Here is a 144179-nt window from a genome sequence, read left to right as displayed (position 1 = left end):
GGAGAGCTGGGCAGAGAAAAAACAGGAAAATCAACAAGGATAAGTGTAGAGTACTGCACCTAGGGAGGAATAACGAGCGTATCAGTACAGGTTCAGGACTGACCTGAACCTGAGATGCAGCTCTGTGGAAAAGGCCCCGCGAGTCTTGGTGGACAACAGGATGATAACGAGCCAGCAATGTGTCCTTGGCCTTGTGCCAAGGAGGACAATGGCATCCTGGGATGCATCAAGAATAGTGTGGCCAGCAGGTCTAGGGGGGTGATCCTTTCCCTAAGCTCTGCCCTGTTAAGGCTGCTTGGAGTACTGTTACCCACAAGTATTTTAATCTTATTTTCTCCTCCCACATCTTGTTGAGAAGACTGAATTAGAGAAGGTCTGGATAGGTGTTTGGTAGCCAGCCAAGGTCAACCCACCACAAGCTTAATTTTATTTGTTACTAAATGGACTATTACTGATGCTTGTTGACACACACAGAAACTGCCTACTGTTCCAGGTAGCCTAGAGCTACAGAATTTTTCAGATTTCTGAAACACTAAAAGTTGGTTGGGTTTTTTGATTAATGACAGTCGTCATTCCAAGACCATAAATCCTTTTAACATAACAAATATCAAATTTGTTAAGAGTGTTTCAGAACAGTTTTAACTAGATATGATACATCAAATCTGTCTTCTTTAAATTCACTGCATTAAAAGTATTGGTTTTATAATCTTACCTCTGTCCACATGATAGATCCTCTTCTGACCTTTGTTTGTGTCACTAGAAATCAGGGCAACTCTTGAGGGATCTGAAGGCCTTTAAAGGGATTTAAATAAATGCTTTTAGAAAAGATGTTACATTCTGATTCAGCAGTCGGATATTTTACCATAAATATATCCAACCACTGTGGAAAATTTACATCAGGATATAATAAATCACTTAAAGTTTCATAGGAAAACAGCTATTCAGAACTTTATCTTACCGCAAAGAAATACCTTTTCTAATTAATTATGAGGCTGTGATTTTTAATCCCGTCCTAAGTCTGGAAGTTCAAGTGGTGGATTTTGCTGTTTTGTTGTTTAGTTGGGGTTTTTTTATGGAGTTATCCCATTTTTTGGAGAATGAGAAGGAAATACTGGACAATGATTAGACTCTTCAGTAGCAGTGTCTCATGAAGAGACCCTTACTGGCCTATATAGGCCCTTTATTAATAGGAGAAAGTAATGATCAATATCCAGCACTTTGCAGAATGTGGTGTTGGTGCCTATCCTGATGTGAGACTTACCTGTGAATATACAAACGAGTAGTTCTTTTCTCTAGATACAGACCGTCTTTGAAAGAATTTTCACAGGCATTATATGACTGATTAGTGTAATATCACACTGAAAATTTATCCCTTGCTGTTTTCTACATTAATCATTTGAACGTGAAGTCCTAAAAGGTTTATAGTAGAAAAAAGAATGGTGATTTTTGTTTTTCTTAGACATCCTTATTTGTCAAGTAAGGCTATTCAACTGTTTGAGTTCTAACTCATTATGTTTAGTGGCAATAACATCCATCACTTTATGTTAATCAGATTAGATAGGTGTGGAGCTAAGTGGGGATCTGAGTATAATCAAAATGAATGAACTGCTCTACTAAAAAACAAATATTTGCAGAGACAATAGGAAAAACTCATATCACTGTGAAAAAAAAAATAATTCTGTAAGTGAAATATAAGCAAAAGGGGGAAATAACATTAGGACTGTTTATTCAAAGCAGCTATCTTGTACTTGTTTTTGAAAATTTTATTATACAAAATATACCATATAGTGACAATTTTCAAAGGAGGGTGGCTGGATTAGGATGCCACTACATTTTCTGGTGTTACAGTGTCTGTGTGGTTGCACCTCTTCCATGTATCTTGGTAAAAGTTGAAGTCGATCTTTTTTGTCATGTTTAAACCCATGAAATTCTCAGACATCCACACCTCCTTAGTTGACTATGCCTGTGACTGCCTCTCATAGCTGAAAGGCTTGGTCTCTGCACAGCTGGACCAGTCACAAATCCAATTATTTTTCCTAAAGTGGTCCAGTGCCACAGTGCCTAGCTGACACAGACCTTGGCTTACACAAGTGAGCTCAACACAAGTAACAGCTATGGAACATTTGCACCTTTTACCTCTTTGAGGGAAACACATGCATTCAGGGATCAGGGAAAATAAGACACAATTGACTCCCTTTCAAAGCAGGCACTGTAATACCTAAGGTAGAAATACTGAGTAATTCTGCTTTCCTCTCTGGCAGACACTCCTCTTCAATATACTTTGTTAGCTGATTTACCTGCTAGTATGGTGTTTTAAATTCTTTTCTTTGCATCATCTGTGAAAGATCCAAAATTACTTACTCCAGGCTATGGGTTTCACTGTCTTAATTATCAGTTTGTGTGGATACAACACTGTGCCTTCTGTTGTTCAGTGCTGATCTCCTCATACCTCACTTCAGCATTGCAGGACTCTGTACATTACTAGTTGGTTGTTTTCCAGATAAAATACTGTGATCTTCCATATATGTCCAGTTTACAATTTTTGTTGATTTAGAAGATGCAAGTGAATTTTGAGAATTTGTAAGCAATATCTAAATAATTGTAGCTTTGAGCTAAGGATGAAGAGTTGGAAGTAGAATGTTAACACACATGCCTTAGAAGCAGCTGAGGAAATGAGCTTGTAGAGCATAACCAAAGCTTTGTCTTGGGAATTGGAAATATTTTTCAGAATATACACATGCAGTTAATACAAAGTGTGTATATTCTTGACAATGGGTAGATTAAGGCTATTATTCTTTCTGTTGTCACTAGTACTAAGAGAGTGCTAATCTACATTGTTTTCTGCACGCTTTGTTGCCTATTGCAATGATCATGGCTACATCTTGTCAGAGAGAAGAAATAGTAACAAGTAATTCTCCTAACAGCATCAGCAGGGCTTGGAGGACATAACATGGAAATGGACCTCAGGATAGATAAACTCCTTGGCTTCTCATTTTCTTTCTCTTCAGAATATTTGAAGCTAACATTTTATGCTACATATTGTATCAGTAAACAGGGAAGGTGGCAGAGAGGAAATAAATAAGACTTATGGATAGAATAACAAAGTTTTGACAATCCTCAGAGAGAAGCAGTGACTCAAATGAAAAAAAATGCCAGCTAGAATTACAGAGCATTTGGCTGTTATAGAAGCTGTAGAAAAAGAGGCAAAATTAAATCCAACTCTACAAAAGAGGCAGAAGCAGAATGCTGCTCTTTTACATCCTTTGCAGCATTTAAACAGCATTTAAGTTTCTGGGCTTTGTGGAGCAAAGAGGAATGGAGACCACCTACTACTGCTGTGTGAGAATCAAGAAACATTGTCTGAAGTGTTGCAAGATCTCTCCAAATAGACACAGAAACTCCACTGTGCAGAGGATAGTTGCATGTAAATTATTTTTAAAAGATGAAATCTTTCCAACGTAAGCAGCACTTGGAACTTTTATAACATGTAACAGAAATAGATGCAAAAAGTTCTTATTCAGTGGTTTCCCATTCTGCCTTTTTATTTTTAAGGGAAAATAATAATTCCAAACTCACTGGTGACCATGTGTTCATCTAGGAAATACACATAGAGGTAGTTAAAAATTGGATACCAAAATAGTCTTGAATTGGATGGTTGCAGTTGCTCCCAGCCCAGCTGTCTACCTTGCTATCCTGGTGATCAGTTTCTCTCCTCAGATGACTGTGAGATTATTTCATGAACCAGCTCTTGACCTAGCATAGATTTTACCTTTGTTTATTTAGTGAGTGGAAAGAGGTATTGCAATTACCATTGCCTTTTAATTTGGAGATTTAAACTATGGGGGCTGAAAAGAGGGAAAAACTGCTTAAAAGTTCATTTCAAAATACATGAAAGTTGTGTGTGAGATTCCTCAGAAGAAACAAGTAGCTCTCTATTTTCATAGTTTCAGTATTTGTTTTTTGAGGATATAGGGGCTATATTTGCTCCCAGGTGAAGAATAATCAGAATTCAATACAGTTATTGGAGTGGTGATTCAGGAACAGAAAGGGAGGTTCCTTTCCGATAAGGTGAAAGGAGTTGCTATTCCACTTAAGACCATGATGAGAATGTGTGTAAAGATGCCTGTTTCACAGGTATGCTTTCTGGGGACTTGCTTTTTATTGTGTACAAGAGAGATTCACATGGTATTTCCCAGGGCTGCCTTTAGTATTCTGCACAGAGGGGAGGCAGGACAAGATAAATTAATTCTGTAAATGAAGAAAAGATGTGTGAATTGTTCTTTTTGTGCTGAGTCACTTCAATGGCAACCATTGTGTATCAGCTACATGAAGGTGCAATTAGCAAATATTTCTCCAGCTCAATGGAACAGTATCAGCTACTATTTAACAAAGATTCAGCAATTACACAAAAAGTAGCAAAATTTTGTATTACCAGTAACTTTCCCACTCCTCTTCCCCAAACTAAGTGTAGACAAGCCAGGAACAATAGTTGCCACTTATTCCTGGTAAATCTAAGGGTAAATGTGATTGAATCTACTTCTTTCTTTGTTTTCAAGATTGTTATTATGAATTGACTTCTAATTTTCTGTTTTGTTTATTCAGGAAATACCAGCCAGCTCAACAAAGGAAGCATTTTGTCTTCAACTTGATTTTCTTGGCTATTCAACTAACAAGAACAAAAGAGAAATTTGCTATCAACTTGGAAATAGATCAGCATTCACTTGTAAGTACTGTACATAAATCTGTATCAGTAAATATTTCTCATTGTTTAAGATTCTGCTAGAGTAAAAGCAGAGATTTTTATTCATGTGAGCTTTAATATCAGACTGAAGTGATTTGTTAAAGTCAAGTGAGCAAATGAAACACCTGGAAAAAGACAATAATGAGGTTTTTGTAGAAAGAGAGGTAGTTTTGGTACTTCATATAGTCCTGCATCTGTGTTTCTTTCTTTTATGGAATGTTTTGTGAATTTTCTGGATGAGTTATTGTACCTCTAATTGACAGACCAGTTAGTTGCCAATGACCTTGGAACTAACTAGTTGCATTAGGCTGCTGCTGTATTTGGCCAAAGAACATGCTGTTTGTTCCAGGAGGGTGCTCTGTAGGGCTCTAAGGGAAAATGGGAAACAGGTAGGCTTTTTTTTTTTTCCTCTCTTCCAAGGCATAAGGGTCTAATGCACATGGTTTGAGGAGAGAGAGAGAAAATTAAAATATTAGCTTCTTGTTTCTTACATTAAAAAACAATAACCCACAAACCTAGTACCATCAATAGAAGAGGAATAGATCAGAAATTACTTTATGCGTTACAATACATTTTCTTTTTATCCTGATTATTTTGTTGGCTTTTAAAAATTATTATTCATGTCTGTTTTTTTTTTTTACTAGGTATAGGCTTGTAAACTGTTTTAATCTTTCCTTCAGGAATAATTTAATCATGGGGAATATGTTCTCCAACATAATGATTTTTAATGTCCTTGGTCAGCTCGTGGAATAGCTTTGGCATTTAGAAGAGCTGTAAGTTGTTAATTGTTGTGTTTCCAGATTCCTCCATGAAAGTAATCTATATGATATATCATATGCCATAAAAACACAGAAAACTTATTGTAGAATTAGAACCTTAAATATACCATTAAATTCTGGTAACAATGTTGTAAAAAGCAAAGCTTTCATTTATGACTGTTTCTTCCACATGTGCCTTACTGAGCTGCTTATGGTAGAGCTTAAAAAGAATAATGAAAGTATATGATATACCAGTAGCCTAGAATACCCCTTAACAAAAGGTTCTTATAACTACTGTATCTTAACTGTTTATAATCACATTCAGGGCACAAAAAAAGGAACTGGCATTGAAAATATTAATGATGATATGCTGTGTTCACTGATGTTCAAACAGTATCAACGTGTGGAGAATGCTTTTTGATTTCTTCATTTTTTTATTTTTATTTTTTTCTAGGAAAGAAACATATTTCTGATTGTAGAATTGTTATTTTGTACAATTACAGCCTTAATTGTTGTATGAACTTGCAGAAAAAAGCACTCAAATGCTGTAATGTGTACACCTGTAGTCAGAAGATGTATTTAAAAATATGCATAGCTACAGATCCACTTTTGGTATAGTTATAAAGTGCTTCAGTCTTCAAATTATTATCAGTGTAATGTGTTTCTCTGAAAAAAAAAAAAAAGATATTATGATCTGGATCACAATAAGATTTTCATTTTATGGAACTCATGAAACTAGATGTTCACAAAATAGATGTCAGTTGAAAATAGGTCTCATATTAACAGTCCTTTAGGCTGTCTTTATAGTTGAGAAGTAGGAACTTCTGTAGCATGATTTGTCTTACCCTACAATACTCCAGGATCCTGTGAATCACTCTGTAGAAAGTGCCTCTTTCTCTTCTTTGACTTCAAAGCAATCGAGGACACTAGCTGAGCCATAGCTGTGCATATCTTAACAGTTGAATCTCAGCTGTAATGTTTTGGTAGTTTATAGAACTTTTCTATTTTACCTGCATGAGAAGGCTTCCTGTGTGATTAAAATCTCTTGGAAAGTAGAAGTAGATTATTCCTGCAGTTACCCTGGCTCTCTGAAAGCCTGACTCTCATCTAGGGTGCAATAAGAGCACAGGAAGAACAGAAGTGAGGAAAACAGAATTTCAGAACAGAAAACTAGCTTGTGGGTAATTGTACTGATTCTAGCTGCAGAATATCAGTTCACTGAGGAGGCTTTGCAGGTCTTGGAGGGCAAGAACGGGAGACCTGAAGAGGTATCTTCAAGTATAACAGGCATAGGTACTTCAGTAGAACAGCTGATGCTGGGCTTTCCCTGTGTAATATAGGCTTAAATAATTAAAGAGCTAAGTGGCTGCTGCTGAATTTACATCCTCAAAACACTCATTAAGGTGTTTCAGCCCCATGTAAAAATTATTGCAATGGCTCTGTTTCTCAACCTCAATTTATCTGAGTAGCACAAAGGCACTGTAATTGCAATTCTTTAAACTTTCAGCACCATGTTTTGTTTTAGTTAGGGCTCTCTTTTGACTACTTAAGCCTTCCATGTGCATTTTTAATTTCAATTGCTTCAGTGAGTTGTATTATATACCTCCTAAAGATGCAATATAACGAAGTATCACAGTTTTGTGCATCAGTTACAAATGCACAAAATATAATTACACGTTAACTTGCAGTTTCTTTTTACTATGAAATTATTGAACTTTAAGAAAATGGTGTTAGCAGCCACAGGATTTATTTTAACTTTTCTTCTGTGTGTGTTTGTTGTTCTTTCTATTGATTGTAAGTCAATTGTTGTTAAACACTGATATTCTAATACTGTATTTTAGCTTAGGGTAAACAGCATTTACTTTATCCTTAGGTGGAGTTCTGATATTTATATTCATGAAGTAATAATAAACAAAATGTAGATGTGTCCCAGGAGGAACAGTGAGTGGGAGAAAGATTATCCAGAACTGTGAAGTTTAAAACCTCTTCCAAAAATATTTTCTATAATAAAAATTGGTCTTCACCTCTAAAGTAAAACATTATTCATAGAGAACAAATTATACCATATCAGTTGATAAAGGATATGTAGCACTTTTCTTTGAAACACCTGTTTTCATTTCCTCTTTGGTATAATACTAGCACAAATACAAGATGGGCTTGATTCAATGTGTTTATTCTTTAAACAGTCAAAACTAACACATTTACTACAAATAGTGCCATGAAGAAAGTTATAAGGGTCTGACATAAATGGTTAATGATATAAAATCACTGAATATTTAATCTGTTTAAAGTGCTGAGACATACACTGGTGCTTTATGAGTGAAACAATCTAATCCTTGCTATTTCTGCTTTTAACACCTCTGAATCCTTTTTTATATATAAAAAAAGGTGATTTAGAAAAAAATATCTTGGCTGGACATAATGTTTACTGAGTATCAGTGGCAAAACAGGATAGGTGTAGCTGTTTTCTGAAAATAGCAAAACTATAAAAATAATGAGAGAAAAGGCACTTAGAGACAAAATAGCACAAAGTGAGCTTCTAACTGGCAGCTCACAAAATTTATAAATTTAACCTTAGGTTAAATAACTTCAGAATACTGAAAGAAATATTCCCTAGCACATTGATAAGAACTATTCTAGTGGGAAGAATCATAGGTCAGACTTGGTATAATGTGAATAATTGACTGAAATGCAACATCCATGTGACAGGTGAATAAAATTCTGAGTTTCAATTCTACAAACAGCCTTATCTGTATAAATAAAATCAGCAAGTATTTTGTATGTTTTTTGTATTACAGAAAAATCAGAATTTTCACATTTCTTGTCAAAAGAATGAAGAAATTAAAACTAAATGAGAAATTGTATATATAAATTATCCATTTATAGTTGCAGGTTGTTCATCACAGTACAAAAATAAGACTATTCAGGTTATGCATTTTTTTTATATATTCTTCCTGATGTTTCAGACATTACATTGTTCAGTCAAGAATTCTGACCTGCTCTTCAGAGTAGAATGATATGTTATTATAAATATTTTTATTTTAATATGTAAAGACCTAAAAACTATTTTAAATTTAGCTGTATGCAGCTTCAAATGATTTGTGGGGGTTTTTTTGTTGTTTTGTTGTGTTTTTTTTTCCCAGATCTGGTCAATAATAAATGAGTTTTAGAATTTAAATCAAGACCGAGTGGAGTTATTGTACATTATTGATAAAACACACTCATTGAAATAACACTTTCCAATAGAAAATACATTACTTGTTGGCTCTGTTAATGCAAACTCTAACGTAAGTCTGTATTAAGATTTTTAAAATAATTTTGAGTACATTGGAGCAAGTTTTGTAAGGACACTTTTAAATAATTAGACTTTAAAATGCAATTTATTACCTTAATGAATAAAATATTCTTAAGGTGGGTTTTCAAATTCGCTTTCCCATATGGCTCAAAAAATCCATTATTATAATGGCATATTTCAAAATATAAAAATCAGAAATATTTAATTGACATTTCAGAAAATGTTTTCTTCCTTTCCTAATGGCTTATTGAAAAATGCATACAGGAAATAAGATCCTTCAGCTAGTAAAACACATAGGATTTCCTTATGATTTGCCAAAGTTCCACAACAGTCAGTAATTCTGAAGATTTTAATCTACTGCTCAGGTAAATGTAATTGTCTTTGTATTTATATTACTATTGAAATTAAAAAGTTCTTTCAAAATTCCCACCCTAGGTATCTGAATATCAGCAGATGTATGTTCTCTTGGGATCTCATACTCTTTTAACCTGTACCACTTCTATTTTGAGACATTACAGTTCATCTGCTCATTTCCAGATAATTTCCACCTGTAATTTATCCAAGGGAAGATGATAATGTATAATTTATGAACAGGGCAATAATCATGATCTACCCATGCTATGGAGCTTTGACAAAGACAATATGACCTTGAGTTTAGAGGTATAACATCACCAAAATTCTGAAGTGGTACTGTCCCAGCAATAACTGCATCTAAGCATTAAGTGCTCTAATTTTCTCCTGAATGTTTTGACCTTTTAATTGCTAGCAGAAAGAACCAATATTTTTAGTATTAATCAACATGCTATGCTTTTTCAAATATAATGTTTTAAGTTATGATATTATCTTTAAAGTATCCATGTTCCTCTTAAGTCAATGCAACCATATCAAAGTCAATGGGTATGTTTCAAGCTACCTGGTACTGCAGCCAGGGTTGCATTTCCAATCTAAAGAGAAAAACCTTTGGGTGTTAATAACAAATAATATTATATTTGCTGGGATAATAAGACATGAATGAATGCCTAGTGAAGCATAAGAAGTGTGTTAGCTTTCAACATGCTTGGTGGTGGTTAAAATGTTAATGAAGAGCATTAGAAGGGGAACTTTGCACTACTTGGGAAATCTGCTTGACATGAAAAAAAAAAAAGTTAATTTCAGGCCTGGCTCATTAATCTGATCTGCCTACAGCTAAGAAAGTGTCACCTAAGTGTTTTGCTTTTTGCTGTGGGTTGCTGATGAAGATACTGACATACAAAACAAGTAATTACATTTGGGCTAGAAGGCAATGGCAAAAGTAGAAAGCAATGAATTGGAATGTGCTTTATGACTGACCTTTGCAAGGAATGCCTTAGGCACCTCCATGTGGTGGCTGTCATTATTAATGGTGACTATAGATTCAAGTTCGTTTAAACAGTCATACACAAGAATTGTTTTGCATGTGTCTTATCTGCCATAGATCATACATACAATCTTTGCATGATGGCAGGGAGCAATAATAGCCTTCAGGTTTAGAGAATTATCCAAGGGGACCTCTGGCTTCTCTGTATTCATTGTTACTATTGTATTTCCTGAAGGTGCAAAATAAAACAAATTTCTTAATGTGCTGTCCCAAGACTAGGCAATGAAATGAGGTTAAGACTTCCCACATGTGGGAATGGCCCCAGTGAGGCCATTTCTTAGGTTGCATTTGTAACAAAGACAAATGCCAAGTCTTGCACATGGGATAGAGTAACCTCCTGAAGCAGTGGCTGGTGGTTAGTTAGGTCAGTCTGTGGCATGAATTAGCTCAATGAACATGAGTCAGCAGGATGCCTCTGCTGGAGGCTAATTGCGTGTGGGGCTGCGTTTCAAAGTGATTCTACAAAAAGAAGTGATTCTTCCCTTCTACTTGGCATCTGGGAGGCTGCAGCTTAAATTTTGCATCCAGTATTAGGAAGGAAGAGATTGACAGACTGTTAGATGTCCTGTAGAAAGCCACTGAGATGGTCAAGGGGCTAGCACATTTGATGGGGGAGTGGAAGTGAAGAATGCATGACAGGATGAAAACGAGATGATGAGCACGTATATGAGAAGACATTAAAAAGTGGAGTTGTTTTTCTTGCAGTGTGGATGATAGGAGCCTAATAAGAGCTTTATAAGCTTTTGCTGCCTAACAGAGTGGTGAGTAGAGAAGGCAGAGCCAAACTTTCTTAGAAGTGCTCAGTAGAAACAAAGTTGGCAATTGCTTTAACGTTTCAATAAAGGATATTCCAGTTGGACGCAGAAAAAAAACTTGTCACCATGAGAGTTGCTTAGCTCTGGAGCAGGGCCCAGAGAGCTTGTGTAATCTCCATTTCTGGAGGTTTTAAACATTTGTGTGGACAAGGCCATGGACAACATGCTTTTGCTCTGAAGCTCTCTCTGCTTTGAGCAGGAGGCTGGACTGTATGATTTCTAGAGTTTTCTTCCAGCATAAATTTTCCTATGGTGTGAAGTGAGAAACATCAGCGACTCACAGGGCTTCATTTTCAGAATAGTCCTAACATTAAGTGACTGCTAAGGGAAGGTTTCATCCTTTTACTCTCAGCAGATAAGCAACTTAGTTTATGGTAAATTTCCTCATTTAAATTGAGTTGCACATACCTCAATACAGTACATGCCGTTAAATGTAATTAGTGTAATTTTACTAGGTAGTTTTAAGACAGTATGGCAAATGAGATTTTTTTTTTTCATATGCCCTCTAGAAATGTCCATTTATTTCTACCATGGTATAGGTTATAAAAAGCAGAAAGTACTGAAAGTGAAGTAAGCATTGCATTTATTTTGCAGTGCATCATCTGATTCAGACGAATGAACTATTAAGGCTTGTTTGTGATTTGCTGTAGTTTTATTCCTGTTGTTCACCTTTTTGAAATCCCCCCATGAGCTTGTATCCATGGCTGCTTTTTCTCTTCACTTTGACTCTTTAAAACTTTACCTCTATCTGTTCATGTTGTTTTGACAACTTTAGATATACTTAATATTTTTTCAGTTTTTCTTCAGAATTCTTTATCTTCTTTGGAGTACTGGGTATTACTGTCTTTCCTTAAATTTTTGTATTTTCCTTCCCCATAGATGGATTTTCTCTTGTAATTCAGCTTACAGTACTGTATATGTTCTGTTCAGTTTCCTGCAAGATTCACTTGCAAGATCAACAAATTCAGGCTTTCTAAATGAGGCCAAGGTTTTAATTTCAGCCAGCTTTCTGTTGATTTTCTGGTCTACTGGAATAAGTAAAGATGAAAGTTCATGACAGGATTTTAATCTGCATGCATACTCTAGAAATATTAATGTAATTGAAAGTATTATCTCTGTAACACTGACACCTGACATTTCCTGTCCTCTTTCCCCTTTCCTCAATAAAGCAGTAGCCCATATATAAAGAATGAATCCAGTGGAACCATTTTGGTTTATGTATTTTGTCGCTCTTTTCTTCCTAATGCTGTCATGTTTCCACCACTCTTATTAATCTATGTGTGCACACAATAATTTGCAGTATTATTTCATGCATCTCTTTAAATTCACAGAATGAAGCACAAGTGATAAATTGTGAGAATGAAAATTGCTATAGCTGTAGTCTATGGTTTAGGTTTTAGTTGTGGATTTTTGTAATCCTTTCTGTACTCATGACAAAGAAACTGTTTAAATGGACTTTTAAGGATCATTTGTGAAGCAAACAGCAGTTATCTAAATTTTTTGAATGATGCCAATACTAACACGGTTTTCATATGGCAACTATGGCTTCTCTAGGCAACCATAGAAGTGTTTCTTTTGTGCTCAACTCCTGGGGTTTTTTTGGATTTTGTTTCGTTTTGCATTGACAATTTTAAATTGTGGAACGATTAGTGTTCTTATGACTACATTAAATAGTGGCAATGCCCAATGAATACTGAAGTGAAGTAGTTCACAATAAAAAAGTAACCTTCCATCTTTTGTCACAGCTTATATTTTTTAGTAATATTCTACTACTATCTCTGTAAATTATTCTACCTTAGTGTCCAAATGCCAGTCATTATTTTAGTTTATTTTGAATAAGGTACTAGGTAAACTTCACATATATAACTTGTGGCAAGAAAACAGGAGAGTTCTATCTATATATCAGTTGTAGAGATAATGGCCCAGTAATAACTAGTGACCCAAAATTAGGGAAGATCTGATAAATTCTTACTTTTTTTTTTTTTTTTTTGTCATTGTGCAGCACTTACGTTACGGTCAGAAAAGTGACCATTTCTGCTGATATTGTACGAAAAAGCACTTGTTTTTTATTTAAAATGTGAAGGTGATTTTTGCAGTGTCTGATGTTCATGCAACGTAGAACAATACAGATGCAAGAGAAGCTCCTTTCTTACCACATTAAAAAAAAAAAAAAAAAAGCCAAACTAAGTTCAAGACTAGAATCAAACTTAACTTACATTGTTGTCATCTGTCAAAATAAATATTTAATAAGTAATGCTAAGTCAAGCATTTCTAAATGTATCTTTGGGCTTTTTATATCCTCCGAGAAAAGTGTTTGGCAGGAGTTCTCAAAAGGATAACTAAGTAGGTTCTTGTTTTAGTGCCAATGGCACCCTAAAGGTCTGGACCAGAATGACTGAAACAGATCTTGGGGGAGCAAAAGGACAGATAGTCTCTTCTTTACCCATGCTCCTAAGAGGGAATTTTCCTTCATGACTGAAGAAAATGAACTTCTTTGTTGTTCTTGTTTTGCTTTGTTGGGGTTTTTATTTTCACTCCTCTAAGCAAAAAAACAACAAAAAAAAGCAGCATTTCAGTGTAGGTTTTTATTGTCTAGAATTAGATATAAACAGAAACTTGAAGTAATATGGATGTAAGAATTTGACCTGGTCATACTGTGTGCTATGACAGGAGGGAGCTATTGTTCTGATACTCTTCTGTCTTCTTTGGATTGACTTATGCTTGGAGGAAGTATTCCTTAGTCCACAGAATAAATCAAGGATAGAATAGTATTGTAGCACCTTTTCTTTAACAGATGTCTTTTACACATCTAACTCAAAAGTTCATCTCAACTGATTTCTCAAAAACTTATCTATCTGCACATTGCTAATGTATAACTTCAAGGTTAAAGCAAGGAGGAAGTCTTTTATTTTAAATTTTAATCTTCATCTAAGTGAAGAACTAATGACACTGAAGACATATATAATGTAGAGAGAAATTGGAAAAGCTTCCTTGCACGTGCGCATTAATGTACTGTTTCATGACTGCGGAAGAAATTTGTCACAGAAACATTGCTATAGAGACAAAAATCTTCACCATTCTTTTATTTTTGTTTCAAAGACCATGGCTCCTTATCTCAATAAATAATAATGTCTGGCCATTTTGATACGGGGGATCAACATGTTTAACACATGAGTAATCTTAGAATTATTAAAAATATTGTGGAGTGAATACAGCATGATTTGATTTTAATGTCTATTAGACATAGATTATGGCTTTTCAGACATGTGCAAGGAATGTTTTTGGCTATTCTAAAAATTAATTTGTGTTGGATTTATGTCCATATAAGAACACAAGACAAAACTTTGCAGGAACAGCAATTTTAAGTAACAGCTGAGAATGTAAGTGGAATAAAAATTTTCAGTTGTAGCAAGCAGAGGGGAAAATTAGATATTGTCAGCAGAAACAAGATACTAATTGATATAGAGGTATAAAGATGACATGAAAAAAATGCTTAATCAAATTAGCTCACATTTGTAACTTCAGATATGAAATAATAAAAAGGACTATTCAAATTACACTGGCTTAAGGACTGCAGATTTTCTACAGAAGGAAGGAAGGTTAAGAGAAAATAAATTAGATAATAGTGATCTAATAATGTGTATTCCGCAAGTGCGGTGAAATTTGACACTTGAATTTTCTTTAAAATTAATTCACTTGTGCATGCTTCCAGTTAGCAGGAAACAGGAAAACTGTATGTAGGCCTGTTTGCATTCACTTAAGGTAATTTAAGATATTTTTAATAATACAGAAAACAACACAACTGATAGAATTATTAATTTAAGTTGTCTCCAGTCAAGAGTAAGAAGTTGATCTGTGTGGAGTTGTTCACTTTCAATTTGAACTTACAACCAAGTTTTACAGGTTTGAAGCTTGGGGGTGGTTACTGACTCAGAAAATAAGAGCAATCTGAGTATGAAAAGCATAAAAAATAAGATTTCGTTACTTAAATTACCTGAGCTCTCTCCAGTTAGCTATTTAATTTTTCCAATCAATTTAATAAAGACAGTAATTTTAGGATTTTTGAATAAGTATCGTATTTAGACAAACACAACAGAAACATTTCCATGATATCTGCCTTGCTATAAAATTGAATACCCGCCACTGAATCTAAGTGACAATGACTTTTTTTTCCATTTTGCTCTGCTGTTGATGTTGATAAGTAAGATAAGTAAGATAACTGTTTGCAAAAAAGAAACCCAAACAAAAAACAATTGTCTCCTAGACCCAGGTGAGCATAAGCAATCAGTTTATTACATTTCTGTATAACTGTCAGTGCTGTAATAATTAATATTCTATGAACTTCTTTATGAAATTTGCATAATTGTAAGATTTGCTGCAGAATTGACCATTATCTAAATAATATATGAATATGAAAGCACAGGAAAACTAATTTTGTTCAAACTCACAGGATCTAAATTCTTGCTGTTTGTAGCAGAGAACAGAGGAAAAGAAAAAATGAGTTTATTTTTAAGAATGCTTTTATCTTACACGTTAGAATTGAAAGCAGAGCATTTCTGTAACCCTACTTTTTGTGTATAAAATCTATAGTATCCGTTTACATGCACCTATAATATATGCATTTATAGCAGCAGTATATAAATATAACACGACAGATTCCCTTGGAGTACATTAAGTTTATAACATTTCACATTCTCATTACAATTACTGCCAAAAATAATAGGTTCCCATTTCTGTTATGCTCTCATTACAACCTTCAGTGAGATATTGGAATTTTAAAGCCTCATATATTCAAAGAATTAGGGGAATATACTATATTGCTGTGACCTTTTCAGTATTCTATAAACAGATTGCTGAAAATTTTACTTTTCTTTCTTGTTTACTTCTCCTCTCTTTTCCTCACTGTTAATTGTGTGGGGAAGAGTTGAAATGGATGACCTTTTCAGTGTTTTGCATTTTGATTGGCCAAAGGCCATGTCAAAGTTGCACAGTACTGTGTACTTAACAACCTAGTTATATGACACCCTTTTATTAAGGCATATAATACATATAACTTTTGCACTTATAGGAAATGGAAATAATATCTAAGGTATGCAAAGAATGACATTTAGCTTCAAAACTGTTTCTACTGGTGATTAAATTAAGAAGATCTGTAATACATCATTTTCAGAAAGTCCAGCTTCCTGAAATCATAGGTATTTTTAGATATTTCTGATTCTGAAGTTGGAAGTATTAGACACCAAACTTCTTTTATATCTGTGTATATGGCTGCCTGGATAACCTTTTTTTTTAGTAGTACTTGTGATGTCTCTTTATGTTTAAATGGGAATGGAGAACCATATTCAATACACATCTCTTATTCAGCAAGGCACTACTGTGAGAAGAAGGGTGATATTTTCTGTTCCAGTAATCCTTTGGCATTAGCAACTTGGAAGCATTCTGTAAATGCTAAAGGTCTGCTTGCCTTACATCTGTGAAAGAATTGCATTTAATTTGCTTTTTCTTTCTAGTGCTGTGTACATTAACTACTCCTTAGTATGTGAAACCTCAGTCCAGACTGGTGGAGGTCGTTGTTTTAATTTAATTAATTTATTTTAATTGTTCAGTGTTAAAAGAAGGAGTGAGAAGAATATGCAGGAATAATGTGCTTTCAGAAAAGGGAGCAAGGAATGTGTCAGTCTAAGCCTACATGAGTGATGGCAAATTAATCACGCTTCCCAGAACCACCAGTTCTGGTAACCTTATGTGGTGGCACAGTCTCTGTTACACATGTAAGGTAACTAGTGCAAAAAAATTATCTCTTAATGATCAAAGGCCTGGAGCACCTCTGCTATGAAGACAGGCTGAGAGAGCTGGGGCTGTTCAGCCTGGAGAAAAGAAGACTCCGTGGAGACCTTATGGCACCTTCCAGTACTTGAAAGTGGCCACAGGAAAGCTGGGGAGGGGCTTTTCATCAGAGAAGATAGTGATAGGACAAGGGGTAATGGTTTTAAACTGAGCGGGGAGATTTAGGTTAGCTATTAGGAGGAAATTCTTTGCTGTAAATGTGGTGAGGAACTGGAATGGGTTGCCCAGGGAGGTTGTTGATGCCCCATCCTTGGAAGTTTTTAAGGCCACGTTGGACAAGGTTTTGTGCAACCTGATCTAGTGGTGGGGTTCACTGCTCATGACAGGGGATTTGGAACTTTATGATCTTTAAGGTCCCTTTCAACTAAATGATTCTATGATTCTATAATATTATTGGTGAGTTTCACTGCCCCTACAAAGCCTAATTTTATTTCTAATTATTTCTAATTTTTGTCTGACTTGTAATGCTGGTATTCTGGTGCAAAAGTCACTGCAAGGTTCTGCAAGGGTCATGCCACACTGAGGTACATTTGGTCCAGCAGCCAGGGGGCTAATGATGAATTGGAAAACATAATCTAAGACTGACACAGCAATGAGTTATCTTTTTTCCTAATGTGTGACAATAGTCCCAGGTTTGTTGAAATTAGTGACATGCATGACTACTGTGTTTACTTAGTAGGAGGAAGGATACTGGTGTACACGCATGCCTTAAACTTAGCTTTTTATCAAGAGTTCTTTTGTCATGGTCTTTGACTAAAAGTATAACATTTTTATGTGATTTAAAATAGTTTCTAGATAATTCATAATTTATTATTTTTTTAAAGAGTAGAGCCAGATAATAATAATAATAAAAATGTTTGGAAGCGATATGGTATAGCTCGGAAAGGAAGTGAAGAACTCTAAATAATAGGCTTGCTTCTTACAACCTGTTCTTGCCTCAGTTTTAGTGAGATGCAGCCTGGCCTTCAGTGAATATGCCTGTAATGGTCCTGGAGCTGCCATCAAACTAAGTGCTATGTGAAATGCTTCATGGTCTTTCTGCCACATTCCTTATAGCCCAAGCTTCCAGGTTTTTTTAGCCACTCTTTATGCATACTCATGGCAGCACCTGCAGCCTTTGTGTACGTAAAGACCATAAATTGGGTATTTAAAATGGGCAGCAGTTCTGCGAATCTGAGAGATCCTGTGCTCTCTCTTCCATTGACAATGGTGAAAATTGTATTTGAACTTTTGAAAGTCATTCTTCAGTGTCAAAATCCAGTGGTTCTTTTTTGACATGTTTATATCCAGGCATCACCTGTGATACACATGCTATGAAAAATTAAACAGATGCAATATTTCAATACTGAGTTTAAAGGGCTATAATTTCATGTATCTTCTTTGTGATTTTTTTTGAGGGTTTAATTGCTATGTCACAGTAATGCTTATCAGAAAGCACTGAAAACCTTTAATTACTTTGTACTTTGGTTACTTATGAATGCATGCAAAATTTAACTATTTCCCCAGAAGCAAATAAAGTCCACTTTTATGATGTTACATAAAAGTTATGGAATTATTTAGAATAATTAAGTTAAAGGCTGTCTTGCTTGGGATTTAGCTCATCTAAATGATGCATAAAATTAATCTCAGAAAATCATTACATATTAAACGACTACATGAGAAAGAAGCATTAGGATCTTCTCAAAGTTTTGTTATAGGAGATGCATACTATGGCAGTAAATTACAGTTATGTCAAGCAACAGAATTATAGCGTGCTCTTAATTTCTCAAATAAAGCTAATGAAATTAAACCATCAGGGAAAAGAGACATTAAGATTGTAAAAGAAGATAGAATTTAAAAGCCATAAACTGGAAGGGGACAAGTAAGGGAAATATTACAAGAATTTGAATAGGAACTTAGGAAGATGGAGAGAGATGCAGGTAACAAGAAAGGGCAAGAGCAAAACTCGGCAAGAACTAACAAATTCTCACAGTTAGCCTTGATATCTTTACAATCAGATTTTACTACTGCAACTATATTTAGTATCTGTAGCATATTAAAAAAAGCTGAAGTTCATTCTGACCCATATTAGTGTTGTAACACTGACTGTCAGGGTATCAAACACTGCCTACATTTCTCAAGACAGTGGTTTTGTTATCAACAGTGAGAATTGCTTGCATGAGTGACGTGAGTTTAGAGAAGTTAGTCTACATGGCAATGCTACATTAGGAATTTCACAACTTAATAGTTAAAACAAAGCTGCATTGTAAATGCTATGATCAGTTTTCTGACAAGAGCATGAATTTGATGGACGAAGAATACAGGAGATAAAAATGATCAAAGTAGATATGTAGTCCAAGTTTTTCTAAAGCTAGGTTTAGGTGCAGAATGCTGGGAAAACTTTCTTAAGGAACTGTACTTTTCAGTCTAAAATACAACTCAAGATTATAAAGTAGATGTGGAAATTATTTTTTTTTTAAAAAAAAGGGAGTAATTAAGAAGCAGAGCAACTGCTATTCCGAGGACTGGTCATTCTGACACTATTTGGCAGTTAGAAAACAGTTAAGCTAAAATGGAGACTCTTTTCTCAGCTGCTAGAATGAGTAAGCTTTGCAATCTAGGAAACATCTTCATATAAGTCACCAATGTGTATAGATGCAAAACTTCCATCTAGCACATTCCTAGTCATTCCAATGCCAATGTAAATCAAGTCAAGTTATAACTAGCTCTAACTGAGTTGGCACTCCCACAAGCTGCTTAATTCTTCATCTGAATCTGAAATGCGAATTTCATTCTTGCCTTTGAAAATATCAAAGATTGTCTGACAGTGTAAAATATAGGAAACAGTTAACTATATCAGGAAAAAAAAAAAAAAAGCATATTTAAATGACCAGGATTATGCAGGACTTGCCAATGAATTGAGAGGGATGAAGCTCTATGATGTTGCAAAAACTAAGAAGTGAAGATTTGATAAACTGCATAAAGCAAAAGGACCCTTAATATATGCACAGGTTAGAGCATTTGCCATCTATTCTTGGCCAAGCATCCTCCTCTTTATCTGAGTTTTGTACCTGCCATGATACAAGACTGATCAATAGGGAGTGATCCTTCTGTGAAACCCTCCTTTTAGTTTGTCCATGCATGGAAAAGGGTGAGTTTGAGCACATCTAGTGTGGTGGGTTTTTTATTAAAGGGGGCAGGGGTGCCTGGGATCAGGAATGGAAGGAAAGCTGCCTGCGTTACACTGCATCACAACAGTATAGCATTAAGAACACAAAAAAAAATTCTTGATAAACCAAGACAATTCACTGACCATGCTAAAGCTTTAGTTGACATTATTTCCTGCTGCACTGTGCTAATTGAAAGAGACCACTTCATTATAATGTCTCATTAGCTTCCTTAGTTCTTTTTTCTTAATCTAGTGTGATTCCTTATGCATGTAAGAGGAGGCAGTACCACACTCGAGAAAGGCTAAGTTTCCAGTCATCATTTCTACATAAGAGACAATGATACCCTGAGTCACAATACCTACTAGTGCAGGAAGTAATTATTTTTAGTTTTCTCCTTTCTTAAAAGGAGCTGATATATCTTCATTTCAGTTGAAATACAACTACAAATTTTTAAGCCCAAACCCTATCAATATGTTTTCCCTTGATGGAAGTGTTGGATTCTGAGAAAATTTCAATTTCACTATTCTTCCTGAAATTTGTACAGTGTTTTCAGTAATGATTGAGGCGGTAACAGTTTAAAACCAAAAGTGGGTAAGTGTAGACATGTTATTAGGAATAAATTATTTCCTGTGATTGTAGTGAGACACTGGAAGAAATTGCCCAAAGAAGTTGTGGATGCTCCATTTCTGAAAGTGTTCAAGACCAGGTTGGATGGGGCTTTGAGCAACCTGGTCTAGTGAAAGGTGTCCTTGCCCGTGGCAGGGGGCTAGAACTAGATGATTGTTAAGGTTCCTTCCAATCCAAACCGTTCTATGACTTCTTATATCCCACTGTAACAGAAACCCTGAACTTTTTATTTGAAGCTACATGGCAATTGGTTGACTATGAAAATTTGCTCCCTCATGTGAAATAAAAATAAACTTCAAAAAGTTCTGAGAATTTTTTAGCGGAAACCTTTAGTAACACAGGATGTGCTCTTGCTTCATATAGATGACGGTACCATACAAAACCCAAGAAAATACTAGTATATTTAGCCATTCTGATTTTAACTAAGTTTTATTACTATTTACAATAAGGCAATACTAAATGGTAACTTGATTTAGTTAATGAAAACTCCACAAGGAAACGGTACAATTTTCTATTGTAACATCAGTATATTGGAAGTAAGGAAACCCCTGCTTTCTCATCTGGATGTTAGTAATTAATATCTTTCTGTTTAATTAGATTCCTTCCTTCTCATTTGAATGTTGATTTCCAAAGCAAATGTCCATGTTGCCAGCATGCACTGTGTTCTAGTAGAACAGAACATCTGTCTGTCCACCAATGAATGTAATATAAGAAGGCAGGCCTTCCTAGGGAGAAGCTCTGGTGAGTTTATGATAAATGACAGAAATTCTGTGAGATAAAAACATTTAATAGATGTTGGTATATCATTATCTTGAAATGCAAAGAAATAATGGTTTCTCTCTCTGAATTTTCTGTAAATCTCAATGAGACAATGGCTTATTTCAATGTTTTGTAACAACTGTAATAATATTAGACTTACACTTTCTGGAAAACTTTAAAGTAAAAATATTTTCATCTGAGAAACTGGGCTGTATCTACCAACTTGAAAACAAACAAACAAAAAATCTTAAGAGCAAGCAATAAAAATAAAAATAGTACTTTGCTGGAATCTAGTTGAGGAGACTTTTTTCTTATGTGCCAGATCTGCCCCAGATCACCTTCAAACAAGTTGGGATAAATTTGAGGAAAGGAGTTAATATAAGTCTAGCAATTCTTTAGAAATTACTGTAGTAGTTTAAGTAACTCTTGCAGTTTGCTTCAAGTCCTCAAGGTAGCTGTCTCTCCAAGGTGCCTCTTTTCCCCTAGTCTTCTCTCCTTGGTCCATGCAGGAGTGGAGAGATGGGCAAAGAATCTCCTAAACTGATCTTAGGTCAAGCTTGCCAGTGCTTCTGGGGATAATGTGTAGCACACACAAATGCTGTCTACTAAAAGTTATTAAAGTTACATTATTTTTTTTTTTTCCAGAGAAATTGCCTGGTTTTCAAAATGCTGTTGTAAATATCACTTTACATAAGCACATTAATGATCAAATATTAGATTACCCTTTTGTGATATTTTCTCAGCTTTAATTTTTATTTAATTGAAACTATTAGTAGTGCTGTAACATTTAGAAGAATGGCTGTTGTAAGGTCAGATGCTGTTTATCCAAAAGTACATATTTGTCCAGCAAGCTAATCTTGTTTAGACATCGCAATATTAGACATATACATTTTCTCAGAGATTTTGCTGGGGTGGGGCTTTAAGGTTTTGGAAAATATTGCAAAGAATGATTACAATTTTTTAAAAAAATAATTAAATTGACACTGACATAATGTTATCTAAATAAATTTGTCAGCTTCCCAGCTGCAATTCATTACTTGAATAATATTTTATGTGAATTTAGTGAGCTTTTCTGTAAATATTTTATGCACAGTTTTTCTTTCTCTTATCAAATATGCAGCTCTTACATAATTACTGACTTTATTTGCTTTTTCTTCTTCTGACTGCATATTTTAGAATTGAAATAAAAAAAGGGCTGAGTTAACTTTGGAATATTTCAAGTAGTCATTCTAAAGACTTAGTCTTAAATGATGTACAGCACTGTTAAAGCATTTTGAGCTAATCTTCCACATGTAAGCATGTGTGGAATGAGAACTTTTATGTGAAATGAAGTTTTGATTGGTTTACCTTAAAGTTTTCCAAGGAGAATAGACTTGATCAGACATGAAAGACTTCTTTCAAAGTACTTTTTTACCATTTTGTCTCTTCAATTATACAGGAAATCTTGCAGATGTGATTTTGCTAGAGGTCCAGTAGCTGTAAGTTGTCTGCTTTTTGGCCCCTCCTTCTGGGATAGAGTATTTTGGGGCTCCTCTGGAGAAGATATGATAAATGCAGCTTGCAGCTACTGTTTCACATATATTTTTCTTTAAATTATCTCTTTCAAAGGAATATTGGTCTCTTGAGTAAAAAGTAGATACTTCCAGTACTAGGTATTTCTGCCTTCTGCTTAAATGAGCTAATACCTTTGCTTTTAAACATGTGCCAATAATTCGAGTAGAATTAGCTCCTACAGAGATATACATATCATAATAAAGTTTCGTCTGCTTCTCAATTCATTTATGCAAAATGAGATGGAAGATTTTTTCTTTTACTTTTTTACTCAGTCTGCTAAATTACTTATTCCAAGATAAGTCTTTTAAAACTGGAAAACATGGAAGCAACCATCAATTTATCTTTGTAATGCTTCTCTAAAACAAGTAATTTCTCTTTTTAGTTGGAGTGCTTTGAATCTAAGCAGATACTGAGATTTACATGGAACATTGATATTGTAATCAAAATTCTTCACTGAAGGCTGATTTTCATGATTATACAATATCTGGATTATATTCTTGTTTTACCTTAAACTGTAAGATGTAACAAGTACTTGTTATGTTGTAAGTACTGAAGATACATGTGTTAATATGTTAAAAAAAGAAATTGGAAAAAAAAACAAACTTTTTTTCTGAGATGCAGTTTTAAATTTCTTTTCATCTGCAAGAGAAAGTCTTGATAGAGTTATGATACCTAGAAATAGTCTTCACAACTAATCATCTGAAATATCATGGATACAGCCAGGTTAATTATAGATCTAAATTAAAATATTAAACCAAGTAGGCATCATATTTTGGGGTTTGGGGAGTGAAGGGGATAGCTAGAGGAATTCAGGATGTTCCACTGACATACTAAACAAGAAATCACTCATTACTGGGTTCAAAATTCTTTTGTCTGGCTGTCTAGATCCTGGTTGATTGGTGGAGGTTCTTTTATTAACTTAAAAGTCTTTTCAGAGAGTCACAAACCCCACGGCTACTGAAAATTGTTTTATAATTATTTTTTAAAAAAACACTTGTTTTTTCTATTTTTTTAATTCATTTTTTTTTACCTCAAACACTTGACAGTGGAGCAAACAATAGTTTGGAGGGGAGGGGGATTGTCTCAATTTGCAGTAATCCTGATATGACTATAATCAAAATGGATGTAGATACGTTGTAAGAACTTCATAGCATAATTTTTTTTTGCTTGAATAAAACAATTCCATATATGCTTATATGTTCTCACATGTGATGTCCCAGCTCTTTGCAAAATGGGTTGTGCCTTTGTGTCTCCTGATCTATGGAAGTCGGAACTTTGTCTTCTGTCCTCAGCAAGCTCTATTGCTGAGTCAGCACTGTGGAGGCAAGTATATGCCTATTTCAGAGGCATTGTGATAAAATGGGTGTTCATGCACGTGCATGTTCAGTTGAGAGAATATAGTAATGGTTGATAGTGTCATGGACCTTGTTGCTTAAAATCTGCTAAATTACCTGAGAGATGAAGGGTGGCAGATGTGATGTTAATTTTTTAAAAGGGAAAATCTAGGGAACTTTGAACTTCTAATATATACTAGGCAAATACTAGGCAAAGTAACATAAGCCCTAATAAAGGACAGAAGTAGTGGACATATGGGTAAGTATGATGTACCTTGGATGAACCAGCAGAGATCTCTAGAGAAAGTTTCTGCCTCATAAGTTAATAAAAATGTTCAAGATATTTAAAATTAAGGCTAGCTATGAAGAATTACGGAAGACCTTGTAAAATTCGGCACAGATGAATGTGAAGTTTTGCATACGTGAAAAGTCCTAATTTTTTACATTTATTTCTGTTACATGTTAACTCTGTTAACCTTCATTTGTCATTTTCTCCTTCATTTAGTATGTATGTCTGCTTTAGTTAGAGGGAATGTGCTAGTCAGAAGGATATGTCTGTGCAGAGTAAGAATACATTTCACTCAAAATAAATAAACCCTGAATTAGTTTTTTTTTGGGGGGTTAGGTGAACTCTAGCAGCCACTTCCAAAGTTTTACAGAAGAAAAGGGACTATATTTTCTGGAGATAAAAGCAGTCAAAGGTTATACAGTATGCTGATACTTGAAGTTACTTTACTCATAAATACCAATTTTAAATGTTCTAAGGTTCATTACTAATCGGTATATGGGCAACATATAAATTGCCGGGTGTAAACAGTTGAATGTGGAAGGATTCCGGACAGCTTTGCTGCTTTTCATTTGTGATATCGGTAAATTTCAAGCACTAATTGTCATTAATGTAATAATCTGGAAATTTTGAAGACCATCCAGCAGTAGATTTTTCATAGAATTAACATACAGTTGTATAAGTTACTTTTTTCAGGGACATATTTTGAGCCAGTTAGTCCATAAAAGCCTGTTGTACTTGTAACATGTTCCTTAAACATTACTGACATGAAAGAAATTAGAATATGGATGTGTGTATTGTGCTTGTCAGCTGGTGAGAAATCAAGAACTAGTAGTACCCGAATAGAGATAACAAAATAACAGCAAGTGCCCTAATTTGAAGTTTGCTAGTTCAATTTTTTACCAATTTCTGTGCTCTGAGTTTTATGTTCAGCTAACTGGGTAAATGGATGCCATCTCCATTAAAGCTAAATAGCATTCATGCTCACTTTCAGTTCATAGCTTTTAGATTTCATGCAGTTCCATCATTTTTATTATTTTACTCCTTTGCATTATGTGCTTGCTGTTCTTACTCTTTTCTTCTGTGTGTGTGGTTGTGTATAAAGAGAAACACTTTGTTCTTTCAGGTGGGGGCTAACTTGTTTTACTGTGTTAAAGATAATAACACAGTGATAGTTTCCTGGGATGGCTTAAATGCATAGGCAGGGTGAGTTATACAAGCAAATCTAATATTCTGCTGCTGCACCTAGAAAACAACTGAGTACTTGTTCTTATTTTCTATTTAGGTGTGAAATACTCTGTTTTTAATTCAGAAGAATACTTTGTGTGCATTAAGTTCCAACTAACTACTTCAGAAGATGTAATAATACATTTCAACTCTCAGCATTTTTGGTGTGACTAAGTATTTGCCTATGTGATTATTTTTTTTCATCAGTCTTAATGTCTTTCTGTTAAAGTCAATGAAATTGCTCCTAATTTATAAGGTAAGAAGTTCAGATTGAGTTATGATGGATAGCATGTGTTGCTGTTTAATGGTTTGTTATGTAATGTAGTTTTCTTATGTAATGTTTTATGTATGTTTATTATGTAATGTATTATGAAAAGGAACAAGCTCTTTTTCTTTCTATGGCAAGGAAGAAGATGTTTTGCCATCAGAGGAAACCAATCCTTCATTTTTACCTTTAGTCCTGTTAAAAAAATCTTATTTTCTTATCAGATGTTGTAAGATTAAGGGAAATTAATTCATCTTCCATATGACTGTGCAAGATGCTGAGTTTGTTACGTGGCTTCTTGGAGAAAGGACGCAAATGAGTTACAGGAGGTGAGCTACTTTCTACATCCGATGCTTGGCAGCAACTACTGGTTTTTTGCTGCAGTCAGTGTTGAGTAATTTATGATAGTTTATCCCACTGGTGAAAGCAGGATGGCTCACCTCCTGTATTTACCACTCCTCTCAGGTGCCAGGAACATGTTTGCAGTTTTGTGACATGTTGAGTTAGCGATGAAGCTGGAGAGAGCCCTCTGACTGGTGCTGGTTCATCTCTTGACCCTTTAAATCAGTTCTGCTTTTGGGTATATTGATGTTTTTCCTATTGATCTTCCCCTCATCTTCCTCCTACATTACACAAAACTCCTTTTGGAGTTCTTCCAGGTAATTATTGATCACTTCTTTTCCTCCAGGGTGGTAAATTTAAGATGCTTTAGGCAAAACCAAAATACACTTTGAGCATTCATGACTTACGAAGTTCTAGGTTTTGTGCTACTGTGGATGCTTCATAATGCAGAGTGCAGAGCAAACTTGTCCCTTAACTGAACATTCCCAAATTAACTCTGTAGGATTGAAGTGAACAAAAAAGGCTTGCTGCTGTGTTTTTTTTTTAATTACCACAGTCGTTTATCTGTGGGAATGTACATATGGATCTATGCCTAAACTACATATATCAATGCATGTAAAGGTATGGATTTTGAAGCTATATTGTAAACTGAAGTGATTCTTTGTGGTATAAGTTTTTAAAGAGTCAATTTTATCTTGCTACATTGTAAAGTATTATAGTGGACTTCAGTATTGGTAATTTCAGTAGCAGTTTCTAAAAATACTTATTTCCAAAACTTAAAAGTTTCATATCTGCAGATTTGCTCAGTTGTTTGGTGGGAAACAGCAACATATCTTGGGTTATGCTCCTTTTCTGATACCTGTATTCTTATCAGTTCTTGAGAAAAAAAAAAATAAGCAGCACACATAGAAAATATAGGCGGAAAATGTTAAGATTTGTCAGTGGAATTATCTTGGGTAAGAATACATTTTTAATTGAATCAGTTGTAAAACATATGGTTCTGGTTGTTTTTTTAAAAAAACTTATCAATTCTTAGTGACATACTTGACATTTGAAAACGTTCAAAAAAATAGATGGACTGCACAACTGCATGCTGTCTTATTTAATTGATTTTTCTCCACTTTACAGTGAATAAGAATAAATTGTTGCTTTATAGGTTACTTTTATCATCTAGCATAGTCTTTTTTTTTGCCTACAAAGTACCTTTTCTCATAGGTCAGAGCTATCTAGAAAGTTATGCATATATTGCTAAGCCTTTACTCTTCAAATTTTTAAAATTAAAATAAATTATCCTGTTTTCTTCTGACAGACTGCAATGAAGTTTAAAAATTATATTATTATTTGATTTAATGCTACAGACAATTTTAATCTACTGTTTTCAGCCCATTTAGGATACAAAAGTATACTACAGAAAACACAAGTTTCAATAAACATTGTCATATTTCTTTGAAATACAATAAAGAAAAATCTTACAGAGACAAAATAAGACCAAAACATTTCTAAAGGATATTTTTGATATCTGGATATATGATGGACAGTCCTATAAGAAAACATGCAATTTTTTTTAAAAGCTGACATGTGTACGTGATACTGAGCAAAAGTAACCTGGAATTTATTAGCTTTGAACAATCAACATAATAAAATAAATAGTAATTTAAAATTGTGTTATATGCTTCAAGCAGCCTAATTATGAAAAAAACCCTTAAATTTTAATTAAGATTATGGCAAGTTTTTAATAACATCATAGTGCAAGGAGATGCTATGATATTGTTAATAAAAATATTTGTGTGAGTATTGAGACTCTATTGGAAGGACTTTGAGAGAAAATTTGTTTACCTGATTAAAAAGCCAAGAAATGCACACCTATTCATCTATTTCCTGCTCCTTGTGGATGTGCACCTTTAATTTCCTCTCTTCTTTCTCTGCCTATCATTTTTTAATAAGCACTGGTCATGGTGCCTTAGTAGAATTCAATACCATCCGTGCATAAACTTGAGCGTGCTTATTGAATTCAGCATGAGAGATGGGTTCCCAGGAGAAATCAGAAATCTACGTCAGGATTGCCATGGTCCCATCCTCTTACTTTGCTGGATTAATTTTGAAAGGGATCAGCTTCCTAGGTCAGCTCAGGAGCACTGAAACCCTCAGCCCTGCTAAGCTGGCATTAAGCTTGTGTGTGAACAGATGCAGAACTTGAGAAACTATAACCAGTTTAAGTGCATAACAGTGGTGTGAATGTTTCTCAGTTTGTTGAGTGACAGATGAACCCTAGATTGATTCAGTTTATCTAATCAAGTTTCTGAGTACGATATGCTCTGAAGGCAAATCAGTGTGAATGTCTACCATGAAAATAACGTATGGATTTCTCAAATATTTATTTGGTTTTCATCATCTATTGTATTTCTCTTTTCTCCTTTTTCCTCAAAAAGCATTTTTCTTCTCCATCTTTATTAAAATCCAGGATATTGAAGTACAGTTCAGAAATGTATTAGAGCTATATAATGATTTTCCAGTTTCTGCTATAATGCAGCATTAAATTTTCATTTTGCCTTTCCTTCATCCAAAACATGTTACAAAACATGCAGTATGCATGTGCTTCCCAGCCATTTGTTTAGTTTATTAAAAATCCTCTGGAATTCTTCCAGAAAAAAGTATTATAGACCATATAACTGTGTTATATTTGCACAATTTATACTGAGTTAACCAGATAGATCTATTACTGTAGTAAGTAATCACCTTAAGATTAATATTCCACAATATATATGTAATTAGTACATAAAGTATTAATCTTCCAAGTTGAATGTGTGTGTATATCTGTATTTTGTTTATATCTGTCTGTATGTGTTTCATTTATATACATGTAAAATGTATGTGTATATCAGTTTACAAGTTTACTTCAGCTTCAGACATGATCAGTCATTACATATATGACATACCCTGAAGCACTTAGATGGGGCAGTGACTCAGGAGGGGTTTCTACTGCAAGATACAGTAGTATGACAGGTTTCCTGGCTGTGTACTCTGAGATGGGGTGAGGTATGAGTGTGCAACTGGGCCAAAGCTGTTGAGTTATACTATCCTCAGCAATTCCAAGTTTTTCTCTCACAAATGAGAATTCAAATTACTTGACTGTCTCTGTACCAACCCAGTGCTGCTGCGATGTATTACAAGCACTGGAAGCTACACACCTTGTGAACCTCACTGATTTAGGTGCCTGCCTGTGGGAGACAATATTCACAGCAGGAGTGGGTCAATATACACAGCTTACAGGCTGATGAAATAGACTATGCCCCTTCAAAGATTGGCTGCTTTACTTTAGGCTATATATGCCTAAGCTGTCCTTATATTTTGTATGTGGAAATTGGAACAAATTTTATATTGAACAAATCAAACCTACCCTTTTCCATTTTTTTGCCCTCCTGTACCTTTTGTTTTCCCAAATTTTTTCTAGGCATTTTTAGACATTGGAACAGAGTGATTGTTCACTAAATAGCCGTGTATATCAGTTTATACTGGCATTCTTTTATGTGTATACATCCATAAAGATCCCTTGCTAGACTATCTCACATTTTCCAAAAAGCATGGTCCTGCAGAGTTGATTGATCAGCCCTGATAAATCCATTTCGTTAAGAGTCTAAAATTTTAATACAGTTGTACTTGATCATTGCAAAGAAAAGGTGCCTAGTAGATTCGTGAGGATTTTTTCGGCTTCATTGCAAAGAATCCCTTCTATATGAGATAACAACCATGAAGCTTGTACTATTTGTGAAAAATAGGAATAATGTAAAATAGCTTTAACAATACAAAAATATTTCAGTTCAGAAATAATGGAAAAGAGAAAATAAGGAAACAGTATAATTCAGAGATAAGAAACTTGCTTTCCAGTTAATGCAGTTTGCAATTAGTAGGACAAGACATTTTTATGAAGTGTCTGGCATGTTGCACCGCAAAGAAATTAGTGTATAAAAATAAATAGGAAAATAGGAAGAGTTTGCCCATCCCTATCAACTAATACTTTGATTAGGATGCACAAGTTGTTACTATTTACATAAACATACCATAAATACCTATGCTTGCATCAGGGGTCTTCATTTCTCAGAGTATTATTTTTATTATAATTAATGAAAACCTATCTTCTATGAATTTTTTTGTCAAAGTTGATCAGTGTATTTTTATATGGGTCAATTAGTCCTATTAACATTCTGGACAAAGTAACTTTTAGTATCTGTAGGTCTGAGCACACTTACCAAGTGTCAGTGCACCTTATGCATTGACTTGTCAGACCATAAGAGCTGCTACTTTTTGTTGCTCTGCTTCACCAGATTAATATTAAATGTTCAGACCTCCACACCTAACTCTGAAGAACATAGCTTTAATCCAAGAAGTGGGATACAGGCTGGAGGAGTAAGAAAGCAAAAGAGTAGAAAAGGGAATTATAAGGAAATATTTTTCTTCACCGTGTCTTCTGCACCTTGATGAACTAAAGAGTGTCTCCTGTCATTGAAGTTTTTTTCTGCTGTTAGAAAGGAGCTTAAGGCTTATGACTGGGACTTTTAATAATTATTTTTCATCCTCTGCTCCTTCACATAACCTCCTTTCTTTTGAAAAATCTTTGACTGTTTGCCATACATTTTTGTGAACTGTCCCTTTTGCTAAATACTGTGATGTTGATTAATAGACTGCACTTAATCCATTAAGTTCAAAGTGTACTGGCAATAGAAGGTGAAAAGGACATTTTTACACAAATTAATCCCAGAGTGATTATTGGTTATAAGTGTTCTTCACTATTTGTTTTATCATTTTCAATTCATAAGAAGTTGGTTATTCTTTCTGTTGTTCAAGAATAAATATTCATGTTCACATAAAAACTAAATGTAACATAGCTTTTATCTGCCCTAAGACAATGTTTTCACAGTAATTTCATTAACTATGTAAATCTTTCATATTTAAAACTAATAATACTTATTTACATTGCAAATGAGTCACTAATTTGATAATGCTTGATAACAAAAGCTACACTGTATGATAATAATGTTTATTTTATTTGAGTAAATGTAGAATACCATTAGAATAATCCAAAGTATGCCTACCAAAGTTCTTTCTTGTGTTTCCTGTACTGAATAGAAGTTCTCCCACTTAAAAAAAAAAAAAAAAAAAAAATATCTTTGTGTGGTTGTAAAAAGTTGTAGGATTTATCCACTTGGTATTGGTATATCAATTTTAACATAGTCACTGTTCAGAACAGTATAGCGGGTTACAACCTGAACAGTAACTTCCTATGAAGTATTCTAGTCAGTGAGTCTACTAAGAAAAATGAGTCTCACTGATTTTTAGGGCTTGGACAAGATACAAAATGGACAAATCCAGAAACCACACTGATTTATGAACCCTCTTATTGGTATAAATATGGAGTAACACCGCAAAGACAACATTATTTAAACCAAAATTAATACTTAAAAGTAATAAATTACAGAGCATGGAATGTCTCAGTGTAATATTAATTTATTTATTTTTTTCAGCCATCATCCTGGCTTCTTAAGAGAAGGATCCAGTAACTGAGCTGTGGCAAACTGAGCATTTTCAGTTTTGTTGGTTGTTAATGGGTCTCCCTGGTCCTGTCCATGCCTTTAACATGTCCCAGAGTAGATTTGGATCCCAGGTAATTGTCTTGCTGCTCTTTGAAATTTTTGATTATTTCCTTGTACTTCTGCTTTTCATTGGGATAAAATATATTTGTCATTATTCTGTAGTTTCTAAGAAAGAAAGAGGTTCAGTCTTTGCCTGTTTAGCTCAGTATAATTTAGAAACAGGATGCACCTACAAGCTTGCTAGCTATTTCCATAGCTCCTTTTCTTTCCTCTTTTGTTTCCTTATTGCATCACTACTAGTCAAATCTTCTTAAGTTTCTGTGATTTTTTTTCCAAAACATGAGTTTTTCACTCTTCTTTGTCTTTCTGTCTGTCCTTTTTCCCCCAAGACAATGGGAAACTCTGAATTTTAATTAAAAGAAAGATAAAGTGAATATTTGGCAAGTGTTCTGGGACTTAGTAAAAAAGTTGCATGTATCAAACATTTTAACTTTTTGACTTGTTTTCATATTGTCCACATTTCTTTTTAATGACAAGTTGTGTCAAGCTGCATCTGCTTTAATGTCTTGTATTTTGGCAGTTCCTTAACTGGCAGACTCTTTTGTGGCAACCTGGTGTAGTAAGCATTTCCTCTCATTTTCTTCCTTAACTGACAAAAAACATAAGGGTCTTTACATTTTTTATGACAAACAGGGTTTCTGTATTCAGAAAAAAACAACAAGCAACTTTTGGAAAATGTGTGCAGTACACCTTTTTCTATTCCTTCTGTCATAACTAAAGAAAAATTGTACAGACAAGACATTACTGCAACCCCTTGAAGGTTTGCTGCCCATCACATGGTTTTGAAAGTCTTGTCATATTAAACTTGCCTTTACTTGAAATTAATGATTGTTCCTCCACGAGTGGAATATCCTTTTACATAAGAGGGATTACTCCAAAAAGCAAAGGAAAACATATGCACTGAGAAAGAGGTATCAGCTATGAAACTTGCTTTGCTTGTTGCCTCCTGTCAAGGGAGTGAAAGTTGACTGTACAACACATAAAGATTATTAAAAAAAATAATTAAAGTGTGCAACAGGAAGGCTGGATAAGCTCCTAAAGCTAAAATAAACATTTTTAAATGTTTCTAACTATAGTTCCCATACTTCTCTGTAGTAATAAGGAAACACAAAAATTTAAGCCTGTGGTTGTTAAAGATATTTCAAGTTTACTTTCTATTTGCAAAGCATAATAGCTTGTGTGGGAAATAATTTGAGTATAGATTATAGCTATGAACACAAACAATTTAATTTAACCTTAGTTAAGTGAGAATGCAATGTAAAATGTTTTGAGAATTAATGAAAACTATCTTCTGAAAATTAATCTTGTAAAAGACCTTCAGTTTCTGTATTTATTATGATGACAGGTTTTTCATTCTTCTCCCTTGGAAAATTGTAATATAATAAAGAAGTAATTTTGAATTTAGATTTGCAGAATGATCCAAGGAAGTAGACCTTTGAATTTTAGGGTGGTTTTTTTTAATGCAAGTGTGAGAAAACAAGCTAAATCAGTTTATTCTTTCAACCCCCTGCCACTGTGTGTCTATTTTGTTGAAATATTTACTAGCAAAATCTGTTGTTCTGCTTTCCAAAATATTTTTAGCATTTGGAAAAAAAGAACACAAACTCCACAACCTGGTGTAGAATCATGGATGTGACAGCCATAATCTCTAGTCATGCAGATAAGAATACAGGTTTCTCCCAAGATGCTTTTTGTGAATGCACTGATGAACAAAGTTATACCTCTGCAGCAAGTTACTTCCTCACTGCTAAGCCATTCTTGACCTCAAAATTCTAGTATAATTGCATGAACCAAGATTGACTGATTTTTGAACCTGCTCCAGTCCCTTCTGAATTTGACAAGAATCTTTCCCAGCTGTGGACCCAATAATGACTTTTGGTTTGATTAATCCCACATTGTAGAGAATACATCTTATCACACTCTACCTTTGCAGCTGGAACATGGCCTTTTTCTGGTACCATATTAGTTTCTGGTTATATCACTGGGAAAAAAATGTTTTATCTGCTTCCATAGTTACCTGATTGCCTGATAAAACAGAAGTAGAATAACTTGCTGCCTTGATATTTTACATGTACATTCTAAAGGCTTTTGTGGTTTCCCCCCACTAGCCTGGCAGCCCAGTGCTCTAGTGAAAGTCCTCCTAATTATCTGTGAGCAGAAAGGGAGGAAAGAGTAGAGAAGACTTGTTAAAGGAGCCATAATCTGTTTAAGCCACAGAGGTCTTTGGTAACCTTTTGTTCAATTATATGAAGTTTTAAGAAAATACTGAGGAGATCTATCATATTTTAATGTTTATGAAACCAAAGACTAAGATATAAGTTAAGCAATGGCATTATTTTCAAACTAACTAGACAGCTGCTTGTATTACTATAACCAAGATAACAAGCTAGTCTGTTCCTTCACCCGGGCCATGATAAGCATGCCAGAGCAAATCCTCCAATTCCAGACACATCTGTCAGCTTCTGCATCTTTTCTTACTGGTTCCCTAGAATCCTTAACTTTATATAATATAACGTACTTTGTCTTGCTTCTCAGCTTGCTGTTTATGTTCACCTCTTCTTTTTGAGTTGTGATAACCTATATTAATCTGCTTTGACAACTAACAATAGTAGTCAATCAAATTTGCCATCTGCCCATCTGGGAATATCCATATCAGCTCATGGTTCACCTTCAACTGAGTGTGGTTATTATTATAAGTTACTCTTTGCAATCTAGTTTCATTGTTTCCTCTCGTATCAATCTCAGCTTCACTTCTATGTATCACCTTTCTCCACATATTGACAATATTCCTTTCCTCCATTAAATTACTTTCTCCTCTGAATGCTGAATTCATCGTTTTGTAAATAACTGGAAAAAAAACTAACTCCCTTTTTTTTTTTTTTATCTCCTGAAAACTTAGTAAAGATAATCTTGCATTTCTGCAAACTGTAAGAAACAGTAGAAAGAGCTGTAGATAAGCTATAGTATATAAAATCTATCTAGTAGTTCTTATTCTCATGTTAGTAGACAGGAAACTATAGTAAAGAAAAGAAACATGGCATTAATTGCATCAGAATATAATTACTAATTTTACAGTGATACAAGTAAATATATCTATTAAAATGTCTTGTTTCTCTAGCACTGCAATTTATTTTAACACATTTCTTATGAAGGGAATTGCAGATACATTGGAATACAAGGCAGCAGCCTTCTGTGTAGGTACAGCAGAACATATGTAAGGTCAAGAATAAAATCATAGAATGGTTTGGGTGGGAAAGGATATTAAAGATCTTGTAGTTCCAACCCCACTGCATGGACAGGGACACCTCCCACTGAACCAGGTTGCTCAAAGGTCTGTCCAATCTGGCCTTGAACACTCCCAAGGAGGGGACACCCACAACTTCTCTGAGCAACCTGTGCCAGTGTCTGACCACCCTTACACTAAATAATTTCTTCCTAATCCCTAATATAAATCTACCCTCTTTCAGTTTAAAATCATTACCCCTCATCCTGTCACTATGTGCCCTTGTGAAAAGTCCCTCCCCAGCTTTCTTGTAAGTCCCCTTCAGGTACTGGATGGCTGCTGTAAGATCTCTCCAGAACCTTCTCTTCTCCATCAGCTGCATAGGAGAGGTGCTTCAGTCCTCTGATTATCTTTGTGGCCCTCCTCTGCATTCTCTTCAACAGGTCCATGTTCCTGAGGACTCCAAAACTGGAATACTCCAGGTGTCTCAAGAGAGCAGAGCAGAGGGGGAGAATCATCTTCCTTGACCTGCTAGCTATGCTTCTTTTGAAGCAGCCCAGGACAAGTTTAATTTTCTGGGCTGCAAGCATTCATTGTCAGCTCATGTTGAGCTTTTCATCAACCAACACCCCTGTGTCCTTCTCCTTAGGGCTGCTCTCAACCCATTCTCTACCCAGCCTGTAATTGTGCTTGGCATTGCCCCAGCCTGTGTGTAGGACCCTGCACTTGGCCTTGTTGAACTTGATGTGGTTTGCACAGGCTCACCTCTCAAGCTTGTCAAGGTCCCTCTGGATGACCTTCCTTCTCTCCAGCATGTCTAATGCACCACACAGCTTGTGTCACTGGCAAACTTGTTGAGGGTGGACTCAATCCCACTGTCTGTGTTGCCGCCAAAGATGTTAAATAACACCAGTCCCAGTACTGAGCCCTGAGGAATGTCACTCTTCACTGATCTCCACTTGGGCATTGAGTCGTTGATCACAGCTCTTTGACTGTGACCATCCAGCCATTTCCTTCTCCACCAAGTAATCTAGTGTAGTAGTGTGCATGTCCTCTTTTTAAAATGTAGTCCTCACAGTTTGTTGAGCTCTGTACAGGACTCTGATCACAACAACAGACCGTTTCCCAAGAAGCTTTTAGATTCAGGTTCTAGTGAAGAAACTGTAAATTCCAAGTGTCAGTAACATATAGAAAAATCAATACTGTAGACAAGCTATATTTTTTATTTTTCAAAGATAGGGTTGAAAAAAAAATAGAGATTATGTTGGCTTTTTTCCCCTCCCATTCCTTTTTTTGGGGAAAAAAAAAAAAAAAGAAAACAGAAAGCAATGTTTAAATTTTCCAGCTGATGCTTTATACTGTGATATTTTATCTTAGGTTGCCTCAGCCATGTCAAATGATATAAAGTTACATGATGTAATTATGTGACTTGCATTGAAATACCTCAATATGACATACCAGCTAGGCAACCTGCTTCTAGAAGACATGCTTTCCTGGAAACTGCAGATAATTTTCTGAGAGCGGAAAGCAGTTAGTAGTGGCTACCCTAGGTAATGACATCAGGCCTGACATTTTTCCATGTATTTATTATTGACTTGGTGGATGGGTTGGTGAACATTGCTGATAACAGAAAATTATTTAGACTAAAGAAAAGCCTCATAGAACAGCAAGATTTCCCAAAGGATCAAGTCAAACTGAGTGACTGGATAACATGGTGATAATATGATGGTGATAATATGCTGATAAAATGAAATGTATAACCTTAATACTTTAATGTAGAAGGTAAATAATCTCTTCCAACATGGCTTAACATTTTAGTACATCAGTGGGTCCAGAATTGAATACTACTGCTGAAGTCTTATTTAAGGTGTATTATGCTTCTGTTCGCAAATTGATGAACTGTCAATGATAGCTCAAAAGAAATAAGAACTGAAAATATTGTATATCAGAAATCTTAGGGCATGCTGAACATCATCTAGGAAGGGTCTTAATTCTTCTCCAGCTTTAATTGATATGCTTTTGCTGTTACAGTTCTGTGTCACTTGATTATATGTTATTAGCATTATCCTTAGACTTTTTTCTCTGCTGCCACTGTTCCAGAAAAATAATTGACTCAGACAAGAAGAATACTAGCAAAAATTAATGAAGATTTGTAAATTACAGTCTGTTAGTCACGTCACTGTCTTCAACATCTATTGGAATGCAGAATGATTTGAGAAATGCTGTCTTCTAAATATATTTTATGTAGTCCTGATGAAAAAAGTATCCTCTCCCTGTTTTACTTGTTCAGTGTGTCCAATGTGGGTGGAGCTCTATTTGTTTGCTCTGTCATAAAGTGCTGACCACAAGATATTTTTTAGAAAATAAAAAGTTAAACTAGAATTTCTCTGGTCTGTTAAACACAACTTTAAAATATGTTTTCCCCATAGTTAATGTAAGTGGTTAACCCAGAGGGATTTATTTTAAAGGATCTTCAAACTAGCCTTCCAACAACCTTGTACAATCTTTCAAGAACTTTTGTACAAAATTGACCAGATTTTGTATTTAGTCATTTATGTATCTGATAGTGACTTTCAAGGCTTGCAAATCAATCACATAAGTATGGCTTTTTCTCTGTTTAGTTCTATCAACATTTTTGTGTTGATCCTTAACACAAGTAATTTGCTACACAAGAATTAAGATTTATTGTACTTTATTGTCTCTTTAATTTATAATTTAGTCAGAAATTGTGCTACCTGTGCACTGTTAGCAATGAAGAGGACACCACTGATATCATAATGTATTACGTTAACATGATTATGGTAATTAATATTTTTAAGTTTGCTATTTGGACTGAAATGAGACAAACTGTAATAAAAGAATGGTTGAATTTCATCCAATCTTTTTTTCAGTAGAAGGTGAGAAAAATCAATGTAAGGAAGACACAGAAAGGAAATGGAAAGTGTTAAAAGATAAATGAAGGTATTTCATCTAGCAGTGAATATAATATGACCAAAAAAAATGATCCAATGTAGATGAAAAATGAAGGGTCAGAAAGAGACCTCCGTAAGGTGTAAAATATCCGGACCAAAGGAGAAGTAGAAAGATTAAAGAATAAAGTCAGGTAAGTGTAAAAACACCTGATAAGAAATATAAAGGTGGAAAATAAAAAGAAAAGTGCTGGAAGGATAAATAAAATATGTTTGAAGCACCTAAAGGAATGAGATGATGTTGAAGGAGACTGTGAGGCACTATAAAAGTAGTTCAGGAGTGCCTTTCATAAGAAACATGTACAATAAAAATAATACATAAAATCCATATGTACTAATAGTTTAAAAATCAATCCAGGGTTAGAGTTGTTCATACATGCAGTTAGAACCAAGAGACTAGCTTTGTGTCTTTAATAGCTCCAGAATTTTCTAAGCCCATCTGTGTGTATTATGATACAGTAGACATAGTCACTAAAATACATGAAGATAGATAGATCAAAAAGAGGATAGCCACAAAGGAGTCAGCTTCCTGCAGATAATATTTAAGTGTCTTATCTTTTTTTTGCCATTTTGAAAATTCCATCCTTTTAGTAACATGTTGAAAAGGATTTGGAAGATAAATCAACAAAGTGCAGTTGTTCAACTACCAGTTTATTGGCTACAACAATCCAAGGCCAAAATATAGTAGCAAATAATAATTTAAAAAATAACCAGGTTAGGTTTGTTTTTTTCTCCAAAGGGAAAAGGTAATAAAACAAAGGTAAGACTGGATGCATAGTGAAAGAAAGAAAGAACAAAATTTCAGTAGAATATGTGTGGGGGGAGAGAGAGAGCTTTTTTGCTCCTCAAGTTCCACAGGTTCAGGCTAATCACTTGAAATTTCTATATACAAGTTTCTTGGAGACTGCTAGCAAACTAAAATATAAATATGTAGGCTGATTTACTGGTGATGCTCAATGCTATTACATTTCAACATCTAAACTCAAGGAATTCATAGAAACTGGGAGTCCAGCAATAGTGCTTAGTCTGTAATGAGGAAACCTAGGTAAATTACCTTATAGAAGCATCTTAATAAACTTACATGTTATAATAGATTATAACATATGAGATTATTTGTGCTGCATTTGTTGTTGAAATGCATAATTAATTTACTGTTACAAAACATTGGTATAATTCAGGTTGGCTGAATGGTTTCACTTTTTAATGTAGTGACCAGTGTGATGTGTTTAGAATAAAGTAAAAGAAAGTTTAAGATGGAGGATAATAATTTATAATACTTTTAATGGACTCTATATAAAAAATGTCAAAAATTACATTTCTGGGGAAAAATGTCTGTAGGTAGCAACAGATTAATATTTTTATCATTTTTTAAAATGAAAATAAAGGTTTTTATTTTAATTGAAATTTTACATATCTTAAAATGGTAAATATTTTTTAGTGGCTCAAATTGAATAATTCCAAGAAGAGCTGGTAAAATAGCTAAGATTGGTCATTTATGATTGTGAATATTGTATTAATATAGTTTTTAAAGCAGGTGGGGAGTTTGTTTTAAACAAAAGAGTCAACATCAGATTTACTGCTGTAGACTCTATGACATCGTGCAAGAGAATGTGAATTAAGATCAGCTTTCATTTAAGTGTTAGTGATTTAAGAAAGGTTTCTTCATTGTTAAACACTGAAAATTTTAGGGATAAACAGCAAACCTTTCAGAAAGAGCTATCTAAATATGCCTGAAGGTTGGGAAGCAACAAATAATCACCAAGTGCCTGAATTTCACTGGTGAATTGAGTTTATTGAATTTATTCATGTTGTCATATAGATAGTGTTGCAACCTAGCTAACTTTGTGTGCTTGCAAATGTACAGGGGATCACAAAGTTTATTATGTTTTCAAGAGTAACTTGAGAAATATGACATGCTTTAACTCTTGATGCTTAAGATCTGATAAAGGAGTTGCATTCCTTTTTTCTTATTGGGCCACTTTTAGTGCTATGGTGTCACCTGCTGTGAACGTTTTCTGTTCCTGTACCTCACTAAACAGGGAAAATTCCATGTGATTTTAATACGTATTTGAAATACTTCTTACACTTTGGGTTTTATATATAGAATGCTTTCCATCTTACTCTTTTAAGCTTGTCTTCATGGCCAAAATAAATTTTAGGAAATGTTTCCCTGTCTGCTTCCACTGACTTCCCATTACCCCTTGAAAACAATTAAGATGGTACTTCACTCAACACCTCAATAAAAGTAACAATATTTCAGCTCATTGATAAAAACATTGCCTTGGCCAATGGCCAAGCAACTAAAACATTCTAGTGAAACTAGAAAATACTTTTCAGTGAGCTATATGCATTTGGACCCCATTGCATCTACGGAAGTACTAGGATCTAATGTCATGATATTTCCTTTCCATATTAGAGGGACACTTTTGCAGGTACAATGGTCTTCATTAACATTTTAAATCCAGAATAACACTTTCCTTGTCTGTTTTTTTCCCACGTCTTTCAACACACAGAATCATACAAGTGTGACTTTTCCAAAATGGGTTAACATACATGCCTGAAACAGTCATGCCGAATTCAAGGTATTCCTTGTTATTACCCCACTGACCAATCCCATTAAACAAAGAGAGATTTCATCTTGGATCTGACATTCACTCTTTCTAATTGCAGAAATGCTAGTCCCTAAGTGGGAGTCAGGAGACAGTATTGTGTTTTTCTAGCACTGAACTGTAACATGGAGTTAACCAGCTTGTGACCCACACAACAGATGTGATCACCAACTATGCTGATGGAAGCTGTGTGATCTAGAAAAAGTCACAAGCAACTCTTTGATTTTGCTCGAAATACCACAGCCTGGCAGAGCTGTTTTGCTAATTAGTGGTCCATAATTTTGTTGTTCTGGCAGGTTCACAAGGTGCCAGTACTGGAGAATTCACTCTAGGAAAGATCTTCACTGGAAAAATTTGGAATCTGGAAACAGACTATAATGGCTGAAGAATGGGTAAACATAGATTTCTACTTACTCTAATATATGAATGTTATAATCTGGGTTTGTTTAATGCATTCACACTGGAAAATTGATCATTTGTATTTTAGCTACCTTTGTATGTCCATGCCTTTTGAAAATGTAAAATTTTGTCCTTTGTAAACTCTAGATACAGATGAATGTAATATTTTTTTTATATTCTTTCAATTGAACAAATATTTATACTTCAATAACTTTGCAGTATTGCAATATTTAATTGAACAGAACTCTAGTGGAACTATATGGATTGTCTATAAAATATGAACATGAACTAGTTCCAGAGAGCTGCTGGCTCAATGGATGCATTTTCAAGTGTGAGGAGTACATAAAAGGATCATAGCTTTGCCTACAATGCATATTATACTACTGCAGTCTTAGATGCTTGACCCAGACTCCCATGGCTAAAGGGATTAAATTTCTGTCATTATTCAGTACTTAACATGGTTGCATGAAGGCCTTTCCAAGTGCTGTAGCTAGCTATATATTCCTGTCTCTGAACCTAACTTTGAATCCAGCATACCTAGTGCTTGAGACTAACTTTTTAAGAAGTATTTGCATAAGGAATGGCAGTGTGGAACACCATGTACCTGGTCAGCACTGAAGTCAGGGGGATATGCTACAGCTCTTCTAGTCTCCCCAGAAAATAAACAAAATAATTATCTTCTGCATGTATGAGTATTTTTCTAGGACTACTAAGCATTAAGAGGACGCTGTGAGTACTCTCATTTCCTCTGTCTTGCTTTCCTCTGTTCTTTTTCTGCATCTTTTGGCCTTTTGTATTATAAGTAGTAGATTTGTTTTGAGGTTCTGGGATGTTTGTAGATTTTAAATGTGACAGAAAAGCAGTTACTGTTCTTGATACCTGTAGACTAGCAGTTTTTACAGAATTCTGTTTATGGTTGAGTACCAAGCTTAATGACTCGGTGCAGTCTCATGATTCATTAGACTGTTTTACTAGAGGTCATTATTTCCTCTCCTTTTTTTCCTCATCCAAGGCTGCCAAACTTGCTTGTTTTTTTTCATTGCAAAACATTTCTAAAAATTCTGTTGTGTCATTTTGTGTCATTTTGGCCTACAGCCAGCCTATTTTCTGCCTGGTTCCTGTTAATTTCAGTAACCAGCTAAAGGTTCTGTTTAGAGATAATCTGTCTTTTGTCATTACTGTTCTGTTCGCAGTAAAGGAGAGAGAAAAATTCCAAGGCAATATAAAGTGAAGGAAAATTGCAACCACATATTATAGTTTCCTTACTTCTGTCTTTTTTATGTAGCAATCCATTAGTTACTAATATCTTTCTTAATGCATGAAAAGATGGGAAAACAGTGACTTGGGCAGCAAAAAATGTTGCAGGTGAATTATTGGTAGAAGTGCAAAGCTTTTTCTTTGTCAATACATCAGTAAAAAAAATAACCATCTGATGTTGACACAAAATTTGGTCCTGTAAAATTCCACAAGTCCTAAGTTCTGGATTTTATTTTAAATCCTTCATATAGTCACATGGACAGACTCTCCTTGCATCTTCAAAAATTACAGAAGCACTACTGATGCAGTAAACAACCTTGATTCTCACTCTTTCTCTTTGTACAACCTTTTAAAGACTGTCTCTGCTTTAGCTTCAAGAGGTTGTGTGATCTAATTAGGGCAAATTGAATAAGACTGCTTTTATACTAAAGCGTAAGAAAGTTAATTGAAATCAATGAAAATACTGGAGACATCACTGATAATTTAAAGCAATTAAAAGCTGTTGTCCTGAAGTAAAGTAGATATCTGAAGTCTAAGAGTCTGTTGAAGAAAACTACCTGGAATATTTAAATTCTATTATTCAGATAAGATGAATTAGGGGTAGCTGAAGTAATTAGATATCATAAAGCATAAAATTAGTAATATGTAATTTTCTTTGAGCTATCTCAAGAATATTGTTGGTTTTTTTTAAGTAATATATATTTTTTTAAATTCCATTTGTGAGACTTTGTGAACAAAGTTTGACTAATGATATGAGGCACTAGACCTGCAAATCTCCTGTTCTCATTTATGTGCTTTAAGAAAACAGTAAGCATTGCATTTAAAGTGCATTTTCCACATACGTTTAAAATTACTTGTTCCTAGGATGCAAAACATTGCATTTGGTAGATGTTAATGTTAAAATCCAGTCTTTTGGCTTTATCAAATTCCTCACATAACAATGTAAAGATGATGATAGTTTCCTTCCTGAAGTCCCTCTGTCCTTCGTGGTGTATCTGTGTGATGTACTGAGGGGATGAGAATTCAGAGCTTCACAGTTCTGTGACACCCTCATTTAGAAGTTTCTTCTAGTACAAGAAATAGGACATAAGTTAAAGAGCAGAATTCAGAATGGAAGTATTATTTGCAGAACGTCATCTTGTTGTTGTCTAGATTTAGCCTCTAGAACAGGCATGTAGAACTTGATTGTACTACCTCCCCGCTCTCGCATGACTTAGGCTGTTCGTTGAGAAAGTTTAATTGCAATGACACATGCTGGCAATACTGTACAGACATGAAATTGTAGGAAAGATTAATTCCATAAAATATACCATGGGCACAGACTGAAGACAGCTAAAATTAATCTGCCAAATACTAGTAATTATCTTTTATGGTCTGTCACAGCTTCTACTTGCAGATTTGTAGGAATCTTGGTCTTGGCAGTTTCTTTCTTAGCCAAAGTTGAGCAAATGGAAGTTTACAAAGACTGAGTCAGTAGCACAATGGGTGTGCCTTTCTAAGGGTTCTTAAAACAATTACTTAAGATCATTTTGACCTGTTACATATGTGTTCCACTTCCAATCCCTGATTATCCTTTCCTGGTTCAATATTCAGTCCTCGTTCCTGAATATGATTTGTAGCATGTCAAATGCTGTGTAGGAATCCATTGCAGTTTTCCATCCTTGGAGGTCATGGTGCACATGTGGCTTTCATCCAAGTGTGCAGATTAGGTATGGCCAATATGTGGCACAGGCAAGGGTGAATGCTGAAAAGTGTGGGTTCACCATAATGCACCTAAAAAAAAAAAAAAGGTCCAGAAAGTTGAAATGCTGATTCTACCCACAAAACGTCTCGGGAATTCTGTGTATACTCCTGTATTTTTAAATGTGCACCTTCTAGTAGCTTCAGAAACTAATAAATTATGTTTCTGAACTTAATATGAACATGGAAGCATTATAAAAAAGAAAAAAAGATAGCATTCTACAAAAGGTTTAGCTCACTTCTCTGGATGGAGTATCCTTTATGAATTTTGAACAGGATTCAGTTAAGTCTCACTTTAGCTGAACTGGTTTTCCCCTGTCGCTTCCTATTAGTTAAATAAATCACCTCTAACAAGTTTAGGCTTTATGTGCTTTCATATTACACTATAAACACACTAGGAAAATGCCATGCCTTGTTTCCTCTGCAAGATGTTTAATCAAAAATGACCCACAATTTCAAGCATGAATGCCTAACGTCTCATTATTAACCACTACCTGGGACATCTTATAGTGTTCTAACCTCAACTGGGATGTGGTGACAGAATTCAAGTGGCCACAGAATTCAGGAGTATTTTACAGTTTAGGTAATCCTTTAACTATTTTTATTCTTTGCTATGACAAAGTATGGAGAAAGATGTCATGGTCTAGATAGTTACTGTAGAGGCACACCCTTATCGTACTTGTAAGAGTCAAGGAAAGCACCTTGGTTAATTTTGTTTGTTTCCTTAAATTCCCCTGGGCAATACTTCTTGTTTGATTGAAGAACTTTATGTTTTTTACATAGTCTGAGTAGAATTTTATTATTTATTTTTTTTGTATCAACAGTGAAATTCTTGATCTGTATGACCTTGGTTTAATTTGAAACCTCAAGAAATCAAGTAAGAGCCCGCCCAATGAAAGGACTCCTGAGTTAATTCTCTTTCTCTGCTTCTTGACTTGTCAAGGGTTTCACTACAAGGACACCTTCCCTGTTAGTTCATTAGTTTTTCAGACATCTTTCATCACTGACCTTTCACTTCAGTTTGAAGAGAATAGGAAGGACTGGGCAAAATGGCATTGTTACTATTGCCTTTTAATTTGTCTCATTTCAATCAAATACAAATATCTAGTCTTTGTAATTGTGTATATCTAGCAAGTCTTACTAGTCTGAGAAGAGCAATTCCCCATTGTAATCTTTAAAAACATGATGTTCCTCTGTGAAATAAAGCTTGAAAAATGGATCTAGAAATGTGATTGCTAGAGCTGAAAGTTATTTTATTCCCCTTGACCAGTTTCCTCAGAGTCATTCAGAGATTGTTTTCTTTTTTGAAAGACTATGCTTTTGAGATACATACATGTTTTAGAAGAATGAAAATTCTAGCTGGGTGCTACCCAGTGAGCAATAACATGCAGGCTATGACATCTGTGTTTCCTTTTCACTCCCTGTCAATCAAGTATGTATCGCTTCATTATTTTATCCCTACTTATGTTTTTTTCAAACTATCACCTCATTATTTTATCCCTACTTAAGTGGTTTTTTTTTTATCTTCTGGGTCATACTATTAAAATAATACTGAAATAAATGTTGCTGCACACAGCCCTTGAGATTAAAACAAACTCTACAGCCATCAACACAAATCCCAAGAGACCAGCCTTCCTACTTGGTGATCCAGCTATGATCTGTCCTGTGGGCACGCCTCAGGGAATTCTGAGGTCAGCTTTCTCTTAGGACTGTGTGTAGAAGATTACATATCTAGGTATTGGTGGAGGAAAATATTAAACAGAATGTCTTTATCCATTGTAACCTCATGACCTCAATATTCAGAAGCCCAATCTGAAATTTGTTACACAATATACTATTTATTTTTTTTCCTGTTTAAAAACAAGTATTTTTTTCCCTTCATAAATGTAGTGTTTTGATACTTGTTTCAACCACTGTTTAAATACATGAAAGTGTACCTTATGAATATTTCCATATTGGACAATTTTGAGTCTCGATTTGATACTGAGTTTGTACTTTTCTGAAGGATGGGAGTCCTAGGAATTGGGGATTATGTGAACTCTTCAGCATACAGGCACAGCATCAGAGAACTGTTAAGATTCACTTTTCATGCATGTTTTTTGGAATTAGAGTATAATGGTATTTTTCTTTCAAAGTATATGATGTAAGAAGGGGATAAAATATTACCTATGTATGTCATTTTTAAAAAATACTCTTTAATTAGATTCATGGAAGTTTAAAAGTTCTAAGCCATTTCACCTGAATATTATTTTTGAAGGAAGAACATGTTTGCTGACTACCTATTTTTTCAATTGCATTTTGCTTTGCTTTATATATTACTTCCAGTTTGCACTATACTGTTTGCTCTCCTAGTGAATTTTCATAGAATTTCTATCTTTCATCAAATAATTTTTGCCTATTATGTTTAAAAAAGATAAACACATTCTCTGTGTAAGTGTTTTGGGGAAAAGCTGAGTGAAAGTGGTAATGGCATTTATGGTAAATGCTGAACCCAACATTTCTGAGTACTTGCTGGAAATACAATATATAAAGTATTTCATGATAATGTTAATCAGATGGTTTATGTTGTTTTGCATTTATTTATCAAAGTTCTTTCCATTAAATGAGAGCCATATGGAACTTAAAAATCAGCAATCAGACTCTCTGTGATTATAAAGTGGCTTGACTTCTGTTATACCAAAGGCTACAGAGCCACTTCTCTGTTTAAATAAATTTACAAGATGGTGTTTGATTGTGGAAGAAAATAATTTGAAACATTGCTTTAAACTGATTTTAGAATGTAGTCTTTTTTCACTTGACATAAATTCTAATTGACTTAAATGTGCTGCTGTGTACACCTGGGTGTGTTGTAAGCATTCCAACGCATAAATGATTGATGATGCACATGTAGCTTTGGCGGATCGTTATGCCTAGTCCTTCAGTCCTTCTTGGACTGACACAATAATGCCAATTTTATATATACAATTAGCTTGCTCTTTTCTCCTGGGATCGAAGTGTTCTAGTGATACAGAGCATTTTGATTCGTTTGTGTTATGAAGTGACTCTTTTTCAGTTGATGGTCACCTGTTGACAGTAGTTTTGTAATGGAGTATAATGTACACTTTATTTAGAGTTGCCTTTCCAAAGTGTTTCAGTAACCGTGCAGAAATGAAAATGAAGCATACTCTGACTTCTCCTGGTCCTTATTAATGAGTAAAATAATTATTCATGTGTTCATGTAGAATATTTAGGTAACTTACACATTCAAATCTTTTACACACTGGTCAGACTACCAAAGCCTGAGATGTGAGCACAGATCAAGCAGCTTATTCTTTATAAAGGAGAAAAATCTCAAGTCCTTCTTCTCTAGATTAGCAAAAGGCCTTTTGCTATCAGTTTGTATTGCTTTAGAGTTCATTCCTAACAAGGTTTTGTCCTTGCAGTGTATAGCTACTAGCTGTCAGAAACCATTTCTATGGCTTGTGAATTTAATCAATTCACTGCTGAAAGTAATAAACCATCATTGAAATTCTGTTTTAAAGAAGTTCATGTACTAACTGATTCCCATGTAACTGCAGACAGCTAAACTAGAAGATATGGACATTATACTGTTAAGCTTTAAAAAAAAATAAATTAAAAATAAAATCACTGTTACCCTTGGTTGCACTTTAACTTACAGATTAACAGACCTTTAAATTTAAAACTGTCTCATCATCTTGCATTAAATGAAACAAGGCTATTTTGGACTGTTTTTAATAACGGGTCAAGATAATCTTAAAGGTAGATAAATTCTGGCTGGAACAGAAGCAAATTTCTAAACTTACATTCATGGACAGTCCAAGGTCTCCATCTCTAGGATTTCCTGTTCTACCATCCTATTAATCTCTTGGGCAGCAAAATTTCTGTACAAGTATTCTGTAGCTGTTCTGGACTTCGTAATCTGCCTTTTTAAGTCTGGGTGTGCTGCAAACCTGGATGTTGTCATAGGCAACCTGGAGGGAGTGCCTCAGCTGGTCAGTGATCTTGAAAAATCTTGCCGAAAAATCTTCATTATTTCCTTATTGCATATTTGCTTTTCTTTTTTTCTTGTTACTTTGAGTTTATTAGTTGCATTGTACAACTCACATCATGACATGTAATAGCAAATTTGGGGACCTTAGAGAGATATCAGCTCATTGGTTTGTAAGCTGGTAATTATGAGTGATTTTATTCAGCAGCTTTTATCATGCAGGCTGGAAATGCCTGAAGCAGAATTCTGGTAAACTCTAAGGCAAGAGGAACTTTTTAATTACTTTACCTGTAATCTCGTTCAAAAGTTGGAAGAATATCTCCAAAAGGCAATGATTGTTAACAAGCATTGGATTCTGAAAACCAGTGATGAAACAAATGGGCAAATTCTGGGAGAAAGTACTGACCAAATAACAAGAACATAACCAAAAAAAAAAGCTTGCGGGAATTGTGTATAGCAGTTTTCTGGCAATCGTTTGAAAACTCTGGTCTATAAGCATTTAGTTAAGGAGGAGTGAAAAGAAATCACTGTAGCAGTGTCCAGCAAAGTATGTTGACATTCACAGCAGTACACTTGTTGCAAATAACACTATCAGTAGGAACAGAAGAAGCAGAGGCTAAAATATAAAAGGAATGCAAATGTGGGAAATGAAAAGCCATCCACTACAATGTGCAAGTAGTAATCAATAACTTCTTTACTAGGCAAAGGAGAGAAAATAACTCCACATGGTCTGTTGTCAGAGGCTAGGAAGACCTAAGGCATTCAGTAAGAGAGAACAGTTGCAGTGTGCTACATATTTGCTAATAATGAGGCAAGACATTTAAAATCTCTGTGAGATGTATTTCTGAAAGAGCACAGAGATTAACACAGTAGATGGAACTCGGAGATCTGATTCTATCTGCTTTCATCTCTGACTACCTGGAGTGGAAGGTCAGAATAAGGGGCAGAACCCCTTAGTCTGATTTCAAACCTCTTAGACAAACCCCTGAAGAGTAGTACCCAGAATGGATAAAAAAGCCATGCAGAGTAAGCCAAAAATGGTTGCTGAGAAACTGCGTGTAACCACAGCTAGGTTTCTAGCTTGTTGGTGGGTTTTTAGGCTTTTTTTTTTTTTTTTTTTTCTTTTTTAATTAAATATATTATGAGTCAAAGGATGTTGGATCCAACACTCCAACAGAACAATGGGGACAGATCCTAAGTGCCTTTTGTGTCCTTCTGTGTGGCTACTTTAATTTGTACCAGAGGCCAGCCCTACACACATGGATACATACACATGTGCACACATGAGGTCCAGCAAGCCTGAAAATCAAGTTAAAAAAGAAAACTGGTTTACAACTTCTTTTAGCTCCCAATATCCAGCTTGATTTTTTTTTTTTTTTTTTTTTTTCAAAATATGATGGCAAAGAGGTCAGATAACATGACCTCCTGTCATGAATATACAGAAGACACGTTGCTTAAACTTGCTCATGTCTCTGTCACTAGTATGAACAAAGTCTGATTGTATGTAAAGATCTCCACTGAAGTTCAGCCTGAGTAATAGCTAAATTATTCTGTAAAGTGCAGCTGGACAGAAAAGTGTATTAAAAAAACTAGAACTAACTAGCACAAACTTTTCTTTTGTTGAAAGCATGTATTCATACTTGGTAAGCTCAGTCCATAGCTCAGGAATATTTCTGTATTAGTCATTAATTCTTGGATCCAGAAGTATCTATGGTTTAATGCTTTCTAGCATACCTTGAGTCTTTGTGAGCCTTATGCTACCTCTCAGGTACAAACAGTGGTAGGTGCTTAGATATACTGAAGCTGTCAGTGCTTAGAAAACTAAAGGAATAATGGTAATTGAAAGAAAGTCTTTGTGACTTCTCACTAATACCCCAGGTATGTGCTATTCAGGATTCTCTGAAGTTTTAGGGATTAACTACTGTCAAGTTTGTAAACCACCTTGTGTTCTTTTGATATAATAGGGCAATCAAACCAGCTGTAGGGCATATTTATCTCAAAGCCAGACCTTTCGTATAGTTTGACCAAGACAGTGAATCACAGCAGGTTGTATGGTCTTTTGCAATTCTTGCTTTTTTCTGTTTTCTTTGCCTTTGCTTTGTCTAATACAATATATAAAACAAAATAAAGACCCTTCATAGAGAATTAAAGAAAAGGGCTATATAAGCCCTCCTCCTAATAAAAAATAGAGAGAATAAACATTTCTGGCATACTGTTTAATGCAGAGAGCACAGTCAGACACGAAATAAAGGAAAACAATATGGGAATGGTTTTGAATACAATCTTACTGTTCTCCTTTTTTTTATTGTGTTCCAGATCTTCATAATAACAAACAGAACTAAAAGGAGATAAAACCTCATTGCCTCATTGTTCTTTCACAAGACAGATCAACCTATTGCTACCTAAAGCTGGGAACAAGCTTGCAGAGCTTGTGAGTCTTGGGTATGTTGAAATGCATGGTTAAAAAGTAGTGTTGCCTGTGGTCTTACAGTTATTGAGGTTGCAGTTCTCTGGAGTTCACAGTTTGAAGCCTTTCACTAAAACATTTAGAAAATAACATAAAACAAGTAGACAGAAGAAATTGATTTTATTTTTTTTTTCAGCATACAAGTACTGGGTGTAAGGCAAGTATAGCTATAATAACTTCTGAGTATATTACTTGTAACTTAGCCAATTGTCTTGATCTTTTATCCTCATCTGTGATGTACAAGATATACAGTAATTTCAAATACAGCAGTTGTAAATTTGCAGCTTTTTTGGCTCTTAGGTAGATTGTATGATACACTGCTTTTTATCTAACTTTATTTGGCTCACCTACACATTCATACCAACCTTAAAATGTGCAAAATTTTTAAGATGTTTAATTTACCTTGATGTTGTGATAATTCAGAATGAAACATCCATTTACTGATAGCTAGGAGAGTTCCAAATGAATTCTTTATGAACTCTTTTTGACCTACTGTCTAGTGTGTCAACTTTTCCCTGTGGCTGACATTATCTACAGCTGGATTGGTATCCACCACACGTCGTGATGTTGTCTGCTCTCTAGTAGAATGGTGACATAATTGTTCACATTGCTTTTTGACTTGCCCAGTTTGTGTGTGTGCCTTTGTACTTCTTGCATGGAAAATGTCGCAGCTTTAATCTATGCATTTGTTTCTTTAAAAAGTATCTCACTAGATAAAGTAGTCAGTTCTGAAGACTGAGGAATAAATTAGGATTCCTTCTCAGACAGTAACACAGCCTGATTAAACCAAGTTAAGAATCACTTAATTAGATTTCTATCTGGAATGAAGGTAAGGCAGATAGTGATATAAGTGAATTTGTTCAGTTCAGAATGTGATATAGTTGCTATAAGTTTGAGAATTCTGAAAGGTCATAATTTCAAGTCCCTGGAAACATAGTCCTTTTTAAAGAAGCCTTGATTTGAGAAGCCTAAAATAAAATGTACTGAGATAGCCAGTAGTTTTGGAAGACAGTGTCAGTTATTCTCCCGTCCTAATCGTTAGACTCTGCAGAATCTTTCTCTTTGCTGTCAGATCCATTGTTTGCAGGAGTCATTACAGCCAAGTGCTTTCTAATGTAGCTAAATGAACAGCTCCAAATGATTTATATAAAGATTTCATGGCAAGTATTAGGAAAGAGCCAAACTTCACAAAAGAGCTGAGGACCCAACAATTTTTGTTTAGACTTCTGAATTAATGACCAGATTTTGAAGAGGGCAGAGTGCCAGCTTTCCTTAGTGCCAGCTTCTTTTAATTCTTCTCAGATAGAACTACTGGCTTCAGATAGCTTTCATATGTTTTTTTATATGTACATAAATGGCAATGTACATTTTAAAAATTCTTACCTTGAGAAAAAGGAAGACAAAACCATGTTGGAGATTATGACATACAAAAAAAAAAAAAAAAATTAAAAAAAATTATGCAGTCTTTAACCATTGTACATTTGCAGATTTTTATCTCTCGATTCCATCCAAGTGTCAGGGACACAATAAAAAAAAATATTCTTCAGAAATTTTTTGTTCCATTTTTATTTCTAATCTACTTTCAATTCAACTGACTGAGAAGCTCAATGCAGAGCTTTTCAATCCATATATCTCCATAAAATACCAAAAATTGTGAAAGTAGTAATGAAATGTTCAGCACATTACAAGATCTTGAGGAATTAATATAGCTAGTTATTTTCTCACATTTCAGTAGCTAAGCGGGTTATTTTCTGCAATTGCATGTGTTGGAATTGCATTTGTAAGTGGTTTGTGAGAACTGGTGTGGTAATGGGGAGACATACACAATACTGTTGTTTACTTTTTATTTAATTTTTATACTAAACCTCTGAGGACAGCAAAGTCTTTTTAACTTGTGGTAATACCTATCTAGTTCAACTCAAAACAGATTTTTCCCTGTGAAAACAGTTGCTTCAGCGAGGGGTTTATATAGGTTCTGTTCTACTGTAGAATATAGCTGCAAAGAGAAATTTTTCTGCATTCAGAGAAACATATTATTTTTCTCTTCATAAAGAAATTTGGAGAAACAATCAAGCCACAGAATTAAGGAGGAAAAGGATAAATTTGGTGTGCAATATAATAGTTCTCTTTGTTTCCTTTTCCTCTTGTTGTGTGCCTAGGTCTAATCATTTTGTCTAATTAGGTGATCAAGTTTGATAACAAATCTGTCAGCTAAGGCAGCTTAACTTGCTTTTAATTTCCCTTTTAGGATCTGGTAGCCCCATCTGAGTGAAAGGGGGATTTGGAAAGTCCTGCTGCTTATCTTTCTTTAGCATATCACTTGTGCAAATAATGTCAGCCAAATGTGGACACAGACCTTGTTCCAGTAGTCTTTTGCAAAATTGTGGTGGAACAGGATATTGTATAATATATCTTATAGGAAAATCCCTGATCTCAGGAGATACAAGGACTTTCTGGAAATTGTATAAATTGAAATGGTTTCAGTCTGAGAACCTTCTCATTCTCCTCACTGTGTGCTGAGGCTGGTGACCTCTGATCTTCTCCTTGGCTGCTATTGCTTCCTTTCCTTGATATTAGGAGAGATTGCTTTTTTACATTTTAAATTACCTCTCTGGCTGCCTAGTAATATCAGGCTTATCAAGTCATCCAAGAAGACCAGGGAAGATAAATTAGATGCTTAATTTGCACTTCAGGAACTGCAGACAGACTAATTCAAAAAGGACATTTTGATAAAGTAAAATAGTACTGTGAGCATATTAGCAATTGGTCGTTCTATAAAATTATGAATGATAGATGAGCTCTGGGCTTTGAATCTTTGCTTCAATTAATGTTTTAAGGGGTAATCCATGAAATATAGACAACAAAAGTAATTAGAAAACTTATAACAGTTTTCAACATTAGAACATTCCTATCCATAATCCTAATTATCCTATATCCAAGCAAACATAAACCAACACATGTAATACAGATAATCATATTGTGAATATTCCTTCCCAAAAATAAAAGTTTATTGTAGGAAATCAGAAAACATAAGAAATATATTCCTCTTCCTGCTATGATATGTACTAATAAAAGGGTTTTATCTATAAATTACATACAAACAGCTTAATCCAGTGTGTACCTCTTTCCATGGTCCCTATTAGGACTCTGAGATCCATTCTTAATGTCATCTCCTTCAGAGACCAGTTTCCCTCTGCCATTGTGGTCATGTAGCTGTATCCTGTAGGGCTTGGGGCAGGTTGTTTTGACGCAGGGTACTATGATACATATCATGGGTATTATGATACTGACAACCCAACAGCATGTGCTAGATCCATACACACAAACTGAAATTAAAAGCTACATCTAACCTTCATATGTGTGTCTGTTTGTGAATATAAATCAGTTTGTTCAGGTCTTCCAATAACCCTTAGAAAAAGTGTTTTCACAGACAGATTTTCAGATTTGTTTTTCAGATTTCTCTCAGTTTGCACATTCCATCACACATGAAGGCAAACCTTCTGTGTATAATTCCTAGCACTTTGAATTTTAATATCAGTGGTGGTGATAGACTGCCAAATTTTTGCTTACTCTCTGTTTCACTTTTTTACACTTTTCCCATATATTCCTTCAATTATAAATATAAAATGTGTGTATGTATATTCTTAACCATGTTACTGATTTTTAAAAGCATCTCAGAACTACCTTGAGAATTCTTTAAGAGATTCTTAAGTGGTGTTTCTTGAAATGCTGAGGAAGTAAAATATTTGCCATCTATATAGTTGAGCATATTATTTTCTCTGTTTTGCAAACAGTTTTATTCTTTGCATCTCATTCACACATTGCTGAGAACTGAAGCTTGCAAAGGGCAAAGAGCTGGGGAGCACTCTTGAGAGCATTGGCACATTACATGTGACAGTTTGAATGAACATAAATACATGTGAATTTTTAAGTAAAATAAAAATTGAAAAGACTACTATATTAGGAAGTCTTTCTAAATGTTTTAGCTCATTATACAACCTTCAGTTCATACCAAATATTCCTCTGTAATGATCCTATTTTATTTCTGTCTGTTGAATTTCCACCAGATCTGTGGGAATAGAGCAGCAAAGGTTAAATCGAGCCATTAATCTTTTAGAACTTTGCTTGTGAAAAATAAAAAATATATGGCTTCCAGGAATATTCAGTTTTGCTTGTGTTGTGACCACGGAGGCTGACTGTGCTAGCCCACCAACTTGCATGAATCCCAGCAGACTGTGTGAGGAGACCTTGGAGGAGCTAAGGTGAAAGGGAAGACCATTGCCCTCAGAATCCTTCTGTCTTCACCGTTAAAACCATTGTCCTTCTTATCTACTTTTGGCCAGTAAGAAGTGCTTTTTGTTGTCACAGTTTTGCTTTTGGTGTTGCTCACTCTCTGGTAGGGAATCTTAGATAATTACAATTTAGTTGTTGTTTTCCTGTCTGCTTCTCCACATTGCCCACACATTTTAAATTTCTGCCAGTAGCCTTGATTAATATTGATACCCAGGGGCAACATTTGTTTCCTTCTTGAGCAGAAACAAAATTCAGTTTTACAAGTGACTGTTACTATCAGTTCACATCTTCTGTAGATGGAAGGAGGTGCTGGAGATATTTCAGTACCCTAAGGATGTCTTTATATAATGATTGCTCTTGGGCAGAAGCAATTTAAAAATCCCACTGCATACGGTTGATATTTAGTATAATAAATTAGGGCAAATGCAAAGGAATTGAAATAAATAAGCTAAACACTGGAGAATGCTGCATCTAGGATACAATTAATAGCAGTGCAGTCTTCATAGAAAATGTTCATATTTATTACAAATCTTTGGGGCAAGAAAACCCTTTTGTTGCTAAACCTGCATTTCTAAATTGGCAAATTGCCTATTCTCTCTTGGATTTCTGCCACCATAATTAAATAAATAATAATATTTTTAGCTTTATAGCTACAAAGAGCAACAGAACAGTAAGATTTGGTCTGAACATCATTTTCAAGGATTTTGTAGATGCATCTTCAACATAAAGTTTTGAGTCTGCAATAATTAAACCTCTCCTTTCTCTCCTTCATCTTATCCATTGTTTATATGGTCAATCCCATTTCTCCTCAGCTTTTGCCTCTTTGTATTCCATGCTTCTGTGTTCAGCTCTCCACTGCTTTTCATTAAGTTTTCAGTATTTGGGTCTCTACCTCTGGTAATCTTGACTTAAAACAGTGAGTAATTTCACAGTCGTATTTAGGTTATTTATTTCCAAACACATCTGTTTGTTTTTATTTTATTTTATTTTATTTGCAGTAACATCAGGCATTTAAAAACCTTTGGGATTCATTAAAGACCTTTTAATTTGTCAGGTTGCTAACCTCCTTTATCAAATAGTATTTAGGTACCTAATTCACCAAAGAGCTTCATTGAATCTGACAGAGATCTATCTGTCCTATACTTCAGTAACGCTGACCCTAGATCCATCATCTTCTGTTTTGTCACAAAAGGGCAGATTTTTCTCATATTTGCTGAATAAATGTTACTCCTAGGAGAGTATATTAAATGTACAGTTACATACTCAGGACGAGAAATCTCCCTTATGAGCATAGTTGGAAACCTTTAGTCTTTCCATGAATATAAAGCCTAAAATAAAGAGCTAAAGCTGATTCCAATACACCTGTGCTGGGCTGTGTCAGAAGAATTTTTTAATTATTATTATTATTTTGTATTAAGACGATATGTTGAACATCATGATACTACTGAGTTTTAATAACAATTTTTCATATTCTTTGGAAAGGAAACAGACAAATTTGAAAGCAAGATTTTTATTATTTTTTTTATGTATACTTAAGTAGTGGAAGGAAGGGAAAGAATGTTAGTAAGGAAATAGCACATTGCAAATGAATGTACCTTCTTATCAGAGCCTTAGAACTTTAATACTTTTAAATTTCTTTGTATCCACAGTTATACTGACATTCCTCGGGACATTTAGTAGAGTGCTTTAGATACAATGTTTCTGAGAGGATTAGGTTTTTCCTTCCACCACCTCAGGTGAAAATACCAGCTTGTCACAGTTTAACTCCATCCAGCAACTAATCACCACGCTCACTCTGCTCACTCACTTCCCCCAGCAGAGTGGGGGAGAGAACTGGAAGGGTAAGAGTGAGAAAACTCGTGGGTTGTGGTAAAGTGCCTGAACAGTGCTCAGCCATAACTGAAACACCCCTGTATTATCAGCACTGCTTTCAGCAAAAATCCAAAACACAGCCCCATAGTAGCTACTATGGAGAAAATTAACTCTAACCCAGACAAAACCAGCACATTTACAGGGAGGATGAATATAAGGCTATGATTTTTTGCAGGAATTTATATTTACATATGAAGAAATATTAAAGTCATAAAACAGAATAAGGTGATTATTAATTTAAGGTTGGTTCAATTTAAAAAAAAAAAAAAAAAAGGAATCTGCTCTTCAGACTAAAAAGCTCTTTGCTGTGGGTCATTGGCAAAACAATTTATTTTTACTAATCTGCCTAAATAGTGATTTTTAAAATGAAAAAGGGTAGATTTAGGTTGGATATAAGGAAGATACTTTCTGTAGTGAAGCTGGTGAGGCACAGTAACATGTTGTCCATGGAAGTTGTGGATGCTCCATCATTGGAAGTGTTCAAGGCCACGTCAGATGGGGCTTTGAACAACCTGGTCTAACGAAAAGATGCCTCTGCCCATGTAGGGAGAATTGTAGAAGGTGATTTCAAAACCAACTGTTCTAAGATGTTATGATTTTTTATTTATCTTTTAATTACCTCTCTAAAAGATGAATATGCTTTCTTTCAAGATCATGATCTGTGGATAATGGCTGTTATTTTAAATTATTTAAGGCTATCACAACTAATTTAAAGTTTTTGCCTTTTTTTGTCACTGAAATCTGGGTGAAAAGGATTTGTGAAGCTTGCACATCACCTGTGGCTTAGTGGGGGGGAAATAAAAAATAGAGGAGAATGCTTTTCCTTGCTGTTTTGCCATTCTTTCTGAAAGTCATGTTATCATTAAATATGGTCTACTGGATAGGAGGGTATCCAGTATGTTAAATATCACAGTATTAATCAGTAAACTGGAAGAAGCTTCTGATCCTTTGTTCCATTGGTTCATGGCTAAACTAGAGAATATAATTTTGCTATAGCTGACATGCAGGTCTTAACTAATTAGGGTGAGATTTTTAAATGAGCTCAGTGGCTTGTATTTTGTCCATTCTAACAGGAGCAATTTAGTGGTTCTAGTGTATCCTCAACTCCCTTTTGTTTCCACTAACATTAATGGGAGCATGTTTGTAATTTTTTTTGTAGGGGCTAGGGGATGATTGACCACTTCTGACATATTTTTACAATGTTTCTAAGATCTGTAACACTCCTGCAGATCTTTGGATCCAAGGTGCTGTTGAAGTATAATGCTATGTCCATCTTCAGAACAATGTAGGATCATTACAGCTGGTAGTTTCAGGTCCCAGTGGACACTTTCCTAATTGGTCACAACCAGGGGAGTGGCTAACTGCACAGTAGAAAGGCATTGCCAGTTTATTAATCAGCTTGTATTGTCAGTGATGCTTCTTTCAAGGGCTTATATAATTTTTTAACCAGTTGTTATCATTTAATACTTCACTGATTACTTACTAAGAAAATATGCTTAGTTAACAGGAAGATGTCCATTGTGCACAATTAACAGAGCCCTTCTCATTAAGATCCACATCAAAAGCCCATTGAAGCTAATAGAGAGTCCATTAGTTTTTCATCAAGCCTTAAATAATATAGGACTTGACTTTCTACAGAGGCAAATTTATTGGAGGTGGGAGGAGGATGCCTAGATGCAATGAGCCAAGCAGCTTGTGGTGTTGCTCTGCTGAGCTTGTTGACATTGTCTGAACTTAGCACCTGAATTTTAAGTGCAGAAACGTTGCAAGGAGATGCAAGAAGATATTTTCAGCTTTCTGCTATGAGAGAGAACATGTTAATTTACTATGTTTGTCCTGAGTTTTGCTGAGGCCAGTCTGTGTGCCATCACTAATTAGATGGCCTCTAGGAATGCAGAACCAGTATGTTGTCTCATATTTCTGTTGCTGGTACTAAAGACAATGGCCAGGGGGAGCAATGAAACTCAGACTGGACTGACTCACCTATTCCTTGATTTGTAGCTCCTAGGTAGTCCCCTTTGAGTCCAGCTTTTGGCACAAGTAAAAGCCTGTGCTGTCTGTATGCTCCAGTTTATGCTGGAAGAGAGCAAACTTCAGTTTGTATGACTGCAAAAATTCAGTAAAAATAAGTTACATCTTTAACAAAAAATAAATTAAAGCCTAGACATGGAGTGATTAAAAAACTGTAATTTCATATATAGAATCTCCTTATAGTTCTCTTTTACCTGGATTTAAGGAAAAAGATATTTGAAAATAATTTTTTTCAATTACAAATGGCCAGTTCAAAACAGTGTATTAAAATTTGAGGGTTTTTTATGTTAAATGAATTTATCTAAATAATGAGTAGCTGTTGTGCATGATTGTTATGTATTACTAATATATCAGAATTTAAGTTATAGTAGAGAAGTCAATATAATCTATTTTAATAATTACATCTGAATATTATTTGACACATACTAAAAAGTCATCTATTCAGCTGACCACCAATGACTTTTACAAAATAAGTCAGAATTTATAATTTTAACAAGACCAGAGAAAGATTCAGTGATTAATAAAAGCAAGTGATTTCATCATGTCAGTAACAGCCCAACATTGTTTTTCTGCAATACTGAAATCTGAGTAGCTTTCTGTGTGAATGCATTGTAGATTAATATGCTATATTCAGTGTATTTACTCACTTCCAGCCTCTCAAGAGAAATGAAATTGAGGCACTGTATCAGATGAGCTTTGTAATAAAAGTATATGCTTTTTATGAACTACACAGTTCTTGAATATATTCTCACAACATTCCCATTCAAGATGTTCATTTAATGGAACTGCTTGAATCATGAGTGTGGTCTTTCCATGGGTAAGATAATTAAAGAGTTTGCAAACTAGGATTAATAAATCATTATAACAAATTTAATTTCAATTAACATTATAAATTATACCATTTTAGAAAGTAATTGACATCTGATTAACATGTTGCAGGGTATATCTGTTAAGATATTAATCAAAGTTCTAGACCTTGCTTGTAAAGTTACTTAAAGATGTGTACATAATTTTATTTACATGGTAACTAACACTATTTTTTACATGTATTTGCTGAGGGCCACAACTTGTAGCATATGCTGAGATTATTAATTATAGTCAGCATTGCCAATGTGATTCCAAAGTCCATGGGGATCACATCTGCCTTTTTTATACACACTGTGTAATTTTAACTATTAATGAGGGGATTTTAGCTCTTTGTTTGTCAGCTCATAAAACCACTCTGTTTTGAGTTTAAATGTGAGCACAACAGCATTTATTTCAAAAACTGGATGAAACTAATTTGTAAAAAATACAGCGATGAGTCCTTCTGATGAAAAAGGTAATAAAAATGCAAAGCATACAAGCATATTTTGTACTCAGATCCAATTATTTTGTGCTTGAGCAGTTTAAATTAAATACTATAAATTCTGTCCAAGAAATGTAAATACTGGGAGTTAAATGTGGTTGCATAAAAATTCAAGCTAAAATGGAAAATCTACCTTAAAATTTAATCTTTTACATTTGAAATCATTGGGCTTTCCTACATGTAATATGGAAGACCTTGCTTTAAAGGCTTTTCCAAAAACGTCAGTAACATGAGGCCACTTCTTATGTTGGATACAAATCAAAAGGAAAAATCTTTATCTAAAGGAAAATGAGTGATTTATCTGATGTGAGGATGAGTGAAATTATCAGATCTTTTTTTAGATGTATTCTATTATAAAGCCTGCACTCCTGAGACATCCAGTCCAGTAAAGTGGGTCTGTTACCTGACTTGTGAAGGGCACAAAACCCTTAGTTCCCACTGAAGTGTAAAGATAAAGATCCTGCTGTGTGCAGTCATAAAAAATGAATGCTATTATTCCTAAGGAAGATCTGTGGACATCTATGGTGAGGAGTTCACACACGCACCTTAAATCTGACTTTTAATGTGGGGTGTTTTTTTTAGTTTTTCTGTTCCTAATCCTGACTGGCTTGAATGGCATCACACCAGAAGTCTAAGCTTCGGCTTGTTGAAGAAGATAAGAGGACAATTCATCACTCTGCAATAATTCCACTCAGGAGACTGATTCAAAGAGCTTTGGCAGCCCTTTGAATCCACTAAGGATCCAGAGATCTATATCCAGGGAATGTAGTATGTTGAAGGTCTTTGGAAAGAATTTCAATTGCATTTAGGATCTTGAGAAGTCTCATCAGGAGCCTAATGGGGCTTAATTCATTGAAAAATTAGTATTATTCCAATCATGATCTGTGCTGAGACTGTCAGTGTCTTTTCTCAGACACTTAGATGTATGGTTCCCCTCAAATCTACTCAGACAGTGGGTTTCCTACGTTCTATGGACCCTGTAAGAAATGAGAAGAACCCGGTGGTTTGCTCTAAAACAAAGGTTCAGTCCTCTTAGGGAAACAAAAACATACCACAGGCTTACTCCCCAGATTGCAAAGTCAGAGCTGGTTCAGGATCATTACCTCCTCTCCCAGCAAACAAAACAAATTTGTCACATTTGTGCAGTACCTACTATGAGTCAGCTTTTATAAGTAACACAGCTAAACAGAAGAGCCCAGTAGAACTTGAATAGTTGAGCCAATCTCTCATCTTAATTCATTTACAAAGAATAAACAAAAAATCATCTTTAAATTTGAATGGTATTAACTAGGCAGTAAGTGAAAGAAAGCTACAGCCTCGAGCAGATTTGTAATTTGGTAAGTTACAAACACCTCAATAATGAGAAATATAATAGAAATTCTGACAGGTCCTGTACAGTAGCAAGCTTGTGGGCACCATTGCAATAAATGAACAGAGATTTATTTGATTTTTTGTTAAAAGTGAGAAGCCCCAAGAGTTTTGTGTTACTTCATTCAGTGCTTGGTGAGGCTGTTTATATGAGACTTTCCCCTACATTTTAAATCACTTATTGCTGCTTTGGCAGTGTCTGTTAGATTCCATTAGATTCATTAGCTCTTCTAAAGAGCATTGCTCAGTGGAAATAGCTGAAACAGCTGCCCTGTGTAATTTTGTTATTGCTTTAATTTACTCAGAATTCTGTTTTAACACTCCAGCTGTCAAACATAAAGAGGAAAAAACCAATCAATATAAAAGCACTTTCTACCTTAGTATTCTTATGTGTACAGTTTGTGGGAAGATGTGTAAGAAAAAAAGCAAATGTAGCTTTTTGTTATTTTCCAAGATATTTCTTGGAGCTGCTGGAAATAGTGCTCCTCAAAGTACCATCTATGGAGCACTTCTCTATGGTATGAGTTCTTCTCCTCTGCCAAACTACTTCTTTCACACAGTGAAACATCTGTCAGTCTCCAAGCCAAGATGCATCCTGTCCAGTGTCACTTGTTCGCTCTTAGATTTTGGCCAAATAGGGATCACAAGATCTTTATGTGTGCTGTGGTAGTGTCCTTAGAGGTTTTTTTTGCAGGAACATGGGATAAGATTTCACTGATTGTCTCAGTACAGCTGCAGGTATGTTGCTGATAATAGGTGAACCCATTCTGCAAAGCTCCTTGGAGTTGTTTACAGAATTCTTCCTGTATAAAAAAATGTGTATTCTTATTGTTTACAAGACTTTAGATCCCAACCAGATCATCCAGTGAGAAAATGCCGGAAATCTGTTTGTTTTGAATACTGATTCAAACCACAGAACTACGATACAGGATATAACAATGACAACTAGTCTGGCAGTAGTTCAGGCTCAGTGTCTCACACAGAGGCTGTCTGACATTGACTAAATAACATCAACCTAAAACTCATTCCTTCTTACCAATAATTTACAAATACAGCTACAAAAGGACTAAGACCATGAAAGGAATGCCCTTTTGGGTTCTTTGTTTGGTTTCTGTTGTTAGGTTTGTTTGTTTATTGTTTTTTTTGTTGTTTTTTGCTTTTTTGTTGTTTTTTTTGTTTGTTTAGTTGGTTTGGTTGCTTGCTTTTTAAAGAGAGATTCTTATCTCAAATCTTTGGTCTTGTTCTGATTATATTTTTAGTGAAATGAGGCATTCATCTTAAAGCGGACTTCAAGATAAGCTTGTCTAGTTTTGTTCTATACCAGACTTCTGCCTGAAATCTAGATAAGTACTCTGTAGAAGCTCAGGGCTGAATAAACAGATAACAGTTTATCCCAATACCATTTTGAGTAACAAACTCCTTTTTTGAGTGACTCAGTTTTGAGTGATAAACTCCTGTAGTACCAGATATTACTCTTCCCCTGAGGACTTTGGTCTATAAGAAGGCCATTATCTCCATTACCTGACTTTCAACGAGTTCATTCTCTATTTCTTTAAAATTAATTCATGACTCTTTCAGAAACAGTCATTTCACATACCAAGGCCAGTGAATTTAGAATGCTACTGTTGTGTTTTTTATGGGCAAAGGCATATTTTCCAAATTATTAAATTGACTTTAAAAGCTTTTTCCAATGTTACAGTGATGTAGTGTAGAAAATACAGACAGACCTTTTCCTTCTTTTTCTTAATAAATCTTCAAATGTTAAACTTTATATTTCTAATGTCAGATGCAAATGTTTATTTACGCCTTCCTCAATAGCTGTCATTTTTTTTCTCTTTCCTTATTTTTTTCTTTAATTACCTTTCAACATATATTCTTGAAGATTAAAGGTCAAATACCTTCTTTCAAACGTCATGTTTAACTAGCAGTGTGATGTTAGTTACAATTTTCTGAAAGTCAACTCACTTGTCCTAATAGATGAATATGTTGTCATAGCATAAGAAATGCAACACAGCAGTAACTGGTATATTTTGTAATTTTCTGCTCTCTAAGCTTTCAACATGTTACTTTTAAAAATTGTTTCATAGTTAGAAGACCTACTTACTACCCAATGTATTCAAAGTTAAGGCTAAGGTGTTTCTAGTGTGAAAAAACAGAAATGAATATGAATTTTAATCAAGCACTACATGGTTATAAAACTCCTAATTTTTCCCTTGTTCATTTGTTTCTGTACACATTACAGGATGTTTAGCCTCTGGCTCAAGGCAAAGCCTATTTTAGGATTCTCTGTTTTGTTGGGGATATAATAGTTTTTCCCTGTGCTCCATGTTTCTCTTTTGCTTGTTAACAGCTAAATAAGCAGGCAATGGTGCAAAGGAAAAATATGCCACTGAGAATTAGCTGCATATGCTATAACATTGTCCAGTCTTTGCTATTTGAATAAATAATTAGAAGATCAAGTGGTAAACTAAGTACTGATTTAACCGGTGTCCTCAGAATTGCTGTTGCTGATAATCTCCATATTTTCTACAGCATTGGTTAATAACATCCCTTGTTTGCCATAAGTTCCTCCAAGACTGAGAAAAGACAAACTGAGTGTGGAAAGTTAAGATATTTAAAGACCATAAGGGTTCACTGGTCTGCATGAAGTAGGGAATTTGGAGAGCATTAATTATCAATTTATACTTGCTGCAAACTCATCTGTTTCCAATTCTTTGGGATTCATGAAGTGTTGATCATATTTTGTCACTACTAGATCAACTGGGGAAAAAAAGAAACCAGAGAGAGTTATACATGATGAACTGGGACTGGTATTCAGCTTGTACAGACTCATCTTGTTTAGAAAGGAACTTGCAGAGAAAAGGTGAGTCTACAAGAATACTACCATACCATTAAAATCAAGTATTCTGATTTTTTTTTGTGCTAAGAGTCTTCATGTAGTTTACTACATTTCTCAAATCATTTGGCACTTTGAGTGCAATGTTATTTGGTTGGATTATCTGTTAAATTTTAAACAGCAGTGAATAAGATCACTGAATATGGGATATGTCACTCCTGCCTTACTGTCAATTGTCATCATTACTTTAATGCTTACTCTTTTTCTTTTTGATTTTTGCTGTTGCTGCTCTTAATGGCTACTGTAGCTTGTATGAACTTGAAGCCAATCAACACTTCCATGAATCAAATTCAGTCATCTATTAGGTTACTGTTTTAAATTATTGTATATAAAAGGAGGAGGTTCATGCTGAGTATTCTCAAAATGGAGTAGCAATGTTCTTTCACTGCAAAGACTGAGACAAGTTTTGGAGAAAAGAAGTACTCTAAGAACTGATGAATTATTCTTTCTAATATAACTGTGTGGAAGACAATTTAGCAAAGGACTGTAATTATTTTGAGTAGTGATATTTTGAAAAAAATACTGAATCTGGAGAATGTTAAACTCCAAATTAAACTACTTAGCAATGTACTTAACTCAAAAGATGCACAGAAGATGATACTTACAGAATTACATGGATAAACACTTTGTATATTTTTGTCTTTTTAATGGCAAGTTTCTTAACAAGCACTCAAAATATTTTAGTATGCATACAATGTTATATATGCTGAGCATGCAAGATACTCATGTGCTGTGTTCATGTTTATCACATTTTGGAATAAGTGTGGTTCATCTAATGGCAGTGGTTCGGTGTAGAAAACATGGATCTCATAAAATTTGTGATAGATGCAGTTGAAGAAAAAAAAAGACAATTGACATTGGCAGTTAGAGTCTTATCCTGTGTGACTGTGAAGGACAGTTAAAAGGTAGATATCAGCAACTTTTTGAACTCTACAAGGAAGATTGTAATTGTACCTGGTTTATTATTCATCAAAGAGTGAGTATGATGGAAAACCTCAAAGGTAAGTGAATCTAGTCTGTAAAATGTCAAGACTAAAACAGCCATTCTGATAGTTATTGGATAATCTTTCTACTACACTGCTGTATTTATTTATTTATACTCTCGATCTTATTTTTCATTTCCAATGTATTATTCTTCAAAGAACTGTAACACTTTTCCAGGATATTACAGGATACTTGCATGGTGTCTGTAAGATACTCCTCAAAGTTTTTGGAAAACTTGATAAAAAAAGACAGAGCTACTGGGATGCAATGGGGAGTAGTTAAATATTCCAGCTACTATTATTCTGACAGGAATTCTGGCTACAGATCTTTATCTCCAGATTACTGTGCTTTCTGTTTTGTGCATGAGACCACTGAGGTCTGCGAGGAGGAATTGTTCATTCTTTGCACAGTAGGCCAAGACACAGATAGGGAGCACAATGAGGGAGTCCCACCTCACAAGACTTTAATTCCCAAAGACCTGACAGTTGATAATTTATCAAATTTTTGACCAGACACCTTCATGTTACTGTGTAACTAAGTCTTCTGTAAACCATGTGCCATATGTTGTTTCATTAGAGCTGATCTACAATTTCATTTGCGTGTTGTTGCATCTGATTTTTTCATCTATGTTATATTTCAATAATTTCTCTGCAATTCCACCAGATGGGGAAAAATACAGAGGGGGAGATTTTGTACTAGCTAAACCACAGCTATCTTCGACAGTGTAGAATCAGGAATTCTAGCATGATTATGGACAGATGAAGAGTGTGCAACTAGAGGAAGAATGGGTAATGTGTAATTTATTATTGTTCATAAAGTCAGTTGTCTACACTGACTCAAAGACTGTTCTCAAATCTGAAAAGGTAGCATCAGCAAAGAATTCAAGCTGATTCACTTGGATCTAATTTTTCAAAAAATCATAGTGAACTGAAAATATTTGAGTTAACCTGTAAGAGCAATCAAATTCACCCACTAGAATAGAAATCTGAAATTCCAGGAGCCTGTGGATTCATTGATGAATATAGAATTTAGGTCTGGGATCTTCTTTAATTTTAGGACATTGTCAGCCATGCTCTACTGTTCAAACTTCACTTTTAGGTTACAGTAGCCTTCATTAATTATTTTAGAACATTTTTTGTGCTTAGTTGGAAATCTCTGTTAAAAAGTATCTATTAATTTTCATGTATCTTATAATCATATACAAGTCAACTGGATGGATAATAGCTACTAATTTAAATGCTTAAATAGCTTTAAAGGGAGGGGTAATAAATGGTAAACTATGAAGAAAAATGACATATGATTCTTTGGACAACATTTTTCTCCTTGGTGGAAAATGCAACAATCACAATCAGCCAAAGGGAAGGGATATAAAGTACAAAAGGTTGAGATGGCATAAGCCAAACAAGTTAAATAAAACAAAACAAAACAAAAAACAAACAAAACCTCAAAACCCACAATGTATTTCCAAATTTTCCCTGGTTGGATGGCTAAACTGATATATACATTACATTGTGCATTAACAACACAGTTCCTTTTGTTTGGATCATACAGAGCTATGAAAGCCAATTTATTTTTTAAACTAGATCAATTTTCTTTCCTAAATGAGCTGAGGTAAGGTCACTCATCAGTAAACCTCTGTCAAACAATCTTTTTTTAGACTGTCCAGCTCTGCTTTTAATGGCACCATTTTGAATTAGACCTTAATGTTATGTCACTTTAAATTAGTGGCTCTGGTTTGAATGTGGCCATAAAGAATATTATCGAGCCAGAGTAAACAGTTTTCTATCAAAACAAATCATTCTAGGTTAGAAATAACAATGTCACTGACACTTTTGTTGGCTTCATTTTCATTGTATTATTTGCTGTACTTTTAAAACTAAATAGAAGCAAATGTATGTCTTAATGTTGTAAAACTATTGCTGTATATTTAACATAATAGATGCAGAAGTGTAAAAATACATTGCCTCATGTTGCTTTGCATAGTTCTCTTTTTCTGATTTTATCCCATTGGGTCAGACTTCTAATGAACCAGGTTCATGCTGTTCCCCTGCAACCAGTAGCTGCTATATTGCTGTGCTCGGTAAACCTAAACCTGAGGTAATTCACTCCTTTTTGCCCCAATTTCATTTAGTTGATCAAGTTGCCCTGTGTTCTGACAGGAACCTCAGTAGCACTATCCCAGATGTTACATGAATCACTGGGGCTTTCTTAATGTCATTGTTTAGTTTTAGGAAATCTGGTGACATCTTCCTCTTGCCCAAATAGCATCTCTATTTGTTTTCTGAGACACCCTAAGATGAATGTATGTGTACACAGATAATCAGATATTGATTTCTGTGCAAATGCTTGTAATTCACTTACGGGAGAAATAATTTAAAGCAGTTTTCCCAGGGATTGCTAATTCTAAGGGATGAGTTATTTGGTTTCGAATTCTGTATTGTTATGTTGTGAAATTCAACTGAGAATGGTCGTGGGTGAGTTATTTGCCAGATGGCAAAATTTCTACTCCTACTCATGGTCAATTGTTGACACGCACTTCCTACTGCATACTACAGGGAAATAAGTTTGTAGAACAGACAGTCAAGGAAAAAATTAGCTGAATTGCCATTTGCCCCTCAAAATAGTCCCTACTAAAATGAACAGAGTCTTTCTGAGCTGTCTTTTAAACAAATAAAGGTTGAAATAAATGGGAATTAAATTAATGTAGTTTTGGACCAAACATCTATTCCTTAATAAAGAGGAACTATATGGAATTGTGATAGAATTAAAAATACATATAGGATCTGATTCATCCTAAGAAAATAAAAATCAGTATGAAAATCCAGTTCTTAACTGTATAATTACCAAATATGGTGCTTCCTTACTGAAGAATGTGCCTCTTGTTACATCACTAGTCCAGAGCTTCAGTAGTTCAAATCACTCTGTATCATCATTCACTTGCACATTGAAAAAATCAGTGACACAGATTGAAGGGGAACAAGTGAACTTGTCAGCTTTTAGGTGGAGTTATTTTAAACTTTTTTTCTATCCACTTTTGGGTGGAAGGAGGGGGAAAAACCAAAATCTTAATGAGAATATGAATTTCATTAACTGGATAGAGGAAGCTCAGCATGAATAGGTAAGATGAAATGCAAAATAGAAAGCAAATGTTGCCCTGTCCGTTTGGTCTGGCAGATCGAGACAGGTCATGAAAACTCAGCAGCTTTACACACTAGATCAAGCTCATACCACCTATTGTTAAAAAAAAAAAAAAAAAAAAAAAAAAAAAAAAAAAAAAAAAAAAAAAAAAAAAAAAAAAAGTCTTCTAGGTTCATTTATTTACCCAAAAATTGGAGAAAATAGCTGTGCTTTCTTGCTATCTCATTTTTGTACCATATGATTTGTCTTTGGTCTACAATGGCATTTGAGTGAAAAAGAATAATAATATGTAATGCCTCCTGTACACTTTGGAAAAGAGATGTATCATGAAAGTCTGGAAGACTTACCAGTGATACAAGGAAGTTACCACCTTACTGTCACTGTTTCTAATTATCAGAGGAAAATACAGAACAAAACAGTACAAATAGCAGATGGTTATAAAAAGGCATAAAGAAAACATGAACAGCATGAGACCTGATTTTTCAATATTTCTGATTGTGTTAAAGTTATTGGACAGTACTGCTTTTTCTGTTGGTAAAACTGAAGTGACAAATGATAGAATGAGAAAAAGAAGAGTTAGCAAATGTGTTTCACCAGTTAACTTTGTGTGGAGTATGTTAACATTTTGGAGATGAGATGGATTATTTTATTAAAGATCTGAGAATGCTTAAAAACATATTTTAGAACGTAATGTTAACATGTCTTGCTATCTTGAGTCTTCCACTTATATTGGTGCTGTGCTTAAAAATAACTACATTTAAAATGTTGCAAACTGATTAGTCTCTATTCTTTTTTTATTTAGTGTATTTTACATCTGGTATTTATATAATAGGAAGGGGAATGGTGTACTCATACAAAAATTATTTAACAGCTCCCAGAACTTCTATAATTTTCACATGAATAAGATCCAAGATTCATATTTTCCAGACTGCATAAGAAAATGGAAATTGAAGTTTCGAGAGCTCAGTGGAAACAAGATACCAGTTTCTGACATCTCTTCCTGAGTCTGTGATTTACGTCAAAAATGCCAGCATAAAATAAAATGAAAAATCATTTGAAATGGTAAGAGAGGGAGTCAGTGTTTGCAGAGTGTGTTTTCTAAAGCAAGGTTGATACTCCAACCTTGAATTCTGGCTAGTCGGCTGTTTTAATATAGCAGTCTTACAGCTATTTTTCAATGGCTGATATTAAAGCAGTTGGTGGTCTTGGCCCTGTTTTTGTCCTAGCACTGAAGATGTTGGAAAAAAAAATCAAGGGATTAGATGGGCAGGGGGTTGCCCTCACTTTTTCAAAGGCTTTCATATGCTGCTGCTGTTAGGTCCATAATGATCTGCTGTCAAAGCAGTTGTGCCTATAATCACGTTTGCTGCATCACTGCTATGTGGTTTTTGCTCCTGTGTTGGCAAAGCTGCTGGTTTTACATTTTTTGTTTCTGTGTCAGAGTTGCCCTCTGGTAATTTGATGTAAAGGAGTAAAAAGCAGCTCCTTGTGCCTAAGCATTCAAGGTTCTTACAGAGACTTGTTGAATTTAAGTTACGTGTGCATGAAATAAGTTTTTAAATAGAAATTTTGAAGATCAATGTTCAAAGACTAGGAAACCCATTAATTTTAGTGCCAATTGCAACTGATTGAGATGTATTGTACTTAGGAATTACAACGACTTTGAAAACTGCAAAACCTTCTAGTAAATACAATTAAGTTAAATTCAGAATGTTGATATATTCTTTTTTATTATTTGCGTATAATGTAAAAAAAGAAACTGTTCTGGAGAGAAAACCTGTATAAAAAAAACAAACTAATTTTTTTTTTTATCATAAGGAAAATTTCAGTAATCTTCAAACTGTCCTGTCTTGTTCTTGTCAGAGAAGGTCCATTTCTGTAGTTTCAGCTGAACAGTTTTTACCATAGTAGTTGGAACAAAATATGTATTGTTTTAATTAATCTAAAGGAAAAAAGCAAAAGAAAAAATGCCACCTGGTTTTCTATTTTTATACCACTTTATAAACATTAATCTAAACAAACTTCTGTGACTTTGCTTTCTTTTTACAAATAGTAACTGTATTCAGGACAATTGTAATGACATTAGTAAGAATGTCTTTAAGGCAAGTCACAGAGTACAAGATCTTGATATGCAGAAATTCAAGTGTTTCATTTATCTGTATCATGTTTTCTAAGCAGGAGAAAACTTAGGATCACCTAAAGGAGAAAAAGTAACAGCATAGTCAATCTATCTCATCATTGGTGCTTGCAAAACTTGCAGCAAATCAGCTCTTAAATTATGAAAGCAAATTATGGACGTGAGATTTGTCATTCTCAAGAGTGCACTGGGAAGCAACATCAGGTAAGGAATAGGACAAATTTATGACCACTTTCAAGGTAGTATGTACCATCATTAATATTATTTTTAAGTGCAAGTGAAGATCTGATAACATCTGAAGAGTGTGGTTGCATTATCTCTGTCTGTGTAGGTAGTGTTTCCTATTAAGATCAGAGCTACCCTAGAAGGGGTGATGATAGCACTATATAGTACCACTTTATACAGTCATACATGTGACTATATTTCCCACTCAGAATACATTTGCTATTTCCATGAGCATAAGAGTCATGTTGCATCTAGAGGGTAATGGTAAAAGATCACAGTTTAAATTATCCATTTCTAGTAACCTCAGTACTGTTGTTATTTGAGGGCCTCAAATGGCTGTGCAAAAATCATATAATAACCATGGTTTAGAGATAAGTTAGTTTTTCTGCAGACAATTTGGAGAGCTGGTTTTGAAGAGAGGAGGGTGCATCATCTTGCAAAGTAATTTTCTAAACAAACACATGATTGTGAATGCATTAACTGTAGGATAGATTTGGTCTCTTGTTTTTCTACAATTCTTCACGTCACAAATTAATGACTAGTGACGTTTTTCATGAAACATAGAAAATTACTCAAACTAATAAAGTTCATGCTACACATCAGGTACACCTACTTCCTTGAACCCTTTCCTACACCTTCTAAATGTAGAGTTTGATGGTTTGTACTCCTGCACAGTTATCTGTCTTCCTATCCACAAGAAAAAAAAAGTTTTTTAAAAAAAAGTAAAAAAAAAAAAGATAACTTTTCAACATGCAATATGTTGAGTAGGTGTTTTGCTGAAGTACCAGCACATTAAACAGTCAGCACAGTCCCATTTAAAATAATTAGGATTAATTTTCTCTAGCTCTCATGAAAACAAAAAGAAAGTAATTTACAAGTACCTGTACAGGGCAAATTTAAGCATGATAGACTAAAGTCATTACAGTTAATTTAATTTAAACAAATATTAGCCAAGCTTTGGCAACCTGACAAGTGACTTTCAATTCACTGGTTTTGCAAGTCCAAGTCAAAACACATCTTTCTTCTCAGAGAGAGCTAAGCACTTTGCAAAATGGATGATGCATGCATTTATCATGGTGAAAACCTTACTCTGAGAAATTCACAGAAAGGTTTTGAGAGCCAAACAGGCCAAATACTTTGTATCAATCTTTATAAAATGTAAACTTTCAAAGTCCCTTTTTTCCTTGTCCTTTAAAACGGGAATAAACAGTTTCTGAAAGTCTAGGAAACAGTATTCAGAATTCAGATGAGCTGATTAAATAAATGCCCTTGTACTCTCTTGAGCAGAGGAAATAAAATAAACTAAAAAAATCCATAATCTTTTTTGTAGCACTGACAAAAAGCCCCTAAATTTGAAAGTTGCCCAAAAGTTATTTTAAAGGGCAAGCAGCAATCACTGATGCCCATGAGCCCACATTTCCTGTAGATTTCCATGTGACATACAAAGAAAACATGAATGAGAAATGATGTTATAAATAGACTAGTTGAAAGTGCAAACTGGACTAATTAATTAACTGGCAGCCTTAAGTTTGAGATGTCAATTACAAAGATTAGAGAGAAAACAAATGTTGTCTTTTCCCCATTGCTTTTACTAGAGCAGTATCCTATCTACAAGAACTAAAAGTCATTCTTAAATGGAAGTGCTCATTTTTCCCTAATCTGCACACAGCATTGACATATATTGTCAAATTTCTTAGATACCAAATATTTTTTGTGATTTCCCCATCTATTTATTGTAGAAATGTAAAATATTTTCCCTGAATTCTGATCTAATATATTTTCTTAGCCTTTTTCTGTGTTAAGGGTGTGAGGACTGATGACACTCCTAATGGCTCCATTCCTGTAGAGTAGTCAGTGTCAGCACTTCATTTTCTGGCAGACTGCAGCTCCTCTTTGCCTCCCACCATCCTGTTATTCCTCACTACAGCAACAGAAACAAATCTCCCATCTGTCATCAGCTCTAGTTTGTCTCATAACGGTGGTTCTATTTTGCTGTTCTTGTCTCCTTTCCTGCTGCTTCCTTTATCATTTCTCACTCATTTATATTCTGCCCTAACTTAATACTCTGATGTCAGGAGATGTGATATGGCCCTGATACTCATAGTTCTACAAGTATTTCTCCATGTTCAGGTGAGATTTGATTTTTCCCAGAAAGGCTGAAATGTATTTCTAGTCTGCTAACTCAGTAGTCACTAGAGAGAGGCAGTGGTGACTATGCAGAGAATTTTTCTCCACCTAAATCTCTCTTACTAGAATCAGTTCTTGGAGGAAGAATCAGTTCTTACTCAGAATGAAGCTTTTATTGATGCAGAATGAGATTTTGGGGTAGAAGAAGTAAGGCAAGTATTGGCTGTGAATGATTTATTTATATTCTAGGCTTGATATATATTTGTAAATAGTGCGAGCCTTTTTTGCCTTAACTGTCCGTATTTTCCATCTGATCTTGTGATACATGTTCTGCAGGTGTGCATCTAAAATGTGTCATTTCTGCTTGCTGGTCACAGCAGCTGAGTCAAAAGCACAGAATCTGACTGATGATGCAGCTCCCACAGAAGCAGAAGTTTCCAGGATAATGCTGTTAATTGCTGATCTGTGTGTTACTTAAACTAGAATTGCCTGTTCTGCAGTCCTTCCAAAGAAAGGGGTATCATCAGAGCTGTTATTGTATCTACCACTGTAAAACACACTGGACAGAGGTTATGTTAAAAGATGTATAAATAACAACCATAAGAGTTCCTCAGTTAAGAACTCTTGTCCTCATTGATTTTTTCCCTGACAGACAAACCTACCTATCCTACATGTCCATTGATATTGCTAAGATCCACACAGTAAAAGCACGTTTTTTGAAGGCTGAGTCGCCTGTGCTTTGCATAGGTAAATTTTGGTAGGAGGGTAGAAGAGCAGGTGTACACATTTCAGCTGTCTGGTGTCATCCACCCAGTGTAGTTCTCTAGAAAGCCGCTGGGGCAAAACGTTCCCTAAATCACACATTTCATTTAAAAATTGAAAATAAAAATAATAATTAAAAAAACCAAAAACAAACAAAGCCCAAAAAAACTCTTAGAGCTGAATTATCATTTTTTCTTTTCTGGAAACATTGAGTTTTTGGTCTCTTTTTCAAGCCTCACTGTTATATAGCACTGGGTACTGCCTGGGATGCAGCAACAACTTTGACTTCAGGGTATTTATATCAACTTGTGCCAGTCTGCACTTACACTGTTCTGCTAGAGGTATTTATACTATTATAAAAGAGCCTTTGTGGATTTCCTGTGTGAATTGAGAAAGACAAATTTGTGTAAAATCCTTCTTCTGGAAGACCTGACTGATGGCAGCTCTAACTTTGCTGGTATCTCAGCCTGCAGGCACAGTACATGCCTTTGTGTGCTGTGGGACCAGTCTTTGCAGGGGTGTGTGCCTAATAATACCATCTCTGCATGGTACAAGATGAAAGTAACATGGTATAGGACTTCACTAAGACCCTTACCAAAATTTTTGGGAAATGAGCCTTTCCCTCCTCAGTGGAAGAACCTGGCCAGAAGCAAAGAACATGAAGCTGAACACATTCTTCGGTCTTGCATTCTTTCTTACTCTCTGTTTTATAGTTACTCAGGCTCATCTATGCTGTGGATCTGCAAGTGTGGGTCTCAGCTTGTACTTTACCTCAAATTAGCAGAAGAAAACAAATTTACTCACTAACTGAGAAAGCTTCAGAGAACACCAGGGGAGAAAACCTGTGGTTTGAATGGGCTGAGCATTTGCTATCTGATGTGTCCATATCCCTGTGTCCTTGCAGCACCTCCTTCAGGAATTTCCATTCTTCAGAGGCAGAAGACCGAAAGTAGCCGTTTTGACACAAGATATTGGATGTTCTGCACCTAGACAAACAAGCTTTACTCAATTGTCCCTTCTCAGCTCTCTAGGCTTTAAATAACATAGAAAGCTCTTTTCAGTCCCATTTAAGGTCCCATTTTTTTTTTTTTAATACTGCACCATAACATGTGTCCAAGTCTGTTGTCTAGCATTTTTCCTTCCCTTGGAGAAGGGTATAAATATTAATAGCAGTAACCGTGGATAATCTCTTTTATCTGATATGGTACAAAAGAAGGAACTTCTCCAGATCAAATTGACTATTGATCTCGATGTCTTTATTTGTACAACTACTGTCACCATAATTTCAACCCTATAATTAGAAAGGAAAAAAAAAAAAAAGAAAAGAAAAAAGTATTGAAGCCGGGTAATCTTATTCAAAGTCAAGAACAGTGCAAAATAGATAAAACATGATGGATTAACTTATTCTTCTACCTCATGAAACAAGGGTTAACTAGGAGCCAGAGATGTTACTAAGGGGTAAAATCTGTTAATATGGTTTCAGCACTTGAATTTGTTGAAGGGAAAAATCCTGTTTATTGTGAGAGGAATTACATTTCTAGTAGGAACAGGAGCCTAAAATGAACATACCTGAAACAGGAAAATTATTGGGAAATTAACAAAGGCCTGAACAAGATCTAACTATGTTTATTTTCTTTGTATGTCCATCATGTATAGTAATTATGCTTTGTTTAATAACAAGGACAAACAGTATTTTAGCACAGCTGTTCTCTCACTTTCTTTTTTCTGCAAATAAAATCATTAACAAGGCTTTTTCTTGCTACCAGCTCTTTCTATAGTAAGAAGAAGTGATTGCCTACCCCTTACATTCTTTTCTTTTTTCATTCTGTAGCATAATGATCTCTCTTGGATGCTGAATGGATAAAAGATAGAGCAAAATGACAGAATATTTTTTGTTTTCCTGCATGTTTTGTCTCCCTGCTCATCTGTGAATATGTTCTCTACATTTCCTTCTTTACTGGGTTTACTACACAAAGAACTTATGAATGGGTGAGACATCGATTCATATTTTTAACAGTACGTATTCAGGCTGTGTGTTTCCTCATTCTTTGCAAGGAGAGGTTCATTTTCCACTATTGTGGAAGTGGAATAAATTTCTACATTTACCATTTTTAAACATTTGTTGTTTGAGAGCATAAGAACACAAAACAATTGTGCAAACTGAGCACATCAGGCTGAATCTTTTTTTTTTGGTCTCCCTTAAAAGGGCTTCATGTTCATAAAGCTCACCCTGTACAGTTTAGAAACATAACAAAGAACCGGCCAGGGTTTAATTTTTTCATCAACACAAACTGTTATAATTTTAATAGTCTTATATTCTTATTCTCAGATTAAATGGGGAAAAAAAGACAAGAAGGGAGAAAGGGACTGACAATACGGGAATGGAGACAGGATGCTACAATGTCTCGGTTAATCTTGTGTCATGGCATTAAGTCACCCACTGGATAAATCCATCAGTTTGGGCTGTGATAACAGCTGTTATGGCTGTGATTCATAGTTAAGTGTACGGTTTCCTGACACTGTCTCATGGAAGACCCACAAAGAGTGCCTGTGATGTTAGTTGTGGGTTTTTTGTTGCTTTTATTTGTTTGGGAGGTTATTTGCTTTTCCTGGTAAGAAGATTAAGGTGAAAGTCAGAAATCTAACAAATACTGTCAATAGATAAACAACTGGTCAGTGTAAGAGCAGAAGATATCAGAAAGTAAAAAACCATATTCATACATTGTTCCCTAGAGGTCCTTAATCCTACATAAATAAGGTAAAATTATCCCAGGAAGCAGCCCAGCCAGAAAGGCCTTGAAGGTGAGAGAAAGCTTTTGCTTCTCTAAATTGTTTCAGTGAATGATACATTTTCAGAGAACACCTGCAGCTTTCTCTGCAGCATTCAAAATCTGCTCACATGACATCTTTGGCTTCAAATGATGCAGCTGCAGTAATTATGGGACTTGTGGCTCAGACCTGGTTCATACTTTAACTGCTGATGGTCTGTGCTTCTCAGGCAGGGAATTGGCACAGTGGGCATAATCACATCTGAAATTTTGATTTTGTTTTGTGAATTCTGAATTCTAGATCTAGCCCCAAACCCATATGGAGTCTTGATTTTCTTTATGCACAGAAAATTTTACTTTTATTTTTTGTTTTAGTCTTGGCTCACCTGTCTCTTGAATGATGTACATAGATGCTCTTTCATCCTGACACCTCTGCCTTTGACTTTCAATGGAGAAAAAATGGTAAAGACTGTTTCAGTCAAAGGAGACCTACAATGATGTTTCTGTTAAGGACTCCTAACGAGTCAGTACCCTAGTATCCCAAGAACCAACAACTCTTCTTGATTTTTTTTTCTTTTTTTTTTTCCTGATGGGTTGTGGCTTGATTGAGTGCACTGTAGTGCCAAGACAATCTTTGCTATTCTTGAGAGCAGCTCATCTCGGTATGTTTATTGCTGGAGTTACTGGTATAAATCTGTCACTGGTAGGACCACAATTAAAATAACAGAATTTTGACTAGTACTTCTGTACTTATTTTTCTGAAGAAGAAACATATGCATATATTTCAAGCACCATTATAGAAATACAAATGCATTTCATAGAGAGGAGTTTTCAAATCTAGAGCATACTGAGGAAAAATATGAGGCAGCAGACTTGAAAGATTCAAAACTGTAATAGTGACCTCTAGTGACCAGAGAACTAAGATCTTCCAGAACAAGCGAAAATTAGCTGCAAGCATAGTATTTTACAAAAGTTTAGAATGGCATTATATTATTTATGAGAGAATTTTTGCTTTTCTGCCCTTTTCAGCTGAAATCCATGATTTGTAGCTAAAACTGGTATGTGCTTAAATGCTCTTTTCTTAATAATCCTTGCACATATTTTAATACCTTTATTCTAGTCTGAAGGTAATTAAACCTTACTCGAAGCACATCTGAAATTCTTTGCTGAGTGTTCTCTGGTACGTAGAACAGAAAATGAGAATACTCCAAATGACTTCACACCTCATCTTAAACTTTTCATAAGGATTTAATTTTACAGAGTGTTGTCTCCTCTGATCTTAGTCTACAGGTGGCTTTTACTGGAAACTTCTCAAATGTTTCTTAATTAATATTGAGATAATGTTCCCACAAAAACAGAATGTTGTCCTTTTAATGACGTCTTTCTGTAAGAGCTAAAATCACACAGCTGGAAATACATTGCTTTAAAATGATGCAGCCTTGAGCACAGTGGACACTCAGAGCACCTAATGTTTAGTTGTAGCATAATTATCGACACTTTTGTGCTTAGCGCTGAATGTCACCTGTAAACTGAATTTAAGTCCCACTATACAAGTACATAATGTCTAGGGTCATTTATTACCTAATCATCTTCTAATACTCCCAGCAGTCTCCCTTGCACTTAGTGCATCAGTGGCAATAACCAAATAAGTAGCTATGTATTTCTTTCTACTGATATGCACTGAAGCTTCTTTTTTTGTTAAACTTTACTTAAATCAATGTTACTTAAAGAGTGTGGGAGGATAAAATGTTAGAGAGAAAAAGAAAAGCAAATTTCTAGTTAAAGCTCTCCACCAAGAAAAACGGAAATAAAACATAACTCAGATGAAAGGAGGAATCTTTACAATTGTCATTCTCAGGCTAATTCATTAAAATTTGAATGATTACATCTGTGCAGCATCTGTGTACTTAGTTTTAGTTCTTCAGAGCCATGAACATACTAATCTTCAAAGTTCATGAGCAAAGTAGAAAATGGGCTAATGAAAATAAGGTTTGATTTTTCATTTCTCCTCTTGATACAGAAAGTAGGAAAAACAGATGAATGTATTACTATAAGCAACCACCAACAAAAATAAAAAATCAATGCTTAATTTTAGATATTGCGAAATTAAGAGCTTTATTTTTTTTCCTTCTGTTTCAAGGAAACAATTCAGCTGAATAATTTAAGGAGATGGAAATATGATTAGTCAGAAGGAAGTAGTGCCAGAAACACCACATGAAGAAAAACTGAGGACTGTTGGTGAGTAATTTCCATTTGATTTCAAGATGTTGCAAACTGAAAAATCTGGCCAAAGATTATGATAACTTTGTTATGTAACAAAAAAACATTTGGCTTCCTGATAGAAGAATAGGATGCAAATATGCTCTGTTCTGAAATAACCTCACATTGACACCTTGTATAAGTCTTAAAAATATATGTATGGAAAGTAACTACAGCTCCTGTTGTGCTGTTAATATTATTACATGTCTTATGAGTAAGCTTGCTTATTATTAACCAAGTTTTTATTCAGTGGAGGTACATTTTCAAATTAGCCATTTAGGGTTGAAGAAACTGAGAATCTGAGTGCCTTTACCATACACACAACATGTATCATGAAATCCATGATTTGTTGTTCATTTCATGTTTGGTTTCACAGATCTGATATTTTTCTATTTTTCCAATATGTTTCTGAACAGGATAATTGTCCTTGAGTTTTTCAGATTCTTCCTGTGCCTTGATGTTGAAAACTCTAGAGAAATATTGATTCTTGATTATTTCAGTGCCTGGTAGTACAGAAATTTTGATTTATTTACTGTTAAATTCTGTACAGTTATGTCATTGCTGAACTAAAGCCAGCTTATTTGGTCAGTCGTGCATGAGATGATATGGTTGCTTAATTTAATATTTTGGTTATGGATTATTTTGCAGGGGAAGTTATTTTGATTGCATGGTAAAGTGATTCTATCGTGGCCTTTGAGGTTATATAGCAGAATTTACTATCATCAGCAAAGTCTAGTTATTATTAATTTGAAAATGTGAGACCACATTTTCCAAAGAATAAAGTCTTTTAACAGAAGTTACACTGCTGCAATGGAGAAAGGCTGCGTAAAAAACCATACAATTTTGAATTTTTCTGCATTTGTTGAAAATTTAAAATAAGTTCAGAAGCGTAATTCTCATTTAATTGAGAATTGCCCAAACTTCATTGGTATCATCTTGAAAATTAAGATTCCTTGTGAGTTCAGTCTTTCAGACTGTGGAACTCTGCAGTAAGATGCTGTGTGCTTACCTCAACCACACTTTTCCCATGGCTGAAAGTATGTATTTTGGTAGAATAAGCATTGATCACTATTTTCCCCTTACTTGATTTTGATAGCGTCTCTTAGATATTGTTTGGGATAATAAAATTTTATAATATTGGTTTATGTCCATGGTTTTATCTCTGCTATCATAGAACACTAGTAAAGTTTTTCTCAGAATTTTATCAGTGAGAAATACATCTGCAACATTCTGAAGAAATGAAACAAAATGGATAAATTACAGTGAATATTTAGAAAAAAATAACTATATTTATGAGAAACCTTAAAATAAAATGTTCTAATTTTTTTTTTTTTTTTTTGACAAAATAAACCAAGCTTGAAATTTAGCTACGAGGTTTTATTTGTTTTCCTAACATTTAACTCTGAAAACCATTAAAGGTATCATAGTAATTACTAGAGTGTTTTAAAAAACAGAGCTGCAGTCATCTAAATTACAGAAACAAGCCTAGCATGAAGCATCTGCCTCTGTGATGGATTTTTGGGGGGATTTTGTGTGTTTTTTTTCCTCTTTACTGAATTCTTCGAGGTAACGATGATTAGGGGAAAAGCAGATTGGTGCTGCAGATTGGAGAACTGCAATGGTGAATTTTCAATAATATTTGCTCCTTCTATTATAAAGTTAGTAATATAATTTTGAGAGTACTTTATAGACTCACAGGTACGTGACTGTGCACCTTAAAGGACAGACATCTCCCATTTGGACAGTTCTGGAGTTCCTTTGTTATATAGATAGTCAAAGTTAGTCCTCCATCTTCTACATGTCCTACATTTGTGGGTACTAGATCTAGGCACACCCCTTACTGATAGAATCCATTTAGAGATCACAACCTCATTAGGCTGGAGTTGAAAAGTTGTGCTTGATTTTATTTTTTTTTTTAATTCTTTGTCTAAGGTGACTTGCAGCTTCTAGTATAAGTATGTAGACTGGACTCTATAAGCAGGATCTGGACTAATAAAATGATGTTAGGCTAGGATTATTTCAAACTCTGCTTTTCCCTTCTCCATTATTTTTTTTTATTATTATTTTTCTGCTGCATGTAAAAGGAAAACCAGATCTGAAGATTATATTCACTTACCCAAATGTCAAGTTCTGTGTGAACATCTTAGCTGACATTTTTCTCTATGTTTGGTAGAGAATGATCCAAATGTCTGACAGTAGTGCTGTACCAGCAGCATCCTGCTAGCCATGTTCAGACATGAAAGTTCAATTTGGCCATTGTCTCAGAAAGTTGATAAAGACCTGAAATTGGGAAATGGTAACATAATAGCTTGACATTTTAGTCTTTTTTTTTTTTTTTTTCTTCTTTTTTTTTCTTCTTCTTCTTCTTTCCCTCCTTGGATCAAAAGTTATTTCATGTGAAATATTTAAGACTGATATCTGCCACTTCAGCCTTTTCTTGCACACTCAACTTCTAGCACTATACAACTCCCCTTATTACCAGTAGTCAATGCTTCCAAAATTTGGAATTTTAGAATTATTTAATACCCAAAAGCTTATGGTGTGTATTTGGTGTCAGATTTCCAAAATGACATAAGTCAGTAGTATCTAATTAGACATCTAATGAATGGGCTATGACTTTTTATATCCAGACATAGAAACTCATGGCTGACTAGTTCTCACAACTGGTCTGTTTTACCTAAGTTATTTTATGTGAACTATTTGAGTCATTGTGTGAATGAGACTCCCTGACTATGTGCTCCTTTTTTCAAATATTATCTTAGGCAGATACAAATAACTACCTCCAAATAATTATATCAATGGTCTGAAATATGTCAGCTGTCTACTTCAGCAGCTTCTGCTCCCAAGAGATTAAAAGGATTTGTGCTGAACTGGAATCCTGTTCTGGATCTGAGCCAGATCTACAGGCATGTGCTCCTGAAAAAGAGGGAATTGTCAGTCTCTCTCTACAACTGGACTAAATGGTGGGGAACACTGAGTATCTTAGTGACTCAGTGGTCCAGGACAGTGCTATTGCTGGCTGGGATTTTAAAAACAAACAAACAAAAAAAGGTGCAAAAGTCTGACAGAAAAGTTATTTTGCATGTGATGTTTTAAAACACCATGTCTCTCTTTCTCTCTTTGCTTCTCTTTCTTTCCCCCCACCTCTTACAGAGTGGAATTACTTGTGCTTCTGCTCAGAAATTACCCACATATCATTCCACTGTTAAGTTTTTAATTTCTTTAGTGAATATTTTAAAGATCTGTAACAAGACCTTTAGATTTACAAAACTTTTGTTCTAGAATTTCTTTTGATTCTCCATCTGTCTAGTTTTTCTTGTTAATTCTATTATTTGTGGTCCCAGTTGTTCAGTGCTGCTTGAACTTGTGTTGCATATATTAACTTCAATAAATGTGAGAATTTTCATGACAGAAAGCCATGAGACATTGAGGGATCAATGCAGTAGCCTGATCATAGGTCTCTAGTGCCATGTTGGCAATCCAAAACAACAATGGTCAGGCAGGTATGATGCAGGACTTAGAGGAGATCCATGCCATTTTGGATCACCAGCATAAGGCTAGGCAGAATACCTCTGAACATCTCAGATGGTAATAGGCACCTACAGTTAAGCAATTAAATCCAGCCTTGACACTTTTCTGAGAGGAAAATGGGTGTGCAAAGGCTTGATTCATAAATGGCCGCAATGTACAGCAACTTGCTGCCTTGCTCAGGCAATTAAACTATTGAGAAAATAAAGCTGGAACAAGTCCCATTCTTATTGACAAATCTTTTCTGCAGATAATTTCAACATGTTTATATTAAGAGTAATTCATGCCACCAATTTTTGTCAGTGTTTTTTGTCAAAGCATATTTTGCCCACTTTCTTGTCTTGAGTGTGCAGCCTTCCATTTATAAAACTCTCGTTTTGGGCTGGAACTGCAGGTTTGAGTCACCTATGCTGTGCTCTAAGTACCAAGTCTACCTGAGAGCACAAGTAGTTAGATTGTACTTTCATGAGAAAAGTCCAAGAGACGAGTAGCTATGAGAGCCATGGCTTTTTTAAATTCTAGAATAGGCAAAAGAACACACTCCTGTGGGAGGTATATGAGGTTCTGACTTTATGAGACTTTTCCAGAAGAGGTGAGATTAAAGAGATTTTTGGTGGGTTTTGCTCTTCGAAATATTCTTTGGACTGTTAACAAACATGTCTCACCTGTCTGAGCAGAACATCTGGCACACTACCTTGGGGTACAAGTGATGGAAAATCATACTGAAACAGATGTAGCCATTTACCTGCGACAGCATTCCCAGTGTAGTCAGTACTCCTTAGGCAGTACTACAAAGACAGTACAGCCTCTCAGAGGTGGAAATCTTGCATGGAACTTGCAGAGCTTTAAAAATTCTGGTACCAACATATCTGAGGAAAAAAACACCGTTGGTAGGACACTGTGCAGCTACTATTGATTAAATTGCCCTGTCCTCAGTACAGTAATATTTCATATAACTGCAAGAAATATATTTACTTTGTTCATTGTAATGTGATGTGCACAAATCTTTTATTTAAAACCCCTCAGTAAAGCTTCTGTATAATTAAAGTTCCTAATGCTTAAATGCTCTTTCTGCATAATCATGCAAAGCTACTCCAGAATTGTTTGGTCTGCTTTGCTTTGAGAATTAGAAGAAAACACTACAAGGCAAAACATAGTTTTTTAACAGACTGGTATAATGAGTTTCTGTGAAAAAGGCTTCCATTGTCTAAAGTATTTTAAACAACGCTGCATTTTACAAAATAACAATATAACTTCTAGGGGTTTTTTACATTATTCAGAGGTAGGTCTTAAAGAATCATAGGGTATAACACTTTTTATTTATTTGTATATGTTTTTAAACTGTGTTATGTTGTTAGAGAGAAGCAAAGGGGACTAACACTTTAGCCTGACTGTTCTTTACATGAAAATCAATGTCTGTAAAAAGTTCAGTTTTTATAAACTCTCCCAAAAATTAAAGATAAGAGCTAGATAAAGTTGTATTTTTTATCTTAACGCTGGTATGTCTAAAATAGGCACTTTTTTTAAGCTGCCAAAAAAAATAACTTTGTTATAAGTCAAGATCCTGAATCCATGTGAAAATAAAAATGGAAAACACATGCTTTTTGCCATTTGCAATCACTAGTCCCTTTTACTTGTGGTAAACAATGATTTTCATCTATGGTGGAAAGTGCCAAACACTAGCTAGAAAGAAAGAGAATGGACATCCTCCTTACTATCAATAAACTTCCATTTCCCTTCAGCTGGGAAAAAAAAAATAATAAAACAACCCAAACTTCAGGAACACACTTTTTAGAAGTCATCTGGCCATTCTACTATCAAAATGACAACAATTGGTTGCACTGCTCACAGAACAGTTACAGAGCAAATTCAGGAAAAAAAACACAAACCTCTAGTTTAGACAATTTTGATCACAGAGAGTTTTGAGCTAATTTCCTTACATTGGAAAATCTGGTTCATAGCTTCCAGATGCAACAATTTCTTTCCACCTTGGCAATTTGTTGGTCCTCATTGCCTCCTATTCTTAAAGAGAATTTGGAGAAAATTTGGTTCTGGATTGAGGGAGGTCAGATACCTTTAGGGAATCTAAGACAAAGCACAGAAAATATGCATAAATACACTTGGAGTTTAACACTGTTAGAAGCTGGCTAATTCCTTACTGTTAGATTGCTGTTGTTTGCAGTAAAACATCAGCCTACTGCTGTAAAATAACAGGAATGCAAGACCTGCTGTTGAAACCAGCCAGGTAGAGTTATGTCTGCCTCTGTAGTGTGCTTGCATAAAAGGCTGAGCCATTTTCACAGATAATCCATTTATAAATCACTGTAATAAAATGGCCATCTTGACAGCAGCTCAGTAGCATTCTTTCACGTATTCCAGTTGTATCTAGGCAACAGAAACATGCTAGTCAGATAAAAGCAGAGGTGGGGATGTTAGGGTAGGGGTTCTGGCACATTTTCAGTGACTACACAGGAAAGGGCAGAGGGCTAAAGACAGAGTATTGATTAACGTTTTAATATTAGCGTATTAAAATAGTTTAGTTAGTTGTTTGAGATACTGAACATGATCCAACTAGTATATTGAAAAAGCATTTTAGGTGAACTGTAAAATTACATCTTCTTGCTATATGTATTCTTTAATTTTTTTCTTCCCTCTTCTACTCAGCCTCTCTACTACTTCATATTTCTATCAAACACTGACTTTATAGTAAGCTCAGCCCACTGTATCAGCCAAGACTGTAGGACCAGATGGCAGAAATTTAGGTACATGCTATCCAGCTGTTAGCAAAGGTATTTTGGTTTCCTGCACATTATGGAATACTAATTATAAACAGCTTAGATAGGAAATGCACACTAGCAATTTTTCAAGCACAATTACAGTGACAAGTGTATCCTTCCACAAAGAAAAGGCTTTCGTAACTTCTCTGTTTTATCACAGAGACAATTAAAAATCAGTGTAAATTTGGTTTGATACCCATAGATCCTTTTGAAAATCACAGGATCAGGCTTGAGTATCATACAACATAGTATGGAAATCCCAGTCCCAGTTAAAAAAGAAACTATATTGACAATGCTACATGTCACCAAAAAAATATTTCCATTTAAAGCATTTAGGCTGTGTAATTCAGATCCCAATTTTATTTAGTTCAGTAAGTTGTCAGAACAGTTCTCCAGAATAGAAACAATTTTTCTACTTTTGAGAAAGAACTTATATTAAAAAAAAAAAAAAGCACAGTACTTGTAATACAAAGTGAGCTGTAAACAGTGTAACATTGGTTTAGATTGTTATTCAACAGCCTTCTTTCATATAAAATCTCCTTTTTGTGTATAAATAATAACCTGAAGTCAAAGGAAAATGCCTGTATGATGGAACTTCCCTGCATCTATTTGGGAATAATGTAAGAAAAGTCATCCCCATGGCAAGACTGTAGCACACTCAGAACTGATAGGGAATATCTTCCTACCATGATATACACAACCTGATGCCTGTGAAGAGGGAGGAGCCTTCAAAGAGCACCACACCACCACAATGTCTCAGCTCAGCTGGGAGCAAACTCCAGAGCTCATGGAGTTGTCTCTTCAGCTTTGAGTCACTCACTCTCCGGATATCTATCACAGCATGTTACAGCTAAAATGTTAAAAATACATTTAAATTTTATTTCATCCAGTATATTAAAACATTATGTGGGTTAGAGAGCTGTTTCCCTAACCTGATTGTGGCATCAGATTCTGATTGTGTTCTGGCTGTCTGACTTTGGAGTGAAAGGCAGAAAACACCATTGCAGATCCGATCACGCCGATGGCTACAGAAAACAATCTGGAGGGTTAAGATTTAGTTGCTAAAATTAAGCCAGCTAATCAAAAGGTGCTGAAGCAGCATAAGCAGAACAAAGGCCATGTTCATACTGTAGGAAGCATGCTGCTCCATGGCTTATGTCTACAAAACTCTCAGCTATTCACCCCTTGAACTGTGATGAATGGGGTCACAAATCTGACAAAAATTTACTGCTAATTTTAGTTTTGGGGAGCGTAACAAAAATAAGATTGTGACTGGAAGCAATTTTGAAACTGATCATCCAAGGCATTGGAGGTGAAGAGAATGTTAACTTTGAACACCTTGCAGTTCACATAGCATTTCTGATAAGCCCCTCTCCTTTGAAACTTAAGCATAGGAAGCATCATGCATGTGCTTTAATCCTATTTCAGCAAAGTACTTATTTCAGTGTTTCTGGAAGTCCATTTGTGAAATGCACTAGGCATTGTTACACTTCAGTATTATGTGTGAAATCCTGTCTCCATGAGTTGGGAGAAAAAACTCATTGATTTTAGTGAAACTGGATTTAACCATACCCACTAAATGGTGTGGATTTCAATATACAGTCCTATCTTTTGCATATTTCCATTTGAAATGTAGATCTATATATACTTCAAAAATGATCCATAACTTTCTAGCGTTATGAACAACTTTAAGCAACAGTTATTTAAAAATTTTAACCTGTGTATTCTAAAAAAGAAATATAGTAGATGATATGTTAGGGAGTTCTTATAAGGTATTATAGTCAAACATTTGATTAAAGATTGCAATTTAATAAACACTGACACAGTTTGCAATAATGACTTGGAGACAGTAGCACTGTGATACAAATCCACTGATTTTGCAGATGTGTCTGGAAGAATATGAGGGTACATTTGATTTCTTTATATGCCATGATTAGGGCTTAGGAAACCATTTTTTATTAATTTATTCATTAAATTGTTTGAATTTTGTCATTCACATACCCCAGTAATACAGCATGTTCTTACTTCTCACAAAAACACACCAAAAAAGTTATAAATGATGGACAACTGAAATAAAGACACACTTCCAGCCTTCCTACTCCATATCATTTTCCTTATAATATTGTATTTTACAGATTTTATAAGCTACAAAATAAAAACACATATGAGGACAGATGATTAGAAGGAAAAACATTGAATGAAATTTTAAAAAGTAGGTACTTCAGTCATAGCTCTGGTTTCAATTGGGATGAAACACCCTCATGACAAAGAAACACTCTTTTTGCTAAGTATATTTTAGCACTGCTTCATAAAAAAAATATATACAAAATGCTGAAATAATAGTAGAAGAAGCAGAAATCTGCTTCTAGGCAGGATCTTGACTATCTACTTAAACTTTTGTCCAAGGGAGAAATCAGTAGTCATTCTCCATTTCTGGTTTCTCCTTCTTTACCAGTCACCAGAACTTGACTTCCTCTGGCCACAGTGGCTCACAATGACAATTTTCTTCCTTACTTAGATCACAAGACTCTTGCCTGCTGCCATACTATGCAAGTGCTTCAACCTCAGGCAGGCTCAGAAGCTTTAACACTAGGTTGAACTCATTCTGTCACCTCAAACAACTTCACCTCAGGAAAGATCAGGATAAGCTTTTCCTTTCACTGGCAGGTTTGGGTTTTGGTTCTGGTTTTGTCTTTTGCTTTCATCAATAGTGTATGTCATCATTGATTTCCTACCTTGCCTTAGCATTACAGTCTGACAGCCTTTTTGCTACCACAGAAGTGAAGGCCAATGACAATTCTTTTCATATATCTGTCCCTTTTTCTGAATAAGGATGTTTCAGTTGTTGTGCCTTGTTTCTCTTCCATGTATTAGAAGACTTTTGGAAGTATTTTGTGGCTTCCACTGCACATTCAGAAGAAAAACAGAAGTCTGGACCACTCCCTTGCTTACAATAGATGCATATTACGTTATTCCTATGTTACCTCTGCCTGCAATATTGTTTACATAGAAAAACATAGGAACAATTGCTTTGAAATCACTATGCAAAATTCTGTCCATGTTTATACATGCCAATGTGTGCACATGCTTTTTGACTGCTGCTACAAACAGAAGCAGAGGTATAATTGCCTTTGCTCAGTTTGGCTGTCCTCCAAAATGATATGGAAAGTCACTTCTCAAAATTATCCTTAACTGAACTATAAAAAGATGTCCTGGAGCTGACTTTACAGGAGTCATCTGTATAGTCTAGCATATATTGTTATTTTTCTGTATAGGGAGCACATAGCTGCATGTTTGTGGGAGGTGTGCACAGGAGGCCATATCAAGAGCTATATTTCCATATGTAGGATTACTTTTTTGAAGGGGAAAAATATGTACAACCGGAATTTGTCTCCACAATTTTTGGAATTGGTGTAAAAATAATATACACTGTAGACATCAGAGACACGTGATCTTAAACAGTATTTGAAAAAGGACATGGGGGAATTTCTGATTAGAGAATCTTGTTTATCTATGTAGTGATCAAAGGGCAAAACATAGTTCATAACACTCACTTTTTTAAATTATGAATTCCAATTAAGTGATGCAGAATAATTTTCAGCATTCCATCTGGCAGCTATGAGGACAGAGTGAGAATAGCAGATAACAACATTAATCAAGGCTTGAAATAGACAGGTTCAAGTACTGCAGGCTTTGTTTAAAAAAATGAGTTGGGGACAGGGTTAGCTTCTGAATAATGTTCCAGAAACACTGCTTGCAGTTCGAGAGGAGTAACATTAAACCTGTATTCTATGTTAATCCTTTGACTGGTGGCATTTTCTACACCCAGCCAGATGACCCACATACTATTGTTTACTACTAGTTGCTCCTTTCATACATGGGATTAATACTAAAGCATGGGAAAGATTTCTCTGGAACACCAATCCCAGAAACTTGAGGCTGCTTAGGAAACAATTAATTTCATCCTCATGTCCCAGTGGTTTCAAACTGAAAACCAAATTCTTATTTCCTTTAAATTATTATAAAAACTGGTGCTGAAAATTACCAACCTGTTTTCCATGTGTCATGCTGTATATGAGACTAAATTATATGTATCATTTTACTTTATGTTTCTGCTTGGAAGAGTAATAGAGAAGTATTTTTATTTGCAATGAGAAAATTCGAAACACATCATATACATGGTGTATAGAGGTATATACACTCATGTCTGCATGCAGTCAATATGCACAGTAAGTGTAATAATTGGCATAATTAATATTTAATGCAGACCAAAATCCTTGACATCACTGTAAAAGAAGAGCTCTAGACTCTTAGTCTGTGGTCAGTCTCTAACAGTACCAAAAAAACCCCAGTACTATTCCAGCCCAATACTGTGGAATACTCATGATAATGTGATCATTTTACTAAATGCTAGGAGTTGGGAGCAGAAAACCAAGCCTATTGTACTGTTTTCTCATTCGGAAAGCCTTTTTCTAAAGGTGACGGGTAAAGCTAGGAATTACATTTGCTAGCAACTTTCTTGAAAAGAAATTAAGAATTAAGGCATCAAAACATTCATCTGAGAAACTTCCTTTTAATATGTTGCTTCCCAATATTTGCCTGATGGTATTGCAGAGTTTTCAACTGCATGGACTACTGCTGATATAGTTTTTCATCTAACACACAGTCCAAAAGTTGCAGGCACACTTTCATCAGTGTAATCTGTCTCATTTCTGAAAGTGATGGTCTCACTAAATGAAACTATGCAAATAAGTTAAAATTTATTTCCTGGGATGAACCATAAAAATAGTTTCATTTTTCTCTTACATGCTATTGAGAAGATAGGTTTCATTAGTAGATAATCAGTACCTTTTTCTATAGTGGACAATAAGAGGTATCTTAAAGTAAATTGATCTAAATCATTTAGGACAGGTTACCTAGTATTTTGATGCTCTGTGCTGGCACATTGGTTAGGTCTGGTAAGAGATATCTGCAGAAGATACAGGATTGTGGTAAGAAATAAGGTTGAGGTCATTGTCTGATTTTGGTTTCCAGAACAGAATCACTGGATTGGTTTAAGCTCTGTTACTGCAGTGGTGTAGTATTAAATACTGGTATATATTGTATGTTTTTACATTAAATATATATAAAGAAAAGAAAACCATTGAAACTTTGCCAGCAGAAGCTAGCCATAACTGATTTTCTACTTCTACAAAAGGGAGCAATGGAGAAAAAGAGATCATGTGGATTTACTGAAATCAATACAGCATATCTGTTAATACTAAAGATTAGGGTCAATAGAGCATTACCTCAAACATCTGGATTTTAGAGAATTTTATGGACTAAAAATAAATAATATTAAGCCCCTGAGGAAATTCAAAGGCAATTAAGGGGGTGACTTGATGCCAGAAAAATGAGAGAGTTCAGGTGAGGGTGAAATGTCTCTCTGTAATTCCCTTCTTTGTCTTGACTTCTGGTGGGTGAAATCTTTCATTATTTAAAAAATTAACTAGGCAGAAACAATAGCTTCAGTTTTATTGTCTTTAGCTAAACGTGTATTATATTTCCAAGCTGCATATAATTTTTTAGTCACTCCAGTTTTGTGAGTGTTAAGTAATTCTTATGATATGAAGTCAAGCTTTTTTATAGAAAAAATTCTATAAAACACAAATAATGCTTTATTTAAAAATGTCACCATGAGTTTATGTTTACCAGTAGGTTTTTCTTCACTGTTTCTGGTTTGTATTGACCACAGCTAGGCCATGGTAGTTAATCATTGCTGTCTGTCATCTACTTCTTCTGCATAGTCATTCTCCATTTCAATCTACCTTACTTCCCAAATAAGCATCACAACAGTTGCACATCATCCAGTAATCTCAATACTGACAAAAAGTACTTTGAAGCTTACCCAGGCTCGTCTTATTTATTCATCTGAGCTGAAAAAACACATTGTATCTCATGTTGGGATATGCAATAAAAATCTGAGATTCTGAGGGAGCAATACAGAGCCAGACTGAAATTTTAAACAGTTCTGTCTCAGAGTGTAATTATTTTTGCCCAAGAAACATAAAAATCATCATTTTCAGCACTTTTGGGAATTTAGGTTTTACACTAGGTGCAGAGACTCTGAAAGCTTGGCTCATTTCTATGCTACACCTCTTTGTAATATATACCCTTCTGGTGGTGGGACAAGCCACAGGCTGAGTCAGCTACAGAGGTTCCTGCCTTAAGGCTTTATTTTCAATTGTCATTGCTGATAAACCACTTCCATCTCTGTAAACCACTCTTTCAAGTAAACCTGAGGGCATGTAACTTTCCAAGGATAACTCAACCTGTCAAACAGGGGTGCAGGTTACCTGTGGGAGCACACTGAGGACTGCAGTGATGGTGTGATCCAGTAATGGATAAAACTGGAAGCTTTCAGCCCCCCCAGATGTCAGCTGTCACCTCACACTAGCATTTAGTGCACTTCCAAAGTAAATATGTTAGGAAGAAAAAGGAAACCTGTTCCACCATATGTTTTTGGAACTGACTCAAAAGAAAAATATCAAGTATAATAAGAAAAAAACCAAGTGTTTTGGCTTTTCTTTCTAAGAAAAAGAGCACAGCATCTCAGAAATACATAAACAGTGGATATGTAAGAGTTTCTCCACAATTAGTTTCAAATATTTTTGTAGCAACAGTTTCTGAAAAAAAAAAAAAAAGAAAGTAATTCACTAATTGTCTTTATTGCCACTTTCTTTTTTGGCTGAAAACAGAGACCAATTTTTTTTAAGAGTTCGTTGTTCAGATAGAAGTGTATCCATTAAACAAGATGCTCAGCTGTGCAGGATTAGATGCATATGGTAGTAGTGTCAAAGTCATCAGCTGCCCTATCTTAGCAACAGAATTCTTAGTTTGATGCTCACATGGGGCTTTTAATTAAATACATTAATCTTCAATAATGTTTCTGCAAAAGAGACTGATAATCCTTAATTAAAAGGTATTTTCTTAGGGTCGGTTAAGTCTAAAGGTATTGTGTTTCCATTAAAAAAAAAAGTAACCATTTTGAATTACTGTTATCTTCTGAGAAGGATTATTTTATTTCCTTTTTTGTTTCCCAACCTAAATTTCACCTTTGCTTGCTCTTTACTCCAAATATGCACAAGGTAGTTTAGCTCCTTCTTCATATACAGGCCTAATCTCTTCAGTTTGCTACAATATTCATTTCACCAAGCTGGATTAAAACAAGGATGTAAAAAAAGAACCAAAAGAAAAATGTTTTTATACCAATGCAAAAGCATGTGTACCATGTTGTTACATGTTAATTATATCTCTGCCCTCTACTCTTAGTTTTTTTTCTCCTGGATTAATAGACTGATTACCAAGATAATATTTTTTTGCTATATGAAAGATAAATGCCCCAAATATTATTAAAAAATCTTAATCAGTAAGTATGGATGTGAATATAAAAAAGGTTTCTATTAGCCCAGTTGTGATAGTTCTGTACAGGATCAAGATGGAAACACAGCAAGTTACCTAAATAACTAGAATGTTGTTGCTTGTATTTTCACCTGGCAGTGTAAGTGCTAATGTTGCAATTGCCTGTTTTAGGAAAACTCAGCTTAACGTTTGCCATGGGATACCCGTTGAAGCTACTCTAGATGGTTATAACTGAATGTAGAATTCATGAAATTATTTTTTAAGCTATTGGATTTGATCCTGTTTTCCCTGTAAGAAATGGAGGTACCCTTAGGATTTCAGTAAAATAGAATTTGCTCAATCCAGAGTCAGGCATATCTCTTGATTAGTTGTCACTCTATCTAAGCAGTTAAATAAAATAAATTAAATAAAAAATGAAATTAAAAAATACATAAAACAGCACAACAACATAAGTGTGTAAAGTTGCTATAGTTCTGAGTGTAAATACAGTAATTTTAATTTTATATATAAAAACCTTATTTTGATTTATATTTGATTTATATTGAATCCTTCTTTATATATAACCCTATATATTGATTTAACAGATACGAAAGAATTTGAATCCCAGATATAAGTCACAATTTCACCTTTATTTTATATACATGAATCTATTACTGATACTGGAAAAGTCAGTTCTTTGTTTTAATGTGGTTAGAATGAACTTGAGGTGGAGTAAGGAGTACCTAGGACTCAGAATGAATTGGTTTGCTAAAGCAAAGCTTCATGAAAGAAATACCAATTTGTTGGGCTTATTTCTTTCAACATGTACAGGATGTGACAAGCATCTACGAAACTCCTGTAGATTTCCAAAGCAACTCTGTTAAGCTATGACTGTAAAAACAAACCCAAGTGTTCGAATCTTTGCCTACCTGTGCATCTAAGGGTTTATTTGCCTCAATGACTCACTTTCATTAAGCTCAATCTTAGCACTCACTCTTAACTCTTCCCAAAAGTGTCTCACTGTTATGCTTGAAACATGTCCCTATTGTTTAAATTAATTCTCTCTAGACCCAATGAAAACTAAGAATTAATGAAAATTAAGATGCAACTTCTTAACATTTGCTAGTTTAAAGTATTTTCAATAGTAAGTTAACATAATTCGTTTGATGTTTTTCCATGAGATGAACTATGACATTTGGAGGTGGGGGATAGCAGCAACACTGTGGATGCAGAGAGCATGCTGAGGTTGTGAAGTGATGAGAAATTTCTGTGTACATTTGAAGTGCAAATGAATATGAACCAACAGGAGGTGAGTTATTTTTTCTAATAGTAATAAAAGCTCTTGCAGGAAAATGCTTAATATAAATCAGTCAATAAAAATATATGCCTAATTTCTTTATTTGAGAACATCACAGTAATGATCACAGTAATTTCTTTTCCTGATCCACAATTACTTTTTTTTAATTAAATGCTCCTACCTGATGATTAGGTTTGATCAGAAGCAACTGTAGCTGTAGAAGTGCCAAAACTTGGTGTCAGAATGCATTGAAAGAGCTTTGTACCTATGGACCACACAACATGCAGAAAACACTGCACAAACACATCCCTGAAAATGTACAGGATGCTGCCTTGAAAGGTAATTTGAAAGATGTGTTTGATGCTAAAATTTTGACCACCAACATCTGGACTAGCTGTTTATACTGGTTATAGCCCTTTATACTTCCAACAGCCTGTGGGCTTGCTTATTTTTTTAAGTGAAGGCATGGCATGAATGGAAAATCTTTGTATCTTGTCCTTCAGTGCTTTTCCCATTTCATGAGCTAATTTGCTTCATCCCTTCTTTAACAGTGAAATAAAAACCCTCGCTTCCCATTACTAAGATATCTCAGCTTGTCTCAACGAAGTAAATAAAAATACTCATCTACTGGACTGCATTCAAAATGTTTTGATGAAAGTTAAAAGATGGATTTTATCATAACAGTAAATAACAAAATAATGAATTTATTATATCACAGTTGGAACAGCAGTAAGCAGTGCAGGTCATTTTGCAAGAGGAAGAAAAAATATATGTTTATCTGTAAGGGGCTATGAAATCTTTGCTTTATAAGTGCATAGTACTCAGTAAGTGGGAATACTAAATCTGATAATTTTGCTTTACCATACATGAAATAAATTAGGAGAAGAAAAAATGTTATCAAATAGTGGTAAATGAACCACATGTTCAGCTAGTTCCAAAATTAGAAGTTAATACTGTTGATTCAGAATATCTCATTTTCTTCAACGTTAGTATATCATTGAGCTCAGCTATAAAGGAAAGTTTGCATAACGTGATGGTGTACTAAAATAAGAAGCCAATTGGAGCCAGAAGCGTGGACAAAAAGCAGACACATCCCAGCATTCATTGTATCTAGCACATTTTTATTCACTGCTTATATTGTGAAAAACTAAAACCAAGACAAAACAACAAACTTGAAATTTAGACCCACTTTCTAGGTTCCTAGGAGAAAATTCTCTCTAGTGAGTTAAAAAATATCTTCATGAAATGGGATTAAATATCACCAGGCAGCTGTGAATCAGAATCCCATTTGTGACAGGTATGGGATATAATATCTGGGATTCATCCCATATCTAGGAGAAATGTCCTCACTTGCAATAAACTGTATGTTCTCATTCTTTAAAATGTTCATAGGTAAAAACAAGATCTCGTGTGTTGGGCATAGCTTTTCTACAGCAATGACCTAATTCTTTTTCTCAACAGACCCAAACTAATGGATGCCTGCAGGTGTCCTTCAGAGGCTCGTGTTTTTTCTTGTGGGAGTAAAAGTTATCTTCTTTGTTAATAAGTGCCTCCCCATGCTGTACTTTTGTAGTGTATGAAAGATGTGTGTATGACTTTGCTGGCCAGCTGATGCCATCTACTGGGGTCTGTCTAAAGAACTGAAGTGACCCATCATATTTTTCCAGAGGGGTTATTCTGTTTATCTTAAAGATAGTTCAAAGGAAGATTTTTTTCTGACTCTCAGTTTCTGGTGCAATGAGATTATGCAAGACAGTAGCCTTACTCATGTTTCTTGTTTGATTTTCTTTATTTTTTTCAGTGTTGCATTGTTCATTTAGCAAATTTCCAAGTCCCTAAAAATTACAGATATTATCAGCAGGGTCCAAAGTTTTTGAATGCAAGTTCTGGTTACTGAGATTAATTAAGGTCTTTGACTTAAAGAACCTTTAAATTATACATTCAGTTTTAAGTGTGTGGTTTGTATTTGTTGCTATCCATAATGTTTTTCATGCATATGTTTCCATTAAACATTTGCTTAACTAGTATACTGCTATACCAGGTGTAGCTGAAGACAGGAAACTGGCCACATGGCTACATGACTTGCTGGACTTGCTTCTGAATTTCAAGTTAAACATTTGCTTAAAAGCTTTGCTCAGTTGAGCAATTAGTGAAGTACCTAGGGTCTATTTGGAATTAAAAGATCCTAATTTTTACCAGAATGGAAAAATTGCAGTGGGCAGTCCTATATGGAAACGAAGTAGAGCCCACTTGGAAACCAAACAGCCCCATGACTCCTCTGGGGCAGCAGATACCAGATGAAAATGGAGAGCACAGAATGAGTCAGTGTGGAAGTGATGTTATCCAGAGGTTTCTATAAAGATTGTGGCAAAGATCCATTCCACTGGGTGAATGTGATGATTCTTTTTCTATTTCATGTGTGGAGTTGTCTTCCTAAACTAACTGGGCCAATACTGCAACAACAGAAGCATAAAAGCTGTTGTTAAAAAAACAGAAAATATGGAAGTGAGAAAGGATGTAAATTTTGCTTTACAAAGTCAGGCAATTTCTGAAACAATTGGTACGTGATGCTGCTTTGGATGAAGTGTTACAGAAATGTACAGACTGAAGAACAGGAAAAAGGTTTTATATTTGCTAATATTGCTACTTTCCATGGTAACATCATTTGTGAATCATACCACTTGGTAAGTTATCACTTTGATGTATCACTTGTATAGATGGAGGAAGGAGAGGAGTTGTAAACATTTCTTTTGAATGTATTCCCTCATGCAGTCTGCATCTGCCAGTGAGACATGGAATTACTACAGGTGGAGCTAATGTATTGTGGAGGTCCAAGAGGCAACACTTCTAATACTCCACAGTCTGAACTAAAGTATTTCAAATGATGGTTGGTGTGCCTAAGGGCTGATACCAGTAGAGGAGGCACATGGCATGTTCATGACAGATAGAGAGAATAAAAGTCCACTTAAAAGACTTAACCTGCTGTTCTTTAAACAAGGATCTGTTCCTTTTATAAATCTGTAGATGTGATGTCTTTCAGATACTTGCCTTCAAATAAGCCTTGACTAAGCCTGATGAGGCAATTGGAAATTTATGATCCCTACCCCAACCCTGTCCTCTTTAAGAGCCTGCACTGATTAAAATTACTTAGACTAGTGCAATTTATTGAAACACTACTAGGGTGAAATTCCTATAATGACTGCCAAAAGACACTTGCATATGCTATATTGAAACCCTATGATTACAGTTAGATCTGTGAAGCCCATCATGTAAATGATAAATCTGGATTGTCCTGAATCCTAAATCATGTAATAGCTACATACTTTAAATGCCTTTAAAGGAAAGAAGGAACAATCATTGTGTGATTAATAATTCTTTTTTTCAGACATATTATGATCTTTGTCCTAAACCATCTGACCAGCAATTCCTATTATCCATTACTGTTTTCATCATTCATGGGTTGCATTGAAATGACAAATGCCTCACATATTATTGCAAAAGTATCATTTGCACAATTTATTTCTCATTCTGAAGCTTATTTCAAAGTATATTTTCTTAATGTTTGAAGTTTACTGGTGACATTGTTTAAAATATGATTGAAAAGGTAAGGTATCCATCTGGCTGCCTTGTACTGAAAGAATCACATAAGTTGGGATTTCTTTGTCTACCAAACTTAGTATAGCTCTGATTGCTCTAACTATTATTAATTTCTTCACAAACAAAAATCAAAATTCTTCTACTTCTAAGTGAAGGATGGTTGGTGGCAACAGAATGCAAGCACAAAGCAGCTGCTGCACTGAAGTCCTAAGACAGTTTCCAGTGGTATTTTAGTTTTTTAGGCAGCAGGAGATTTACTGATGTGTAACAGGAAAAACGTAACATTGTTCCTGGCCAACAGCCTTATTTAAAAAAAATAAATTATTATAATAATAAAGAAAAAGCTAAAGACGAAGATATGTTTGGATTTATAACAAAATCCTATCCTGCTGTAGGAAGGACCTAATAGATATCAAAATAAAGCCATCAGAATGGTAAGAATGAACTTATCAGTTGGGTTTGTTATCAAATGACAGTTAGTTGGTAATTAAGGAATGAACAAAAACAAATAGTCAAGATAAAGGAATAAATTGTATAATGTGAATAAAACAGATCCAGACTTTCCATTAATTAGAGATAAGTTAAATCATTTCATGATGTTTTGCTGGCCTATTTAGTAACTTTTATCTTACCTACTTAACAGTGCTTATGATCTTGCTATTAATAGTTTAGCATATCATAACAATTTTTAAATAACTACTTTCCTTTTTTTCTTTTTTTTTCTTTTTCTTTTTTTTTTTTTTTTGTAAATGAAAAGCTGACCTATATTTTTTATCCCTGAAGGTAAACTAAAGCTTTGTCTATTACAACTTAATAATAAAACCACTCTAGATGAAATGACTCCTTCTGAACTGAGTGGTTAAGGGGAATTGCTAAAATGTGGCATGTATTAAGTCTTTTAGTACATGTAACTCCCCTGGTTCTTCCTGTGGTTATGTTGTTGTTGTTCTTATTTCATGTTTGGGCTGCAGCACTACTGGAAGCTCAAATCAGAGAGAGAGCCCTACTGTGATTAGTGCTTTGCAAATACATAGCATAAGATGGCATGGTTCCTGCTCCAAATGGCATGCCTGAGAGGCCAGGGATGTGGGAACAAGTACTATTGATCCCATAGCACTGTGGTGCCAAGGATGGTCAGGTAGGATGGGATTCAGCCTTAGGCATTGTTCAAGGCAGAAAGGCGTTCTCCAGCCTGCAACCACCTATGGAATATATCCAGCATGATTTCTTCTTGCATTTCTGCAGTGCAAAATTATTTCCAGCCTCTATACTTGCAGACCTTTGCTCTGACAGAAACTGGCCAGCTGAAATGAGCCTCTGGATCATCTACACTTTTCCCACCTACTTTGCTCTTCAGAGCAGAAGTAAATGTGTACATAGACCAACTCCATTTGCATGCCTGTTTTTAAGCTCCCAAACTGATGCGGAGGATTATAGGTTACTACTGCATTTAAGCAGACTGGTTACTTTCTACTTCATCGGTGTTCAGAGAAATTAGATACTGCCAGGAATCCATTTGCCTGGGGGTGGTAGGAGTGTATCAATCTCCTGTTTTATGGGCTAAATCTTGACCAATATTCAAATATATCAAGTGAAATTTGCACAACTATATCCCTGAATATGCTTGCTCCACAATTTTGTTGCCTTTTTCCCATATTCTTTATTAATTTTCAAATCAATATGTAATGTAAAAATGGTGATCATCACTCTGACCTTGGTGCAGCCTCTACTTGTTTGGCAAAGTCTGAACCTTTAAAACTAAACCAAAAATTGCTACGACTGGGAAGCAGCTGATACAGAGTAACTATTTAAAGCCCTTGGTGAGGCTTAGTTGCAGCATGCCATACCTGTCCAGGGCAGACCACATTGTCCTCCCAGTCAGCTTTATGTCTTGGGGTTACACCATATAGATTTCTAAATGTACAGAAGACAACCTGAGACTCAAAGGAAAGGAGGAAAAATAAGTAAGAGCAGAGGTGATAGATTTCAAACAGAAAACTTTTTTGCATAGATGGTTAGTGAACTTGGCTGATCTTATTTGATAAAAGGTTACAGGTTAACAAGATGAAAACAAGCCACTCCAGGATATACCTAAAAGTGCCTCATTTTTAATTTAAAAATTCACATGGTAAAATGAGCACTTAAGAGACTAATATAATTTCGAATAAGTATCATGCTAAAGGGCATGTTTCTGCATGGCTTCCTTTAATAACTGCAGTCTACAGCCTAATTCAGCCTTTCAGATTATTGCAGTGTGAGCACTTTTATTTTTTATAGTCGTACAGTGGGCTATTTTATTCTTGCCGTAGTAAAAACATGATTTTTGTTGTTGACTTTTTAAATGGTGATCACTTAATTGGAAACAGATGCTGATGAAATAAAAAAACATTTTAATTAATACATTTGAGCTGGAAAATTTCAGATACCTGAAGCAATTTTAAAGCAAAGGGTAAATTTTGTTGTCCATTAATTAGATTATGGATCACTTTATCATAGTATAAGTAATCAAAAGTTAATGAGACCATTGGAAGGTTTGTGCTATTTAGTTTGTATATAAACTGTTTAACACTAAATAGAATAAACAAGTGAAAGAAACTTCAGTTTAAGATGTTGGGTTTTTTTACTTGGATATAGTGGTGTTTATGTTGCTTGTCTTTCTTAAAAAGTCTGTTGTAGCCTTGTCTTTTTTGAGACATACATTTACTAATTATTATAGACCTACACCTATACTAAATTAATATTTCAGTAAGATTCTCTCAGGAAAGTAGAAAGACAACTGGACTTTGTCAGAAGGCCTCAAATGACTGACTTTGCTCAGGAGCTTGCAGCCTTGCCATGATGCTCTTGGCTTGCAAAAGCAGTTGCCTGGAAACTCACTATTTGTGGCTAGTGGTCAGTGTCTAGAATTAAAGCTTTTTGAGCCAATTGAGTGAAAATGTCAATGTCATGTATAGACATGCATGAATCTCAAATAGAGAATTGCATCCCAAATTAACAATTCTTTTTTTCTTAAAAAAAACCAAAAAACAAACCAACAAAAAACCCAACAAAAACCAAACAGAAAGAGGATTGTTTTGAAATTTTTCACCTTTTATGAGCTTTCATAAAGCTCATTTTTATCTGACTTTTTAAAGATATTTTTTCTTCACTCTGAACTCAGAAAAACTAAGAAACTATTTTGGATTAATGTCAGCAGTATATTAATAAATTCTTCCAGTAGGTTTTGATGCACTTTGGAAGTGAAAACTGAATGTTACTGAAAAATCTTAAAACCCACGGTATTTTTTTTAAAAAAACTTGGAATTAATGTAAACAAAGCAACATATGAAACACTTGTCCATTACCAGAAAGTGTTTACTGACAGGGGCAAGCCTCTGCTTAATTTTTGGTTGAAATAATATGGTGTGATTGACAACCTTGGATTAAAGACAGCAACACTAAAATCAAACATGTATCATCTTCTAGTGCCACAGGTCAACCACCAAGGATAGTGTAATATCTGATGCAAACTGGGGGAGAAACATATATACAGTAATGTTTATTTAATGTTTATTCATGTTTATTTTTCTTTCAGATAGCACATGAGAGTTGCAGCTATTGTGGCCTAAAAAAAAAAAGAGACGTAGTGGAAAGTATGGATGTGGTTTCAGACTAAAACTTTAATCCTTGGTTATGACCTGCAGTATGAGGACCTGAAGCTTTGGTGACCTTCCCACTCAGCGGTAAGACACAGAATCCTAGTGGCAGTCGTAGCATTGATGGCATTGTGAAGGAAGTTCAATGATTCTGTAGTACACAATGTAGTACTGTGTGTGCTGGTACTGTAGACTGGTCACAGTTACTGTATTCTACACTCCTCCACAAGTAACTGACTGGAGAAGCAATACTCTCCGTTGCCTTGCCCATAGCTTGTGACTCACAGGGGATGGCTACCCTCTTCTAAGCTCTGAGCTGATAGAAAGCCTGTTTCCACTATGTCCTTGTCCCTGTTCACTAGTGGGAATATTTGTTAGCATCATAAGTAATGTGTATTTGTTTTTTTGTTTGTTTAATCAATAAGAGAGGTTAAAAAGTAAAGTTATTGGTTCTATTTATCTGCAGCCAGGATAGGCATTTTGGATCAGCACTAGATCTCCTAGTGACGTTCTTTTATAGAAGAACTTTGACTTCTGGAATGAAATATGTATTTTACAGGAAAATATCAAGTATGTAACTTCAGAATAATTAATGTTACTTTGTCTGTATTTATATTTCCCATCTAGTCTATTCTGAGTTTCTATCCAAATGGCATGTGAAATTAATTAATGTGGCATAAAGTATATTCAAATCAGGGTAGTGATTCCTGGAACACTTTTTTTATTTTCTATGCAGCAGGCTGTACAAATCTACTTTTAATATACATTTCTAATAATTTCAGTTATCTATGTAAATGATGAGAAATAAAAAAAGCTCACATTTTTAATGTGTGGGCAAAATAAGTGTTTCATATTTAAAATAAATAATAAAATAAGGAAAAATGTCATTCGCATACTCTATCAAGGTGAGCAAAAAGCCATTTTGCAACAAATTGCAAACAGTTCTAGATCTGAGAAAAAGAAAATACCTTTTGATCTTTGGAATCAAAGAGATACATCTCAGCAAAATTGCAGGTAAATCTGCAACTGCAGAACAGTTATTTCATCTGATTATTTCCTATCTCAGATTCATTGAGATATAAATTAACGCTGGTATGTGGACTCAGATTAAGATGGAAAGTAATATTTCAAATCTGTTTAGCATTAGTGAGACCAAACTGAAGTCATGTCCTTCAAGAAGGATGTGTATTTGTGGTCCATTTGAAGAAAGTCACTAGGACAACTTCAAAAGATATCAAAGCAATTATTTAATTTAAAAAAATAAAAATAAAAATAAAAAAATTCAGCTTGTTTGGCCTAAGAGAAAGAACACTAAAACCAGGACAGTTTTATTATTGAAAACTGTTTTTATTCTTATTATTGAAAAACTGTTGCTATAGAACAACAGGTATATGTTACTCCATTATGTCCATCATGGAGAGAATAAGAATAATGGTATTAACAAGCATGGCTTAGGTTAGACATAATGAGAAAAAATACTCTAATGGCTGGATAGTCTGCTGCTGGATTAGAATGTCTAAAGAAGTTATAGAATCTCCAAATTTAGGAACAGTTTAGAACAGAGTTGACATGTACCTACTGGGAATGACTTAATTGGGGTTTATTTGGGGGGAGAGAAGAGAATAAGTGTATGTCTTGAGATCATGTGCAGCCTCTTTTGTTATACAGCCAGGATCTCCATCAAATACAATTTAAAAATTAGTTTTAAGTACACTTCACATCAGCTTACTCATGGTGAGAAATACTTACTTGGTTTCACACTGCTGGGAAAAGCAAAATGGACTGGCTTATCATTTACATACCAAAACTATTGTGTGAAAAAAGGCTTGACCTGAAGGTGTAGTGGCATTTACCATCAGTGTTTTCTTAAATGTTGAAGTACATAATTAGCCTAGTTTCCCGGAAGACTAGAGCAGTATATACAGTGACAAACAAAGCCTTTTCCCATCTTCCTAAATCAACTTGGATCAGCAGAAGTCTTTGGTAAGTATTTCACCTTTTAAACACATTTAAAATAAGTATTTTTAAGGAAAGACTCTAGAAAATATATTGTACAATTTGCATAATTCTCTTTTGAAATTTCTTCCAAATATCCACACAGTGAAGACATGATTCTACATGCTTGAGATTTTACATTGTGTGGTTATTCTTACTGCCTGCCTTAGTAAAATGTCAATTTTGAAAGTACAGGCTCTACAATAGAAAGTAAGAAGAGGTAATCTCCTCTAGACAGGAAATTATGAGTACATCTCTCCAAAGGAAATTTATGTTCCTATTTTATGCAGCTGTATTACATGCCCAAGATTAGATGATACAATGATTTTTCTTCAGAAACTGTTCACAAAGGTTCTTCTGCAGCTGGACTGGGAGGGAATGAAGATCTGCAAAGGAAAACCTTGAATAAATTGCCTCAGGTGAATAAAGAATGTTTTATTTTTGTTTGAAATTTCCCTAGTTTCAGTGTTAATGTTTTTATGGAACAAGATCTTACTAATATATATGAAAACATCAAAGTTTCATCAGCTTGGTCTGTTGAAAACATTGAATGACATGTGAAAAATCATGCCCAAATACAAATTTGGAGGACTTAGCAGAAAAAGAAATTGAGAAAGATAAGTAATTAAAAACAGTAATGGAATCCCAATAAATAATTATTTAATGTAAGATTAAGGTAAAAGCGAAGGAGGAATCTTACTAATATATATGAAAACATCAAAGTTTCATCAGCTTGGTCTGTTGAAAACATTGAATGACATGTGAAAAATCATGCCCAAATACAAATTTGGAGGACTTAGCAGAAAAAGAAATTGAGAAAGATAAGTAATTAAAAACAGTAATGGAATCCCAATAAATAATTATTTAATGTAAGATTAAGGTAAAAGCGAAGGAGGAACAAAGCATAAATTGTGTATTAAAAAAAAAAAAGCTTAAATAGATTTAGGATTAATTCTGAGTTGGGAAAACTGAACGATAGAATTATAAAGAGAAGGACTGATAGAACTGGAAACTTTCAGAAGATTATGCAAAAGTTTTATAAGGTCAAGACCAAAATTTTTTAATTCCTGTATAATTTCAGTTACTTGTGATTGTGTTAAATCTATATGATGAAAATGATGGTGTTTTATCTAAATTGACAAAGTACATCTTAAGAGATACTACTTTTAACTAAAATGTATTTTAAAATACACTACATTTCAAACAAATTAAATAGAGGCATTTATTGGGATCAGGCACAAATAAATCAGGGATTTTGTCTGGGGATTTTGCTTTTATTTAAATTGCATAACTGTCCACATTTCATAATTAAGCTTCATTTACCTTGAACACAATTTGTCTTGAAGGGAAGCTAAGATGGAGTTTCTCATAAAAGGTAAAATCTAGTGGCTTCTAGTTAAAAAAAAAATAAATAAAATAAATAAAACCAGTGCTAAAGGCTAAAAGGCTTTATTGGAACTCTAAAGAAGAAATCTGCAAAAGCTTGGTGCTTCAGGCTTGTTATCAAGTACCTGCATTTGGGCATCCTGACACTCTATAATTGAAATTCATTGTTCAACCTTTAGTCTATCAAAAAGCTATGCTGCCATTAGCACTGACTCTTGTTGCTCCTTAGGCCAGCTTAAAGCAGCTTGGATGAAAAAGCCTATTTCATGCGAGGCCCCCGGTTTTGCCATCTTACAGTAGGTGAATGTGGTGTTTAGCAAAGCGCTGAAGTATAATATCATGAAGTTGTTAGGAAAGAAGAGCAGTTTTCCTTACATACAGCTGTTTTCCTTTCTGATTTTAAAGTGGTTTTCAGGTTCTTCATTAAATGTAATTGCTAACATTTTTTAAATGAAATTTTAACTTAGCCTTCTCATGTACCTAATGCACTTGAAGTAATTAGTTTTCTCCACCACTTCCACTCCTACAGCAATCAGAAATGGCAGGAATATAATTCTTGGCACCTCCTGTACTAAAGACAGGAGCAAAGGTGCTGTCCACTTCCTATGTTTGGATTAATCAACAGATCTGTCTAAACTGATGTCTCAAAATTGGATTAAGGTTTTCTCCTAAAATATAGACAGAATTGAACCTGCAGTGAGGCAGCACTCTTTCTCTTCCTTCCCTCATTGTCTCTATCTTCTTCTCTTTACCTGGAGAGGTAAAATATTTTCATTCTGCATCACCTGTTAAATGAGCCTAAAGAAATAACATGAGCTGCTTATGACGGAAAGCACAGCAGGAGAATCTCCACTATCTATATAGTCTCTTTGCCTATGTTGAAATAATAGAAATGTAAAGGAGTAACACAGAAATAAATGAGAGACTTATAAAGGGCATGTATTAGACTTTCATCCTTAAGTTTAACTCTGACTGGGACCCTGAATCTAAGACTGTTTTATGGTCAGTTAGCAAAATGAGAAGTTTGCAGAAATTTGCAAGAATACCCACAAGATTTCTGACATTCAATTTGGATGATGTATTACAAGATCAACTGCTTTCTGACTTCATTTTTCCGTTATTTGCAGCAGAAATATTATTAGATATGGATTTAAACAATGCAATTACCAACGAGTGGTGATTTTGAAGTATCTGTGTGGGAACTGCTTGAGGAATTATTGCACTACTGAAATCAAACCATGATTCAGATTTAAACCTAATCTTACCCTAAGCTATCCTGAATATTGCCAACATCTATCCATCCCTTCTGGATATAAATGGAGAGGTAAAATACTTGAAGTAATGGTGTGTTTACTGTATTATGTGTCCTGAAAAACTAAACAAGAGAATTAACATTTCAATAATTATAAATAAATAAATAAATAAAATTCTATGCGTTTTGAAGAACAAGTGTAAAAAAGGCTATTATTTGAATTTGGTAACTATTCTTGGTATGGCACTCAGGTTTTAATTAATATCCTGAATAATATGCCACTGATGACTTCCTGTGGGGAATATCTATCAGCTTTGTAATCATGCTGTCCATCCTTCGAGGTGGTGCATCATCATCATCTTGCTTTTTGACCTGCTGCTGTTCAGAGATGATTGACTGAGCTGATGGTTTTAATGATTTTTCTGAGGCAAACATTTGAGTTTGTTTTTGGTTGCTATACTGGTGATTTTTTTCATTTAACTGTGCCCTCTAATAGTTGCTAAACAACATTTCTTTTAGGGTTCAATTGAGAAATTCACCCACAGGCTCAAAGTGAGTTAATCTGTAAGAACAGCAAACTCCCCCAGCAAGGCAAACTCTGATGCACTTTAGGTCTTTCTCTGACAGGCAGTAGGGAAGAATTTCCAGACCACTGATCATTCTGATCACTCGTTTCTTTCTCTTCTGTTCTTAGTGTTTTGGTTTTTGCCTGGTTTATTACCTCAATGTTCCTACAATGCCTGCAGCTGCCATCTTTTCTGTTACTGTCAGCATGGGTTTGCATTGATATGTCTTTGGTTAGATTTGTGTCATGTCCACGACATGACCTAATATTTCTTCAGTTTCCTCATCTGCTTGGGGTTCTGAGGTTAGACCTGAATCCCTTCAAATCCTTCTCCAAATCACAGACTGAGATAGATGGCTGCCCTGTGAAGGGGTGTGCCAAAGACTCTGTGTCCCCATGGATCATCCCTTGGTGCGTCACTAGTCCTGGAATAAGGGGATTAAGATCAATACAAATGTTACAAAATTTAAATATTGAGTCTTCATTTCAGTCCTCAGTTGCAACAAATGTTGTGTTTCACTTCTTTTATCTCTATTGTCTGAGTTTCTATCGGGACAAGACATAATTCCCTAAGGGTTGGAATCATGGTGTTCACTGGTCCTCTTCTTGTTCATATTTTGAAACTTGGCCTTGCAAAAGTTCTCTTCCTTCAAATGTTCCTCAGGTTGCTAATGCTCAGTACATTATCAGAATCTGTCATTACAATGAGCCTTTTAGAGAGAGAGGTCTGTAACAGTTGTGTTGTTTTGGTTTTTCCGTCCTGTGGAAAATTTCCTTAGATGCTGTGAGATTTTTGCTGTATTTCCAAGTGTAGTCAGATATCCAGCTTACCATAGAAAACTTCTAGAACATCTGCATCAACACAGACACATCTCAAAAGTAGTCTTGCTTCAACATCAGTAGATGTTCTTCAAATACAGAACATATTGAAAGAGCTGAAATTTCTGCAGTCATTTCTTTCTAAACTTTTCTTTGAAAACCTTAATATTTTTGTTGCAGTATTTTATAAGGAAAAAAGTTGTCATATTTATCTTGTTCAGCTGACAGGCTTTGGAAGATAATGGGAGTGTGTTAATGTTTCAGGTTTCCTCTTAATATACATGTATTTCAGTAGAAGAGTGATAATTGCTGGTTAGGTCTTCTCCAGAAACACATCTGGATCACTTGAACACTACCTAGTGATCAACGTTAGATGATAACTGATAATGTAGCCGTTAACTGAGTTAATACATATGTTGCTGTACAAAGTATTTACTGGGTTTTTTCAACAAATTAGTAAGATAATGAATTAAATTATAAAGACATTTTCTATTGCTTATGAGTATTTGTGTTTGGTTTGTTGTTTGTGGTTTTGTGGTTGGGTTTTTTTTGTTGTTGTTGCTTGTTTGTTTCATTGATTATTTTAAATCTATAGCTTGAAAAATAGTTTTAAAAGAACAAAAAGTAAAGGGGGGTTGTGATCATTGGAGTCTATTTGCTCTACCTAATAGATTTAACAACATTATAACTTTATTTCAACTGTTTCATTCTAACCTGCAAAGCAGTAGACAAAAGCACTGATTTATCGTGTTCCTGCATGTTCTATAAAGGTTGGTTGTTGTGGTCCTTTGCAGGGTTTTGGTTGTTTTGCAGGGGTTTTTGTGTGTTTGCTTAAATATGGCAGGTCTTTCTGCAATACTAGTACTTACTTGCTGATTGCTGGAATCCATTGACAAACTGTAAAGGTCTTACACACTGATGAAAAAATTATTTTGACTCATTATAAGATGGGAATAGATGAGACATTTTTGCTGTAATTCATGAGCTGAGAACACCTGGGTCTTACCTTGACAATAATTTGGATGGAGCAAATGATGGCTAGCTGTCAGCTGGGATGGGAAGATTTGCAGTTCAGGTGATACTTGTGAACAAACTGCCACAATCTGTCACATCCCTAGTCATTTCTGTAAAAAAAAGTATTCCAAAGCTGATGAAGGCCTTAAACAATAGGATGAGAAGGTAGTCTTTAAAAATTGGAACTTTAGCCTTTCTGTGCTCCAACTGACCTCAGTACGCAGGGGTAGTTGTACTACCCTCATGAGTTAGATCATTTGAACTTGGAAGAATTACAAATACATATTAACATGAATCTTCAAAACACCTGAGCTAGAAGGACAGAAATTACAAAAATGGAAAAATATTAAAGAATATTATCTGATGTATAGCTGTACAATGAGATAAGTATTATTCCCAACACCCATGTAAACCTCCATGGGGAAGATGTAGTGAAGGAATGGGAGCATGGTACAAATCTGCCATTAAATAAAAGAGTTTAATATCAAATGCTGTACTTTTAAATAGTAACAACTCCTATGTTATCTTGGGCTTCCATTTACTTCTATTGGCAGTCAAAGTCCTGAGGGTGAGCTTTTAATTTAATGCTTTACATTAAAGAACTATTCTCGTACACTGCATTTGCCTTCTAGCCTCTGCAAATAAATAACAAGCATGCCATACATCACAGTCAAGTGACTTCCACTGCCAAATGGATAAAAACTGCCTAGACCATTTTTTGTAGTACTGGAATAAGAAACATTTATTACATCCATTATAGACAGCAAAGTGATTTAAGAGCCAAAGAGGTGTCATTTATATAATCTTACAATTCTTCTCAACTCTGAGAAATAAAATAAGCAAGGATCCAAACAGACTCTACATCTGTACTCCTCTCTCACAAAACTGGACATCACTATAAACCCAGATGCTCATCTGGATCTGAATTTCACAACTAGATATTTCTACACTATATCTTGCTGCATGACTTCTATATCCTCTAACTTTATGCTTTCCAAAGCATGAATACAGATAAAATTTCTTTTCCTGCACCTTCCTTCCTGTACAATTTAGGAAAACTTTGGCAGCTGCAGAAAACTGTATCCCTGCAGAATGTTTTGTTTCAGAAATACTAATACTGATAACTGATCACATCTGCTTCAGTGAGCATTAATCATTGTATCAGATGTGTTGCACCCTTGCTGCTCTCTATCCATGATCATGCTGATGCTTGAGAACATGCTCTAATATATAAGCAAAGAGGTGTTACTAGTCATATTCATTTTTCTGTTGTCATAGCATCAGTGTGATCTGCTCTTTGAACTGGGCTCTGTAGAGAGAAAGCCACAGATATTTAACCTTAAAATAAGAGATAACTGAGAGAAATATATGTTCCAAATGGTAGAGTGTGTTCTGATAGGCACTTGGGAGACCAGTCTTAGCCACTGAAACAGAGACTAGGCTGGAACAGAGATTACATTGAGAAGAATGGGAAATAACTGCTAAAGGCATTGGTGTATTTTCTGAATGTACTCATACCTCATCAGAGTTATAGGAAAATTTTTTGAACTACAAGTCTTGCAGACATTTGGCAGAAGTCACCAAATGATGTGGGAGTGTTACATATGTTCATGGCTAGGGATGGCTGTCAGAAGTATATTTTTACTTGCTTTTGCAAAGTCATTTAGAATGATACCTGCTTCTTCGCGAAGTATAAAGTCAGAAATCTTACCATGAATTGCTTCATGGTTTTTAATGTTGTTGAGTTTTCACTTTGAATTTCACTGTAGGTTTAGAAAATTACATCCTATTCTTGGTGTGCTCTGTACAGGAGCCTGTTAAATCTCTGAACACAAGAAACTTGCTGAATTTCCCTGGGGCTGGTGATTGTATTACTTGCTATTCGTTGAATTAATTCTCCTGGGAATCATTTAATTTTTTTAGCCCTTAAAACTTTCAGAGTTTCATATTATTATGAAAGGTTTAACTGAACTAAAGTTGTTAGGCCAGGGCTTAATTTTGCAGACCTCATCTTTACTGCCTTAGGAGGCCACCTGTATTTGCCCTCCAGTGCATAAAATTTGAGCCTCTGAAATATACACCTGCCAAGAGCACATTTTTTAAAATCTGAGGGGAAAATTGCATAACATCAGTATGTGAACTGATGTGTCAGGATATTCAAATGTGTCAGTGAACGCCTCTCCCTCCTTACATCTTTTGTTATCTCTTCCTAGGCTCCTTTTGAAGGGTCTCAAGACCTGCTGCTTTGACTCTGCCTCTCAGAGATGCTTGTATTCCATTTCTCAGCACTAATTGCTTCACTCTGTTCTGCAGTTTGAGCAGGATCTTTATCTGCTTGTGGATGCTTTCCTGGTTAGGGAGGAATTTCTTTTTGCCCATTGCTAATTGGGGTCTCTCATCCACAGCTTGCAGCTCTTCTTCATAAAGCTGTAAAGTCTTTATTGTGGGGCAGGAAGTGGGTTTAATCCCCCTTGTCCTGTCACAATGACTCCTCAATCTCCACAGAGATGCCTATGTGGCAGCACAGGATTTACAGCATAAATGGATGGTGCTCTCAGGACATTCCTTCGTGGCTGGGTGGAGTTGCTCTAGTTGCACAAAACTGTCTTTATGTAAGGAAGAATCTGGGCTATTTCATGGGTTCTGCATGTATTAGTAGTTATGCTGAGGTGTAAATCAGATTAAGACACTTGCCTTCAGTGGGAGATTTGATAATGAAAAATCTATTTAGAGATGAGGCTCTAAATAGACTAGTGTGTGTCTGTTTGTGTATTCAGAGCTTTATCTCAAAATGCCAAAGTTCTGACAATGTCAAAATTCTGACAGGGAATTTTATTGTAAGATATACAATATATCTCTGCAACATTAGAAATCTATTTCTAATACTGACTTGGAATGTAGATTAAGAATATACTCAGTATAGATTTGTATGTATGTATGCATATTATGCATCTATTAATTTTCATTTCTACAGTAACAGAAATCCATGTCATAATTCCAACCTAAGGAAGGCGACAGGACTCAGAAAATCTAACCTTCTGCATGGTGCACTTTCCAAGCATTCCTCACTTCCAAGACCAAACCCAAGAGTAACAAAAATTCCCATAGATACAATAATAAAACGCATCCTTTTTACTATATAAATTTTTCAGGTATAGCATTTGTCATTCAGTTGAGATCTCTAATCACTCAGTGAATATGCTTGTCTTGTAAGTTATGCTATAACCTTATCAGGACTCTGATATTCCTAGAATGAAGATAATGGATCACATTAGTTACTAGATCGAAATAACTTTTGATTTTCAAAATACATAGGAATTCTGTCACCTTGGCCCATTTGTGTGGCCCTGCTTTTTTCAGTCATATTTATCAAACAAGCATGCATGTGTTTGTAATTGAGGGCATAATGTTTCAAGACATAATAGAATGGGCAATGCTTGTTAGATCATCTGCCATCCTGCAGATATAAACCTTCCCTCTGTTGTACCTGTGCTGTTGTTTCTTTTATCTACTTTTAGATATGAAAAAAAAAATCAGTTGACTCAGAGCTAAACATTTTTTTCTTTGTGAGCTTTTCTTTATTAATACTGAAACTCATGTAAATAATGTAGAGGTTTCTGGGTAATCCAAACAGAGGAAGACATGGATCTGGTGTTGCTGAAGCCAAATTCCTGGTGTTGCACTGGAACCTGCTGGTAATCTTTGCACGTGTCAGCCCACTGGGTGCTGTTGTCATCAGCATCTGAAGCCCTATCAGACCTCAGCTCTATGAAGCATGTAATATGCTGAGTTGAATTTTAGCATGTGGGTGACAAAGTTATGATTTCACACTGTCATTGTACATGCTTGTGATCTTGGAGGTCAAGATCTGTTTGCTCTGTTGTGTTGTCTTATAACTCCTTAAAAAAGATTTTTTTTGGCTGTGGAAATTTATAGAAAATCCATCACTTCTTATTCAGAACACACCTTTGTGCTGAAGGGGAGACAAATGTAAGTTTTGGTAGTTAAATGTTTGATCTGGAGTACTGGAATCATTATTTGCTAGTCATTGGAGAATTAATTGAATTCTGTCATTCATTTAGGTAAAATATTGTTTTTCTGTCATATTCTAAAACTATTGATAATCTGCCTGAGAATAATAGATGAAAAGCTGTAGATGATCCAAAATATAGCTTCAGGTTTAAAGCAGATAAAAAGAGCTACCTTTTCTATAGCATATTGTGAAGCTGCAAAATTTATTGCCATAAGAGACTGGAGACTGAAAGTGCTAAAAAGAGCTACCTTTTCTATAGCATATTGTAAAGCTGCAAAATTTATTGCCATAAGAGACTGAAAGTGTAAATGGATTCCAACAAGGGTTTAGCTAAATCTGTTGGTTTCTTCCTTTATTTAGCTAGATGTTCTGCAAACAGGTCTCATAATAGCAGGTTTTACTTGTGTCTGGCAAGAACTGAGTAAAATTCAGTGTGTCACAGTAGTTTGACACTAGCAGTAAAGCTAGTAGTAGTAGTAGTAAAGCCTCATTCCTAAGATAGTCCCATGGAAAATGAAACCATTTCATTTTTACCAAAGGAGTTTTACAAATGTTTGCTTTTTTTCTAAGTAATGTGAATAGTATGTTAGGATAAGAGATTGTAAGTGGAGCTGTTTCCTACATGATGTGACACTTGAGTGCAGCCATATCATGTGGTAGAGGTCAAGGGATAAATCTTCCTGACTGTGGCTCATTTTTGCAAACTGAATCGATATATTTCTTGATTAACAGCAATTGTATTAATGGTTGTTCAGCAAGAGAGGGGCAGTGTCACATGGTACACAGGATTGCTGGAGAAAGTTTGATACGACTGTTACCTGCTGGTGGTGAAAACCATTCTCTGCATGTTGACTGCTTGGAGGCTTTCAATTCTGCTCTAGCAGGAATCTCAACATTTTTTAATCAAATAGCAAACAGCAGTACCATATTAGCCAATAAATTCACCTAGAATTTAGGGAATTTAATCCATTAATCTTAAATCTCTGCATAGACAGGAAGTCATTGAGATAATGAGTTACCTGAAGCAATAAGATTCATTAGAAATCAAGTAGCTAATTTTTGTCTGTGCCTGTGAATATTTCTTTCAGGAATCCTATTTCTTTCTCTTGAGACAGGTATTATTAGCACCCTCTGCACTCCTTTCAAGCCAGAATGCTTGAGGAACCACATCTAGGGCTGGGACTCTGCTCTTGCTGGCATTACTGTCTTTTATTTGATAGTGAGTAATTAATGAAGAGCACTTGCTAATCAAAACGTATCAAACCTTCAGTCTTAATTTGGGTATTTCTTTTAACATCTAAAATCTTCAACAATTTGAAGTGTGCTGTGTGCATTTGCAAACTATGGACTTGGAACTTATTTGCAAGTAATAAAATGCTTTGCTCAGAGGACTTTTTGCCCCACATATTTTACTGGTTCTGTTCCAAGGTTGTTGGGTAATTGTGTGGAGCATTTCTGTATCTACTTCCAGTAAAGCTTTTCCCACTGCAAGAAACACCTATTTATTCTCATTTTTTTCAGTCTAGTCTTCAAATAATTGCAGTAAATATACCTTCTTTTGTCTTATTGTATCTGGGTTTTGACCTTTCAGGTTCTACACAACAGCTTAGAATCAAATCGCTAAAAAATGGTGTATTGTAATGTGTGTGGTGGGGTGTTGTGGTGGAATTCAGGTATACCAGCAGGAAAAATCAATGTTTATCACGATCTTTTCTCAGTGTGAAATGGACTGAGAAAGGATGTTATGTAGCATGAAATCATGTAGAATGACCTTGAAAGAATTCAGAAGGTAATAATGAGCATTCTGTCTGAGCCGGCAGATTTATTATAGAGCAAAGATGCTGTGAGTTCACCTATTATACTACTAAGCAAACAGAGAATTTATAATGGACATCTGTGTGATTAAAAGCTCTATCCCCAGAGAGTAGTGAATACCTCACAATTTACAAATAGGCAAACCATGACTAAGATGTTAAAGACATTCCTCATGCTTGGAATTAATTTCATATTAAGGGAGTTTAGAATGTGGCCTTTTTCTCAATGATGTAGGGAATTATTAAATCCTTGTTAAATCTATTGTATGTTTTTATTTTTGCTTTCTGCTTCTGAGTGCATGTATGTGATTATTCTGGAAGCTTTGTATGCAAAAGAGACTTAGTAAGGAGTCCTGCGATTTCACAGAGGCTATGTAATCATTAAGAATTTGTTCTCTGTTTACCTCTGTCCACCACAGGACAAATCTTCTTAAATTCCAGCCTATACCTCTCTCCAATGTGCATCATTGCTAAACAAAGTTGGAGCAGGCATGGAGGATGCCCACGTGAATCAAATTAGTTTTGAAAAATATTCTTATAATAAACTGACTGTTTAGAGTGACAGTACAGAGAACTAGGCAAAGATCCATTCCATTCTGGAATATTTTCAGGAGGCTTGAAAATATACAATTGACTGGTACTACCTGATGTTTCTAACAATATCTGAATGTGCTACATACAAGGTTCTTCTATATATGAAAGAACCGGAAAATCAATTCTTACTCTTTTCATTAGTTAAAAAATAATTTGCTTTGGAAGCCCTTCTGCCTCTGGAGGTTCATTTCCCTGTCACTTAATTTGTATTATATTTTTATTAATCAGTGTCAGTCTGGTGATTTTCAGCTGCCATCATGGTCTACTTTGTAAGTTTTTACTGAATGTTAACTTTTAATGTGATTCTTAATATTCTCTACTTACCTAAAATCAACTGATAAGTGGACAAATCAGTGTGACAGGTGATGTACTGCTTTCCAACATTTTCATAGGGCTCCTAGATGGTAATTAGCCCACAGTCATCTCAATAAATGCTAATAATGTCATATAGCATTTTTGTATGTATTTTCATAACCAAAAACTGCCTCAAAATGCAATTCTTTCTTGCCATCATTCCCCATTGACTCTCAGGTACCACAGACTAGTGTAGCTAGCTATTTCTTCTCAAAACAAAACTATTAGAAACATTTCATCTATTTCGAAAATCTTCTGAAGTATAAAGAACTCCTTTAAGGTCCACACTTAAAATTGAAGCATTAAGACCATCAGCTTGCAATGGTACATCTTGCTTGCATGTAGATTCTTCTTTGTCAGCTGTAATGATACGTATATATTAGGGGAAGTGCATTACTTTAGGGTGAATTGTGTGATTTAAAAGAGGTTTCTCTTTTCTGGTTAAGGAATATTTTGCCTATTTTTCATAGGCAATATTGTAGCATTAAGGCTATGGAAAAAGTTTTGGCTTTGAACTTTCTTTTCCTCACTAGGAAACTTTTTTTTTTTTTTTTTTTCGGGGGGGGGGGGGGGGAGTTGGGGAATGGGGAATTAGGGCTTTACCTGCATACACATTGCAAAAAAATGTAAGAATGAAATTGCATTCCTTTCACCCATCACAGATCAACATTTTTTTGCTGTGCCACATTGCAATAAGAGGAAACTATAGCAGCTTACATTTATCTGTAGGATGACAATCTGTTCAGATGCTTGCTTCAAAGAGGCCTAGATTGACTAATCCACATCACTTTTTCATAATCACCTGCCTTGATGTACTTCATTTAAAAATACTTCAGAAAGTAGCCTGAAGGGGCAGGGATCAAAATAACTGGACATGTCTGAGAATTTGTGCCTAAACATCCATTAAAGTGTCTAAGAAGGATCATTCATCACAGTTTCCTGTAGAGTGTAAAAATGGCAGTTGACTTAACTATTTCCTTAACATTTAAGGAGCAACCCCTGAGCAAAAGTCATCTTCTCAAGCCATTGCTTTCGCCATCATTAGAGTAACTATGGAACCATTAAATTTTAGGACTAAATGCAAATATCTCTCCTTTTCTTCTGTTGTGATTTGCCATCATTTGCTCCTGTGTTTGACTTCAGGTTTTCTTCTCTTCATTCTGGCTGTTTTACAGAGCAGAATTATGACATTTCCTCTTTGTTACCAATCTTTCTCAGCCCCACGATTTAATTTTAAGTGATTTAGATTTTTTATGTCATAGAGATACAGAAATACACAGCTTTTGTGCAGGTTAAATTTGCATTACCCACAAGCATCTCCCATCAGAATTCCTCATAAAGTACATATTTCAGTGAATGTTTCTGATTCCTGATCATATGAATGTAAAAAGCTTTATATTCTGAACTTGTGTGGAGTAGCCAACAAGGAATTCTACTACAGCTCCATTATCATTTTAAAAATTACCTGCCCTCTGTTGTGACACAACTCCCACAGTACAGCAGCACGGACATACAAATAACTATCTTCTAAACTTTCTATCGGCGAATATTGTTTTCTGTCATCACAATTGCACCATGAAATATGAAAGTTCAATTTCCTCTTCATTTCCTTTTAATAAAACTTCATTTCATTTTTGAAAAGAGATTGGATCTAAATTACTTTGACTTCTTCTGGCCTAACTTTGGTGAATGCTTCAAGAGAGAATTCGAAACCCTTTTAAAACCCACCAAGGAGATTAAGGACTGGGGGTTTTGTACTTACTTTCTCATCTCCTACTCAATACAAGTCTTTTGCATTTAGAGATGACAGTATTGATTCCAGGACATTGTTACAAGAAGCATAAATATTGTGCCCACTTCTGTAGCTGCAGTTTAAAACCTAACATTTCCAAACAGCGATTTTTTGTTCAAACAGTAAGCAAGGGAGTTAACTGCAGAAGTAAATTTGCTAGATTATTTTTCAGCATAAACCATTTTACTTTAGGGTATTGATGCAGCCTTTCCCAATTTGCATAGATAGCATCTGGAAGAATGGAAACTGTATGATCTTTACCATTGTATCTACCAGGGGGCCCATTAATGATCAAGCTAATGGAATTACACCAAAGGGGAAAAAAAATAAATGGCTAAATCAAATGTAGATTTCACAGGCTGACTCCCCATCCAAACTGGGTCTTTTTTCTTTGGGTTTGCTTGGGTATAGCATGTAAGTTTTTTCCTCAAATGACAGCAGTGACTCAGAGTAAGCTGAGTTTGTATATTAATAGCTTGAGCTTGTGGGTCATCAGGTGTGTCTGTCCCCTGAAGTTAGAGGTTTCTGGACTGAATGACATCTTCCAACTCAACAGGTTAGAAGACCAGCCATTCTTATGATGCTGACTGTTTCATAATGTTGGTTCACTTTAGTTAACAGTAAAGTGCATTGTGAATGTTGTGGAATTGATGGAATTTCTGCTTAAACCTCTCTGACAGAAGTATGGTATTTCCAGCTATTTTAGAAAATGTATTAAGACTGTTAGAGGCATAAATACTTGCAGTTGTTTCAGTGTGCATAACTTTATGCCCCTGTGCATCTGCAGTAGTGAGGGAATAGATATACTCAGAAAATATTTCTTTCAGCCTTTGTTGTGAGATCCAGCAGCAGTGTGATGCAGGCACTGAATGTCCCTGTCATTCTGGAAGTGAACTTTCATCAGCTGGGATTACATGGTACAGCTGACAATTATTCTCTATTTGTAATCGTTCCTTGGGCAAAACACAGTTCTCTAATGTTTTGTGATTAATAAATCCAGGCAGGAGAAATGGTTTTGTCTGTTCAGAAGCTCAGTATCTGCAGAGCCAGCTTTTGTGTGTACATCAAGGGGCGCTGTCACTGGAGACCACAGATTCTTCTGAATTGCTTTAAAATGTGACACTAAGACTGATGCTTTGTGGATGAACCTGCCTCTGTGTGCCAGTGAGGCTGTATCTGAAAGTGGTACCATCCATTCTTTACTGCAGTCAGTCCATCTACATTTACAGTGGTGCATTGCATAACACGTTTAGAATTAATATTCCAGTGTGAAGATACGAATAGAAGATTGTGACAAAGGTTGTTTCCCATTCTCTCCATTTAATTAGAAATGATTTTGAATTCTGAAGAAATCATGTAAGGCAATATGTTGGCTCCACAACGATGTAATTATAACTGTGTTAAACTATTCCAACAACTCTCCTGTGGACATGAAATCAAACTAGTTTGTAACAATATTTCATCTAATTTCCAACGTGTAATTGAGAAATGTGCTCTTAATTTTCTTTGTTCTTTCTTGGCAAAATATTACAAAAAGCCCTTCATCTGACAATCTTGGGTTGGTTTGGGGAAAAAAAGGAAAAGAGAAGCAGGACCTCAGACCTCAATTTTACTTATAATAAATCAATTTCATACTCATTTGTTTTTAATCTCCATTGGAAATTTACATTATCCAATCGGAACTGAACAAGTCCCACAGGGAAGATCAAGTGTCACATAAAAATTCAACAGGAAATTCATGTAAATCAGTAAAAGTACAACTCAAATATGGAGATTTTAAACCCCTCTAAATTCTATTAAAAACCTCTAAATCCTATTTTAGGTGCAATGAGAAGGAAACTGGGAACTGTAACATCCCTAAGAGGCCTTTCAAAGTGCACATACTAATATTTAATAATTTATACTTTTTGTAAGTCCAAATTAAGTAGTTTGACATGTGTATAGCTTTCATTTATACTTTTTTGTTCTGTCAAAGAGTAGTTTGTAGAGACAACATTATATCATCATGATCTTCAAATACTTAGCTAGTTAAAATTATATACTATATACTATAGGCAACCTTTTAGCCTACTGAATGAAAATTTGCAGTGTATGTGATAGGAGAAGAGCTTATTTGATTTACAGTGGACCTAGATTTTACTTCATGATATTTGGGCATGTATATTTGTCCTCTTTGAAAGAGAAGAAGTAAGAGGGATGAAAAAGGAGGAAGAAACAGATAGATGATAGTGGAAGAAGCAAAAGGCAACTGTAGTGGATGAATTAATAAATTCAGTGAAGGGCTCTACATTTTCTTCCGTGATATGAGGAAAATGTGAGGTAATGGTGTCTTGCTTCCCATTCAGCAGCAGTGAAAAAGGAAGGCAGAGTATAAAAACCAATTAAGTCTTGTAGGTTTATAAAATAAAGAGTGTATGAAGAAGCAGGAGACAGTGAGATATCTATAGTCCTATGCAGCTCCAATAGAGAGGGACAACTACTCTGAAACTACTTACTGTCCTGGCTGCTGCTTTTTATCTTCTGGATTTAGAGGATTTTTCTTATCTGGTGAAAGAAGTCACAGTGAAACAAAAGACAGAAGCCTGGAATATTTTATTTTAATATAAACAAATAATGCTGGAAAGACTGGAATGAGATAATAATTTTCAGGGACATTTGAAACACTGTGTGCTTCACATTTACGGCCTTGATCTGAGCTCAAGATAGCTTCCCCTCCTTCCACATATTGAGATATTGATCTGTGGTTGCTATCCACAATAAAGCTATTCTTTAAAGCTCTAGCTAAAAAAAAAGGTAGGAGAATAACCCATAAACCCATTGTTTCAAAAAGATTGCAGTTACAAATGTCTTGGCTTAAAAAAATATTTTAAAATTCAAAAAAGGTATATATTTTGGAATGTGAGAGCTAAAATGTAAAAGTACATTAAAATAAACTTCTTTGGTTACAAGACATTACTTGGACTGATTTGAACTAATTCTGTTTGAAGGGCAAGACTGCAAATATAATTAACCTCATGGTCACCGCATATTTGAATCCCTGAGTTTAAAAAACTTGTGAATTAGTTTCATTTTCACTTTGAAAGAAGATTTTTCTAGGGAAACAATATGAATCACACATGATAAGAATAGTCAGGGTGTCTTTATTAGCATTGGATTGTTTTAGGAAAAGCAGCAGATGGTGCTATTTGAGTTGTCCAGGTATAGAAAATACAGGCTTGCACCATCAGTCTGTCTTCGTATCTTGTTTGCCTTTTTACAGGCATAACTCAAAATAATTAGGCACCTATTTAAGTTCCTGCTTAAGTACCAATGGATCAATTATACATGCTTACATGGACAAACCCTTACACTTTTGACAAAAAATAAGACTATCTTTGCATCTATTTAAATCCTTATGCATTCAGCACTAGACAAGACTAATGCTCTACTTATTTAAGGGAAAAAATTTAAGCTTTTGAAAGGTCAACTCTGAGGAACTGAGAGTTGTGTAGTTCTAATTTATAGGCTTTTCGTTTCCTTTTTTCTCTCTTATTGCTCTTATTTCCTGTTAAAGTTATTACATTTTTCAGAAAAAAAAAAGTATTTTTGCTTTGTGAGGAGAACCTGTGCTGAATCAAGTATTGGTTTGGGGGAAGCTGCAATTCTTGTCTGGTGCAGGGTTCTTGCTACACACGCAGGGGTGTAGAGGAATCTAGAAATTAGATCTGAATTCTACTTTATTGTTATGTAGATGAATTTGAGCAAAACAGAAATTATAAAAGAATGCAAATGAATACTTCTTTTGTTATTGTATCATCTTTTTCAGACGTAGAGTTGACAGATCAGTATAGCGCAATTCATATTTATTTACAGTCTACTCATTTTTTAATTTGGAAATAGATTTAGGGGAGTGAGTTAGCATAAACCACAGTTTAAAACACACATAATATAGCTCCTTCTTTCTTATCTCATGCTGTGAATGAAAGTCTGCTGACAGTGATAAGAAAGTTGAGTTCATCTGAATCTGTTGACATAGTGTTTTAAAAAGGTGTAGCAGTGGAGTAAGAGTCCTGGGAGTTTTGGTTCACTGATGAGTATATTTCATAGAAACAGATAATCCGTAGTGGTGTTTTAGCATTAATGAAATATTATGTCTTAATAATTCTTTTTAACCTTGAAATAAAAGTGTTTGGTATGTACGTATAGATTTGCACTGGGAGAAAACAGCAAATGCAAGGCTCACTAAGAAAGAACGCTGGCATAATATCTTTTCAGTGCTGTTTGCTCTGTAAGTTCTCTAATAAATTGCAGACTAATTTAATAAAGCTCCATAATTAGATACTCTTGAAGGAGCAGACTTTAAATTCAGACCATATTATACTTAAAATACAATGATGCTGTGTATCACATAGAGCAATGAAAGAGCACACTGGTAATAAATAATGGCTGCCAGGCAGTAATAAATAGAGGGTAGATGCTTATGACCAAGTGCACATTTTATTAGAAACTGAGAAATGCAATTTGACTCCAGAATATAGAAAAGTTAAATGGCTGTTTAGTTAAGGTTTGATCTGGGGGGGGTTGTGTTTTTTGTTTTGCTGGGGTTTTTTACTGGCTGAAATGAACTTCTTACACATCGTCATTATCAGGAAAATTAACTCATTTGGGATTGACTATTTAATTCTGTTTGGTAAGAGCAGTAAAACTAAATGCTTTCAGTTTTGATGCTTCAGGATAATTCTGATGACTTGGAGGATACTGCAATGTTACAGTGCATTGCTTAATCACATGGCAGTAACAGCTCCGAGCCCTGGTTTTGCACCAGGCTAACAGGGTACTGTAAGCTTATTTGTATGATGCATTAAGCAAACTAGGGCAATGATCAAAACTGCTGTTTGTTTGAATTAAAAGAAATGCAGATGAGCAAGTTTATTTTAATTTGTGATATATGTACTTTTTAGAGTCATTCACAGATATTCTGCTGTGAAGTACTTGATCAGGGTTGCATCTTTTTCTATAACTACTTTCCCCAGTGTTAATATTTCTACTATGGCTTTATGTCTTTCCTAGGTTTTTTAGTTGCTGGACTGCTTATGTTTTGAAAAAAAAAAAGGTTGCTAAAACTTATATTTAATTAATTATTTTTCCAATTTTCTTTTTGGCAACACAATCCCTATTTTAGAGTGTGCATTCGACATAAGAGACAGTAAGTCATTATATTATATGAATGAAATCCTATTAGCAGAAGTTCACTGTGATTTTATGCATGTGAAAATATTTTATCATCCTGTGCTCATTTTCATTTTGAAAACAGTTCTTGCAAGAGACTATGTAGATGAGAAAACTTCTAAAATAATCAGCTTGCTCCTCTTAAGTAGAATACCGTATTTCCTTATTAATATTGAACTTTTACATTTCTGTAAGGCCAAGAGACGTGTTGTAGACTTTGAGTTAATTTTCAACACCCAAGCTGGAAGGAATTAAAAGCAAAAGAACTTTCCAAGTGAGACATTAATATTGGCCATCTTTTCATATAAGAAAGCAAGGCATAATTTCACCTTTCCAAGTGTTTTCAAATTAATTCATTAGGACACGCTTTAATTAATTTTTAAAAACTATTCCATATTTGCTTGGCTGTTAAATCCCAGATACTCTGAAGGGTGTTGGAAAATACTCAAAACTAAAATCACCTAGCATCACTCCTTGTTCCATCTGTGTTCTATTTTACTGTCAGGATGGGGGAAAAAAGTAAAGGTAGAAGGACAGCAGTGAAAGTAATTATAAAATCAGCAATTGTTAACCTTGGTGATGTGCCAGCAGGATGTTCAACTGCTACGGAGAAGAACAATGTTTGGAAAGGACTTTCAATCCACCTACTGTAAGAGTCTCTGTGTATCTGACAATCTTCTGACTGGTCCAAGCTCTGCTGTTCATGCATCAGGTTGGTAATTGCAATGTAAGCACCTCAGTGGAGTGAGGGCAGCGTTCAGTCAAATGTTTGATTGTGCTGCTTTCTGAGAACTCCTTTTGTGCCTGCTTTGCAGACAACCCTGGGCCTAAAGTGATCTCCAGTAGGGAGTACAAGTCTTGATATGGCTTATTCTGTGAGAATCTTGAAAGTGACTAAGTGACCTTGAATGTTCTGTAGAGTACAGCAAAACACATGCTGTCCAGTGCTTGTTATGTGGTTTGTTGGCCGTGCCTTCAGAACAGCTCTTTCATCCATGCTGCCCCGTCAGCAGACATACTGTCTATGTACACCACTGCTCAGGTGTCCCTTCTCGACATAGAACTTAGTAACAGAACAATGTTAACAATTTTTTCTTCAGCAAAGAAGAAATAATTGGTATAACTTTGTATTTTTTTCATAGGTATTGCTCATTAGTTATCTAATTGTATGCAAATCAGCATCCAGTATTCTTTTACACTCTAAAGGAAATGTAATAGTGTAAGGCCAGTCTCCTCTAATGCTGATTCCTATTTAAGCTGCAATTTGCTTTGTAATACATAGTATGACATATTTGTATTATATGTTGGAGCTGAGCTAACTTTATTTTTAGCCTTAATGTTATTTGTTTTATTCCTTAGATCTAAGATGCATTCCTTTTACTGATCAGCTTTAATTTCATATAGCTGAAGTCAAGCACAGTCCAGGATCTTGAGAACTGTCTGCTCTGATATTAGTGTTAATGGCTTTAACAAGGCTGATTTACAAAAAATCTCTGCCTCCCCTCTGTGACATACCATGTAAATTTGGTTGACTACAGAACACTTCAGACAAAGTTGTTTACAAGTAGTCTTGATCATGTTTTCCACAACATAATATTCTCTTTTGATTTTTAGCAGCAGGAAGAGGTTAGGCTAAAGCTATCCATGTTTTTCTTCTTCCTTGGGAGCACTATTCTAGGGATCAAGTTTATAGATTTTTGTGTCTTATTTTTTCTCTTTGTCTGTTATTCACAGAAATAAGGAAAAGGTTTTATTTGGAAAGTGACACTGGAGAGGAACTGGAGGGCTGCTGGTGCGAGAGCTGTGGATGGAGCTACAGTGCCAGTAAGTTGCAGGGGAGATTTGTGAAGAAAAAGTTTTCCTCATACCTGAAAAATTAGGAAAGGTTGGTTGTCGCAAGGTGTCTGTTTGTGCTTTTACAGTAAAAGAAAATGAGGGACTTAGGGTGGCTTTAAGCTATAAAGTTGATGAGGTTCACTGGCTCAGGAAAAGACCAAGACAATCAGCATGTTTAAGCTTTCCTCTGCTTTGTTAATTCCTAAACATTCCTCATATCACCATTTTTCACAGAAAGTGGCTTCATTTCAACACTGACTTTTCAGGTCTTGACAAAAATATTAATATTCAGAGTATTCATTGCATACATTATACCTTAATATACATTGTAATTTTTTTACTTGGGAATAAGGAAGAAAAGCATCCTGCCTTGCTTTTCTTGGCTTGGGACCACAAAAATGCTATAAAAACTAATCTGAGGATTGCTCTTTTTTTTCCAATTCACATCAACTAGTATAATTGGAGAAAACAGGTTAAAGATAGATTTAGCATTCTTGAGGAAATTATTATGTTAAGCCTCTCTAGAAAATGTATTACTTTGTTTGCTCTCATTTTAGATGAATATAAGAGGATATTAAAGACATTATTCACATGCATTCCTGGTGCGCATGAAATTTATGTTTCTCCATTATATTGCATTCTGCTTCAATTCTTTACCTCAAGAGTCTCTGCTATAAAGGTGTAGTTAATTTCTAACATTGGAAACTTCAGTTGGTTTGATAATCTATTGAATTATATAATAAAATTTCTGTGATCTCTGGTGCCTATTAAATAGGAGCCTGGGTTAGTGAAGAAAAGCTCTCAGATTATATCATTATCAAGGTACATGGCAGCTGTTCTGATATAAAATATAGCATATTCATTGTGGAAAATGTCAAACAAATAGCTGTGGGCTGGAAAATTGTTTCCTACTATTTCTGGTATTTGTGAAGAAATATGATCAACTGCATGACCAACACATGAAAGGGAGGGACATTTTACCAGGGTGTGTAGTGATAGGATGAGGTGTAATGGTTTTAACCTGGAAGAGGGTAGATTTAGGTTAGACTTTAGGCAGAAATTCTTTTTTGTGAGGGTGGTGAGACACTGGAACAAGTTGCCCAGGAAGGTTGTGGCTGCCCCCTTCCTGAAAGTGTTCAAGGCCAGGTTGGACAGATCTTTGAGCAACCTGGTCTGGTGGGAGGTGTCCCTGTCCATGCAGGGGGGTTGGAATTAGATGATCTTTAGGGTCCCTTCCAACCCAAACCATTCTATATTTCTATGATATTTGAAGGGCCATGGGTCTTTATTTGCTTAGAGGTCATAGAATATCACCAAGTCTATGTGGCAGTTTTTGCAGCAGATCACAGCCTGGTATCTTAAATTATATACCAAATTACATGTTAAATGAAATTCAAACAATACCCTGTCTTTACATTAAATATTCTACTACTTGAAGGTGGAGAGCTTTACAGGTTTAACCTCCTAGAAGACTTGTGTTCACATTTAAAATAAAGTAAAACTGTATGTTGCCACATTCCACATGATAAGACTTATTTACATTGTAATTTTAAATGCGCACATTTTGTTCAGGTGTAGATAAAATTAAAGAATTAAAGTACTTAGTTACTTTTATTTTTGGTTCCTTTTATGGTTTCACTGCATACTTAATTCCAACAGCACAATGAAATGTTACCATCAGGTTTAGCTGATAGAAAAAAGGAAAAAAATCAAGCAGGAAATGGGAGATTAGATGGTGAGCAATGCAGAAAAGCAGTGCAAAACAAGAAGGTGGAAGAGCAATGTGGTAGCTATCATTCTGCTATTTCATGAGAATTATTTTTCCAGTCTAACTCTTGAATGTTCCTTGTAAGTATTGCAACTTCTGCCTTTGACCCTGGAGTACTATTTTGCAATCTGACTCTACTTTCAAAATATAGAATCATCCTTGTGAAGCTTTTTCTCTATGAAACTTTTCATATTCTAGTAAAAACTCCTTTTGAAAGTTGTTTTAAGATAAGCTGATGAGAATGTACCCTTTTCTGTCCATGGTTGTCAAAATAACACTTTAATAAGGATTTCCTTAAGTAATTACTGTAACAGTTTAAGTAAAGAAGCATTTTCTGAAATGGCTAGAAGAATGAAAAATTAGTCAAAAATGTAATTTTGAAATGTCTCTTTTTTTTTTTTGTATTATTTCCTAAATACATGCTTTGTTTTAATTTGCAATTATTTTGTATTCACAACATAAGCATAAAATTGCTTTGTAGCCACATGAAGAAAAAGTAATTTTGATATAGAAAACTAGCTTTAGGCAGTAAAAACTGAATTGATTTTTGTAAAACAATGAAAAACCCTGATTTGTTGTGTTTAAGATGGTATCAGATGTTGATACCAAAAAAGATGTGACACCATCATAGACACGCAGAAATGTTAAAATATACTATTAATACATTTTCTTCCCTGATTGTAGTTACAGAAGATTGATTGGTGCATATGTCAGGGTGGATTAATTAATTTATTTTTTTCCCTAAAACATCAAAACTTCCCTAAAAATGTAATTTTTTTACTTTAACCAGCTTTTTTTCTATAGTATCTCAACAGTATATTATTATTTTGGTAGTCTTTTTTATTTCATTCAGTATCTTCACTTTATGGGTAGGATAATTCAGTGATTAAGGCTTTTGAATGTGACATTAATCCAGTTCTTGACTGAATTAGAGTCTATCACTGGAGAAGTCTGATAAACACAACTCTTATTCTGTAATCATCATCCCTATTTACTGAATCAGTTGAAAATGTAAACTCATTCATTAATAAGTTATTCCCATAGAGTCAGCAGTATAAACATCTTTCCAGCTTTAAATGTGGAAGTAAACGTGGAAAATACAAGTATGAGGAAATATATTGTGTTAAACTTATGGTTTTTATTCAGGCAAGCAGTCTATCAGCTGCCAGAGTGCTCTTGTTTTTAAGAGTGCTGAGCTTGGTCAGCTCTTAGGGAAGTTTGATATAGCAGAATATGCATGGGAGTGCCTACTTTTTTATTATTAAAATACAGGCTCTAGAAATCTTACATATGCCAAGTATAGTGTAGTACATCATGCTTAATCAATATTGCTAATTGCCCAGAACTTCTTCACAGCTACTGGGAAGCAGGAAGAGTAAAAGAGAGCAGAATGCAGTTACTTTTTATTTACATTATCTGCCTGTGTGTTTTTGTCAACTCATAATGGCAGATGCAATTGCCACAGGAAGTCTCCACAACAGCAGCCTCTTGTGCATGACCAGGACTTTTTTCCCCTTGAGTGCAGCAGTGGTGATGGTGCCCAGCAAGGCAGGAATTCAGGGCTTCATGGGAATCTGTTTGCTGTCTGCTCCCCAAATTAACTTTCATATGTTGTGTTGTAGGCACCAGAAGAAAAAGCTGATCTGCACGAAAGAAAGCACTCATTAAAACAGAAAAAAAAGAGTGGGGAAGAAGGAAAAAAACCCCAACATCTTGAACATGTGTACATGGATATTTGTTGAAACAGCTTTCTTCTGAGCTCATACCAAAGGTAGTGCACAATATTTTTCAACCAGATATTATTTGTGAAAAAATGTCCTGAATTAGATGCATTTTGTGGTGGTCATACAGGGTCTGCTTGTTTTCAGAACAGAACTATGCTTTCTGTTTATGGCATAGTTCCCTCACTGCTTCAGCCCAGCAACACTTACAGACCTTAACTGGGTTAGTGGACTCTCTGTGCTAAACAATGAAGAAACTATTAGTAAAAAGAAAAAAACAAACAGCGCAGGTCTCAAAGAATTTACAAAAAGAATTCTCAAGCACAGGAAGTTAAAGGGTACAAATCCATTTTCTAGTTGTTGCCTGCAGGGTTGGTCAGCTAGAACAGAGCTCCAGCCTCCTCTCCCCATACTGGCAGCCTCTGGACTGCTCTGCCTCTTGAAGAATTGGCCTCTGAACAGCTTTGGAAATGAGAGATCTGTACATATATATTAAAAGTCAAACTGTACAAGGGAGCATGAGACAGGTTTGATTGTGTTGGGGTTTTTTTTAATATCAGATTATAGAAACTAAAAATGTCAGGAAAAAGAATTTCAGGGGAAGTGAATGAAAATAAGAGATCAAAAAGAGAAGGTGTTGGACAAGCAAGATACAGTGGAAGGAAATGAACACAGGCCTGGAAAATATCAGTACATTCAGCCCAGTTTCCAGGACTCATGGGGGAGCTGAGATTAAAATGTCTAAAACAGAAACAGAATTTTCAGTTTATGATACAGAAAATGACAGGCTGGAGCAATCCAGACCAGAATGTATCTTTTCTAAATTAAATTCAAGGCATAGCTCCAGAGCATTCCAGGATAATCTGAAGATTTCTAGAACAGTAACAGATTTTTAATTGCTCTTTTGACAGTGCATGAGGGATTGGAAGAGTAGGGTTGCAACCAAACTTTTTTAAAGATTCTTAGCAAGCCAGGAAAAGAGTCTTAATAGGATTAACTCTTTGGTAGTTCAGACGCTAGGGATGCTAAATAAATAGTGATATCAACAAACATCTGGACCTAGAGTGCATATGGTAACAAAATCTACCATGAAATTCAGCCAAATGTAGTTGGGCGGTACTGGACAAACTACTGAAATTAAAAGACAGTGCCAAAGATAAGGATTCATATCTGCTGAAGATGGCATGTGGAAGGAGGTGTTCATCTCTGATGTTCAAAAGGTTGAAGGTTGAAAATTGTGGTCAAAAGCTGACTAAGAAGGTTTAGATGTATAATATTACACACAATTTTTTGTCTGAGACACATGCAAAAAACTTAAAAGAAAAGTAGGAGTCTATAAAACTATATCATAACAACATGGAAGATGAAGAACTTCATAAGTTGAAAACATCTTTGTGTTTGTACTTGACACTGTAAAAAATCTGAATTTCTAAGAGCTAAAAAGTCTACCTGATGAGGTGATCTGCAGTGTCTCAAAATTAAACACACAGAAATTAGACTGCCATTGAAGCAGTCACTAATTACATGCATCCCTAAAACCTATCTTTGGCAAACCCTGATGTTTTCTTTTTAATGTTTCTGATGCAGTGATGCAGCTGCTTGCCAGGTATTGGCATGAGGACATGGCATTTATTTGCCTGTTGACAGAATCAGGATTTATTTGAACTCATGTCTCCAAAGATACAACTAACTGATGTATACAGGGAATCCTCAAAGTGATTGCTCTTAAAAATAAAGGCAGATGATAATAGGCCAGGTATTTAAAATCCAGATAAGTGATTGTGGGTAACTGGAGATAAAGATGAGTTGGGCACAATCTTGGACTTAAATTTTTACATCTACTATATCCTGCACTTAGAAGTTTTCATTATTTTTTTTTTAATTCCCTAGAAGTCTCTGTGTTTTCTAACGTGTGGGTTTTTTTTCCCTGTATTTTAATTCAGCAGTGTCACATGTAAGATAAAATTAAGGAGCTGATACCTGTTTATCCTCCTAAGGCTTTTAGAGTATATATAAAAGATAAAATGCTCTTCTATGTACTGACAGCACATTTGAGTTAATATATTCACATCTTAACTTATAGCCAGATCTGCTGTTTTAAATGATTAAATGTTGAATTTGATATTTACTCTCAGACTGTGCAAAAGTCAAAAGGAACAATTTGTCAGCTCATTCATATTTTGCTTCTGAAGCCAGTTAACTAATCAGTATAATAGAAAAAGAAGTAAGATAAACGGAGGCCATTCTGCTATGTAGAAAAGTGTACATGAAGATAAATTTTTCACACTGTGCTTCATTTCATCTGCAGTTATCACTGTCGTAGTTGCTTATGAACACTCAAGGTGCTCTTGATATTGCTTCTATGATATGAATGGTTTAAGCTACTTTGGTAGGTTAGTAGCTTCCAGCACTGAAATGTTCTGTATTCTAATTTAGAAAAAATAGATTTTTATGTAAAGGTGAATTTGCCAAACAAACAGCAAAGGGTCAAGAGCTGCATAAACTACCATTTTCTGTTAGAAATAAGCTTGCATATGGGACATTCTGAATAAACAAAATCTTATTAATATCGCTGGTATAGTTCTAAATGGTTTATATTAAAAATACATGGCAAGCTACACTCAATTTCAGTAATTTCTTTTCCTGCTATGGCTTCTATTGATTTAAGGACCAACCCCTTTGCTTCATCCAAAATCTGCAAGAGGGCTATCACCGTTTTCACTTTGTGTCGGTCACCAGGTGTTTCTCATTTCAGCTTTGTGAACTAAATTATGTTGGGAAAAACCATAAAACCTATAGACTACTGTGTTAAAAATCTAATTATTTAAAAAAGGAATAAAGACAAGTCTGTGAAAAATAGGATCTTGACCATTTTTATATGGCTGCATTACAGTATGTTTCTTTATAAAGAACTCCTTAAATCTCAAGAAAATTGCCAGGATTTATAAAAGTCTATTCCTCTGTTAACACGTAATGGTTTTCTGACTAAATTAATTATAACGGCACAGTTAGCCACATATGTAGAATGTTTGTAATCTGATTCTGTGCAGTGTAATTTTATGCTGGATAAGCATCCGAACAAATAAATAGACCCAAGGCAGCTGTGTTAAAATTGCTGTAAAAGGTATGTGAGTTTTCTCAGCTAGATTTCTGCGCTGGTAGACTGAGGGTGTTAAAAAGGCACATTTATTTTGGCACCCAGTGGACTTTAAAAAGACTCTTATTATAAAAAACAAAACAACCCTTGAGCTATGTGCCAAAGAAGTGCAGGAGTGGGACTGGGTTTCTTTCTTTTACAGTTTCTCAGAAATTTAATGCAGTTTTATTGCATTAAATTTTCAACTATTCCAGCTGCTGTCAGAAATGTATAGCTAAACAATAAGCTCGGAAAGGTAAATGCATACATGATGTTCTTAAAATACTAATACAAACTTGGCTTAGTTCAGAATTTCCAAACCCACATAATTTTTGTTTTTTTAAGACTCTACAGGTCTTTTAAAAAATGTTTATGAGTTTAAATCAATCTGTTTTACTGGCAGCAGAGTTCATGCTATTAGCCAAAAATGTGGGGGTCATCAAAGACTTTTATAGCCACATAGTGAATTTAATTAATCATATATTATTAACATAGTATTTTTTCTTAATCCAGAAGTTTAGCTCCATTACCTTGGAGTTTCATTCCTCCTTTTATACAGCAACTATCAGCTTTCTCTCAATTGTGGGCTTTTTTCCCAAGAAATCCAACCTGGATTCTGTCATCTTATCCTTTCTACTAATCTAATTACAATATTCAGTCAAGTTATAAAAGTATTATTCTGGAAAATTTGACAAGCAAAGGAAAGCAGTTTTCATGGAAAATATTGTATGGTTTAAAGTTCTTGCTCCTGGACATTCACAGGCTCCTCTACATTGGTGTAAATATCTCCACTGATGTCTAATGGAAGGTCATAATTGGTGAAGTAATCCTGGATTCAAGCTTCATTTTTCTTCCAGGTTTTTTCACTATTTTACCACAACTTTTTTTTTTTTTTTCTTGTTTGTACTAAAAAAAAAAAAAAAAAAAAAAAAAAGAAAATAAAAGTGTTGCTATTTCTCCTTACCTTGATGGCAAATTGAAATCAATGCCTTTCTAATATTAGTTATGAAATTAATAGCCACTTCTACTGAAGACTTTCAGAAGATTAAAAATAATGTATATGCAATAACAATCAGAAGAATCTTTATAAGCAGTTTGACCCTGTGCATTATATCAAACTGATCTTCTGCCTTTTGCATATTAAATATTTATAGAGAATATATGGCACACTTCCAAAAGCAGTTTACTTTCTGGACTGACACCTTAGTCTTGCAAAACACATGACAATGTTCCTGATGCACTTGAACTCATGTTCCCTTAGGATGTGTCTGTTACTGGACCCCAACTTTCCACACATGATTTGGTGAATTGCCAATTATTGCCCAGCTTTGAACATAATAATGTGTGCAGGCAGAGAAACTGTGCTAACTTTTCGATATCACATTGCTTTATCCATGCAACAAAGTACTATTACACTGATTACAGTACCTAAGGATGTATTACTTCTAGGATTATTATTTTTTAATTACTAAATTAAATTGGGGAAATGGCTTTTTTTGAAGTCGAGAACTGCAGATCAAATATGGTTTTCATTTTGCTTCCCAAGTTATATGGTCCTTTTCAGATAAGTTACGTTTTTCTTGTGTCCTTTAGCCTACCCCAAGTGACTTGCAGTGTTTATCAACTTTAATCAACATGACTGACAGGAAACCTGATAATAGAAAATAGCTGTCTCCACTGGTGGGGCAAAATCTTTTGAAATGTCAGTAGTGAATACTGTGTATTTACATTTCTTTAGGACTCTTGCTTTTCAAAGATTTTCATCTGTTACACTGGAGAGATTAAAGTAAAGGTTATTTAACTATACATCAGAAAGTGTATCTGATGACAATGTGACAAAATATTCCTGCTTTCAGAAGTGCAGAATGCCTACCACTCATCTCTGGTGTTGTGCATGGTGTAGCAAGTTCATAGTTACTATTTCTCCTGTAATATTGAAGCTGTTAATCATCCAATTAATGACAGCCCTGGAGTTTTCTTTTGGAAATCCAGTTTGGATTGGGCCAATATATTTATTCTTTACAGAGATTTATAGTACATTAAATATAAACAATTACAATGAATAATAACTGTCATGAGACACTTTGCTTCAACCATAGCAGGGCTCTTTGTGAAGAAGGCTGAATTGTCTGGTTGTGCTGGATCACACAGAGGCTTGACCAGATGTGTGCTCAAGAGCAAAATCATGTCACAGCCATGCTGATCCCATGTGTTTCAGTTTGTGGAGTTTGAAAGTTTGGAGAACTTTGGGTCAGCATCATCTACAGTGATGAGTGAAATTTTTGGGACTGTAGCCAGTGGAGTCACACAGCTCCATGTTGACTCCTGTCCTTCACATCTTCACATCTGTTCTGAGTGTGGGGCTGTTAAACTTGGGGCTTGTGATTCAGCTAATTGTGGCAGTTGTTGTCTCTTCTGGACATCCCCTCTACCTGAGCTTCACCCTGGGGCAGACCTCCTGATGCTCTGCCTCTGGATTTACCTAATTTTATTCTGTACATCATGTGGTACAACTGCTCTGATTGGGAAAGCTGAAGTCCTAAATGAAAGAACTTCTGGTTTCATCATATTGAAGAATGGAGGAGACTAGCTAGTGAGCTTTTAAAAAAATAAGACTATTTTATGTTATTTTCTACCTCTGCACTTCTTTCGTATTCTACTTTATGTTTCCTTTGCATTAAACCAGCTTTTAGATATTAAGAAATGTCAGACTTCCAGCTGTAATTAAACTGGTCTCAGAAGGTTTTAGAAAAATAAAAGCCTGCATAAAGAAAAACTGGAACCAAGAGAAATAGCTGGAAGAAGCTTGTTTCTCAGTGAGAGGAAGTTTTCTGGTCTCTGTAAAGTCCTTTTTGGTGATTCCATTACCCTACAGAGTTGCTGACATCCCTGAGGAAACATTTCTTCTAGCATTTCATAATTCATAAACTGTTCTCATTTCTAACTTAGTATATAGCTGATTTTGCTTTTGATTACAATTGTTAAGGGTATTGGTAAAGGAAATATATTACAATTATTTTGGAAAAAATCTGTAAAAATGTTTCAGAAAATTTAATGAAAAATTATACTTAAGTGTTAAAATACCTTGAAACAAAACAAACAACAAAAAAACCCCACAAAATAACCAACCAATATCAAACAAAAAAAAAAGCCCAGATACTAACTTTCCACTGTATTTCTCTATGAGAAAATACATTTTCTCTGACTTTTTTTGAGCTTCAGACATTATAATTTTTTTTTATGAAGAAAAATCACACTAACTTTAGCAACAGATTAATTAAACTGTAGAGATCACATCAAGGCAAATCCAGTTTTATGAGCATGAAACAATTAGAAATGCCACAGTGTACCTACCACTCACCAAGAATGTATTTTTTTCCAATCTTTTCCTCTATTCAATGTACTAATTTCACATGCCCAGTGCTATGCCCAGAAGTCAAGTTCCCAAGGCTGACACATTCATCTGCTGCCAGTCTGATCAGTGCTTGGGGAGAGCAGAGACAGAAGACATGAAGCATCTTTCACTTGCTGCTGGGGACATCCCACTGTGGTGGCTAGAGGTGGCTGCAGGGCACCAAGGATCTTCAGGGGTGGACTGAACTCATCCAGCAAATGACAGCAATCTCCAGGGCTCAGGCTGGAGGGGAAGCCAAGGTAGGGAGTTTGCTTTCACCAAAGCATTTATCTGGGTTTGTTGTGACAAATGCCTTTGTGTCTTCTGAGTCTGACTTTTTTACATACTGTAATACCTTCCTTTTCTTTAAGATAAACTGTATTCAACTGTTCCCCCCCAGAGTTTGTATGAAACCCCCCCATGTCTAAGATCTGCTCTGCCTCTTAAAATATATATAGCTGCTTCAGGAGAGAAACCAGACCCTTGAACAAGAAGTAATGAGAAATGATTCACTAGGGAAAGGAAAGGAATGTAGATTTGTAGTGTGGCAAGAAAAGGCTGTAAAGCCCTCAGCTGCTCAGCACTGGAGTCTTGCAGTGGAGAGGAGTTGCTGCCCTGGTTGTAAGTAAACCAGCAACAGGAAGATTCAGCAACTCCAGAGTTGCTGCACAAAGTCAGCTCTATGCCATTTAATCTTCAGCAGTGCTTCTATTTTTCACTGAATCTTCCAACACATTCAATGATAAAAAAACATAAGCCAGTAATTTTCAAAATCTCTTTTGTTATTTAGCAAAATACTGAAAGCATTTCTACTGAAAGTATTTGAAACAAAAGTATTCAGGTATGTTGGGATTATTTTCACACATGCCACTGACACCTCAGAAACCTCTCAGCATCTAACAATACCAGTACTCCAAAATAAGTATGTAGATGACCTCCACACAACAAAAGACAGGGAAAGGGTACTGCTATAACTAAAAAAACCAAACAAACAAAGTAACAAGGACACAGGCTCTTGCCAATTCCTAGATGAATATGAACCCTGTGCTGCTGCTGAATCACATTTTGCTGATAACCCAGGGATTAAACATACGTAAGCACAGTAAATGGGGAGTTGCTGCCAGGTTGCTACAGTGAATTATCTAACTGTAGTTTCATGTACTTTCTCACTGAAGAGTTAGAACTGCTCATGTTTGCAGCCCTGGTTGTTTTTTTTGTTGTTATTTTGTTTGGCTTGGTTGGTTTTCCTAATCGTGCACCATGTATAAGGGCACACAACATGGGTTTATATGTAACAGCTTTTAAGAAATAATTTATTTAATTTTAATAGAGAAAGTTTGATATCTGAAATTATTTACAAAATTAAAGTAACGGACCTAATGAGGACCTGTGTGGTAGAAGTCAAAGGGATGAGCCACTCCTGTGGTCCTGTGCAGGAACATGAGGTCATTCAGCTATCACTCCAAACAGTAAAGAGTTCTCTATGCACCAAGCAGGGCATCAACCAGCCAGTTGTGCTGGAGGGGAAGTGTGTGCCAGGCTGTGTGTCCTGAGGTGCACAACACCAATCTGAAGCACAGCCTGTGCAGAGCAGGGGAGGCAGCTGGGTCTGTCTGTGTGTCAACCAAGTGTCACACTGTTACTCTCCAGCAATAACAAATTAGTCCCCCTTAGAACAAACTTTGGTAGCAAGAATAATCCTCATTAGTGTGTCCCTTTCCACTTTCCTGTCTGACATGCAGGTGCACAGGAAAGCTCATAAATAAGCCAGAAAGTATGGACTGATTGGAAGTGTCAGTGCCCAAAAGCTGTGAGGCCCAATACATGATTCATTCTTAAAAAGTCCCCACAGTCTGAATGTTTCAGATGACAAACAGTGCAAGGATCTCTTACAAGGAGTCTGACCAAAAGAAAAAAGTTACGCTAGTTGATAAATACAACTCTCCGTATACTCAGCAGAATGCACTGAACATTTAAGGCTTAAAAATTCTATTTGGAAACTGCACAACTGATCCTTTTATGGGTGTTTGCTCACATGGAAAAACTTAGGGCATTTGGTGCAAGCTCCCATATTAGAAGGCAGAATTAAGAACATTGGAATAGGAAAGAGACCGTTTTGAACTGAAAAAAAATGAATGTTAGTTTAGAACAACTGTGAGTTGATGTCCATTGAGAGTTGCACTGGAAATGTATTTCCATAACATAGTTTGGATATTTAAAAATACCAGAAAATTTCAGAAAGAATGTTTTGAAACACGTCACAGCAAGTCAAATGATAATGTCTCTCTACCAGCTCACTACGGATCACCTAGGGGAGAATGTTTTATTTAAGAAGGAGCAAGCCAGGGGATATTGATAACCAAAAAATGAAAATGAGAACATATTGAGCAATCAGGAGGGGAAAAAAAAAATGTTAACAAATGCATTTGAAGATTGAAGACTGTGGCGACTGCTTCTGCATGTCTGCAGAAGTTTGCAAGTGCTTAGCAAACATAATCCTCAAAATGGTGAATTCATCTCCTAGGAGAGTGTCAAGGGAGGTTAAGTGATTTGTCCAGACCAAAAAGAGAACCATGTCAGAGTTCAGCTTAGGATGTTGTGCTCTGTGACTACTGGCTCTTGTATGGCAGTACATATTCAGGTGATGAAAAAGAGAACAATTTGGTGCTTATTTTAAAGTAGATTTTAGGAGAAGTGTTTGATCTACAAATAAGGCAAACATTCTCTTACAGAACAGCATATGAATTCTAAAGGATTACTTTTGGTTAAAGGAGCAAATATTATAAATTAAGAAATACTTCAGGAAGGAAGTAAAAGGAATGTCAGAAAGCTTGGCATTAGGGCCATTTTTGTTTACTTCATAATGTATTGACCTAAATTTGTCAATGACAGAATTGGGAAAGGAGGACAAATGAAATACAGAGGAACAGAGCAAATAAATTCAAAATGATCCAGATAGATTCAGCTTAGAGGCTGGATAAGTAGCTTATTCATCTCAGTTGTACAGAAGTGTGAAGTAATAAGATTAAGAACTAAAAATAATCAAAGAGGATAGAGCCAAAAAGAAAATACAACAAATAACACAATCCCAGAAAAAGAGTAGACTAAGTACTTTTCCCTGTTTATGGGGGAGAATATACTAGGTGCAGAGGGGCAGAGCACAGGTCCCTTTGCCAGCCCAGCGCGGGCTCAGGGAGCAGCACATCTATGGACACACAGAACCCCACAGAAGCAGCTGTTCCCAGGGGCACGCTCTGGGGGCAGAGGGATCACACCCTGGGAGCAGCTCATCAGTCCACAGGGCTCTGTTAGAGAGAGAAAGGAAATGGACAATTGCAGATCGATTGGAGTTAATTATTTAATATTTGTCTTGCAACAGTACCAGTTGGTACTGGGACTCTCTGTGCAGGGCCCAGGTAACAGCTCTGGCAGTTCCTGCCCAAAGTGTTTTCAATTGACATAGAGTCTATTCTCATTTCAGTTCAACTTTGTAGTTCTTTAATTTTTCTATTCACACTATATTTTGATAGTTTAAGCACTGTTATCAGCATAAACAAATGAAATCTTATGAGTTACCTGTTAACCAGATTGGTGGTAATTGTCTGTTTTGCCTTAGGGAATTAAAAAAGTGCCTTATTAAAAGTGAGACTTGGGGAAGACAGTGCTACTTTTTTTTTTTTTTTTAATACAAATTTTATTTTACCCTCATGTATTTAGGAAACTGAACTAATAAAACTGTAAGTAGATTCTGTTGAAGAATAACACAAAGTCTTAGATATCTGTAAATCTCAAGAAGTCCTCTCTCAAATAATTAGAAGCTATCAGCAGTCACCTTCAATTCAAAAACAGATTACTGCTTTTTTTTAAGAAGTACTTGTGTTGGAAAAATTATACTGAGCCTTCTCTGTCTAAAGCAGCAAAATAACTCCATAATTGTGTTTGTTCAGAGTAATGATAACAAGATTTAAAACACAGTTGCAACGCAGGAAAACTTAGTGTGAAAAGACTATTCTATGTCTTCAGCTGTCAACTATAAGTATATTGAATTTTGCAGAGCAAATTCAAATAGAAGTGTCGAGATTAAAAGTGATAAAGCAGCAACAGTGAGATCAGAATCCCTCCAAAAATTAGATTAGATCCTCCTCAGGACCATAAAAACCTTATTATCTTGACATGACTAGATCAATCATTGCAAGACAATTATCTTAACAAGTTAAAGTTGCTTTGATACAGGAATTTTAGACTATTATTTTTTCTTCTTCTCCTTGGTATGAAAATAGACCATGTATGGCCCAGGCATTTCTGAGCAGAAACTGAGATAGACATGTCTAGGCTCTCATGCTGACAAATAACCCATAGAATCTATCTGTAAATATCAATAAACTCCTCCTTTAAGCCACAAAAGCTTACATAATATTGAACTGTGAAACAGAACAACACTAGCTCTTGTCATTATATAGTTTATTGACTTTAGTATGAACTTACTTAACATTGGTTTTGTCTCTTCACTTCTTTAACTCCAAAGTCATTCTTGTAGGAGAAATAATGTGTTGCATTTCCACTAAGCATATTATTAGCTCGTGTGCCTTATCCTGGAAATTAATGTTCATGTCATATCTCTGAAGCTGGCTGGTGCTATTATTATTGTTAGAATGTAGAACTGAAGAAGGATGTGTGAAATATCATAAAATAATCAGAGCCAGAGCCAAAAAGAGGGGAGCCCAAAATTTTAGCCTCTCTAAGAATAGGAGAACTTTAGCTTGGTCAGGAATAATACTGGTATTCAAAGAGAAAACGTACACTGGTGATTGAATAGTTTTTTTCAACCTTCTTTGAATCTTTTTTTCCAATTTTTAATTGCTTTTATTGTTTCTGCTGGAGCATGTGGAGTGTATTTTGTTCCTATTTCTTTACAGTGCAATAGTGTTGTGGGCATTCATGTTACTTTGGAGTATCATTGGCCTGTCTTTGGATTGAAAACTGCCTACAAATTTAATTCTAAGGCAAATCAATACGGTTCTTTGTCAAAGAATGTGCCAAACATGGGCTTTTATTTCAGGTCACAGATGACCTTTGGTGTAATCTTAAAAAGGGAGTCCTTTAAATCATTTCAAAATATAAACAGTTGTTTGTACTTTGCATCCATGAAATCAAGATTATCTTTTTTGAAAGGTTTTTTTTGCTTGTTTTAGAAATAATTTCCTACTGAATGTGTTTTCAATAGGAAGCACCTCTTAAAAATTAAGGTATGGAACCAGTACAGAAAATGGTTATAAAAAACTTCTTACAGTGTAGAAGTTAATTATGACTAAAATAATTCCTTTACACTATGAACCAGGTACCTCCAGATGAGGACTAAGGCAAAGAAGATATTTTATTGAAGTTATAGAATAATTCAAATGAAGACTAGATAATTTTTAGTGAAAACTAAATTTTCTGTCAAACATGATAGAAAAACTAAGCCTAATTTGCAATTTTATAATACATTTTAAACTATTTTCATCCATGAGAGTTCATAATATAGAGTATGCATTGCTAAAAAGTAGAAGTTTATGTGTTTGAACTACTTAGCAGTGGTATAAGAGACAGTACTGAAATAAATGGCTTCATAGACCCATGAAGGACAGCTGGTATCAGATAGCCTTACATAAATACTAAGTTTAACATTCTGTGCTGGTTTAATTCCTACATAGTTTTTAAGTTTTATTAACCCAGACAATAATAATTATGATAAACAGACATTGTCATCAAAAATCAGCAGAAATTTGATACGATTAAGTACAATGCAATACATCTTCCTTGCTCAGAGTCTGTATAATAAATGACTCCTAAGCTTCAGAATGAGGCATTGTATAATTGAGCAAAACAGATCAATTTTTAAGGATGCTTATTTAAATGCAAAACAGACTTTTTGAGAATAGTAAATTTGATTAAAATCCCACTTTAAGTGCAAATCACAAACAACAATATCTAATAGTCACAGGCCGCAGCCATCCTATTAATATTACAATGTATTGTTCAGATATAATTTTAAGGTCTTAATGATGTGGCAGCTATAATCTACTTTAAAAATTAGAAACTCTGAACTCCAGAGTCTTCTAATGTGGCTGAAACACACGCAATGGCTGAGCAACTTGCATTTGGTTACTGAAATAAGTTGCATGAGATTAAATGACCAGGCTTTGAGTGTTTGTCACACATTGTTTTCCCCATCTTTAATGGTGTGTTCCATGAATTTTACTATTTCTTCTATTGTGTAGATATTAAAATCAGATCCAGAAATTAATTAATAAGAATTTAGCCATCTCAGTCCTCAATGCTTCTAAAATTGTTTCAATCTTCATTTGCTGGCAATACTCAATATTTTTATTGTTTGTAAAATTTCCTGGATAAATGCAGTTGTGCTTATGCATAGCAAGAACATTACATACTGAAGAAGGGTGGACAGGCTCTGACTATCTTGCACTGTGCACAAAACTGAATTAAAAAAACCTAGTCATTCCAACAGAACTGTCACTAAGGGACTGACTAAAATAGGAATTTTTGGCAATCCCACGCCGTTGTGTGTAAAACAAAGCTCTTCACTGAAACTGTCCTGTCCTTTAAAGGCTATGGCTCCTTCTCCTCTCACCCCTTTACACTGTCATCCCTTTTGCACCATTGGCAGGGGATTAGTACTTACCTTCTAATTATGCTCTTACATTCCTTTTCAAAGGTTTTTTTAATATGGGATTGTATGTGTGTGTTGCAACACACACAAACTTCAGACCTCTTGAGAAGGAACTGAATCCAAGTCTCACACATCCTTGTGTACTCTAATGCATCTGCAAGGATGGCAGTGACTTGTGCTCATAACAGGGAAAACAGTTATGCCATGGTTTCCCCGTGTTTCTAAACTGCATGATAGATTTGGGAAGTCAGAATTTCACTCAATGTACAGCTGGAACTTGAGTGCTCTTCTTTTTTAATTTTACTTTCAGAGAGCCTCAGAATGGGACAACAGAAGAACAATTTCCAGAAGAGAAAGAAGTACAAGCTCTTTACCTTCAGTTAGTTTTGTAGTCAGCATCTGTGATCTGTTTTCCTTCATCACTGAAACAACAACCAAGTTTCTGCTCAGAGAAGAAACAGAACTTACAACCAAAATCCCTTTAGGCTGTAACAGGAGACTGAAGAATGAACCTTCTGATCTTTGAAATGGTCTTAAACTTTGGTGAGACATAAGCATTCTAAGACGAATATTTATTACTTTAATAACATCTATTACTGCAATGGTAATAGCCATTTTTTATCACCAATAAACTGCTTATTAGCAGCTCTATGACTGTGCAGTTGAATTATGAAAGAATGAGCTTTTGGGTAGGCATTTTAATGTAGTTTATATTCCTGCACATGTAAACCAGTTTGGGAGTTGAGATGTTTTCACTCTAAGTTCACTCAGACTCCTCTGGAAGTCTTGAAAATAGTCAGTCTATCACTTATTACAGCCTCTGCAGCACAAAAAAACCTCACACTTCCTCTGTGTTTAAAATGTTTCCATGGGGTTGGAGTCTGTTTCACTGAAAGTGAATGGATTTGGGGAAATTGGAACAAGTCTAACCTATTTTGCTATTTGACAGGCAGAGCAGCCATGGCTTCCAGCTCCATGCCCAGCTCAGCACTGCCCCGCGCTGGCTGCTGCCTCATGGCCCCGCTCCTGCCCTGCAGAGAAGGCTGATCCCAGCTTTAGCAAAACACAGAAACTTGGCTTCTGGCTTTTGCAGGGGAAGTGGATTGACAAATTCAGCAAGCTAAGTGGTCTGACAATTTCAGCTCTATTACTGGATGAGTAACCTCATCTAGGGGATGGGACACCATGAGAACAGGATAATAATTTAGCAAATATTAGTCACTTCTTAACCTTGTGGTTAAATGACCATACATCATTGCACTTGAGCACACAAAAGTTTTCCTTGTATTCTGTAAGTGTGGCCTTTGACTTGCATCCCCATCTTTGTCACTGTCTCTGTCATCTCTCCTTGCCACATGTCCTGTTTTATGCTGCATAGCTTTGGACAATGATGACAATAATCAAAGACATTTATCAGCTAACCTAAGTGAAGTTAACATGAACACAAACTGTATCAAACTTTGCTGAAGAAACAAGGGGCTAGCTGCCCAGCTGAGAAGGACCTGGGGGTGCTGATTGACAGCCAGCTGAACATGAGCTGGCAGTGTGCCCAAGTGGCCAAGAAGACCAACAGCATCCTGGCCTGCATCAGAAATAGTGTGACCAGCAGGACGAGGGAGATGATCCTGCCCCTCTATTCAGCCTTGGTGAGGCCACACCAGGAACACTGTGTGCAGTTTTGGGCGCTGCAGTATAGGAAGGACATAGGGGTGCTGGAGAGGGTGCAGAGAAGGGCAACTAGGCTGATTAGAGGTCTGGAGAACAGGTCTTATTAAGGGAGGCTGAGGAATCTGGGGCTGTTCAGCCTGGAGAAGAGGAGGCTGAAGGGAGACTTCATGGCTCTCTACAACTACCTGAAAGGAGGTTGTAGGGAGGTGGGTGTTGGCCTCTTCTCTCTAGTGACTAGCTGTAGGACAAGAGGAAATGGGGTCAAGTTGCACCAGGGGAGGCTCAGATTGGGTATTAGGAAAAATTTCTTCACAGAAAGAGTGGTGATGCACTGGAACAGGCTGCCCAGGGAGGTGGTGGAGGCACTGTCCCTGGAGGTGTTCAAAAAAGAGGTAAATGTGGCACTTCAGGAGATGGTTTAGTGGTTAGGGGTTGTAGGGCAGACAGTTGGACTTGATGATCTTGAAAGTTTTTTCCAACCTTGATGATTCTGTGAGTCTGTTATTTTAAAATAGAAGTCTCTGCTTCTTATTTTGCTTCCACAGTCCACATATTTTCATACGTGAAAGCTGATCACTACAAAGAAATGTCAGCTAGCTCAGTTATTAATAGGTAAATCAATTCTATCTACATTACGTTGTTACTTCATCACCAGCAATCCTGTTGAGCTAGGAATGCATCTCCCTGAAAATGTTCTAAATGACCTGTTGATTCCTATCTTAGGGAAATGTGAATCAGGAGACTGTTATCCTGTCATACAGCAGCATTCCTCAGTAGCCTGTCATATGAAGATATCCAGTTATCTGTGCTCCCCTAACTAATGTCTGTGTTTATGCATGTGCACATACAATATACAATATTTTTTATGTTTTTTCATTGTTCTTCCTAGTGAGTGTTCACCCTGATGAAGAGACGGCCATTTGAAAACACAATGAAGTGTCATTTTCCTGTAAGTGTTTGCTGAATCGATTAATCATTTTGTTTTACAATAGCACCTAAAATGTGTTTGGCAACATCCAATAAATCCTGATGCTTGCAGTTGAGAAATAAAAGAAGAGCAGAATAAAACATCAGCTATATTTCCATGTTTTTATATTGGCTGCATTGGAGAAAAATGCAGAGGAACCAAAAAAATAAATGAGAGGAGCTGAAACTAGGAGGAGGTCTGAAATTAGAAGAGGAGAAAACTAAGTAGCAAGGTGCAAATGTATTAAGATTACTGAGGAAAGAACTGTAATGTTGACCTTGATAGGGTAGGAAGGAGATACTCAACATCTATGGTGGCACAGTCATATAATGTGAAATTTAGCAACCATGTTTTTCTATGAGACAAATACATACGCAGGTATGCTGGAAAAGCCGGAGGAAAGGAAGATGAAAAACATTCAGTGTATGAGATCCCTGATTAAATACTTTTTGTTAACATTTCATTAAAAAGAAATGTAATTTTATGCAGATCAGAGGATTGCTTTCTAATTTAGGGACTAACAGTATTGTATACTGTAGTGTATAGTCCACTGCTTTGAGCCTGTAAGCTGCTATTAACAGAGCAAGTAATTAAAATATTTAGATTAGTGCCAGTGATTACAATAGGAAATTTTAAACTAGGACTACCTTTGACAGTTAAGGTTTATTAATTCTTTTGTGAACTTGAGGCTGACTTCAGTTTCCAGTATGGTTTGTCTCCTGTTAGTTTCAAGGTTGAAATAAAAATAAGTAATATTATCACACAGTATACTAAAATACAATGCAAGTTTGCACCCAGATGGGAAACCACAAAGAAAACAAATCCAGAAAACTCTTGATTTTGTGTTTGCAGTTCAATCCAGCAGCCACTTTATTAGTTCTCTTGTGCAGCGTGCACAGATGGCACCAAGACTGAGGAACTGTAGGAGTTAGAATAAACTGACTAAATTCACTCTTGATTGAACTTCTGAGCTTCCCTAATTTTCTTGTGACTTATGAAATGTATCAGTAAGTAATAGTTAATTACATTGACCACCCATAGAACCCTGCTGTTTACTTCCCATAAAACAGGAATGT

Source organism: Chaetura pelagica, unplaced genomic scaffold (genome assembly GCF_000747805.2).
Source record: "Chaetura pelagica isolate M959 unplaced genomic scaffold, ChaPel_1.0 scaffold139, whole genome shotgun sequence".
In the NCBI taxonomy this organism is placed as follows: domain Eukaryota; kingdom Metazoa; phylum Chordata; class Aves; order Apodiformes; family Apodidae; genus Chaetura; species Chaetura pelagica.
This window is presented reverse-complemented; position numbering follows the sequence as displayed.